Source organism: Leptopilina heterotoma, unplaced genomic scaffold (genome assembly GCF_015476425.1).
Source record: "Leptopilina heterotoma isolate Lh14 unplaced genomic scaffold, ASM1547642v1 Lhet_161, whole genome shotgun sequence".
Lineage (NCBI taxonomy): Eukaryota > Metazoa > Arthropoda > Insecta > Hymenoptera > Figitidae > Leptopilina > Leptopilina heterotoma.
Genome location: NW_025110876.1, coordinates 2,570,509 through 2,714,687, shown reverse-complemented (window position 1 = coordinate 2,714,687; position 144,179 = coordinate 2,570,509). Strand labels below are relative to the sequence as shown.

The following is a 144,179-nucleotide window of genomic DNA, read 5'->3' as shown; positions in this document are numbered from 1 at the left end:
AAGCAAAGTAATAGATGAAATTAATAAATTTCCAATGGAAAAAGGTAAATGTTTTAGTAAGAATTTTTTTAAAGCAGTGAATACAAACGTTACCTTTAAATCTAATACTCGACGATCGCTGAGGAGACAAGGAGACGTCTAATTAGTCGTCGCCCTAGGGAATACTTGGTCGACAAGTAGACAGAACGAATTTTCGGAGACTTAAATCTTAAGACTGTTAAGAATGGCAAAAAATCACGACATACGCTTTATAATTTTACTATTTGATTAAACATTTATTTAACATTAAAAAGTCCTTCTTTACAATGTCTTCAATCAGATTTATAAATTTTAATTTAAAATTAAAATTGTGTTAACCGATTTCGACTATTTAAGTAATTTTTACCCTTTCCTTCATTATACATATATATAACTAAATTAATACGCACCTTAATAAATTAGTACTTAGAAAATATTTTCTTAATTGTAATTAATACTAATTACTAATTAGTATGAAATATAAACATGAAATATAAATATAATTATATAAAATAAATTTTGTTGGCTATTTGTCGGTCTACTTAAATTCAAAATAAATTAATAAAATGTTAATATAAATATAAAATGTAAAAAAGCGAAATATAAATAATAGACTTTAATAAAGTAAAGATTTCCTTCTTTCTTGTGGCCTAATGGCTTTAAACTTTATTTAAATTACATCAAAATTTTGACGCGTTTCGATGCAGTATTCTGCATCCTCATCAGAAAAAAACGGAACAAAACGTCTGTAAAAAGACAATATAATAGGTACTAGAGTTGTGCAAAAAGCTCGATCGAGTATTTTAAGCTTTTCGTTTTTCTAGCAGAGCTGAGCAGAATCAATCCGAACTTGAACCAAATTCCATCCAACACGTGCAGTATTAAACCTAAAATAATTTTGAGCACTTGAACTTTTCGAGCACTCAAATATTTTTGAGTAACTAAAACTCGAGCCTGGCTCGAGTATCGAGCCCGGCTCGAGCTCGACCATGCTATTCGAGCTTTTTGCACACCTCTAATAGATACACAGATCTAATGACTCACACACAGATACATATGTTTTTGTAAAAATAAACATTATGTGTCTTAACATACGTACCAGACAAAATAAAAGTCAAAAAATAAATAAACATGGAACATTCAACATTCAGACATAACCTCAAAATAGGTCTGTCACTATTTCTTTAAACTCTTCATAAACGATAAAAGAAATCATAAAATGGTAAAAAACCACGTTTAGACAAACAATAGTAAAAACCTTTTTTGAAAAAAAAACTTTTTCATATGAGATTATATAATAATAAAATTATTAAAAAAGGTTTTTTTTCACATTTTTCCATGTGACATATATGCTCCATGGTTTATATTAGTTTTGTTACGTATGACTTCGTAACATTTATATTTACATAGAAACAACGAATTTTAATTGAATTATATAGAATCCATTTAATAATTTTGACTTGTAACCTAAAAACACAATTATCGTTCTTACACAAAAATACATATTTATTAGCAACACCAATAAATTCCAACATTAAGCAAAATTCTTAACAACCCACTTTTAATCGGGTAATTAGCACAAATAAATTAAGCAAAGTACATTTTTCTTTTTGTGTTAATATCGCAAGGCAGGGTTTCTTTCAATTATTTGTAAATTATTGCACAACAACGAAGTGGTCAGAATCTAAATTTCGCAAGTACCAAATTCTGCAAGCTGTCAGAATAAACTGCATTGAGGATCTCCCCACCTAATTGTCAATCAATAAAAAGAATTGACAAGGAGAAATCTGGGCAGTTGCTCGCGTAAACTTGGCGAAACTAAGTTGGGCAGTTTAATTCAGGCAAAGTACCTGAACGTTATATATATTGTGAGTCATAAAGACTAAAGAATTTTTATCCTTTTTGTGAATTAAAGGGCGTAGTCCCCATTTATTGTAAAATAGAAATATTGAATTGAGATTAAGTCCACTTTAAAGAATATCAAGTTTGAGACTAAATACAAGTAAGAGAAAAGGAAGATTGCTGCGATATAAATACAAATAAAAGAAGCAAACACAACGATTAAAAGTGAGTAAATAATTTCACATTACACTCATATACACAAATCAATTTTCAAAGAAATACGTAAATTTTCATAAGTTGATTTCATGAGATTTTACTAAAAAGAATATTCACATTCTTTTTTTTATTATAATTTATATTTTAATCCCAGAACATTTATATATTAGAAAATTAAAGGTTTATAAAATATATGTAAATTTGATAATTAAATAAATATTAATTGTAACTAATAAATTCTATTCTTATTAATTGTAACTACACAATTGATATCAACAATTGTGAGAGAGGAAAAGTCCCCTACCTATTCAAATTTATTTAATTTGCTGAAGAGCATTTTTCGTTATCACGACAGATTTTAATTGATAATAAAATAATTTATCTATTTTACTTTTATTAAATTAAATCCTATTCGTAACAACTGGTGGCAGCGGTGGGATTTTTCCCTCTAAATTATAAGGGTAGAATTTTGGAAATTTATATTTAAAAAAAAAAAATTTTTTTAAAAAATTTTTTTTTTAACACATTACACATATTTACACACTGATACTATCATTGACTATATATATATGTTTGTACATGAAATTTTAATTGTTTTTTTATTTACAGTGAATATAAAATAGATATTGTGCGGGTAGTAGATTTTTTTCTAGTTCGTTAAAATCGAACTGTAGGGAAAGAGTAACCATCCTTGCATCGGCAAGCTCTGGTTTCTATAATAAACGTGCCCAATTCCCTGAATTAACCTTGCCGGAAGTGTGTAGCCACTTGGGCAAGTGAAGGGACTAAAATTATCGAAAATATTCACGGTTTAAATAAAATTTTTAAACATTTTTCCTACGGTTAAATAATCATTTTAAATCAACGTATAATTGTTATAACATTCATGTTGTAGTTTATAGTTTTCTTTTCTCAATGAATAGTTCAGATAGTAAAAAAAACAATAGGCAAGAAGGAATAAAATTCGCAAGAGCAGTCCGAAGTAAATACATTTTAGAACAAGTAAATTTAGTTAAACGCGTACTATTCGTGGAAAACAAATCGAAATATAGTAACGACAATAAAAATAATTCTCTCGAAAAAATTTTAGAGAATCTAGATAGTTTGAAACTGCAAGAATAGACGTTTAGATTGAAGTACAGAAATAAATGAATATTTGCAATTAAGCAAAACTGAGATTTATGCGAAAAATAAATAAACTAGTTGCTGTTTGAGAAAAATAAAAAGTATATTGTTCGTTTAAATTTGTAATTGCATTTTTATATAAGAAAGAAGAAAAGAAATTTTAGTGAAGTGAATTTTATAATTATAAAATTTTGTTCGTTAAAATAATATTAATTGAGTTAAAAGATTTAGATTAGTAATGCAAAATTGAAGTAAGTTACAGAAATACGAAACGGGATCAGGTTACCGCACAAGGCCGTGCGTACGCGAGTAGTAGGTCTCAATGAAATTTCGCAAGTCTGAATATTGTAGGTAGTATTTCTTTTCTTTCATTTAAAGAGAAATATCAATCTGTTTATTTTTTTTCAAGAGTTACTGTTTTGTAATAATTATATGTCTGAAAACGAATTTAAGTATTTTCTGAGTCAACAAAATAAGAGAATAAGAAGAGCAAGTTTAAAAAAAACAATAGTAATTTCTTGTTAGAATAGACTATCACACTGAGAAACAATATTTAAAGTAAAATTTTCTTTCAAAATCCTTTTTGTTCCTCATGACATATTATTTAAAAAAAAAAATTTTTTTTAAAAATATTTTCCTTTTATTTTCTGTTTAAAATAAAAACAGAAAAAGGTTTAATCTTAAATATTTATTTTATTTCATTTGAATTTCCTCCCCAAAATTACGGAAGTGTAATTCAATATATTTTTAATTTATTAAAAGTTTATTGTAACATTCATACGCTCAAACTTTTAAGTACGCTTAGAATTTATTTCTTCAAGCGAAAATAAATGTATTTAGAGCATTGAATATTCTGTAATTTTGTATTTTAATGAATCTGTTCAATATTATTTAATTATAAAATTTTAATTAATATTGAATTAAGTCATACATCTCACAACGGACCACAGTCTCCCCGTTCCGTTGTTAGAAGAGTTTGATGTTCATTATACCTAATCCTTATACCAAATTTGGTTTATCTACCTCCACAAAATTTACTGAAGTGCGATTCAATATATTTTTAATTTATTAAAAATTTATTGTACCATTCATACGCTCAAACTTTTAAGTACGCTTAGAATTTATTTCTTCAAGCGAAAATAAAAGTTTTTAGAGCATTGAATATTCGGTAATTTTGTTCTTAAATGAATCAATTCAATATTATTCAAATATAAATTTTAATTAATATTGAATTAAGTCATACATCTCACAACGGACCACAGTCTCCCCGTTCCGTTGTTAGTAGAGTTTGACATTCGTTATACCTATGCCTAAACAAGAAACATTTATTTTAAATACAAAACAAATTTGTAAAAGCAAAAGAGGAAAAAAAGGAATGAAAAAGATTTGTCTTAATAATAGATATTGCATATTTTGAAACTAAAATAATTAAAAACGAAGTACAGATGCGTTAAAAAAATGAATTCTTTACTATTCATCTATTATGTTTAAATTATATAGAATGAACAATGTCATTGTACTCAAAATTGTTACTTAGTGGTGACATAGAAAGATGGAAATCGGAAGGATGCAATTTTAAAATAGGCGATCGTAAAAATGTTTACAAAAATGAAGAGTATGAAAAGCAACATCATGACAACCATAACCAGGGACAAGAGGAACATAGAAAGAAAGATAATTGTTATGATCAATATTTTGATGATATTAAAGAGGAGGCTGATTATGAAAATCAATATTATCGCCAAAATAAAAACAAACAATTTAATGAGTATGAACAAGTTACACTCAATAGTTACAAACAACAATGGAACCACCATCGGCAAAAAAGGAATCAACGACAGGATCAAAGATTTAATAGCAGAACCTATAGTAATAACGGTATCAACAACCAAAATAGAAACATGAATTTCAAAGAAAATTATCAAAGTATGAACATGACATCACAGGGGTACGAAAAAGGAAATTTCTATAACAGCGATAGGAATTTTGAAGAGTATAACATCGATTCAAGAAATTCAAGAAATTCAGAAGGATTATGGATATACTAATTACAAAGAATCGTATATGAACTATGAGGAACCATTTTTTAAAAATGATTATTTCGAAGTAAAGGAATTTGTAGACAATAGACCTGAATTTAAAAGAATACATGATTATGATTTCGTAACACCACCAATTCGTTTTAAAGATTCGTTCACAAACCAACACTCTTTAGAGGATGAAAAACAATCTGATTATAATGTCTCACCCTCTGTAAATGAACAACAATTTGAAACAGAAAGCGAAAAATCAAGAGAAAAAGAAGAACATATTACTATTAGTAACTTCAATAATACAAAAATTCTGAAAGAAGAAAGAACTCAAGAGCAATTAAGCAGCAAAAATGAAAAAGGAAGAAAATTAGAAGAATTTAGGGATGCAACAATAAGTAAAAATGCCAAGCATCCAATAGAAATGTCACATAAAGACGAAAATCCTGCAAGGAATATGACAATTTCTTCTGTCACGAGTGTAAATCAAGAGATATTAGAAGAGGTCCAAACTTTAAACAAAAAATCCAACAACTTTGTATCAATAATTCAAGATTATTCTGAGGAAAAACAGCTACTAATAATATATGAAGACAATGAGACAGAGAATGTACCAGATGAATTTACAATTGAACTGAAAACTGATAAACTGGACACGGAAAGTAATGGAAAGATGACGCTAATAAACAGTGCCACTCAGCAAAATTTGCGTATACCAGGGTCAATGTCATTCAATTTAGTACAACCGAAATTAAAAGTAGTTAATAAAAGAAAATGGGTTCATAAAATCCAAAAAGAAAGATTAAATGCGAAAGGGCATTTAAAGCAAAAATTAAATGCGTTTTAATTTTGAGGAAAATAAATTACGAGACAAAACATGGAGGGAACTAGAAGCAAGAGTTAAATCAGAGAGGTTAGGAATAGGTTAGACATAGGTAAACTCAAGCAGAGGGAGTCATAATGTAAGCCTAAGCAAGAAATATCTTTCACAGTCTGTTTGGGTAAAATATTAAATTTACTATTTAAAAAAAAAATCTCATAAACTAATTGTAATATAATCATGAATTCTTAAGGATTATAATTCTTTTCTTATTCTGTTAAAACATTATTCTATACTCTATTTTATTCTCGTCTAAAGTAGACAAAGTAAGGTTAAAATTGAGAACATTAAATGACAACTAATTCAATATATAACAAAGGATAAAATAGGATATAAAATTAATAGTATAACAAATGAAACAAAAGACTAAAAATTTGTTAATACTTTTCTTGAAAGAAAAAGGTAATCCAAAAAAAAGAATAAGTAATGAGTCAAATACTAACACAGTACAAATTGCTATACTAATTTGGAATAATATTGCATAATCACTTGCTAACAAATAAAGTTTGTCCAAAGTACTAGAATATTAAAGAAACAAATTTTTTTATATAACAAGTTTTAAAATAATGTTTTTCTCTGAATACAGGAAACTTAAAAAAACACCTTTACTAAAAATTGGTACTCAGAAAAATTTAATTTAAAAATAAATAATTACCTGATTAAAATGTTTATTTTTCTACAATTATGTATAAAAATCAACAAAAAGTTATAATATTGTTTTAAACATTTGTATATATGGTTTTTTTATTAATATTAACAAAATTAACCAAAAGTTTATTCGAGATGAATTTCAAAATACCAATACTATGCTATTCTATAAAAAATAAGTATATTATTGGTTAAAATATTTTTAAAATATTATGTTTCATTGATGCTCTGATTGAATTATGCTAAATCGTAGTTTTTAAATAATTCTATTTTTCTCATAACAGCTTAAAACTATTATGGACTAAATAATATTAAAAGGAATGCTTTAAATTTTGAGCATAAATGAAACTATTGTATATTATCAATAACATAAATTAACAAGCTTAACAGTATTAATTTATAAACTTTAATATTAAATAAAATTATTTTTCTTTAAAAAAAATCTATTTATTTTTCTCGTTGAAAACTAAAAAAAAAATAATGTCGTTTTGTACTTGCATCTAATGAAAACGAGAAAATTTTTGTAATAACAATTTTACTTTTCTTAAAGTTACTTAACTATTTTTTATAGTATTTCCACAAATCCAAGCACATTCAAAGTTCCATAAAAACTTAAAAATTTATATAAAAATATATCTTGTCATAATTTAAAATATATTCTTTTTGAAAAACTATTAATAAACGACAACACATGGAACGAAGAGAAATAAGTTAAAATTTTTTTTTAGTTTATTTCTATAAATTCTTATTGTTTAGCAATTTCTAAATGATACTGCGAAAAAATGTAGGGGAGAGTCTCCAGTTGTGAGACGGGTTTCATTTTTGACCCGTAAATTGTAAACGGGTAAACGAAATTGTTAATAAAATACACCGTTCGAAAGGTAACAGAAATACGCAACTTTTATTAAAAGAAAGTATAGTGTTTCGATGAACTCAAAAAGTTTTACGATACATTTTCCGAGCACATCGCTTTTTTCAAAAAAAAAAAATGTCTCCAGTTGTGAGACACTCATTAAAAATTGCTAAAATTTAATAAGTTTGACATAAAACGTTATGTTTAGTAGAAATAATTAAATATATTAATAATATATATTATTATATACTAAATAATAATATTTATTCGCCAAAATATGACTATCAAATAAACACAATTTAATAGCTTGAACAAGAGCATTAAAATTGATTTCTTCTGAATCAATTGACTTTTTTCCACTTGACATGCCCAAAAATACTAGAAAAAAAATCAAAACAACATTTAAATAGTATGCCTGCAAAGTCGTATTTTTTATGCTGCCCAGATGGGTGTTGACACCGTCTCACAACTGGTGATATGCTGTGTCTCACACCCAGAAATTGGCGCTATTTTGAAAAAGGAAAATTAAATTATTTTCAACCGTAGATTGGAACAATGCAATATTGCATCACAAAATATAAGGAAAACACTAAAAGAAAATGCATTACATTTACCTTTTCCAATTAATTAACTTGGAAAAAAAGTACTTTGTATTTATTGAAAAAACGCTTTTTAGTCGATTATCACACACAGTGTTGGTATTTAACAAAAACAGTTTATATATCCGCTTCGGCGTACACGAAAAAGTTGGCTCATATAAAAAGAAATGTTTTTATATAAACCAATCGGCTTTTTAATATTGCATGTTAAAAAAAATTGACTGTCTCACAACTGGAGGTGTCTCACAACTGGAGACTCTCCCCTAATAAAGAAACAGGGTTAGCCAATAATTCAACATTATTTCTTTAAATTATTGCATTTTGTGGAATTAAAGAACAATTTTATATCCTTCAATTTGGTTTGCATCTTTTTCGATACATCGTACTAAACTTTATGAACAAAATAATGTTAAACTAAGGCCATATATATTTTTTCTCAAAATTATAATAAATCCAAATTTTTCTAGCTACATAGCTAGAAAAATTATGATATAATAGTTCAATGTACACAAAAATTTGCGATTATTTTGATTACATTTTTAATATCAGAATTATTACTTACAAAATTTAGAAGGAAATGGTAACGGAATTTAGATTTCATTTTATTATGAAAATACAAAAAATATCCTAATGTTAGAAAAAAAAATAATTTTCTTTCTGTAAAACAACCTTATAAAATCACTACGAATTATAATTTTTCCTAACGAATAAGCAAATCTTGTGAAATAACAACAAACATTGTAAGCAAAATATTTTTTTTTTGAGTTGAAAAAGTTATATTAAAATTAAATTTAAATATTGTAAAGTTAGGTTATTAAGTTTGTTCAAAGAATAATTTTCAAATGTATTCTTCGTTTAAAATTAATAGAAATTGCGTACTTATATACAATTAAAAAAAAAATTTAAACAGTTGAAATAAAACGTTAACTAAAATTATAAAAACCATAAACATTGCCAATAAAATAAAAAAAGGTTATTTATCTAGAAATAAAACAAATGTTTCATTTGATGAAATACAATGAAATTAAATTTAAAAAAGGAAACACTTTTTTCTACGCTACATGTCTAAAAAGTTAAAAATTTTTAAATCTAAAAAAATGTATTAAATACAAACAAACAATGTACAAATCAACGCCAAAATTTTCTACCGCTGTAAACTAACTCAAATAATCGTCGATTAAATTCGTCTCAAAATCCGTTACCCGATTTTGAGACGAATTCGATCGACTTTTATGAAGTTCTCCGCCATTTTGAAATTTGAAAAACTGACATTAGACTCTAAATCAGCGACTTCAGTATTTTTTTATTACTGATTTTAGTAAGTTTAGTGGTTATATCTAAATTTATTGTTTCAATTTTTTCTCCAAATGTTAAAGGAATGATAAGAATGAAAAAAATAGTTTCGTTCACTAAATCTAGTCTATAATTGTCATTTTCAATCAAATCGAGGTCCACAAGGGCTAAAAAATTTTGTAATGTTACAGACTCTCAATAAAGAAATTAAAACCTAAATGTTTTTTACTGTTCAATGTAAAAAAGTACAAGTTACTTAAGTGTCTAAAAAATAAAAATCATCAAAATTTTCATGAAATTTGATCTTTAATCGACTGTAACACTCTTAATTTTCATTGAATCTTATACTATGACATATGGATCAAAAGGTAATTTAATTATCTTTACAATGACACCCTATTCATTATATTTTGACATTTATATTTATGTTAAAAATGAAAAAACACTACATTTTTAGCGTTTTTATGGTTCAAAGGCTCTGAACCACGGGTTAATATTAAAATTTTTTATTTCCAAATATTGTGTTCTTATTTTTACACAATTTGAAAGAATTTTAGGGGATGAGACCCAATAAAAAAAAACTTTTTATTTTTTTGGGACACCCTAATAAGGAGACCTCACGGAGACGCATGCATATCCCCTAATCGCCAAGTCGTCGAATGATCAAATAGTCGAATGCCAAGTAATCGAATGGACAAAACGTCGAATGCTAAAAACATCGAATTGTCAATACGTCGAATGTTCAAAACGTCGATTTATCAATTAGTCGAATGTTAAAAATATCGAATCGTCAATACGACGAATGTTCAAAACGTCGAATTATCAATTCGTCGAATGTTATAAAAACATCGAATTGTCAATACGTCGAATGTTCAAAACGTCTAATGATAAAAACGTCGAATGCTAAAAACATCGAATCGTCATGTAGTCGAATGCTAAAAATATCGAATCTTCAGTTAATCGAATGCTAAAAACATCGAATTCTCAATTCGTCGAATGTTCAAAACGTCGAATGTTTAAAACGTCGAATGCTAAAAACGTCGAATGTTCAAAAAGTCGAATGCTCAAAACGTCGAATCGTCATTTAGTCGAATGGTAGAACCATCGAATAGTCCATTCGTCGAATGCTTAAATAGTCGAAACGCCATCTGTTCGAATTATCAAGTAGTAGAATGGTAAAGTAGTCGAATGATCAAAACGTCGAATGATAAAAACGTCGAATGCTCAGAACATCGAACTGTTCCCTACTAAAAATAAAATCAGGAATGGTCAGACAAATGGTCAGGCCGCCTGACCACTTTAATCCAGTTTTCTTACGATTCTGGATGGATCTCGTCAGAAATCTATCACAACTGATCAGGAGGAAGTTTAAAGTGGTCACAAGTTTGCTACTATCCCCTCCTTTTTGTTGACCCCGCCCATAATTGGTGACTATTTGAGACCATTTGTATCTCATTTTTGACCATATTTTTAAGCCACTTCTGTTTTATTTATTTAAACAATATGCAAAAAGTTGCAACAAATTAATTTTAAAAAATATATTTTATTAATTCAATAATTATACCAATTTGAAAAATGAGAACTTTTGTTAAGTTAAAAGAACAATTTTTTTTATAGAATAATGTATTCTGAAATGTAAAAAATAAATTTGAAAGATTTTATATGTATATATATAAATTTTCATGAGACTTTACCAAAATTAGAAAGATGTACCAAAATTTTGATAGGTTATGTGTTCACACATTTCAGAAATAGTCAAGAATTTCAGAAATGGTCACAGCTTCGAAAATGGTGGGAGTAAAGTGGAAGGAGCTTGGAAAGTATTTGGTTAGGAATGGTGAGAAACGTTAGAAAACGTCAGAAGTGGTGAGACTGTTCAGGAATGTTCAGAAATTCTGACCATTCATGACGATTCCTGATTTTATTTTTAGTAGGGTTAATTCATCGAATGCTCAAAACGTCGAATGATAAAACAGAGATGCCATTGGGCGGAGGAATTTCATCCCCACTCTTGCACCATTTTACATTGACTTAAATGTAAAATGGTGCAAGAGTGGGGATGAAATTCCTCCGCCTAATGGCATCTCTGTGATAAAAAGGTCGAATGCTAAAAACATCGAATCGTCAAAAGTTCGAAAAAGTTCTTTGTTTTAAGTTAATGTCTACTGAAGACAAAGAACTTTTTCGAACTTTTGACGATTCGATGTTTTTAGCATTCGACGTTTTGAGCATTCGACGAATTAACAGTTCGATGTTCTGAGCATTCGACGTTTTTATCATTCGACGTTTTGAACATTCGACGTATTGACAATTCGATGTTTTTAACATTCGACGAATTGATAATTTGACGTTTTGAACATTCGTCATATTGACGATTCGATATTTTTAACATTCGACGAATTGATAATTCGACGTTTTGAACATTCGACGTATTGACAATTCGATGTTTTTAGCATTCGTCTAAATGCCGATTCGATGTTTTTAGCATTCGACGTTTTGTCCATTCGATTACTTGGCATTCGACTATTTGATCATTCGACGACTTGGCGATTAGGGGATATGCATGCGTCTCACCTCACGGCTCACGCCAATGCTTAGCAGCGGCAAAAATCAACACATTTTGGGGGGGTTAGAGTTATGAGTATTTGCACCACTAGCAGAGGTTGCGCCATTACGGCTGAAATGTAAACCATGACCGTCATAACACTTCGTCGTATTTCACTAATTTGTAGGTTATGTTCATATACAGTAGCAGACGAAAAATTTTAGTACAATAGATTAACCACAGAGACGCAACCTCTGCTACTGGTGCAATCTCCTATATCTCTGTCCCTCCAAATGTGTGCAGATTTTTATGTCCCGTTAGGTCTCCTGAAGGCCTAAGCACAATATACATATACCCAGATAACAAAATGTTTGCCATTCAGGCGCGTTTATGCCGGACCACGGTCCGATTAAGCGGACCGCCGTTCCGGCCCATGATGAGCTTAATGTACGCGCCATTGCTGGCAATATCGCCTGCTCGCGGTCCGATCCATCGAAAGGACCGAAATGCGGTTTGGCAACAAAAATATAATACGTAGTTAAAAGTAATGTAATAAATCAGGAGAGTGTTACATTTTGCTTAAATTTGATGTTAATAATGTTAATAAAATAAAAAAATTAGAATAAATAAAAAAAATGCATTTTCAGAATTTCCCAAACGATTTCATTTACTTGTTCGAAGATATAACTTATGTATAGATGTTTAGAGTAGAATGAATCATTCTGTAAAGATGTACAGTGTTCGAAGATATAAGTTATGTATAGATGTTTAGAGTAGAATGAATCATTCTGTAAAGATGTACAGTGTTTTGTTAATGATAACATTTAACTTTTATTTTGAGCATATACCAAAAACGCTTTTGCGATGAAAACTTATATACTGATGAACCATTCCACCAAATCATTATTATTTAATATTATTTTTATTTTTTTTTTAAATAGTTATAATACTGAAAATAAAACTATTCTTATGAGGAAGCAAAAGAAAATATATTTAGTATTTCGGCTAACTACCGATCTTTTTAATGTTATTAATATTTAGTATCTTTGATAAGGCCTTGGAAGTTAAAGCAAGTTCTTTGGAATTATAACGCCAAAGTTTTTATCAAAACTTATTTCTTTCATGACCATCTTTAAACAGTATTTTATGTATTTTCCTTAATATTCTTTTGCTAGATTTCGAATAATATAACAAGGTTTTGGCTTTACAAGGAGTCACTTTTTCAAGGAAAGAAAGACCTAAAGCTGAACTTCTGTAGGTCTGTACATTTTAATCAATCTGTTATTATCTAGTCTATTGCGTGGACTTTAATGTCGAACCTAGAGCTAACATTAGGTTCAACTGATCTCCACTCCTCTAGTATTTTGATAACAGGATTTACTTTCCCCAAATCCTGTAAAATAGCTTTTTTTGTATTAGTGGTTGTAATCTAAAAAAAAATTTCTTAAATAAAATTACTGGTTCTATTATAAGGCTGCTCGATATCTGCCAAATGCTAATAATATCAAAAGATATTATTAGATATTATATTATTATTACTCATACAAAAATAAAAATACTTCATACGTTGCTTATTTTTGTAAAAAAGAACTTATTGGAAAGTACTTAAACCTTATTGTATCATTAGCTATAATGAATGATCCTATTTAATTTTCCTGTAAAAAATTTTTTACTGAATTTTTAAAGATGAATTAAGCTTGTTAGTATATTTTTATACCATAGCAAAAACTCTAATGTTTTTATTTGGTCCACGTTCTCTTCTTAGATGTGACCCAACTGATAAAATTTCTTAAATCAGAAAGAGTTGTTTCAAGAATCTTTGATTGTCCTATGAGAAAACATCTGGCTAGTAGTATGTTTCCATTCAGAAAAATTCTGATATTAAAAATCTAAGACCATCTGAGACTCTGGAAACCAAAAAATGGATATTCAGAAGGAAACTACTTTTTTTTTTTTTTTTTTTAAGTAATACCTGAGGTTGAAGAAAATATTTTAAAAGCATATTAAAAATCACATTATTCGTCAAAAATATAAGCATTTATAGCATTTATAACTTCTTTAAGCAAGAACAATATTTACCATGGATTTACATGCTATGATGAACTCACATATATTTAAAATATTATTCCTAAAAGAGAAATCTATAATGTTCCACTCTGCATAGATACGCTATTCTAGAGTCCTCCTGGACACAACGTAGACGGCGAAAATCGAGATGAGCTGACAGCTATTCCTAATTTAGTTTTATTAATTTACTCCTTTCTCTCCAATTTTGGTGATATACGCGCTATTGTAGTGATATTATCTATTCCTAATAATACCTATTAGAGGTAAGAGAGATAAGAGCAAGAACAACATGCCCTTAACTTTTAAGTAGTTTGTGTTTTCTTTAACTTTTAGTTATTTATTTTTTAAGAAAAAAAAACGTTATTGATTTGCAACTAGCCTTTAATGGGTTGAACCATCTGAAAATATTTTAAAATAAAGATGACTTGGTCTTTTCAATTCAATTTTTTTTTTAAATTCCAATATTTTAAGTACTCTGACAATGATTTTGTAAGAGATAATTTTTATTTATGTATTTATTAACTTTATTTATTTATTATTATTATTTATTTTTTTTATTTATTTATTTTTTTGAGATTAGGAATCTCTTTAGTTTTACTAAATTTACATATTAAAAAGAACTTTCTTAATTCATGTACCCTCATTTATTTATTCTTTTTTGCGATCTTTAAACTATTTTCTTACTGGAATTCAATTGACATTTGTATTGGATTTTTTGATATTCCTGAGAAAGTACTTGAATCAGTCGATGTTCATTTACTCTTCTTCTTATCAACGACAAAGGAAATTAGCATGGCTTTTCTTTCCCAAATGCTTGATAATTAGATAGTTATCTAGATAAAGTACGAATCAGATAACTATTTTTTAACGAGATCCTACTGGTTAATTAAATAAAAACCATAAGTAATGATGATAGCCAGAACAAAAGATCTTTTAATGTTCTGTTTAAATTGAAAATTATTATTATACATAGGTATAATCTATAAAGACACCAATATGCTATGATACTTCTCATTGGCATCTGTAGATAGCAATTGATTGAAAGTCTTAATTTAGGTATAAGAGGGTACTGTCAAAATTGTTTGTTTTTTAATCTCAAGTATATACTCGTGTACTAACTGGTAAACCGCTTAGTCTTAGATAATTTGTTTCCATCTTACTTCCATTAATATCAGCTCCCTTACTGCTGCGATTAGAAATAAAATCTAGTTAACGGGGCTAGAAAATATGGATATATTTGACCCTGGATAACAGAAGACATAATTGTAAAACCAATCCTTTGCTGAGGTTCCAATGGTTGCTACTGTTGTTAGTTGAATTTTTTATTTTATTTTATTTATTTTTTTTTGGTGTATTGTTTCTGATACTTGTATAGTATTTATGTTTTAAACTTTCAAACTTCCTTCATGGTCCTACATGAATCGGACAAGGCTTTCAGATTGTATCCAAACAAAAGTATTATTTAAGGACTTTATTAATTTTATTATTTTTATACCATATTAACCAAAAATGAAAGCTTTCCTTGCTTTGGTTATAGAGTAAAACAGTTGAGATTTTTTATTTATTTTTTGATAGACTGAAATTTTTCAGAATACAGTTTCTGTTAACAATTTCTTAAGAATAATTTTAATGTCAATGATAAAGCTATTAATGCTGAGCCAGACATGTCCTAATAATTTGTTAGGATTTTTAATTTTGATTTAAATTAAGAAATATTTAATTTTATCACAAATATTTCTGATAAAAATATACAAAAAATTTCACATTAATATCAATCGCTGAAGGATTGATAGAAATTTCTTTTTTATAATTGAATTTATATTTTTCTTTTTATACTTTCTTGTCAGAAACTTTTTGTTTTTTGTTATTTTTGTTTTGTTTTTTGTTTGTTTTTTTGTATATTAAATGTATTCTCCTTCCTTCTTAAATGTCTTTGGCTAAGCTGATTATTAAATATATTTATTTTTATGTTAAAAATCATTATCCTCTGAGACAATTTAAGACTTTTTCTTCATAATGTGTCTGAAGAATCAATGGAAGTAGCTCTTAGATTTAACGAAACATTTGTCGTTATTTGCTTTTTATTATTTTCCGTCCTCAACTCACGATTGAGGATCAGAAATCCCTCTCGGCTATTGGCTATTGGATTGAAGCTCAGCCATGTTGTGAAAAGCAAGGCTTGAATGTGTAAATAACTTACCCGTGCATACATTCGTACATATTTGAGCTTACTTCCTCATTAATCGGAGACTTTCTCTCCTCATGCTGAAAAGCATGGACCTTCTTCAAAATCCTATAAACGTTCCACTTCCTTTTTCACTTCCAATTTTTCCATCTTCTTCCCACACTTCACACTTAAAATTTCGTTGAATACGTGATGTGGCTGTCACCAACGCCAAGAAACGAATGGAAGGTAGAGAGTAGGTAGTAAGAGATAGACAAACAGAGGGAGAGGGAGTGAGTTTTTCTCTTTCTATCTCTGAACAGTGGCGTCATCCGACAACAAGTTGCGGTACTACATAAGTTATATCTTCGAACAAGTAAATGAAATATAACTTGTTTTAAAAAAGGGAGAGAAGTGAATTAATTAAGTTTAAATAAAGAATACTCAAATTTTCGACATCACTTCTAAAATTTATGGAATTTTTTTCTTTTAAAATATAAAACATTTCTAAGATTTTTCGTTTGTTTAAGTCATTTTCTGTATCTAGAATTTTAACGCTGTTTTGTGAATAATCGAAACAATGCTTGTTTTCTATTAAGTGTTTACATAGGGCGGTGGATTTACTTTTATTGGTTTCTTGATATTTATGTTCGTAGATTCTAGTTTTTAAATGTCTAAAAATTTGACCGATGTAACAAGAGTTACAATTTTTACATTTGATTTTATATATTAGGTTTGTTTTTTCAAATTTTACTAAACGGGTTTTTGGGAGTTTAATCAAATTTTCTTCTATTTTATTTATGGATTTGAAAACGACAATGATGTTAAAGGTCTTCATAATTCTTGTAAAAATGTCTGAAAATTTGTTTATATAAGGAACAGAGATGACTTTTGAAAAATCTAAATCGACTTTTGGTCTATTTTCAATTCCATAACTCTCAATTCTCTTATTTATATACTTGTTCAAAAAGATGGTTGGATAGCCATTTTCTTGTAGAGTATTAAAAACCAATTTTATATTATCTGAATGATATTTTGGTTAAGATAATTTTATTGCTCTATCTATTAAGGAATAAACAATTCCGATCTTTATGTTTATATGGTGGTTCGACTCAAAATTCAAATAATTCCCAGACCAAGTCTTCTTTTGATACCAATTTGTTTCTATGTAGCCATTTTCATAATTTAAAGAAAAGTCCAAAAAATTTATCTTCTGATTTTCAGCTATTTCCATAGTGAATTTCAAAAAATTGTCCTTTGCATTGAATCTGTCTAAAAAATCTTGAACTTTATTATCGGGCAAGCAACAAATAGTATCGTCTACAAACCTATAATAAAAAAGAATCTCGTAATCAATTTCACTAAAGATTTGGTTTTCATAATGTTGCATAACTATGTCAGAAACTACAGAAGAAATGGGACTCCCCATAGGTACTCCAAACTTTTGTTTGTAAAAACTATCTTGAAACTTAAAAAAAGCATTATCAAGACATAATCTCAAGCCCTTCATAAATTCTGTATAAGGAAGTTTCGTATCTTCTTTAAATTTTGACCAATTATTTAGGTAGGTCAACCTACAAGTACCACTTTTACAAAAAAAATTTTCTTCTATACCAGAATTTAGAACTAATTTAGTGCTAATTTAGTACCATATTTAAAAATTTAGAGCTGCTAAACTTTTTAAAAAAACGTATGGTACTACATATGCTTGACGTAAAACTACAAGTACTATACCCTAAAAAATAACAATTTTCAAAAAACTTTTCCACAGGAATTTAGAACTAATTTAGTGCTCTAACATAGCATTAAAAAGAATTTTCCAAAACTACCCTTAATATCAAAAACTACCTAACGAAAAAAAAATATTTTTTCAAAATTTTTTTCATAGAAATTTAGAATTAGTTTAGTCCTCTCACATAGAATTAAAAGGAGTATTTTAAAAAAACTACACTTAACCTCAAAAACTACCTAATAAAAATTAAGAAACAAATTTAAAAAAAAAATTTTTTCGATAGAATTTTAAAGCTAATAAAATTCTCAAACTTAGTACTGAAAGATATTTTCCAAAAACTAATTTTAACCTGAGCTAATTTAGTGCTCAAACAATGCACAAGAAAAATTTTCAACAAAACTACCTTTTACCTCAAAAACTACAAGAAAATAAAGACATAATTATTTCTTAAAAATTTTTTCAGAGCAATTTAGAGATAATTTTGTGCTCAAGAATAGAAATTAAAAGTAATTCACAAAAACTACCTTTTACATTAAAAACTATCTACAGAAATTAAAAAGGCACATATTTCCAAAATTCTTTTCATAGTATTTTAGAACTAATTTAGTGCTCTAACATAGCATTAAAAAGTATTTTCCAAAAACTACCCTTAATCTCAAAAAGTACCTAACGAAAAAAAAAATATTTTTTCAAAATTTTTTTCATAGAAATTTAGAACTAATTTAGTGCTCTCACATAGAATTAAAAGGAGTATTTTACAAAAACTACCCTTAACCTCAAAAACTACCTAGCAAACATAAAAATGTATATTTTTTCAAAACTTTTTTCAAAGGAATTTAGAGCTAATTTAGTGCTTTAACAGAGCATTAAAAAGGATTTTCTAAAAAATACCCCTAACCTAAAAAAGTGGACAAAGGAAATAAAAAGGCATTTTTTAAAATTCTTTCTTCACAACAATTTAGAACTAATTAAGTGCTAATTTAGTACCATATATAAAAATTAAGAGCTGTTAAACTTCTTAAGAAAACGTATGGTACTACATATGCTTGACGTATAGCTCCAAGTACCATACCCTAAAAAATAAGAATTTTTAAAAAACGCTTTTACAGGAATTTAGAACTAATTTAGTGCTAATTTAGTACCATATATAAAAATTAAGAGCTGTTAAACTTCTTAAGGAAACGTATGGTACTACATATGCTTGACGTATAGCTCCAAGTACCATACCCTCAAAAAAAAGAATTTTTAAAAAACGCTTGCACAGGAATTTAGAACTAATTTAGTGCTAATTTAGTACCATATATAAAAAATTAAAGCTGTTAAATTTTTTAAGAAAACGTATGGTACTACAGGCTTGACGAATAGCTACAAGTACTATACCCTAAAAAATAAGAATTTTTAAAAAACGCTTTTACAGGAATTTAGAACTAATTTAGTGCTAATTTAGTACCATATATAAAAATTTAGAGCTGTTAAATTTCTTAAGAAAACGTATGGTACTACATATGCTTGACGTATAGCTACAAGTACCATACCCTCAAAAATATGGATTTTTAAAAAACTTTTTCACAGGAATTCAGAACTAATTTAATGCTAATTTAGTACCATATATAAAAATTTTAGAGCTGTTAAATTTCTTAAGAAAACGTATGGTACTACATATGCTTGACGTATAGCTACAAGTACCATACCCTCAAAAATATGGATTTTTAAAAAAATTTTTCACAGGAATTTAGAACTAATTTAATGCTAATTTAGTACCATATTGTTACGTCCGTAACTTCGTCACATACACTTCATTTAACTATAATATTTACATGTTTAATTCCTTTTAATTTTGCCTACATATTATATTGTAAATACTCTCTATATGTTTTAGTATAACTTATAAGTATGGTAATCATTATTATTTATCTTATATGTATTTATAAATTATAAGAAATTAAAGAAAGAAGAGTAATGTTTTGAACTATGTAAAAAGAATAACGATCGTGCATCAATTAGACGACCTATCAAAAGCTTAAAGCCACACGTCGAGTGGGGAGACTTGTTGCACCAAAGAGCCAAACATTCAAATAGCATTAGATTAATCAGGAAAGTTTGATATAAAAAGGGGTACCATTTCTGTTTAGAACAAAGAGTAACTATTTAGAAATCAACCTAAACACATCATTCAGCACAAGAAACCAGAGAGTAGTTTTTTTGAAATCAACTTGAACACATCGCTTAGTACAGAGAGTAACTATTTGGAAATCAACCTGAACACATTCTTCAGTACAGGAGACCAGAGAGTAATTTGTTGGAAATCAACTAGTACCCATTATATCGTCTACAAGTGAACTCAAAGTACATCTTTAAAAGTGAACAGTATATCCCCAAGTATTATTGTTGAAAGTACATCTTTAAAAGTGAACTATTTCCCCAAGTATTCAATTTCAAGTGAACTTTAATACATCAATTCGCAACGTATAAATTTTAACAATTTCCAAAACAAAAATAAATTTTGAAATAACTCAACTATCAACGAAGGTCTAATATTGAAACAACATATTCCAAATTTCGAACCATCGAAATTTGCTGAAGAGGCGACAACAGTCTGGAAGAAAGCAGATATTTTCACAATACAATACACTATCTCATTAGTGTAAACAAGAGGACTAATACCCAACCATTAAGGACAACAAGCAGAAGGGCCCCCTTTTCGTCTAGCGCTCAACACAATTGAGATTGGACAACAGATTATCATCACACCACCAGTAATCGTTATTCTTTAAGTAAGATTCATAATTTTTGTACTCATTGTATTTTTGTCAACTCTTTTCTTTCTTGTTGGTTTTTAAATAAATTATTCTCTCAATACATTTAGTAGGCTCATTGACTTATCCTCATCCCAAATTAGATTCATTTATGAAACTAATTTAAAACGAGGAACGTTAGGTATATTTAAAAAGGTTTCTCGTTTTGACGTAACAATATATAAAAATTTAGAGCTGTTAAATTTCTTAAGAAAACGTATGGTACTACAGGCTTGACGAATAGCTACAAGTACTATACCCTAAAAAATAAGAATTTTTAAAAAACGCTTTTACAGGAATTTAGAACTAATTTAGTGCTAATTTAGTACCATATATAAAAATTTAGAGCTGTTAAATTTCTTAAGAAAACGTATGGTACTACATATGCTTGACGTAAAACTACAAGTACTATACCCTCAAAAATATGAATTTTTAAAAAACTTTTTCACAGGAATTTAGAACTAATTTAATGCTAATTTAGTACCATATATAAAAATTTAAAGCAGTTAAACTATTTAAGAAAACGTATGGTACTACAGGCTTGACGTATATAGCTATAAGTTCCTTACACCAAAAAGTAAGAATTTTTAAAAATCTCTTTCACCGGAATTGAGAATTAATTTAGTGCTCTAACATAGCATTAAGAAGAATTTTCCAAAAACTATCCTCATCCTCAAAAACTACCTATACTATCCGCGAGAAAATGATAGGCCCCTGAAAAATGTTCGAATTTGACTTGAAATATCTCTGTTAAAAAATGTATTTATTAACAATAATAGGAGACAATGTTATCTCTGGTTCTAATAGTCTAATTGAAATAAATCAAAATGGAAGTTGTAAATAACACAGGTCAACAAAAAAAGACTTACTTTTTTTTTATGAGATAGCGGAATGGTTTCCTATGTATTTTTGGACGCTGAACACGATCCCGACTTCCAAATTTGCCCATCACGTCAGGATTTTGAGAAAAGTGGGGGTAAAGACCCCAAAAACGCTTTTTTGAGGATTTTCAACATTTCTTTTCTCTTTAACCTGACGTGCTAGAGACTTCCACAAGGTCTTAAATTAAAGCTTGTAATGTGCACTACAAGACCAATATCCATAAAATAAAAAAAAATTAAAATTTTTTTCAAAAAATGGGGTTGAAGACACCAAAAATTTGTGTTTTTGGATTGCTTTAATAGACTTCTTGCAATCGCTTGGATTCGCTTGAAAATGGGTACTTGAGGTTTTTGGGGTCGCTGATTACGAATCCAATATTTGTTTCCAAAAATTTAAAACGGCGAAACCAAGATGGCAGATGTAAAAATTAAGAATTGCTTGGATTCGCTTGAAAATTGTTATTTCAGGGTTTTTGGGGTCGCTGATTACGAATTCGACATTTTTAATTTTTGCAAACTAATATCGGATTCGTAATCAGTGACCCCAAAAACCCCAAGTAACCATTTTCATGCGAATCCAAGCAATTGCAAAAAGTCTATTAAAGCAATCCAAAAACACAAATTTTTGGTGTCTTCAATCCCATTTTTTGAAAAAAAATTTTATTTTTTTTTATTTTATGGATATTGGTCTTTTAGTGCACATTATAAGCTTTAATTTAAGACCTTGTGGAAGTCTCTAGCACGTCAGGTTAAAGAGAAAAGAAATGTTGAAAATCCTCAAAAAAGCGATTTTGGGGTCTTTACCCCCACTTTTCTCAAAATCCTGACGTGATGGGCAAATTTGGAAGTCGGGATCGTGTTCAGCGTCCAAAAATACATAGGAAACCATTAGGAAAAGTAAAGTCTTAGGAAAGTAAGTCTTTTTTTGTTGACTTGTGTAATTAATCTTTTTATTATCTTAGCTCATTAAGAAAAACGAAATTCTTCTATTAATTACATTTTTCAACATTTATTTGGACAGTTTTTTTTTCTTGAGAACAAGTGTAAAACGATTGCGAAAACACAATTTTTTTCGACAAAATTTTAACCCTGTCATAAATAAAAATCTGGCATGCACTGTATAGCCTATGTGAAAAAAATTCTAAGCTTTGTTCTGAGTTGATTTTGGAGAAGTTCGTAGTATTATTTATGACAGGGTTAAGATTTTGTAAAAAAAAAATTGGGTTTTTGCAACCGTTTTACACTTGTTCTCAAGAAAAAAAAACTGTCCAAATAAATGTTGAAAAATGTAATTAATAGAAGAATTTCGTTTTTTTTAATAAGCTAAGATAATAAAAAGATTAATTATTTACAACTTCCAATTTGCTGCGGATGCTTCAATTGCTGCGCGTTTGTGAAATGTGTAATTATTTATAATTTAACAAAATAATTATGTTTAAAAATGTTTGGAAAAATTATTTTGATCAATACGTGATACAATGATCTACTATAAAGATACACATTAAAAATATAATTAGTTTAATTATTTAACTTTCAATTCTGCTTACCGCAGAAATTGAAACATGCTTGTAAAATGCATGTACTTCAATTGCTGTGGACAAAATGACATCTAAATGTATGTTATTAAGGCCACAGAAACTGACGCGCAGCAATTGACACAGCCCGCAGAATTAGAAGCTTTTGATATTACTTTTTAATTATTTAATTATAATCAAACGCTGTAATTTTATAGGCTATTAATTTTTGTAAAAATTTCTTAAGAGTACAAACAATTAATTTAAAAAAATTGTAATTTAATTCCTTTGCTATAAATATTTTTTTTCTACGCAAAGGATATCTTAGCTGAAATGCCGCAGGAATTAGTGCACTTACCCTACAGAAAATAAAAAGGCAAAATTTAAAAAAAAATTTTCATAGGAATTTATAGCTAATTTAGGGGGCGGTATCAATTGCCCTCAATTCAACTGTATACAGGAAAACTGCCCACAATAAACTGCATACTGGAAAACTGCATACAAGCAAATTTTAATAATAAAATTATTAAATTTAATTTGAAAACTGTATAAATCTAAACTGCATACCGTTAAACTGCACATTGGTAAACTGCACACAAGTCTAATTTTCTATTAAATTTATAAATAATTAATATTAAAAAACTCTACACAGTTAAAGTGTACATTGGTAAACTGCATACAAACTAAATTTAAAAAATTAAATTAAAAATTTATTTATTGTTCAACTGCACACCGTTAAACTGAACATTGCTGAACTGCATACAAAATAAACAAAAAAATTTTAAAAATTTAATGTATCGTCAAATTGCACATCGGTAAACTGCATACATATCAACTGTATACAGCTAAGTTCTCTTCTATGAATATATTCGATATGTATGCAGTTTACCGATGTGCAATTTGACGATACATTAAATTTTTTAAATTTGTTTATTTATTTTGTATGCATAGTTCAGCAATGTTTAGTTTAACGGTGTGCAATTGAACAAGAAATAAATTTTTAATTTAATTTTTTAAATTTAGTTTGTATGCAGTTTACCAATGTACACTTTAACTGTGTAGAGTTTTTTTAATATTAATTATTTATAAATTTAATAGAAAATTAGACTTTTGTGCAGTTTACCTATGTGCAGTTTAACGGTATGCAGTTTAGATTTATACAGTTTTCATATTAAATTTAATAATTTTATTATTAAAATTTGCTTGTATGCAGTTTATTGTATGGTATACGTATAATTGGTTTTGATCTATAAAATTACTAAGTTTCTAGTGTTAATTGAGTAGGTTTATACTAGAAATTAGCAAATTGTTTTATTGAATTAGTAAACGTTTCCATATTTTCTACTTAGTATAGAAATTTCTAATTCTGTGTAATATTATGTTCTGTATTAAAAAATAATTTTTGCTTTTCTACATATTTAACTAACGTTTATAACTTTTACTACACTTCAGAATTTTTAAAAATATTTATATTGAAATAATATTTCGTTTATTTAATTATTGAGAATTTTCGAAACAAAAAATTACTGGGGGAACTGTGAATTAAGTTTTCTTGAAGCTAAAATAAAAAAATGTGATTGTAAATTGTTGTTTCAAAGCTTTATGTCATTGTTTCACATCAAACAGTCACTAGAATGCGTAAAGTAATCATTTTACGCACTGAAAATCACTTTACACACTGTTTTCAGTGTGTAAAATTCAATTTTACAGGTTAGTGTTAAAAAAAATATTTTTCCAATGGAAAAAGTTTTTGAAAAATATGCCTTTTTATTTGTGTTAGGTAGTTTTTGAGGTTAAGGATAGTTTTTTGCAAAATTCTTCTTAATGATCTGTTAGAGCACTAAATTAATTCTCAATTCCTGTGAAAGAGATTTTTAAAAATTCTTACTTTTTAGTGTACCATACGTTTTCTTAAATAGTTTAACTGCTTTCAATATTTATATGGTACTAAATAAGCATTAAATTAGTTCTAAATTCCTGTGAAAAAGTTTTTTAAAAATTCATATTTTTGAGGGTATGGTACTTGTAGCTATACGTCAAGCATATGTAGTACCATACGTTTTCTTAAAAAATTTAACAGCTCTAAATTTTTATATGTGGTACTAAATTAGCACTAAATTAGTTCTAAATACCTGTGAAAGCGTTTTTTAAAAATTCTTATTTTTTAGGGTATGGTACTTGGAGCATATGTCAAACGTCAAGCATATGTAGTACAATACGTTTCCTTAAGAAGTTTAACAGCTCTTAATTTTTATATATGGTACTAAATTAGCACTTAATTAGTTCTAAATTGTTGTGAAGAAAGAATTTAAAAAAATGCTTTTTTATTTCCTTTGTCTACTTTTTTAGGTTAGGGGTATTTTTTAGAAAATTCTTTTTAATGCTCTGTTAGAGCACTAAATTAGCTCTGAATTCCTTTGAAAAAAGTTTTGAAAAAATATACATTTTTATGTTTGCTAGGTAGTTTTTGAGGTTAAGGGTAGTTTTTGTAAAATACTCCTTTTAATTCTATGTGAGAGCACTAAATTAGTTCTAAATTTCTATGAAAAAAATTTTGAAAAAATATTTTTTTTTTCGTTAGGTAGTTTTTGAGATTAAGGGTAGTTTTTGGAAAATTCTTTTTAATGCTATGTTAGAGCACTAAATTAGTTCTAAAATGCTATGAAAAGAATTTTGGAAATATGTGCCTTTTTAATTTCTGTAGATAGTTTTTGAGGTAAAAGGTAGTTTTTGTGAATTACTTTTAATTTCTATTCTTAAGCACAAAATTATCTCTAAATTGCTCTGAAAAAATTTTTAAGAAATAATTATGTCTTTATTTTCTTGTAGTTTTTGAGGTAAAAGGTAGTTTTGTTGAAAATTTTTCTTGTGCATTGTTTGAGCACTAAATTAGCTCAGGTTAAAATTAGTTTTTAGAAAATATCTTTCAGTACTAAGTTTGAGAACTTTATTAGCTTTAAAATTCTATCGAAAAAAATTTTTTTTTAAATTTGTTTCTTAATTTTTATTAGGTAGTTTTTGAGGTTACGTGTAGTTTTTTTAAAATACTCCTTTTAATTCTATGTGAGAGCACTAAATTAATTCTAAATTTCTATGAAAAAAATTTTGAAAAAATATTTTTTTTTCGTTAGGTAGTTTTTGAGATTAAGGGTAGTTTTTGGAAAATTCTTTTTAATGCTATGTTAGAGCACTAAATTAGTTCTAAATTCCTGTGGAAAAGTTTTTTAAAAATTGTTATTTTTTAGGGTATGGTACTTGTAGTTATACGTCAAGCTGGCAGTACCATACGTTTTTTTTAAAAGTTTAGCAGCTCTAAATTTTTAAATATGGTACTAAATTAGCACTAAATTAGTTCTTAATTCTGGTATAGAAGAAAAATTTTTTTGTGAAAGTGGTACTTGTAGGTTTACCTACCTCAATTATTTTTAATTATATCACAAACTAAGTTACAATCAATGTTTGTAAACATTGATATGGCGTCAAGCGAAATAGGGTACAGTCACACGATCAATGCATCTGCATGATGCATGCATGCACAAACATTTGACTGTTCACACCTCAATTTTTCGCTCTCGAAAAATCATTTTTCTGGCGGGATATTTAAAATTGATTAAAATTTAAAAATAACGTATTACTAATTATTACAATAAAAAATAAAAAAATTGAACGTTTATTATAAGGAATTAATTGTAAATAAATTTCTCTTAATTAGTGGCATATTTTAAATTATAAAAATTCACAATATTAAAATATGCCACAAATTAAGAGAAATTTATTTACAATTAATTCCTTACAATAAACGTTCAATTTTTTTTTATTTTTTATTGTAATAATTAGTAATACGTTATTTTTAAATTTTAATCAATTTTAAATATCCCGCCAGAAAAATGATTTTCGACCCAGCGGGCACACTTCTCTTTTTGATAACTTCTAGTTATCGTTTTGAGTAGATGTTAACATTTTGATGCCTTTTAAGTCCAACGCACAATAGGTTCGCGAAAGTCGTTCGCGAACGAGATGCATGAGATAGACAAGGACACAAATATATCTCTGTCCTTTTCTAACTCATGCTTTGCGTTCGCGAACGACTTTCGCGAATCTATTGTGCTTAGGCCTTTAGTTATCGTGTGCCGCCTGGGGAGAGCGAAAAATTCCCAGGCGGCACACTTCACGTTTTAATAACTTTAAGTTACCGTTTTCAAGTCATCTTTTTGGTAATGGAAATTGTCAACAAAAAGTTAACGAAATGTAACCATCAAATTGTTGACTTTGAAAAGTTAACATATATTTACCGAAATCTTGTTAACAATTTGCAAAGTCGTAAAAGGTAACAAAAAGTTATTGAAAATGTGTATGTAAATTTGACAACAATTATAAGTTATCTGATTGATAATATTTTTAAGTTGACATTTTTGTGTAGTATAATAGTAATTAAAACGATAACTATTTAAAATCATCATTAGTTCAACGATCTTCAGATAACATTTTGTTAACTGTTTAAAATTATCATTAGATCAACGATCTTTAGATAACATTTTGTTAACTTTTTTAAAGTAAACTTAATGTTATATGTAAAAAGTTAACAAAATTCATATATAACAGCGAGTCAAAAAAAACGGTTTATATTGCCTTTCCGATCAGACACTACCCCAGAGCGTTATAACCTAAAAATCGTGCAGCGTGGGTACGTACATATCGTCAGCATATCAGCTCGCTGGTGAAATATATTTATAGAGGTTACGTTTTGTTTCACCATTGGAAGAAAGGTACTTATGTATTTTCAGATCACTAATTGTACTTAAATCGGTTTTTATTTTGTTTTAATTATTTCTGTATTACTTGTAGGCAAAAAAACATTTTTTGATCTGCCGAAGCGTCAGCAACTCAGTCACGTGGAAATGAGAGAAGTTTGCACGATATTAATATTTATACATGTATAAAATCTACCTATTAAGTATAATTATTAATAAATATATAAAAAATGAAATTTATTAAATATTTTCAGTTTTAGGGTTCAGCAATAAGTAGGCGACGATGCTAAGCAATTAGCTCTTTTTTCAATCATGTCAGTGATAATCTATAATAACATAAAGATGATTATTGAATACAAAATGCATAATGTGTATTGCAATAAAATATGTCTTTATTTATTATAGGTTATATCTGATTTGATTGAAAGAAAGAGTTAATTGCTTAGCGTCGTCGCCTATATTTTTGCCTTTCTATCTTTTCCAAAAAGTACCGAAAACACCAACTAATACGATAAATAAAAGTAATCAATTTGCGAACTTTTCGGACTTTATTTGTTAATAAAGCGATAACTATTTCTTATTTTCAAAATCAACTATTAGTTGTCTTCAAGTTAACATTAAATTTATTATTCAAAAGTTGTAAAACATATGTTAACTTTTTAGTATTATATTTTGAATCAAAATAGTTGACAATTTTATAACTTAAGCAAGCCATCTATTTGATATCTTTTTGGGAATTCGAAAAGTTATAAAAACGTTAACTTTTTTTCTCATAAACGTGACATTTTTGGTCGGACATTTGATAAGTTTTAGGTATACAACATCATTTACAAAAAGTTAACTTTTTGGAAACTCAAAATGTTAACAGTCAACATTTCAATGTCAACATTTTGATACCTTTTAGTTCACTGTGTGCCGCCTGGGTTGAGGTGTGAACAGTCAAATGTTTGTGCATGCATGCATCATGCAGATGCATTGATCGTGTGACTGCCCTGTTTAAAAAAATTATTAAAATGGATAGGATTTGATAGAATTTTCTTCCTTCACTCCTTAAAAATCGAATCCAATTTAATCAAATATTGAAAATCCAATCCACTTCTATCCAAAGTAGAAAATTAAATCCATTCCTATCATAAGTTTTGATGTATTATCTATCAAAGTTAATAATGTACTAAAATTCAATATTTTACTATCAAGAGTTTGGATACGAATTCTATCAAATTCTATGAGTCGAAAAATCTTATAATTTTCTATCCATGAGTTTTGATTGAATATCTATCAAATTCTTTCCAAATGAAAATCTAATATTCCTCTATCTAAGATTTGGATACAAATTCTATCAAATTCTATGAGTCGAAAATTCTTATAGTTCTCTATCCATAAGTTTTGATTGAATACCTATCAAATTCTTTCAACATGAAAATACTATATTTCTCTATCCAAGATTTGGATACAACTTCTATCAAATCCTATGACCCTAGATATCTTATAGTTTTCTATCAATGAGTTTTGATTGAATACCTATCAAATTCTTTCAACGTGAAAATCCAACATTTCTCTATCAATGATTTGGATACATTTTCTATCAAATCCTATTATCTGAAACGTCTTATAACTTTCTATCTATGAGTTTTGATGAAATACCTATTAAACTCCTTTCACATGGAATTTCACTTGTCATGTCAAATTAAAAATGAACAAGCTTGAGTTTGGAATTTCCAACTCCAAATTTACATAGCACAGTGAAGGATTAATGTCATCTTGGTTTAATTTTGAATCGGGGATGCATTCTATTTGGAGTTTCAAGTTTAAATTTAAAGAGTTTGATTAATCGCGAATTAGAATTCATAAAATTGTCATTTTCGCCAATTGTTATTTTTGCAAAGAATTATTATTGCAAATTTACATTTTTACAAATATATATTTTAGTTAACTGTTATTTTGCAAATTTGTTATTTTTGCAAACTTACATTCTTCGCAATTGACAGTTTTACAAATTGTTAGATACTTTTGCTAATTGTTATTTTTTGCAAAACTGCTCTGTTATGAATAATTAATTCTGCTGTTGTTTTGCAAATTTTATTTTTGCGAATTTGCATTTCTGGAATTGATATTTTTATGAATTTGTTACTGTTGCCATTTGTAATTTTGTCAATAGTAGGGTCAGACCCCTATTGAAAATCCCCATATGGGAATCCACATGGGAAACCACATGGGATCCTATGTCAAAAACCATGTAAAACCCTACTTCCATGAAGGAAACCACGTGGTTTACCATGTGGTTTCCCATGTCAAACCATATGGGAAATTGAGACAGGATTTTAGTTAGGAATAGACATGGGAAATTTGAACAGTTCATCTATGCATAAAACCATATCAAATCCCACATGTTTTTCCCAGTCAAATCCTAAACCGAATCCCATGTGAAAAACAGTATCATTTATTATTTATAATTATTTTCCCAAGTCAATCCCCAAGTGAAAAACAGTATCATTTATTTATAATTATTTTCCCATGTCAAATCCTAAACCAAATCCCATGTGAAAAACATTATCCGCCTTATTGAATATCCCTACATGGGAATCCACTTGGAATTTTACAAGGGATTTCACATAGGATTTTATATGGGAATTGACATAGGATTTCATGCAAGATTTCACCTAGGATTTAATGAGACATCACAAAGTATTTTATTAAAGATCCAATGAAGAAATTTTCAAAGGATTAAAAATTATTTAATAAAAAATTAAATAATAAATAGTATTAGTGTTACAAGTCATCAAAAAAGTAAAAAAACGATCATTTGAAACACGTCCTCTCTGCTACAGGTTCTCAGCTTTTATATACTTCCAGAATCGTCTCAACAGCGAGAGAAGTCACTTTCGCCACCTAGCGGTGAAAGTATAGGAGCGACAGTAATCTTTAACATTACTAAGGAAACCATGTGGAATACCACGTAGGATTCACATGGGATTCTGTTTAGGATTTGACTGGGAAAAACATGTGGGATTTGATATGGTTTTATGCATAGATAAACTGTTCAAATACCCCATGTCTATTCCTAACTAAAATCCTGTCTCAATTTCCCATATGGTTTGACATGGGAAACCACATGGTAAACCACGTGGTTTCCTTCATGGAAGTAGGGTTTTACATGGTTTTTGACATAGGATCCCATGTGGTTTCCCATGTGGGGATTTTCAATAGGGACCAGGTCAACTGTGTTAAAAAAATTTCGTTGATTTTCTAAAATGTTAAAACTTTTATGAAAATCTGTAGTTCACAACAAAACAATAAAATAATTTATCCGTTTTTTTGAAATTTTAAATTTTTGTTATTTTTTTTGCATTAACAAAATATTACAAAATTTAAAAAAAATTAATAACTCAAAAGCCGTTTACACTAAAATAATGAAACTTACACTATTTACACAAAATTGTTCACTCTTTTAAAATAAAATATTTGCATGATTGTAAATTTAAAAATTCCATATTTTTAATAACAATTTTATTAACAATTTGAATTATTTATGTTTTCTACCGCTCCTGTTGCAATGAAACTCATAGGAAGTATACTCAGTAGTCTCTTCTTGAAACCCAAAAAAAATTTTGGTATTTTCAATTTGGAAAATGTACATAACGAATTTTTTTATTAAAAACGCGCGCCAACTCCACAGTAGGAAAAAGTTGATTGTTGTAGAAAATTCAGTTTAGAGGTTACAAATATTATTTGTTTTTAATAATTTTTTTTAAATGAAAGTTTGTAAAATTTCGCACCGATCTGTGGCGGTAGAATTTCGAAAACTGTTAACTAATTTTTTTTATTTAACAATATATATGATCAAAAGAGAAAAAAAATTCCAAAATATTAGTTAACAAATGCGTAGCATTAATATTTTTTAAAGTTAAGATATCAGATTTAATCTGATGGGTGCACAATTTTATAAACTTTCATTTTAAAAAAAATTATTAAGAACAAATAATATTTGTAACTTCTAGACTGAATTTTCCACGACAATCAAATTTTTCCCATTGTGGAGTGGATGCGCGTTTTTAATAAAAAATTCGTTATGTACATTCCAAATTGAAAATACAAACATTTTTTTTTGAGTTTCAAGAAGAGACTACTGAGTATACTTCCTATGAGTTTCATTGCAACAGGAGCGGTAAAAAACATAAATAATTTAAATTGTTTATAAAATTGTTATTAAAAATATGCAATTTTTAAATTTACAATCATGCAAATATTTTCTTTTAATAGAGTGAACAATTTTGTGTAAATAGTGTAAGTTTCATTAATTTATTGTAAACGGCTTTTGAGTTATTAATTTTTTTTTAATTTTGCAATATTTTGTTAATGCAAAAAAAATAACAAAAATTTAAAATTTCAAAAAAACGGTTAAAAGTGTTTTATTGTTTTGTTGTAAACTACAGATTTTCATAAAAGTTTTAACATTTTAGAAAATCAACGAAATTCTTTTAACCCTTTCACGCCCATGGGACATATACGTCCCACCTACAAAAACCTCAATATCTTTGAAAAAACTTAATATTTTTGAATCTAATTTCGTGCGTTCTCTTCAGGAAGAATAAGGCTTTAAAAATAAGTAACCTAGATCATGTTAAAAAATTCCTATTGTTTAAAAAAATTGATAAATTATTGTTAAAAATCATGAATTTTTAAAATATTTTAAAATCGCCTAAAAATTGTTACTCGGGGGTTTTCGGGGTCGCTGATTACGAATCCGGTGCTAGTTTTTCAAAATTCAAAATGGCGGATCTAATATGGCGGACGACAAATGTAAAAATTAAACGGTTTGGTATGAAACTTGTTACTCGGGGGTTTTTAGGGTCGCTGATTACGAATATAATATCAGTTTTTTAAAATTCAAATGACGGTTCCAAGATGGCGGAAGATTATTTTTAAACATTTTAATTTCACCTGAAAATTGTTACTCGGGGGTTTTCGGGGTCGCTGATTACGAATTAAGTGTTAATTTTTAAAAATTCAAAATGGCGGATCCTATACGGCGGACGACAAATGTAAAAATTGTTTGGATTAGAGGGAAACTTGTCACTCAAGGGTTTTTATGGTCTCTTATCACGAATTTGTAGTTTATTTTAAAATTGCGATTGTGTATTTATTTATTTCTGTCAGTAGATGGACTTGTTTCTTTCTACTCTCACTGGATTCGTAATCAGCGACCCCGAAAACCCCTGAGTAACAAGTTTCTAGTGAAACTAAACGATTTTAAAAATAACGTCCGCTATATTGGATCCGCCATTTTGAATTTTAAAAATATAACACCGGATTCGTATTGAGCGACCCTGAAAACCCCCGAGTAACAAGTTTCTGGTAAAACTAAACGATTTAAAAGAAATCGTCCGCCATCTTGGATCCGCCATTTTGAATTTTTAAAAAATGATGTCATATTCGTAATCAGCGACCTCAAAAACCCCCGAGTAATAATTTCCAAGCCAATCCGATCAATCTGTAAAAAAGTTGCCCGCCATATTGGATACGCCATTTTGAATTAAAAAAATGTTATAATTCTGATATCAGATTCGTAATCAGCGACCCCGAAAACTATGAATAACGTTACACTTACGTTTTTTTAACCGTCCAGTTATGGCTGGGTGTGAAAGGGTTAACACAGTTGAGCTGGTCTGACCTAGTCATTTTGCGAATTTTAATTTTTACGAATTTTCTGTTTTTTATTTCGCTTAATGTTATTTTTTGCAAATATTTGCAAAAAATTACAAAGCGGTCAAATGACATTTGACCAAAAATTTATTAAATATTTAATTAATATTTTTAACATAATAGCATATATTGCAAATCTCTATAAATATTTTAATTTCTGCTTGTATTTTTATAGGTACTTACAAAAATTATAATATTTTACATAAACTTACGTTTTTCAAAGTTGCAGTTTATATAGACAGGTCGAAAAATATTTCTCACGTCGATTCGATAGCCGCGGTCGTTAAGCGTTTAGATAGATAGGTCATAGGTGCGGGGTTCGATTCCCATAGGGTACAAGTTTTAATTTAATTCTTCCAGTTTAATTAAAATGTTTGTATGTTTGGAGTGTGCTAAGAATATAATGTTATTAATGGTCATAAGAATCTTTTATTTTTTTTTCCACAAATATTTTTTTCAAATCGTATGTTTTCAATTGTAACCACCTTGGATACAATAGGAAAGAACTTTCTGTTATTTTTCGATATAGGATTTGATAGAATTTAAATCAAAAAATCTTATTGGATTGGAAACAATTTTTAATAATCAATTTTGATAGAATTTGATAGGACTTTCTTTGAAATCAGTGGGACAACATGGGACAATTTTCGGATAGACAAAGTATTGATTTGGATAGACTTTCTATTAAAAGTATGTAATAGAAACTGATTGCAATTGTTGAAAATTTTGGATTCAGAAACACGATTGAAATGGAAAGAATTTTTTTTTTCCATTTCTATCAAATTTTTTAAACAGGGTGTACCCATAATAGTATAGTTTTCGGGGATCTGAAGATGAGAGATGTTATTAAAAAATTGCCAACTGTCCTTTAGGTTTATTTTTGATTTTAAGGTTTCTTTTTTTAAAATGTTTTGGTAAAGTACTGATAAACTATATAAAGGAGAGTTTATAAAAGAGGTGACAGGTCTTAATGGATACCCAACCTTATGTATTTTCGGAAGACCGTAAAACAAAGGAGGCAAACCATTAGTACATTTAATATTGCGAAATGTGAAATCGGAGATTATGTCTTGAGACAGCCAATCGTTCACCAGGGATGATAAAGTTTTTTGAATTGAATTTATAGGGTTTTTTATTTTTTCATAAACATTTTGATCGTTAAGCATTAAATTTACTTTATTTATATAATCATCTTTTGATTGCAAAACTGTAATTTTACCTTTATCTGCCTTGGTTACTATAAGGTTTTGGTTTTCCTTTAGGAACATTCTTGTTTCTTCAAATTTTCGTTCTAACAATCGCAAGTTTGGGTTCCACTCTTCTTTGGAGTTTAAAAAATGTTTAAGGTGAAAGGTGACATTTCATCGCAATGAGTTCATAACTCTGTCGGAAAACTTGAAATTTTTTGACTCTACACCAGTAATAAATCTTTGAACCGGAACTGATGATTTCCTACAAGGCAAAACAAATTTACCACCCAGACTCAACACTTGTTTAACACTATCCGGGACATAAACACCAGTTAAATTTTTAAAAGATTTATCTACATTAACCTGTATGTCTACGGTTTGATTAAACGTTAAATTAGTTATTTTTCTTTTTGAAACATGAATTAATTTTTTACCGTAATTTTTTATCTTATTCAAATTGTAATTTTTTAATTCTTGGAAAAAATTAAATGAAGTTAAGTTAATTATATTTTTCATTTAAATCTTTACTTTATTATACTTGGCTTAAAATTAAAAAGGAGTTATACACTCCATATACTTAATAGACTTTAATGTTAATAATATTCTAAACATAAAAAACAAAAAAAAACTAATAATAACATCGACATATGTATATATATATATATATATACTGAATTATATGTATTTATACTTGTAAAAAACGGTATTTACATTATAAGCTATTGCAATAAATTATTTTTAAAAAAATATCTACAATAATGCCATTAAATAATATCCAAGTTTTTCTTCTTCTTTTTCATTTTCATTGGGATCGGTCCAGGCATTTTAAACACCGTACTGCAAAAAAAAGTAAATCTTTAAGTAATTTTTTCAATGCAACATCCTGTAAAAATAGTTACTGTTCAATAAATTTGCAATTTGTACCAAAAATCAAATTCCCCTTTTTCTGACTACCAATAATTTAATTTATTTCTCGAAAGAATTCTTCACGAAAATTCAATTACTTTCATAAAGAATAACATTATTTGCAGGGAATCAATTATTTTTAGTACAATTTCAATAAAAATTCTTCGAAAGAATTCAATTATTTTCAAAAATTTTAATAAAAATCTTCGAAAGAATTCAATTAATTTCAAAAAATTTAATAAATTCTTCGAAATAATTTAATTATTTTCCAAAAATTTAATAAATTCTTCGGAAAAATTTAATTATTTTTATTAAAAAAGTAAAATTCTTCGCAAGAATTAAATTACTTTTATGGATAACAAAATTCTTCTCAAGAATTCAATAATCAAATTTTTAGTTATAATTATTCAATTATTTTCAGTATTTTAATAAAATTCCTTTAATGAATTAAATTATTTTAAAAAATTATAATAAAATTCTGAAAAGAATTTAATTATTGTAGGGGAGAGTCTCCAGTTGTGAGACGGGTTTCATTTTTGACCCGTAAATTGTAAACGGGTAAACGAAATTGTTAATAAAATACACCGTTCGAAAGGTAACAGAAATACGCAACTTTTATTAAAAGAAAGTATAGTGTTTCGATGAACTCAAAAAGTTTTACGATACATTTTCCGAGCACATCGCTTTTTTCAAAAAAAAAAAAATGTCTCCAGTTGTGAGACACTCATTAAAAATTGCTAAAATTTAATAAGTTTGACATAAAACGTTATGTTTAGTAGAAATAATTAAATATATTAATAATATATATTATTATATACTAAATAATAATATTTATTCGCCAAAATATGACTATCAAATAAACACAATTTAATAGCTTGAACAAGAGCATTAAAATTGATTTCTTCTGAATCAATTGACTTTTTTCCACTTGACATGCCCAAAAATACTAGAAAAAAAATCAAAACAACATTTAAATAGTATGCCTGCAAAGTCGTATTTTTTATGCTGCCCAGATGGGTGTTGACACCGTCTCACAACTGGTGATATGCTGTGTCTCACACCCAGAAATTGGCGCTATTTTGAAAAAGGAAAATTAAATTATTTTCAACCGTAGATTGGAACAATGCAATATTGCATCACAAAATATAAGGAAAACACTAAAAGAAAATGCATTACATTTACCTTTTCCAATTAATTAACTTGGAAAAAAAGTACTTTGTATTTATTGAAAAAACGCTTTTTAGTCGATTATCACACACAGTGTTGGTATTTAACAAAAACAGTTTATATATCCGCTTCGGCGTACACGAAAAAGTTGGCTCATATAAAAAGAAATGTTTTTATATAAACCAATCGGCTTTTTAATATTGCATGTTAAAAAAAATTGACTGTCTCACAACTGGAGGTGTCTCACAACTGGAGACTCTCCCCTATAAAAATTTTAATAGGGGAGACTGGGGCGAAAGGTTAAATTCTGCATAAATGATTTTTTTAGACAATATAATCCGCTTAGATGCAAATATTTATATATCAATATTGCAGGGCAACTTGTCCCCTACAACTTTCAATAAAAAAGCTTCTGACATTTTCGCATAAAATACATATTTTGTCCGTTTTTGAAAATTTTGTTTTTTTTTTACTTTTCGCCCCATGCTGGGGCGAAAAGTTAAATGCCTGGGGCTAAATGTTAAATTCTATTTTTAACCTACTAATACTATTTTCTGATAGGTGTTGAAAAATGAAAATTTTCTTTTTTTTTGAAATTTCAATTTATTAACTTTATAACTTTTATTAACTAAATTACTTGTTTACGTAGGTATACTTTAAAATACATTGTATTTTAAAACTGTGTGGCATGATGTAAAATTACCATGTTAGGTTATGTATAATCACCACGTCGGACTAGTCGCCATACTTTCCAGCGTCGGACATTGTAAATTTACACGAGATTTTTTTACAGTGTACATTTAACTTTTCGCCCCACCCATTATTATTTAACATTTCGCCCCAGGGTGCATTTTTGGCTTTAACAACAAATAAAAAAAATCTGACTAAAGATATTCAGAAAATACCTTCAGGTATCTCTTCATGGGACCCAAATAAGGACCTAAAAAAATCGCTATGAGAATAAATTAAAAAAATATACTTAAAAGTTGATATATTCTTTTACGAAAAAATTTTCAAAAGTAGGGTGAAAACAAACTTTAAATATGGACACCACAAAAATGAACAGAATGTCACATAACTCCGGACATTTATTTAGAGTGATAACACCCTTCTATAATTAAAATTGCAATGCTCTAACTATTTCCGTTCGAAAGATAATGAATTTTAACTGTTTTAACAGTTTAACCTTTCGCCCCAGTCTCTCCTGTATAATTCAATAATCAAAGGCTTAATTTTAACTATTAACAAGCACGAATATTTCAAAAAATTGAATGAAATCCTCCATAAATTTCAATCACTTTCAAAATTTTCAATTAAAATTATTAAAAAAAACTCCGTCTTTTGAATATAAAAAATTCAAAAAAATTCTTCAAAAAAATTATGTAAAATATTAAATAAGGTAATTATTAAATTTTTCTTGCAAAAATTGTATCAAAAAACATATTCTCTAAATCTGAATAAGTAAACATTTGAAGTAATTCTAAAAAAGGTGATGTGGAATTTCTGAAAATCAATTTTTTATTTTTACATAGAATAAGACATTAAAATAAATAAAATCCAGTTTTTCTTACAAAATAAATAACAATAATCGTCTTTCGCATTGATAAAAATTAGTTTTTCTACAGTAATTTTAAATGAATTATTATGTTTTAGAAAGTTAAATTAAATTATGATTTCTAATGTAAAACAATTTTGTTTAATTAATTTTTGTTATTATTTAATCTTCAAAACATTAAGAAAGCAAACAGAAGCAACTATCTTTAAATTGCGAATAGAATCCGGAATTTAACAATTATTAATGTATATTAATATTATTATTATAATATTATTGCAAAAAGTAATAAATAACAATTTTCTAATTTAAAATCAAAAGAATACAATATTAAATTTCAACTTACTGACAAGTGGTGCAGATTGGACTGAATTTGCAGAAAACTGAGAACAAAAAGTTATTGACAGTTTTTATATAAGTTAAAAATGTGACATAAATCTTGAAATGATTAATGTTTCTTACTTGAAAGACATACGGAGCAAACGTAACCAATATCGACAAGTTCTTGGTGGCAAAAGCAAGCTGCTCGATAGTCAACTTTGACAGGAGGTGGTAGAACAAGTTTCGACCGAACATCAGGATCAGGAAGAAACACCCACTGAATCATTAAGAAAATTCTCCTTACGTCAAATTTTCAAACTTCTCCACACCCTCTCGCCTTATTTTCCAATAATTAAAAAATCTAATAAATTTAATCTTCACATATTATAATTTCGTCATTCAAATGTTATTTCAAAACAGAATAATTAATAAAATAGAAATAGAATATTAATAAATAAATTAATAGAAAATTTAAAAAAAATTAATAAACTCCACCATACTTAACTTCTTCAACAAAAAAACAAAATATAATGTTCTGTTCTCCTCCATTCTTCACCCCAATGGGAAGTAAACGATTGGTTCAATAATGGGCCATGCTTGGCGAACTCCGTTCCATTATTGGAACATTAATGGCAACCATCATTGGACCACCAATGGTTTAAACTTGGGATGATCACGCTACTGCCAATGATCGGTAGCCAAGCATCGGGCCAATATTAGTTGCCAAGGAATTGCCAAGGAGACAAAATCGATTTTCAAAAGCTTGATTTTTTATTGGCAGCCAACAAAAAACCAAGGTTTTGAAAATTGATTTTTTTTAATTATTAATTAAAATTTATTTTTAAAAAATATATTTTTCAAAAATTTATTTTAAAAAAATATATTTTTTAAAAATATATATTTTTTTAAATTAATAGAACATATTAATTTAATTTGTCACCTCTGGTAAAACAAAGATGAAAGACTGATAAATTCCCTCACTTTATATTTTACAGTGGAGGGATAACTGTGAATGTCTTTGCGAGAGAGGAGCAGGTACTTATATAGAGCCAGTGAAACAGGTCACAAGCGAGAAGAAATCACTAGCATGCACTCTGGCGGCGCTTGTCGGAACTGTTTTCTGGCGCGCATGCATATCCTGACATTATCGACGCAGCGCTTGGCAACCAACGTTGCGCCACTTCCGACATGCGCCGCCAGAGTGCATGCTAGTGATTTGTTCTCGCTTGTGACCTTTCTCACTGGCTCTATATAAGTACCTGCTCCTCTCTCGCAAAGACATTCACAGTCATCCCTCCACTGTAAGATATAAAGTGAGGGAATTTATCAGTCTTTCATCTTTGTTTTACCAGAGGTGACAAATTAAATTAATATGTTCTATTAATTTAAAAAAATATATATTTTTGAAAAATATATTTTTTTAAAATTAATTTTTGAAAAATATATTTTTTAAAAATAAATTTTAATTAATAATTAAAAAAAATCAATTTTCAAAACCTTGGTTTTTTGTTGGCTGCCAATAAAAAATCAAGCTTTTGAAAATCGATTTTGTCTCCTTGGCAATTCCTTGGCAACTAATATTGGCCCGATGCTTGGCTACCGATCATTGGCAGTAGCGTGATCATCCCAAGTTTAAACCATTGGTGGTCCAATGATGGTTGCCAATTGTTTTGCCAAGAAAAAACCATTGGGTACCAAGCATGGCCCATTATTGAACCAATCGTTAACATTGGCAACTTCCCGTTGGGACGTGTACAATTTTCAATTTTTCAAAATTTAATAATATACAATTTACTGTCGGGGCGAAAAAAATTATAATCATTCAAAAAAAAAAGAAAACGAATTGAAAGCTTTGTAACTTCAAAAAAAAGCAATTAACCAATTAATGAATTTCCGCTGTAATTTTTTGTACTTTCTCTTGCGTAAATTGCATAGGCATTTCACTTTGACTGCAACTACAAACGTTTTACGATCCTTAATTAAAATGAAAGCATTTCAAGTTCTAGAGGCCAGAATTAGAAGAATTCTCCAATTAAACAGGTGTATTATGTATCTTTATAATAAATCGATTATTAGAAAAATAATTTCAATCTTTTGTTTTCACTAATAGTTCAAATAAAAACAATTTTAAAAAAATAATTAAGGAATAAGACAGAAAATTCCTTTCTCAATATTCAACTATCTTGAAACTACGCTCAGTCGTTGTTATAAAGTTTAATATAGAAAGTTTCGCGTGGCCACATCAAAGATCTCTCTCTCTCTCTCCCTTACACACACACACACACACACACACTGTTATAGGTAGTGGAATATTTAAAGTTTTATTTCAGTCAAAAAAGATAGAGTCGACAGAGAATTGGAAAAAAGGACAAATCAGACAAAAATGAAAAATTTCGACATATTTCAGAAAAATGATTGAAAAAATTTCGAACAACTTTGATAAACAAATGACAAACAAATATGAAACATCAAACAACGAGAAAAAAATCGAGAAAAATTCGTTTTTCTCTTCTATTTCGGTAAAATTGAACCGCGACAGTATTAAATAGAGCAAAAGAGTGGTAAACGATCCAAAAATAAAAAGGGTAATAAATGTAAATATAGTATTTTGTTTCAGAAAGAAAAAGGTTTCATCGCTGAATATGTGAGTCATAAACCTTTTTTATGATATTTCAACTGATATAAAACAAATATAAAAAATGAATGAATCACTAAAACGTTAGCAAATAAAATAAATTCTAATTAAAATATAACAGGATTGGCACAAAAAATTAATTTTCTTTTTCCCTGACATTTCCCTGATTTCCAGACAAAATTTTAACTTTTTCCTTACCCCAAAAGAATATTCTAATTCACTCTAAAAATGATTAGATACTCAAAAAAAAATGTTCTAATACATTTACACGGAGAAAACTGGATATTCAAAAGTAGATATTGAAAAAATATATTATCTGGATATTAACGCTTAACATCCAGATATTTACTTTATATATCTAGATAGCTGTCCCTATGTTAAAGAATAAAAATATTAAACTTTAACATCTAGATATTTACCTTAAATATCCAATTTTCTCCGTGTATTTCCGAATTTTTTTATAATTGTAAAATTATTCAAAAACACCAAGTTTTATTTAAAATAAATATTTAATCATTAATATTTTTCTGTAGGAATTAAGATTTTCAAAAATTTCAAATTCAAACCTTTTTGAAATTCAACAACCTATAAAAATATTATTAAAAAAACTCGGAGTAATCGATTTCTTCACGTTAGATAATAAATAAAAATGACCGAGTGATAAAATCGTACTTTTATATTATAAGAATATTGATCGTTGGCGGAATCCCGTGGCCGAATGTCCAGGCAAATGCGAGTACTCCTAACTCAAGTCGGATGCAACCGCAAAATAGGGATTTTAATTTGTGTTGTGAGTTTAGTTAGAGAGAGGTAAAACAAGATCTGAGGAAATTGTAACGACCTTATGAAAGGTATACGATGAAATCTTACTTTACTTTATAAGAATATTGTTAATGTAACTTTTTCAATATTATTTTCATCATTTCAATTCAATTATTATTTTCTTGAATTTTTAACTAAAACTCTTCTTTAAATCGATTATTTTTAATACTTATTGAAAAAATTCTTTGAGAATTTCAAATTAATTTGTTTACAAATCAATTTTACAAAATTTCGGTAATTCGGAAAATCTTCAATTAAATATACATTAGAAAATAAAAACTTCAATTAATTTTTTAAAAATTCAATTAAACTTTTTTAAAAAAATTAATTCTACAGAATTATTAGTTAAAAGTATGGAAAATTCAGATTTTCAATGATTTTAATTTAAAACCTTTTTAAAATAATTATTTCTAAAAATTAACGCAATAATGCTTTTAAGAATTTTATCAACAAATTTTTAAATAATATTGAATTTTTTTGACGAATTTTAATAAAATTTTTAAGAATAATTACATTTTTCAAGAAATTCGATTAAAATTGTATCAAAAATAATTAAAATTCTGCGATGAGTTTTATTATTTATAAAAATAATTAAATTCCTAAGAACAGTTTTATTATTTATGAAAATAATTGAATTATTGCGAAGAAATTTATTTTAAAAATTAGTAAATAATTGAATTCCTGTGAAATTTTTATTATTTATGGAAAAAATTAAATTTTTGCGTAGAATTTTATTCAAAATTATTTTTAAATAATTGAATTCTTTTGGAAAATTTTCTTAAAATAGTAATTATTGAAAAACATTGAATTGACAAAAAGTTTTGAAAATAATTGAATTACGGAATAGAATTTTATTATTTATAAAGGTAATTGAAATTTTGACCAGAATTTTTGTAATTCTTTGAACATAATTGAATTTCTGCAAAGAATTTTCTTACTTTTGAATCCTTTTCAAAATTCAATTATTTCCTAAATTCATGGTATAAAGCTTTAATATTCAATTATTATCTAAAATTTTAATTATAATTCATGTTTAAATCAATTTTAATTTGAAAATTCTACGAGAATTCAATTATTTAAAAACAAAAATAAATAATTTATTGAATAATCGAATGTTTCTCAAAATTGAATTCTCATAACGAATTTTATCAACAAATTTTTAGGAATAATTACATACATTCTTCAAGGAAATCGATTAAAATTGTACAAATAATTGAAATTCTGTGATATGATGAGTTTTATTATTTATGAAAATAATTGAATCTCTGCAAAAATTTTTATTATTTATGAAAATAATTGAATCCCTGTAAAAAATTGTATGATTTATGAAAATAATTGAATAATTACAAACAAAAAAATTTGTAAATAATTGAATTCCTGTGAAATTTTTATTATTTATGAAAATTATTGAATTTCTTATAAGAATTTTATTACTTTTGAAAGTAAATGCATTTCTGCAATCATTTGCAACTTTTCAAAAATTCAATTTTTTAGTGTTTTTATCTAAAATTCTTCTATAAATCCATTAGGTATTTTTAATTCAAAAATTTAACAAATTTCAGAAGATTTTGAATTATTAAAATTTTTGAAAAATCTAAGTTCTTTAAAATTTCTAAACAAAATTCATTGAAAATTTAAATTTTCTAAAATTTCAAATTGAAACCTTTTGGAGTTTATCTATTTATAAAAATTGTAAACGCAACTCTTTTAAATAAAAGGAAATTATTGTCAGAAATAGAAATACTTTCCATAAAAATACCTTGTTTTTCCCTAACCTGTGGCAACCCTGAATAACACTTAAATTATAATTATTAATTAAAAATAAACTCACCAATAAATACTGCAGCAAACCCGGTAATTGAGGAATTTTCAAATAATTTCCACCTGTTAAATCGCAACCCTGTTGCAGCAAAGTTAATTCATGATCCAAACTGCAAACATCTAATATCACCCCCTAAAGAATGAAATTAACTTGAACTTTGAACAATCTTTGAACAATCTTTGTTGAATAGTACAAACCATTTTTTGTGCCGTAAAAAAGATGTTCATATAATTCATATATTGTCCCGCTGAATCATGACTGGCGGTAATTACAAGAACTCGTGAATTAAGTTTCTCGCCGGCAACTTTTTCTCTCTCCAATCTCGAGATATAACAAAGTGACATGGATAGAGCACCAGAGATTAAACTCTCGAAATTCGAAAGTCCATCCGAAGGCATATCGTTTATCATTTGCTGCAATCGTTGCCGTATTGTTCGTTCGACCAATGTAAATAGCTCATACTGCCCATCAATTTGTCTCACCTCCGATCGTTTTTCATCTGGATAGAGGAACTGTGCTCCATTTCCATGACATGCCATTACGGCAAGAAGATTGTTGGGTGTTTTCATGAGATGTGCATTCGCAAAGACAATCGCTGAATCTAGGCATTGTGTGATAACTTGTTTAACGATTCTCTGCACTGGACTCACATCGAGTATTAAAATTAGTAAATTCTTCTCGACAACTGTACAAAATTTTTAATCATTTTTTTATTTACTCATATTAATCATTATTATAGTAAATAGAACGGAAAAACATTAAATAATAAAATTTTTCATGCGGTAATAAAATCAAGTTGAAAAACTTGAGTCTTTTAACTTTCTCAATAAACAAAATTTTAAAATACCTTGTCAAAGTTATCAGAAAAATTTAATAACCATTTCATTTATAATCAATAAAATATTTAATTAAAGGAAAAATTATAAAAAGTTTTGTAGGTTATGTTTGAAAACTACAATTGAATTCAATTGAAATTTCAATCAATTTTGCATCGCATATCATATTTTATACATTACTCAGTTAAAAAAATACTAAACTTACTATTTTCCATAGTATTCCCAATTTAAATAACACAAAAATTCAATCAATTTATGAAAAATTCTGATGACTTTCCGGGCATTTAAACAAAAATCACAAAAATCGAATGAAACTAAACCGCCAGGTGTCACTAGTTGAGCGTCAACTGTTAAGTCCAACGCACAATAGGTTCTCGAACGAGACGCATGAGATAGATAAGGACACAAATATATCTCTTTCATTTTCTAACTCATGCTTTGCGTTCGAAAACGACTTTCGCGAACCTATTGTGCTTAGGCCTTATAGGCCTTTCTCCAATAGGTTTTAAAAAGTGTGCGAATGACTGCGTTGCGTTGATTTTAGCATGTGTTGCTATAGCAACCGACGCAGACACAGAGTTGAGACGCATGCATATCCCCTAATAGCCAAGTAGTCGAATGATCAAATAGTCAAATGCCAAGTAATCGAATGGACAAAACGTCGAATGCTAAAAACATCGAATCATCATCTAGTCGAATGCTCAAATAGTCGAATCTTCATTTAATCGAATGCTAAAAACATCGAATTCTCAATTTGTCGAATGTTCAAAACGTCGAATGCTCAAAACGTCGAATCGTCATTTAGTCGAATGGTAAAACCATCGAAAAGTCCATTCGTCGAATGCTTAAATAGTCGAAACGCCATCTGTTCGAATTGTCAAGTAGTAGAATAGTAAAGTTGTCGAATGTTCAAAACGTCGAATCGTCATCTGTTCGAATTGCCAAGTAGTAGAATGGTAAAGTAGTTGAATGGACAAAAAGTCGAAACGCCATCTGTTCGAATTATCAAGTAGTAGAATGGTAAAGTTGTCGAATGTTCAAAACATCGAATCGTCAAGGCGCTTGCACACTTCCAAATTTTTAGGCGAGCAGCGAATTTTCACGGCCTTGAAATGCACATTACTAAATATGATTGGCTCTGACAAAGTACATTTTCACGCAGCTTTTTGTAGAGCCAATCATATTTAGTAATATGAGTTTCAAGGCCATGAAAATTCGCTGCTCGCCCAAAATTTTGGAAGTGTGCAAGCGCCTTAAATATGATTGGCTCTGACAAAGTACATTTTCACGCAGCTTTTTGTAGAGCCAATCATATTTAGTAATATGAGTTTCAAGGCCATGAAAATTCGCTGCTCGCCCAAAATTTTGGAAGTGTGCAAGCGCCTTAAAAGTGATTGATTGGCCGGATTCGACTTGTTAAATCCTTTAAAAAGGAAGCGGGATAATTTAAATGAAACAATATTAAATTCCGTATAAGGGAAGGGAAACCAGTTCGAAAGAAGATAATTTATTTGTCTCCTTTCGAAGGTAAAACCCTTTAAGTTTATTGAAGTACTTTGTTCAATCAAGCTGGCTAAGGAACTTGGACGACAAGAACCTTTCTAGTCAAGCGCAAGATTAGAACTCTACAAGTTTGTTGTCAGACGAGACGGAGATGCTCTCCGTCTTGTGTCCATTTTAGTCCGAATGCGCATGCTCGCTATGACGCGCACTCTTATTGGTTATGTATTCAACATCGAGACACTAATACTTTTAGGCACGACACTGTGAATTCTACACACACATAAAATAAAAGAGTATCTCTTATACATACTATATTCACTCATCATACTTTTGCTCTATTTATAAGATTTATAATAAATTGTTCGATTTATGATTAATGAATCTAAATTACAATTACATTACCACATTTAAATGTGTGAAGTGTCTTACATTATAATTATATTGTACATAAAGAATATAACATGAAGATAATATAATATATACATAATTTCTAATATGTAAACATACTCATGTGCATATTATACATCTGCACATTACACACACATATATACACATTCAACATTTGTTAGTTAATAACAATAAAAATAAAGTAGTTGTTTTGATATTAATTAGTAAAGTATAATTTGGAAAAGAAGTTAGTACAATATCAAAATATGTAACATTAATTTAATTACAATAATTATTTTAATTATTATAGAAATTATAAATGAAATCAATTCATATTTATTTATCAGAAAAAAGTGCCGAATGTGGGATTTCCAAAACGTGCCTTTTTCATGAGAAAAAGGATATAACGAATTTTGCAGGCAGATGTGATTTTACTGCTCTGCCTAAAAAAGGGTCATCTTAAGAAATTGGTTCGCATATTTTTATGACACCTTCTTTACCTACGGTTTACATTACAACTCTATTGGATTTCTAGAAGACGTTGTTTTTTTAGTTGACAAGAAATTCTATTTCCTTATTACTGAAAATGTGTTTTTGAGTCTTAGACTAAGTTTTATGATTTTATTAGAAGAACATATTGCTTGGAAATCCCTAAGGCTATTTCTTAATTCTTCTTTTCATTCGTATTTTCAACATAAGAATGTTTTTTGAACACATTCTTACTTGAAGGTATATTTGTAAAAATACGATGCTAAGTTCAATTCAATCTCAGGGTTTTAATCAAAATATAATTAATATTATATTTTGCCGCGACATTTTAAACGCATCTCGATTAATCGAGAAATACTCGAGCGAGATAATAGTCGCTCGTCACATCAACATTCCGGAATTTAAAAACTCAATTTAAATAAGGAAAATAATTAAAAAAAGGATTAATCAATAACTGTAGGACTTATTATCTAATAATGAAGTTTATAACATTTGTTGCAATTGTTTTGATGACCTACATGATTTATAAAGAGTATCAAAGAAGCAATTGATCAAATTCAAATTCAAGCAGGTAATTTCCAAATTTCATAACCTCAAAAAAACCCAAGCTTTCAGAAAAAGGGGAAAAAGGCGCGATTCACTCATATACCGATACCGCTGTGCTGTGTGCTGTTGTATATGACACTTTAATCTTAACATTTTTATTTTTATTATATTTTTCTATTATTTGTTAATTTCAATCATATTTTATTGATTACGACCGATTTATAATTTAAGGGACTTCAAAGGACTTCTTCAACGTTTGGTAAGAAATAAAATTTTCCCTTAGAAAAAAGTGCGTCAAAAATTTTGACCATTTTGACAAACAAATTTAGGTTATAAAACGATTTTTCCAATAATAACTTAACACAAAAAAATAATTATCAATATCGCATATCTTAATCGAATATTATTAAAATTTCTTCCTGCAATTTTAGATTTGGAGAATTTCCTTCACGTCAATAACCAAAAAAATTTTGTATACAATTATTCAGTATGTCTGCTGAAATTAAAACCGAAATTCGAGAAGTTCCATCTCCAGAACCAATGGATGATGAAAATGATGCTTTACTCGATGAAATTTGCGCAAATATAATAAATGAAACTAAGAAAGAAAATATAGAAACAATTTTTGAGAAAAAGGAGATTGTCGATGAGTGTATAATTAAGACGAAAGAAATTGTGGTGAAAACTGGAGTTAATGAAGTGAGACATTGTTCAGAGGATAGTAAACGAAAATTTAATCAAGATAAAAAAGTGGATTACGAAAAAAATGCGAAAAATGTGAGAAAAGACGAAAGACCATGGTGTGACGATGAGGATGATGATGAGGATGAAGAATATGAATCTGTGCCTAAAAGGATACGCGAAAGCCACAATAATGGTTTAGAGGAAGAGCAAAAGAGACTTAGAAATAATAGTGCTTCAAGTAGTAGTACAACTTCCTCTGGTCCCAATATCAAAAAGCAAGTTGAATATGAAACTGATGCATCTCTGCTGGCTCGCAGACAAAAAGATATCGATTATGGAAAAAATACTATAGGCTACGACAGATACGTTCAACAGATTCCCAAGTAAGTAAAATTAATTCAAAAATAAATCAACATACAATAACAAGGAGAAGTAAGGGCTTTTTATTAAAAGTACTGGAAAAAAATAAATTTTTAGAATTCATAAGAAAATTCTAAATTTTTGTCTTTTTTGTTTTGTTCCATTTTTTCTATTTCTCACAATAATTTCTTTTTAAAATCTTCATTTTTTAAGAGCTATCATAAAATTATTACTTATAAATTATTTAATCAATAATTTTACTTAGGTATTATTTAAAATTAACTGCATTTTAAAGAGATTCCATTTACAATTTTCATAAATAGATCAAATTCAAAAGGTTTTAATTTTAAATTTTACAAAATTACAATTTTGATTGAATTTAATTAAAAATTTTAATGAACCTAGATTTTTCAAAAATTTTAATAATTCAAATTCTTCTGAAATTAGATCAATTTTTTAATATATATTTACATAATTAATTATTAAAAATAATAGATTTATAGAAGAATTTTAGTTAAAAATACTAAAACAAATTTAATTTTTGAAAACTTACAAATGATTGCAGAAATTCAATTATTTTCAAAAGTATTAAAATTCTGCGCAGACATTCAATTATGTTCAAAAATTTAAAAAAAATTTCAAGTATCTTTATAAATAATAAAATTCTTCTCCGAATTTCAATTGTTTTCAAGAATTTTAATAATATTCTTTGCAAAATTCAAAATTATTTACAAAAAATTTAATAAAATTCTACGCAAACATTTAATTATTTTTATAAATAATAACAATTTCCCAGGATTGCAATTATTTACAAATTTTTTATAAATTTCTTTCCAATAATTCAATTATTTTTATAAATAGTAAAACTGTTCTTAGGAATTTAATTATTTTTGATACAATTTTAATCGAATTCCTCGAAAAATGTAATTATTCTTAAACATTTTAATAAAATTCGTCAAAAGAATTCAATATTATTTAAAAATTTGTTGATAAAATTTTTTATGAGAATTCAATTTTAACAAACATTCAATTATTCAATAAATTATTTTTTTTTTAATTTAAATAATTGAATTTTCGTCGAATTTTGTTATAAAAATTGATTTAAAAATGAATTTCCGAATAATTGATTTATTATTTATGAAAATAATTGAATTATTTTGAGTAATTTTATTACTGACTTATAAAAATAATTGAATTCTTGCGAAGAACTTTATTAGCATTAATTCCTATGGAAAAATAATGATTAAATATTTATTTAAAAAAGAAGTTATTAATGTTTTCGAATAATTTTACAATTAAAGAAATTTGGGCCCTGACCGTTTTTTAGGGTCAGGGCAAGAAGGCTAGAGACAGGAGGTGAAACTTCGGTAGTGGGGATGAGTCAAGAGCCTTTCTTTAACCAGGCGTTTTCCGTTTCGAAAAGTCGCCGGCGCGGTGCTTCTGCACATCACTCACACATTCAAATTCTTGTATACCGTGTGTTTCACATGTGTATGATATGATTTTAATTTGAGGTTAACTTTAAAGTGCAATCGAGACCCAATGTGTGTCATAACGGATATATGTATATATATATATATAGAAATAATGTGAGTGACTATTAAATGAAGTGTTATTCAAATAGTTAAAAATTCCGAAAACGTGCTGTGTGAAAAGTTGTAACAAGAAGAAAGATAAACACAACAATATGACTATTACTTTTTGTTAACTTTTAATATACTTCATGCTACAGTTTACACATTTTTTTGGTTTTGAAACTTTTTTTTAATAACTAAAAGATGTTTAAAAATATAAATTTCTATATTTCATATTGTATTTGTATAGAATATATTTTCCCGTGTTTACGTGTTTAGATGCGCAGAAGTCCATGTGGTCTATTGCGGCGAAAACTTTTTTGAAAGTAAACGCCTGACCATACATCAGCTGAGTGACTCAGCATTGCCATACCCCCACTACCGAAGTTTTACCTCCTGTCTCTAGTCTTCTTGGGTCAGGGAAAAAGTCAAAAATTGTTCTGGAAATCAGGGAAAAACAAAATTAAATATTTGTGGCAACCCTGAATAAATTTCAAATTACAGGTAAAGTCTTTAGAAACTTTTTTTTAAATCTTTGATCATTTTTAATTAAACTTTTTAGAGATCAACGTCTTAAGGATCATCCAAGGACACCTCCAATGCATCTGAAATACACCAGAAGAGGCTGGGATGGAATGGTAAAATTGTGGCGAAAAAATCTTCACATTTGGGATCCACCGCAAGATGAATCTGAAGATAATGATAATGATGAAACAAGCGAGGAAAACGGTATTGCTTGTCAATGATATAGTTTCCTTTTTTTATTTTTATAAAGAATATAATTTTAAGTTCGTCTCGGCCAAATGTGTAAGATTTGTACTAAAATAGCTTTATGAAACTAAAAATAATTTTCTAAAGCGAGTATAATATACACTTTCATACATTTATGAAAACGAAAACTGTTTCTTTTTTCTAAAAAAATTAATTACCTTAATTTTTTTCATAATTTATTTGTTTCCAATATATAAATAAATCTTGTATAATTATACTTAAAACTCCTCTTAAATTCCAACTAAAAACTAATCGAAATATAATCTCACTTATGAATTGCAAATATTATGATGATTTTGTTTCTAAAATGTTGAGAATTTTATCTAATTTTTGATTAGTCTTTTGCTCCACTTGGTCTATTTTGTCCATCAATCGTTTTTCCATATCTACAAATTTTTTATCTATATAACTTTTAATATCATTTTCATTTGGTTTTGTGATAGAAATTGTTTCAATTTTCTGTTTATCTTTTTCTTTAGTAACGATTTTTTGCTTATGTGGTAAGAAGCCCATTCCTATAAATTTTGTTAAATATAAATCAATATCTTCATTTGATGAATTCGATTCACGTCCATTGAGTGACTGGAACACTTTATTTGCTATTTCAACACTTTTCGATTTAGATTTATTGAAATTTAGCAAAAAATCATTTATTATTTGAGGATTAAACATTTTTGTCTCCTCTTTCGATAATTGGTCTGTTAATGTCAGCCTTACACCATATAACCACATTAATGAAGTCTTATTCTTCACTTTTGTGAACTAAATTATAGAAAGAATTTTTAATACAAAATTATGATTGTATTATATTCATGATAATTATAGATATAGTTAAAAATTACCTGAATACTCGCTTCCGATGTGGGTGGATCAAAATTCATTTCTCCCAAATAAACGGAATTATTTTCAAATTCATCGACAAATTCGGCAAAAATTGTTGCTGCATATTCTCCAGATTGTTTGAAAAATTCTAAAACAGGCGCTTCCGATACTAAAGCGATGCTACTTATTTTCTGACCATTTGTTATTTTGATATCAAACAGACAAGGTTCGTCTAAATTTTTTCTATTGCAGAGTCCAAGACATGTGTCTAGTGAAACAATATCTTCCAAGTTTGGTCTATAACAAGAAGACAAGAAATACTTAGAGTTTTTATGTTAAAAGATTCACAAAAAAGTGAATCTTTGGCATTTTTACTACAAGAGAAATAACAAGAAATAAAATAATTTTAACTGCGTTAAGAATATTTACCGTTTCGCTATTTTTGAACGAGGAACAATGGAAATGGTGTCGGAAAATGTTTTTTCATTATTTATCTCCCAATTTGATGATATTTCACAAATTTCATTAAATTTTCTTCGTGTATTAATATCTAATGAATCACTGCTGTTATTACTGTCACGACGCTCACTTATTGCATCCATTATCACAGTTATTTCTCATAGAACGTGGTGAATTATTTATATTTCATAAAAGTTAATAAAAATGCCACTTTCTATGAATTTAGTCGCAAACATAATTTGAAAAAAAACATTAAAATAAATAATCTTGTCTGTCAAAATGTCAAAATGCCTGGAAGGTTAGGTACACCAACATGTGCTTTATTTAAGGCAGTTTACACGAGAACGTTCGGAATCCGTTTCCGATTGGTTGAGAGTAATATAACCAATTCTTAATTCCAATTTCCATTGGTTACCAAGTTTTTTAAAAATGGCATCCACGGCTGACATTTAAAAATAAACATTTAAATGATTTTAATATTTCGTTATTTCTCTCAATTATGTTTAAATAAACTCTTGTTTATTTAAAGTTTACGTACAAAAATGCTAAAACAAAAATTTATTTCAAATTTCAGTCGTTTATTACCGAATAATGAGAAAATATTGAGTCAGGTTTCGTTTAAGGGCGATGGGAAAATTATCGACCGAAGCGCTTCACTTGTCGTTGTCATCCGTGAGTTTGTGCGAGAACGTCGTGACATAACGTACTTTTATTCTACAAATAAAATGTCGAAATACCGAATTGTTATGGTTCGCCATGGCGAAAGTGAATGGAATCAATTGAACTTGTTCTGCGGATGGTACGATGCTGGTTTATCCGAAAAAGGTATTTATTTTATGTAATAATTGGGAACAATTGTCATTCCCTCTTTCAAGGTCAAAAGGTCGTTACAGTAAAATTTATTTTTCCAATTTTCATCTAGTTTTGAATAGAAACATCTATTTCACTATATTTGGAGAAATTTTTATAAAAATTTCTTTATAGTTATTCGATTCATAAAACAAGATATTTTTCAGGAAAGAGTGAAGCTGCTGCCGCAGGAAAAGCATTAAAAGATGCAGGATATAAATTCGATTGTGCTCATACTTCGGTGTTAACTCGAGCTCAAGTGACACTGCAATCAATTCTCAAGGAAATTGGTCAGGAGAGTATTCCAATTCATAAAACTTGGCGTTTAAATGAACGTCACTATGGTGGATTAACAGGAATGAATAAAGCAGAAACTGCTGCCAAGTACGGCGAAGAACAGGTGCAAATTTGGAGGAGATCCTTTGACACTCCACCACCACCAATGGAGCCGGATCACAAATACTATGACAATATTGTCAAAGATGCAAGATACGCCGATGGACCAAAACCCGAGGAATTTCCCAAATTCGAGTCACTTAAATTAACAATTGAGAGAACATTGCCCTACTGGAACGATACCATCATTCCACAACTCAAGGAAGGAAAGCAAATTATTATCGCTGCTCATGGAAACAGTCTACGGGGAATTGTCAAACATCTTGATCGTAAGTTTCCACTGTAACTTCAAATTACTAAATTGTATTTAATCTATCATTTCAATTTTCAGAGATGAGCAACGATCAAATTATGGGACTGAATCTTCCAACGGGTATTCCATTTGTTTACGAACTAGATGCGAATTTTAAACCTGTAGTTTCTATGAAATTCTTGGGTGACGAAGAGACTGTTAAAGCTGCGATCGCAGCGGTTGCTGCGCAGGGAAAAGCTAAATAATTTCTTTAAATTGTATTTGTGTAAAAAACTACCACTTATTGCGATTGATTCACCAGTTAGCAGAATGTACATTTTTTAATTTATATTTAATTTATAGGTTACAAAAGACAAAGAAATTGTATAAAAGAAAACTACTTTTCGTTTTCCACGTCAGCTTTCAAAATATTCGGAATTTATTTTCCTTAAAACTTTGAATTCTGTTGTACATAAAATCTAAACTTGTAAAATTGAAATATTACAAATTAAAACATGTTAAATGTGCATTGTAAAAAATGTCACTTATTAAAAAATGGAATGACAAATAAAAATTACTTTAAGGGAAATGAAATTTTAATTTATTTCTAATGCTAGCTGATATCAAAAAAACCATTTTTAAATTCTCGAAAAACTATTTAAAACAATTATAATATCTTTAAATAGATTCATGTCATTTTTGGAAGATTTAAATATATCTTATAGAGGCACGTGACCAAATCACGTGACTCAATGTTTTTGTATAAAGAAAAAAACGTAGTCTAAAAGGTGCATTGAGAATAAGTTGAAAGCACTGAAAGAAAAGGATGTGTGTTATTCGACACTTGTTAAAAATCACTGCAAACTAATTAGAAAATACTAAATTGTGTCTTAATAATAATTAACAAGTTTTTCAATTATCTCAACTTTCTACAAATGGCCATTGCATATAGATTGAAATTTGAGGTTATATAAAAAAAAGTAAACACAAAAATAATTATAAAGTGTCTGTTTTCTTTTGAACACTGACCTTATAATTAAAAATGGCTAGTGTGGATTTTAAAGTTGTTCTTCTTGGTGACAGAGCAGTTGGAAAAACATGTTTAATAAAACGTTTTGTAAATGATACCTTTAACGAAGACGTAGCATGTGCTGTAAGTATGTCTCATATACAATTTCAATTCTGAACTTTACTCTCCGCACTTATGAAAAAACGAAAATATTTCACAAAACACTCAAAAACAAAGAAATCACCTAAAAAAACTTGTTTGTAGACAATTGGCGTAGCTTTTGCAGCTAAACAAATTCAAGTTGGTGATCGAAAGATAACAATGGGTTTATGGGACACATCAGGCTGTGAGAGGTAAGTAAATAATTTACAATCTCTTATTATTTACAAGAATATAATTTATATTTAATATCGAATTTTCAGATTTGAATCAATGGTTAGAGGCTATTATCGAGGTGCAAAAGCAGCGATAATTTGTTACGATATTTGTAATTTAGAGTCATTTAAAAGGGCAAAATTTTGGATAAGAGAAGTGAGAGAGGTCGAAGAAAAATGTAAAGTTTATTTATGTGCAACAAAAGAAGACGTATTAACAAACAATGAAAATTCTGCTTCTCCCGATATAGAAATTGTCGAAAATTATGCACAAGGTATACAATCAAAATTTTTCATCACTTCAAGTAAAGCTGGAAGCAACATTGGTGAGTTAATTTATATAAAATTTAATAATTTCTTAATAAAATTAATTTAATTTATTTCTCTATTCACAAAATTATAGCCGAATTATTTGAGGAAATTGCAAAAGATTATGCCTCGAATCCAGATAATGTTCAAAAAGAAGAGGAAAAATTTATTACACTAACGGAAACGGCAATTTCTCAGAGGTTTTGTTATTGTTAATTACGGTGTGGCTACTCGTTTTATTTATTTAAAAACATTTTTTTCGTATTTTTCTATTCTAAAAATAGATTCTATTCATCGAGATTTGATATTTTGGATATTTATAAAATTAAGTTTATAAAAAAAACACTACATAAATTGTTGTCCTTGCAATCCTTGCAATGATTTTGAAATTCGAGTAGCCACTTTTAATTACTAGGTAAAGACGATCGCATTGAGAACTGATGACTCATATCTGACTGAAACGAGCTAAACTTATTCTTTATATTATGTATAAAAATAACGAAACTGTGAAAAATAGAAATATTCCGCCATATATTTGTCAAGTATATATCCACTTCACAGTATCTTTAGTTTATACACGAAGAAAGTATTTTTCAAACAGTATATTTTATTCAATAAATGGCTATGAATTTTATTCTTTTCGTTTATTACCCTCAATGTAGCAATTTTTTAATAAAAAATTTTAATCTTATACCTCCCGAAATAGGACGAATAATTTCGAAAGCACTATAACTAATCTAATAGAAAAAATTTATCAATTTTATTTCCTTCACTTATCCAGGCATTAATAAAAATCGAAGAAAAACTGATTGAATGTAGAAATAATTGTGAATGCAGTAGGTACATATTTACCATAAAAGTGCCGACGAATGATATTTGAAGATTCTTCGATTATTGTAAATAGGAAAAATCACAATCAGAATTTCCATAAAAAGTTGCGTTTTGGAACCTAGAGAAATTCAATATTAAGACAAATGTTATATTCACTGAAAAATTCATTTTATTAAAATTAGATAACAATTGTAGATAAAAAAATGTGATCAGCAATTCCACTTACATAAAAAATTTAATTTTTTGGATTCCAAATAAATTCTTTCTATCTTTTGTACAAAAATGCAAATTCCATTCACTAGGACAAGAAAATCAGTTAACTGTCACTGATTGTTCTCTTTTTTCTATTATGTATAATTTTCATTGAGAAGATGTTGTATATGGAAATATTGTCTGACAACTTTGTTTAGCTTGTTCGTATATTCCAAAAAATAAAATAGCTCCAACCGTATAACCACAAACTCTTGGATAGAAACCCGCAAACAATCTGAAAATAAAAATTTTAAATTAGAAAAAAATTTTCCTTTTTTAACATAATAAAATGTAATTGAAAATAACCACAATTTGTAAAATTGAGCCTCCCAATTCAAGAACTCGCCCGACGCTCGGATGAACACTCTAAAGGCGCTCTCACAGCTAGTAGGCAGCATACAAATTTGAATTTACTATCTCTTTCACTCTAATTGATTTTCTCTCTTACTCCAATTACTGCCTGCGCAGGCAGGCAGAGCTGTGAGAGCTCCATAACGCCAGTCAAACGTTAAGAAAAGTCACAAAAATTAAAATTTGAAATTTTGATTTTTTAGAAGCACTACCTTGTAGGAAATTGAATAGCGCATCTTTTTTCCTATGAATTTTTTTCGTAGGATGAATATTGTCGGAAATAATGACGAAAAATGGTAAAATTTTGTTTTTCAAATTTCATTGCTTTTTAAAACATAAATCATCGTATCTTCGACAATTATTGTCGAATTGACTTCAAATTTGGTATGCAAGTCTATTTGGGTTCTGGGAAGACGATAAAATGATCAGAATGTAAAAATTTCCTAATTGTTCACTAATTTGTTAATGTAAATAAAGGCTTGTCAATTTTAGGTTAACTTACCTTCGTCGACAAAAAGTCTGCGGTGAACTTTCGAATTGAAAAAACTTCCAGTGAGACATTTGTTTATTAGTATATAAGGAAGTTTTTTGGAAAATATTAGATTGATTTAGTAAAAAATGTGGAAAATATTAAGGTTTAAAGACAGCGTGGAGAGCGCGACATCGAGTCGCGGCGTGCAAATATCACTAAACACCAACTTTATAGGACGTCAGTTGTTGAATTTGTTCTTATTACCTCGGTTATTACTCAGTACTTTAAAAAAAGCATTAAATAAATTATTGGGATATAATTATAACGCTATGTTTAACATTATAACAAACATAAAAATTCTATAAATAATAAAGAACTAGCAACAATTCGCGCGGCTAACTTTTTACTACATTTTATAAATAAAATTAGCAATTTTAAAAATAATAGAATTTGAAAACTTTCTAATTTAAATTTTTGTTGAAAACACTGAAAAAATTCAATTTTGGAGAAATTACAAATAATTGCAGAAATTCAACTATTTTCAAAAAAAAAAAAAAATAATAAAATTCTTCTTATAAAATTCAACTATGTACAAAATTTGAAAAAAAATTTTGTAAAAATCCCGATTATCTTTATAAATAACATTTAGGAAAATAATTAAACTTTGGAAAAGAATTTTGTTATTTATAAAGATAATCGGGATTTTTACAAAATTTTTTTTCAAATTTTGTACATAGTTGAATTTTATAAGAAGAATTTTATTATTTTTTTTTTTTTTGAAAATAGTTGAATTTCTGCAATTATTTGTAATTTCTCCAAAATTGAATTTTTTTAGTGTTTTCAACAAAAATTTAAATTAGAAAGTTTTCAAATTCTATTATTTTTAAAATTGCTAATTTTATTTATAAAATGTAGTAAAAAGTTAGCCGCGCGAATTGTTGCTAGTTCTTTATTATTTATAGAATTTTTATGTTTGTTATAATGTTAAACATAGCGTTATAATTATATCCCAATAATTTATTTAATGCTTTTTTTAAAGTACTGAGTAATAACCGAGGTAATAAGAACAAATTCAACAACTGACGTCCTATAAAGTTGGTGTTTAGTGATATTTGCACGCCGCGACTCGATGTCGCGCTCTCCGCGCTGTCTTTAAACCTTAATATTTTCCACATTTTTTACTAAATCAATCTAATATTTTCCAAAAAACTTCCTTATATACTAATAAACAAATGTCTCACTGGAAGTTTTTTCAATTCGAAAGTTCACCGCAGACTTTTTGTCGACGAAGGTAAGTTAACCTAAAATTGACAAGCCTTTATTTACATTAACAAATTAGTGAACAATTAGGAAATTTTTACATTCTGATCATTTTATCGTCTTCCCAGAACCCAAATAGACTTGCATACCAAATTTGAAGTCAATTCGACAATAATTGTCGAAGATACGATGATTTATGTTTTAAAAAGCAATGAAATTTGAAAAACAAAATTTTACCATTTTTCGTCATTATTTCCGACAATATTCATCCTACGAAAAAAGTTCAAAGGAAAAAAAGATGCGATATTCAATTTCCTACAAGGTAGTGCTTCTAAAAAATCAAAATTTCAAATTTTAATTTTTGTGACTTTTCTTAACGTTTGACTGGCGTTAGAGTGTTCATCCGAGCGTCGGGCGAGTTCTTGAATTGGGAGGCTCAATTACCCTCTAACTCCATTTTCACGATAAATTTCTCGAAACATTGCTGTAATTTTCACTTCCGCTTTATCGGCATTTGTGCTTGCTAACATAATTCTTGTTTTTGCGACATCTAATGGTGTTGTGACAGTCGCGGAAATAGCCACTGAAAATTAAAAAGATGTTTAAAATATTTCACCTAAGGTACAATAAGATTATATTTTATTAACTAAACAAAATCTATATTAATTTTTTTCAAAATTCTCTTGTCGAAGAATTTTATTAAAATATTTGCAAATAATTAAATTCTTTCGAGGGATTCAATTAAAAATTGTACTGAAATTATTGAATTCTACTAAAAAAATTTATTATTTATGAAAATAATTAAATTATTTTAAAGAATTTCTTTGAATGTTTTGATAATAATCAAATTTTTTAAATAATTTCAATTAAAAAATTTGAAAGTAATAGAATTTCTTTTAAATTTTTAAAATAATTGTATTTGTTAATAATAATTGTAGGTAATTGAAAATTTTAAGTAAATAACTCAATTGAGGCCTTGGATCCAATAACTCGCCCGACGCTAGGAGGAACGCGCAACTGCCACACTGTAAAAAGTCTTAAGGAAATTTTCCTAAAGTTGGTAATTTTATTTTACAAAATCCTTGGCAAAAAAACTTCATTTAATGCGTCAAAAATACAGAATTTAAAATGAAAAATACGAAATCTTGTAATTTTGCCATATTAAATGTGTCGATTATCAAATCTCCGGCGAATTTAATACTTTTACTGTAGGTAATAATATTGCCCACTATAGATGTAGCGAAATGACAAGTGACGGTGAAAATACAGCAGATGGGAAAATTCCTAAATCCGAACGTTAACCTTACTAGTTTCTACATGTCATTTATCCAAAATATGGAACTTTTTTTTCCTGGAGAAAAAGGAATATTGCCGTTTTTAATATGTCACAATTACAAGTTTATGTAAAAGTGACATATTAAAACTAGGTAATAAACATTCCTATTATCAGTCTAGTAAAATTCCCTTAAGACTTTTTACAGTGCAGTCAGTTAGCAGTGAGCGCCTCTGGGCCACTCACTGCTACCCGACTGGTATTAGCGCGTGCCTTCGAGCGTCGGGCGAGTTATTAGATCCAAGGCCTCAATTCTTCTCAGAATTTCATTACAATTTTTTAAAACAATTGAATTCAAGGAATTTTATTAAAATATTGAAAATAATTGAATTCTTTTGAGGAATTCAGTTAAAATTGTATCGAAGATAATTCACTTCCTGTTAAGAATTTTATTATTTATGAAAAAAATTTACTTTTTTGTCTTTGCAAAAAATTTTATCATTTATAAAAAAAATTGAATTTCTGCGAAGAATGTTATTATTTATAAAAAGATAATTGAATTCTGGCGAAGAATTTCATTAAAATTGTTTTAATCAATTCTAAAACTTTAATATTTTTCTAGTACTTTTGATAAAATTCCTTGGTTTTTCTGTGATTCCCTTAACCAATTTTATTTTCCTCACCTGGGACAACCCTGTACAATTATCAATTGTAATTACTCCTTTTAATTTTAAATTAGAGTTTCTTAATATAATTATTATTTTCTTGTTTTTTCTTGAGGAAAAGGAAAGTTTTGTGCTATAATTACCAGATGCTGCTCCACAAATAGCACCTTCCAAAGGAGTGCATTCTCGCTTCATATATCGCTTATAGCGAAGCTTAAAATACTCCCATAAGGGCATTTGAGTAAAACCAAATGGCATATCACGAAGAACCGTTGTGCCATATCCTCGATAAAGTGTTTTCAAACCTAACGAACTTATCTTATCTTTCAATAAAGCTTGTCTTCTTTGCTTAATTACTTCGACAGGTACTCTAATTAAACAAGCAGCCTGCAATTTTGTTTTAAATTAATTAAATTTTATTAAAAAAATTAACCCATCACTCAAGTCATTTAACCCTAGAAGGAGTACGTTAATTTACTCACCCTCTAAGGAGTAACTGGGGTGTCCCGACACCCCACGCTTTAAACTTGTTTTATAAGGTTTCTATTTGACGTAAAAAAATAATTATAATGAATTGATTGGTTTTTTGGTAAGGAAGACAATAATATTATTCATATTTTGATAAATTAAAAAAATTTTGAAAAAAAACCATAAAAACCCAAAAAAAACACCAAAAAATTGCAAAATTGACTTTTTTCACAAAAAACGTAAAAAACGTAAAAAAATAATTATAATGAATTGATTGGTTTTTTAGTAAGGAAGACAATAATATTATTCATATTTTGATAAATTAAAAAAATTTTGAAAAAAAACCATAAAAACCCAAAAAAACACCAAAAAATTGCAAAATTGACTTTTTTCACAAAAAACGTAAAAAACGTAAAAAAATAATTATAATGAATTGATTAGTTTTTTAGTAAGGAAGACAATAATATTATTCATATTTTGATAAATTAAAATAATTTTGAAAAAAAACCATAAAAACCCAAAAAAAACAGCAAAAAATTGCAAAATTGACTTTTTTCACAAAAAACGTTGTAGTTTCTTAAAAATTTGACTAATTTAAAAACTATTTTAGGTTTTTAAAGTTAAATAGATACACTTTTTAGGGGAAAAAATCAGTTTTTGTATTACTTCCAAAAAACATAATTATTTGAACATCTGAAGTGAAAGAAATTAAAGACAATTGACGAATAGTGAAAATCATAAAAATGAACTGTAAAATGGACTTAAACAATTAATATTTACTAAAAATGGTGTTATAAATTTAAAATTTTACAAATTTAATATATCTGAATATATTAACATTAAAATTAATAACTTATGAAATGATTCTGTAAATTAATATTTAATCAAAGTTTTAATTAACAATTCATAATACCTCTAATATATGTTAAAATATTAGTAACAATATAGAATTTATAAATTAAATTTGACTGTCATATACTACATTTTTCTGTATTAGAATTTAATTTCTGACTGTAGAGAGAGCACAGAAATTTTTAATAAATCTTAACTCAAATTTCATAAGTTGTTACAAATACAGAATATCTATTTTTCATAAAAATAGAATTTTTGTATGAAAATGTTTCTTTTTTATAAAATAAAACTTTTTCATGCATAACCTATCAATTTATACTTTATAAAATGATGATTTTAACTGATTAAAAACGATTTTTTTTTAAAATTTGAATTTACTTATCTTGACAATTTTTCTAACCTTAGGGAGTAACTGGGGTGTCCAGACACCCCAGGCGTATTTGAACAGGAGATAGAGCTCTTCCTAGAGCAAAACTTTTGGCGGCACATACAAGTGTCAAAAGATAGAGGTTCAAACTAAATTATCAACGGGTTTTGAGCGTAAAAAAATTATTGGTTAAGCCATGGGAATACTTTGAATTTTGCTTGGGGTGTCTAGGCACCCCGGTTACTCCTTCTAGGGTTAAATATATTATTTTTCTATTACTTTTCAAGTTTCACTTAATTTAGAAATCTAAATTAGATCTTTTTAATTTTTAGAATTAAAAAGAAAGCTAAAATTAAATACAATTAAAAGAAATCTTTTTACCATTTCACCAGTGGCCGCAGCTCCCATATGCACCATCCAGTGATATTTATAGGGAACATTTGGTTGTAAAAATTCCTTTATACCTTCATAAGTTATAAAAAAAATTGAAGCTGAAAGCAAAATTTTTAATTACTTCTCCGTGTAAATTTTCTTCAATCGAAATTGATTTATTTTTAATAACCTTACCTGATGGTGCAGATCCTACCATAACAGGTATAATTCCCTGATAAAGGCGTGTAAATCCTCCTGATTTCATAAAGCCATGTTGACTTTGCAATCTTGTTTTCAAAGTATCTATTGGAAAAAATACTAAGTCGCATATTGTTCCCGCAAATGCCCCAGACTGATATTCGAGAAATAAAAAATTATTATTGCCTTATCTTGTTCTCCATATATACACGTGTGTGTAAATTAAAAAAAACCTTCAGCATTATCAGAGAGAAAATTAAACAAGACATATGGCGAACTTTCCTTTCAAATATAATTTTTTTAAATATGACAATTACCTTTTTAGTTAAAAATAATTTTTTACCTCAAAAACTGCACAATATTTTATTTCTTTATCGTTATTATTTAGATAAGCAAATAAATTATAATTATTATTCTCTGTGATAAAATGGAATAAATATTCAATAATGCTGAAGGCTATGATCTAACCTATAAAGTTGTAACAAAACTTTTTTGCAATACTCACAATCATAGAAGATAGAAAAATATTTCTCGCATGATATTCATTTAAAGATTTTGTATCGTCGTGAAGCATTGTTTATTTTATAATTTATAAACTTTTAGTACATAAAGTGCTAAACTCAGACAATTTCAAAATTGTAAACTCAAAACACCGAAATCATTGACACAAAAGAAAATTAATGTCACATTATAGTTAGAATGACTAATAACTTTTTAGACGGTATATAATTATTAATAGTCCGTTGTTCACTTTATAATGAGGAAAATAATTAATTGTTAAATGCAAGAAAACTTGAGGAAAAATATGTAACTCACGTGCTCATTGTGTAATTGATTTAAAAGGTATTTCTGCTACTACCCGGTTGACGTGTCGTCTGCTTTTGTGTTCTGCTAGAAACGCGGATACGCGATACGCCATTTTTGTCATCTGATCATTATCAACAAAAACATCGTCAAGGAAAAACACATTCTGTCATGCGTATTTCGGGAAATATGTTTATCCCCTCTTTATGAATTTTCCGAGCATGAAAAGCGTAGAGTCGTAAAATTAACTATAAACTTTTATTAAAAAAAGAAACTCAGTGACAACCAGTGACAACCACTCATGTCATAACCATCCCAGATTTCTGTCAATTTTGAATCGTTTTGAGCCACATCATGAAAGAGTACTGGTTCAAGCAATATTGTAAATACTTTTCATCACCAACCGCAAAAGTGACAACATCGAAAAATGATATCATTGCTCTAAAAGTCGGTGTAATTCTTATATAACCTCAAAATTGTGTTTAGCATTATTGTCGGATATTATTTATAAACAATGGCACCGAATATTTTAAAAAGTAGCTTGCAAAATGCATCGTTTAGTATTATTTTTCAGGTATGTATATCTATTTTATTTTATTTGTTTTTTTAAAAATTATTTTAAAATAATATAAGACACTTTTTTAGATTCTATGTCGAGGCGTTACATTCCTGTTAAACGCTTTTACAGTACGACATGTAGGTCAGGATGTATTGGGTGTTATGAACGTCCGATTATTATTATTGGAATCAATGATTCTTTCTTTATGTAAAGAACCATTTTTTAAAGCATGTTTGACAAATACTGCGGAGCATAATTGGGCTCAAGTTGTAAATATTCTCTGGCTAACGTAAGTTTTCCAACATTTATAATTTTACAATTATGTGCCAATATGTAAAACCAATCAATATCGATAAGGAAATAACAAAAAAAATAAATTCAAAACGAGGAGAAATTAATTAATATAACAATTATGTACATGAAAAATGACTATTTTGAAGGGTACCAATTTCTGGGATGGCTTCCGCAATTCTTGGCTATATTTGGCTTTCACTTTTATCAACTGTTGAAGAATTGCCACCGTATTACACGTTTGCTGTCTGGGCTGTTGCATTATCCTGTATTATTGAATTATCCTCTTTAGTAGTTCAATTAGTTTCCAGCGCATTTTTATTCGTTAGATTGAAGGTACTTTTTCCAAATTTATGAATTAATATACTTAATTAAAACTCTTTCTTTTGGATAAATGTCCTCTTGTTTTTTTAAGATTGTTCTGGACTCTATTATGATTGCTCTTCGGACATTGACGTTCGTTTGCTTTATAATCTACAATCCAGAAAATGCTTTGCTTGCATTTGGAGTGGCACAATTATTAGCAGCAATATTTTACACCGCGAGTCATTACATTTATTTCCATTATTATATTAAAACATTGAAAAAAGATAAAAGTAAATTGAAGAGACGAATGTCCTTGAATGAAAACGAGGAATATATACTGTCGGATTTTCCATTTAAAACGATAAAGGACTTTTTGCCAGGACAACTTAGAAACAACGTAAGTATTGTAAATTAAACTTCTACTTAAATTTTCTTCATTTCCAACATTTTTTTTTATTTATTTTATTTTTTAAAATATTTTTCTATTACTAGCTAAATTTACCTATTTTCCTATTATGTTTATTCAGGGTTGCCACAAAAATTTAATTTTCTTTTTCTCTGACATTTCCCTGATTTCCCGAAAAAATTTTGACTTTTTCATTGACCCTAAGGAATATTCTGATTCACTCTAAAAATTATTAGATACTCAAAAAAACATACTATTATATTTACTTACGAATTTCTTTAATTGTAAAATTATTATTCAAAAACATCAACAGTTTTATTTAAAATAAATAATTAATCTTCATTATTTTTCCATAGGAATTAAGATTTTCAAAAATTTCAAATTCCAACCTTTTTGAAATTCAACAAGTTATAATAATTAAAGCTGTAGCAATTGCCTCTACGCGCTGTCGAAAAGGACTATACCAGTCTGTGAGCAGTGAGCGCCTCTGGGCCTCTCACTGCTACCTGACTGGTATTATCCCTTGCGACAGCGCGTAGGGGCAGTTGCTACATCCGCCCCTCAACTTTTAAAAAAAAATATAATTTACTTCAAGGAATATAAATTTTATTAAGAGCCAAGTAATATTTAAAATGTCCCGAGCACTTAATACTCTAAACGAAGCAACTATTACTATTTCGTAAAGATTTTTACTCAAAAAAGTAGTAATCCATAAGCTTCACTCTTTTATCATATATTCATACTTACATTTTTTACCTTTTTAGTAAATTATTGTAATTATTTTCAGGAATCTTCTTTGTTTGGCAAGTTGGGCGCATTGACGAGAAGCTTTTTCGGACAGGGTAGTTTAAAATTAATATTAACCGAGGGTGAAAGACTGATTATGACAATCATGCCTGTATTAACATTCAAAGAACAAGGAGCGTACGAATTAGTTAATAATTTAGGTTCCTTAGCAGCTAGGTTCATTTTCCGTCCAATAGAAGACAGTGGATATTTCTATTTTACTCAAATGGTACAACGAGATAAAACTTTAAACGAACAGAATCCTGTAAGTAATTAAATACAATTTAATATTTCTTTCTTATCACATCTACTATACTATTGTTTTTTTAATATTATCGTTACTGTTAGTATTATTCGTATTTATTATTATCACTATAGTTATTTATTTATTTAAGTACTAGCAAAATCCTACGCGCGCGATGCGCGCGTGAATGATTTAAAGAACTATCACGGTAGCAATTTACCTGCCTGTCTTACCACAGAAAAAGTACATACGGGAAAATTAGACGGAGAGCTAGCTACATAAAAATGCATGTTATAAGGTACATGAAAAATTAATATTTAGATAGGTTCCATTTGAGTCCCTAAGTACCGAATGCGAAGTCTGCCTGCGCGTTCTGGAAGATTAAGCCCGCGAATTGACGGTCGAAAATGATAAATTTGATAAGGAAAACATGTGATAAAGGTCATGGATAAAAGTTATAAAATTTAAAAGTATTTATCACCAGTAAGCTTATAAAATTTTGGCAGACAATTTTTTGGACGACAAAGTATTGGCAGACAGTGTCAAAGTTGCGTAATCCGTAGTGAAAAAAAGATCATAAGAGTCATGGCTAAAAATTAATGGAAATAGTTAATGAACTCTTATGGAAGCTATATGTCAAGTGGCAGACAAAAATTCGGATGATAACATCGAGGCAGACAACGATAAAAAGCGCGGTTCCCATGCGATTTCGCTGATTTCGCGCTATTTGCACTAAATAGTTAATTTTTGAAAAATGTGAAATTTTTTTGGGCTACATTAATTTTTAAACATAATTTAATGATTTTATAAACTTTTGAATGAATATAATTTATTTTAAATTAAATTTTTTATAAAAATAAAAAAAATAAAAATTGAAAATGTGATTTTTGTATAGAATTATTAATTTTTTTAATAAATAGATAATAGATTGAAACTTCTGAGAAAAATGTATCCTAATTTAAAAAAAGAAAGAGCAAAATCGGTCAGTTGGTTTAAAAGTTAGAGCAACTTTTCAGAATTTGAAAAGTTGGTATCAATTCTGGCGTGAGCGATTGCTGCCGCGTGTCGCTGGATTCCCCCACTCTGCCCACCTAAGGAAGGTAAAATCTCGCACTCACTTTTACCTCTATTTTAAACAACTAAATAGTGCAGTATGGATTCCATAATTTTTTTGGTAATAGTGTTGTTAAGAATCTTTATATTTGTATAAAAAAAATTGTAAAATGTTAATAAATAAAATGTCACGATTAGAAATATTTAAAAAAAATTATTTCCCCCCCCTTGGAGTTAGGTGCAATTTTTTTCTTTTAAAATTTCAAAAAAATATGTTTAATTAAATTACTTTTTTTCCCGATATTATGAAACAAAAATTGGCTGAGATACGCTTAATTGTTTATAGTGGGAAATATTACCTCTTTTCTGCAACTATTTTTATGCAAATAAACAAGAAAAATCATTTAGTGTGTATATGTAAAGGATAGATCTCATCTTCGCAAGTGAAACGATATTTTGAAAAATGTGATTTTTTGAGTTTCCTTCATTTTTCATACATAAAAAGAAACATTGTTTTTAGTAAACAAATGGATTTATTTAAAAACTATTTATCCCATTGGGCTCAAATTTGATACACTCTTTAAAGGTATCAAGGGCAATACTTTCTGTCAGTTTAAAAGTCATCTCATTAAAATTAAACAAATTATTAAACAATTAAGAAATTGCAATTTTTATCTGTTTAAATTAATTTTCTCATGAACAAATAATTGAAAATTTTTTGCGACCTATCATTTTATATGTCTTTTTAAGCTCTATCTCATTAAAATTAAACAAATTATTAAACAATTAAGAAATACAGTTAATAGTGATTTTGAGAATATAAGGAGTGTCATATGTGATTTATTAATTTCACTCTACAATAGTGTTTTGTATTCGGTAAATTTATACATACAATGTTAACTTTTTGAAGTAAATTTACTAAATTAATTTACTTAATTATTAAATACTAATTTTTATTTCGCCAAATAATATTTACCTCAATGTTTATAATAAATTTTCTACGAAAGACTGTAATAATAATATAATTATGCACACTTAACCTTAAATTATAAGTTTTATATTATACTTTCCTGATAATATGAACTTATCAATTAATAGCATAAATTTTTTAATTGTATAAAATAGAATCTTATGCTTCATTATTTACATCTGATTCAATTTCCTCCACATCTTCTTCACTGTCGCACTCGATATCATCCTCAGATTCGATTTCATTTATGTCAGCTGAAAAATGAAAACAATTAATAACTCATACTTTTAATAAATAAAATTGTCAGTGTATGTATAAAGATTTGTACCTTCAGACTCTTCTTGATTGGATTGATTAATTTAAACAGATAAAAATTGCAATTTCTTAATTGTTTAATAATTTGTTTAATTTTAATGAGATGACTTTTAAACTGACAGAAAGTATTGCCCTTGATACCTTTAAAGAGTGTATCAAATTTGAGCCCAATGGGATAAATAGTTTTTAAATAAATCCATTTGTTTACTAAAAACAATGTTTCTTTTATGTATGAAAAATGAAGGAAACTCAAAAAATCACATTTTTCAAAATATCGTTTCACTTGCGAAGATGAGATCTATCCTTTACATATACACACTAAATGATTTTTCTTGTTTATTTGCATAAAAATAGTTGCAGAAAAGAGGTAATATTTCCCACTATAAACAATTAAGCGTATCTCAGCCAATTTTTGTTTCATAATATCGGGAAAAAAAGTAATTTAATTAAACATATTTTTTTGAAATTTTAAAAGAAAAAAATTGCACCTAACTCCAAGGGGGGGGAAATAATTTTTTTTAAATATTTCTAATCGTGACATTTTATTTATTAACATTTTACAATTTTTTTTATACAAATATAAAGATTCTTAACAACACTATTACCAAAAAAATTATGGAATCCATACTGCACTATTTAGTTGTTTAAAATAGAGGTAAAAGTGAGTGCGAGATTTTACCTTCCTTAGGTGGGCAGAGTGGGGGAATCCAGCGACACGCGGCAGCAATCGCTCACGCCAGAATTGATACCAACTTTTCAAATTCTGAAAAGTTGCTCTAACTTTTAAACCAACTGACCGATTTTGCTCTTTCTTTTTTTAAATTAGGATACATTTTTCTCAGAAGTTTCAATCTATTATCTATTTATTAAAAAAATTAATAATTCTATACAAAAATCACATTTTCAATTTTTATTTTTTTTATTTTTATAAAAAATTTAATTTAAAATAAATTATATTCATTCAAAAGTTTATAAAATCATTAAATTATGTTTAAAAATTAATGTAGCCCAAAAAAATTTCACATTTTTCAAAAATTAACTATTTAGTGCAAATAGCGCGAAATCAGCGAAATCGCATGGGAACCGCGCTTTTTATCGTTGTCTGCCTCGATGTTATCATCCGAATTTTTGTCTGCCACTTGACATATAGCTTCCATAAGAGTTCATTAACTATTTCCATTAATTTTTAGCCATGACTCTTATGATCTTTTTTTCACTACGGATTACGCAACTTTGACACTGTCTGCCAATACTTTGTCGTCCAAAAAATTGTCTGCCAAAATTTTATAAGCTTACTGGTGATAAATACTTTTAAATTTTATAACTTTTATCCATGACCTTTATCACATGTTTTCCTTATCAAATTTATCATTTTCGACCGTCAATTCGCGGGCTTAATCTTCCAGAACGCGCAGGCAGACTTCGCATTCGGTACTCAGGGACTCAAATGGAACCTATCTAAATATTAATTTTTCATGTACCTTATAACATGCATTTTTATGTAGCCAGCTCTTAGACTAAATGTTCATGATTAACCTTTAAAGTGCTAAGTGTTGAAAAATCACGCTCAGTGCTAACCCCGGTCTGTCAGACCGCTATTCTCTTCTGACAGTTTTTTAGTCATTTATCATTTTTAAAAGACAACTATTATAAATATTTTTTACTTTTTAACAAAAAAAGTCATTTCTGTATTATGCATTTATTTATTTTATAAATGCAGTCTATGAGAACTGTCAGTAGAACTATCTGCGCGTCAAGTTGCGCAGACGTCACTCATGGGAATATACTGTAATATACTTTCACTTAAAGCTAACCCCGGTCTCACAGACCGCTATACTTCAAATATTTATTTATATTACAAAATTTAACGAATAAAAATTTTTGAAAAAGTTGTCTCCTAACAGATTTTCATAAAATATGAAGCTACTAAAAAGTTCAAGTTCTTATTATACTTTGAAAAAAAGTTTCAAGCAAAGAAAATTTTAATAGCGGTCTGTCAGACCGGCATAGCACTTTAAAGGTTAATAAAATAAAGAATATATTTCAGAACTATGGATACGGAAAAATTTTTTAAAATCCTACAAAACAGTAGGTTGAAAATGTACGGAAAAAATTTTTCAGGGAAAGTTCTCGAACTGTACCTGAACACCTGAACAGTGAGAAAAGAACATGAGAAAAAGTTGAGGTCTAATCCTGCATTACACTAAAGAAATTCTTGAACTTTTCAGGAATCTACTGTGTAGAGCAGGAGAAATTCTCGAAGTTCACGGCAGATTTTTGAAAAATTCAGGGACATCTTTAGGTACAGTTCGGGAACTTTGACTGAAAAAATTTTTTCCGTGTTTTCGATAAAAATTATAATGAATTTAATGAAACTTTCTGAACTTTAGATAGAATAATTGTTGAACTACTCAACAATCGCAAAATTTTAAATTGTCTCTCAGTTTTCTCTTTTTTACTAATTAATATTGGTATATATTGTAATTTTTTGTAACTTCTCTAAAAAATTTTCCGTATTCACCATTTCAGAATAAATTCTCGATTTTTGTGAGACAACATTTTTTTGTGTTCCTTTTACAAATTGAAACATATCGATTATAATATCGATATGGGGTCATTCCCACCATTCCAGTGAAAACCGTCTAGAGCTGGTTGCTCGATGATTTTAAAAAATGATGTGATTAATATATAATATTCTTCAATAAAATTGGATTATATTTTAGTGGTTTATAGCCCCAAATATATTTTACATTCTTTTAAATATTTTTTTTAAATGTCTAACTGGTTATGCAGTCTAACATAACCCATTTTGCGAAAACTCAGTATAAATCATTAAAAATAGATTATAAATGCTGATTTTTATTTTAAATAAATATATTTTTGCTAAATTCATTTAAATAAATGAAAATTATTTGAAAATAACTCACCAGAACAGATAAATCAGAATTTTTTTGTACTTGCACAGTATTTTATTTAAATTTTTTGAAAATAATCAGGGGAACTTAGTCACCATAATTATAATTTTATTTTTTTAAATTTCTTCACAATATATTCAATTATTTTCATAAATAGTAAAACTCATTGCAGAATTTCAATTATTTTTAAGACAATTTTAATCAAATTCCTGGAAAAATGTAATTATTCTTAAAAATTTTATTAAAATTCGTCGAAAGAATTCAATTATTTCTAGAAACAGTAAAAAAATTTTCTCAAGAATTTAATTATTTCTGTAAGTTGCAAAATTCTTTAGATTTACAACTAAATTCTTTTGAATACTATTTTTAAAAAGAATCCTTTACTAGAATTCAGCTATTTTCATAAATTTTTATAAAATTCTAAAAAACAACTTAATTATTTTCAAATGTAATAAATTTCTTCACAGAAATTCAATTATATTTAAAAATTTGTTTAAATTCTTATCAAAATTGTAATTATTTTTATAAATAATTAAATTGTTCTGTACAATTCATTTTTTCAGAAATTTTAATAAAATTCTACACAAACATTCAATTACTTTCATAAATAATAACATTCTTTGGAAGTATTCAATTACTTTCATAAATAGTAAAATTCTTTGCAGAAATTCAATTATTATCAATAACATTTTAATAAAATTAAATAATCAAATTTTCAATTAAAGTTATTAAAAAAACATTATTTTCAAAAAATTTTAAGAAACTCGCCAAAAGAATTATTTAAACCGGGAACAAAAAAATTATTATTACAAATTTTTAATTCCTTAAATTGTCAATATTTAGGGACGTATGACTCTCCCCAAATTTAACTCTATATAATTGTTATTTCATGGAATTTTAAACTTTATAATTATTATTTACTCAAAAGAATTTAATGCAAACATTATTGCTTAGTTTTTATTTTATGTCACTGAATACGTAATTCGTAGAATATTCTATGAATTAATGAAAATCTATTGTTGATTATATGCAATAGAGATTATAAAAAATTATATCTTCCATTAAATTAAAATTATGTAAAATATTATTTCGCGTATTTAAATTTATGTTATTTGAAAAATATCCTATAAAACCATCATTATTTCAAATAAATAAAAATAATTCATAAAAATTATGAGAAATAAATATAATATTTTTAACGATTGTATTTAAAAATTAAAATATTAAGAATTGTAATAATGTTGTCATTAAATTATAGCCACTCACCTTAAGAGTAATTGGTGTTTATAAATTTTAAAATTCTAAATAACAATTATAATTGTATAAAGTAGAATTTGGGGGAAGTCATGCGTCCCTAATTTTTAACCACAAAAATAGAAACAACACTTTAAAACATATCTGTCATCAAAACATTAATTATATAGAAAAACAAAAGACGACACTTTTTGTTCACGGAATAGCAAATTATTATTATTATATGTATTATTGAACATTTACCATAAAAACTGATCTAAAAGTAGAATTTTCTTTTTTTCAGACAAAAGTACAAGAAAGCGTGAATGTGTTAATGAATCTCTGCTCGGCAGTTACTTCAATTGGTTTAATTGTTTTAGTTTTTGGACAATCATACTCATCATTATTATTATGGTTATACGGTGGTTCAAAATTAATTGACGATCCATTACCGGTATTCTTATTGAAAACACATTGTTTAGCTGTTTTATTATTGGGCGTAAATGGAGTCACTGAATGTTATACAAACGCAACTGCTGACAGTAAAACAATCAATAAGAATAATATTGTAATGATTTGTGAGTCTGTTGTTTTTCTCGTTGCATCGTATATATTTGTTTTATTATTTGGACCAGTAGGATTTATATTTGGTAATTGTGTTAATATGGGACTAAGAATTATTCATTCAGTTTTATTTATCAACAAAAGACATCGAGATACTAATCATCATCCACTTCGTGGTCTCATTTTAAAACCAGTTTTTAGTGGCTCTGTATTATTTGCAGCTTTAATAACCAACATTTCACAAGTGAGTAAAATCGGTATAAATTAATATTCAATTATAATTAATAATTATTAATATTAAATTAAACTGAATTTTTCTTTCTAGGCATATTTCTTTCCGGACGCTAAACTATTCCACTTTTTTATTGGAGGTGTAATGTTTTTAATTGTACTATTGTCATGGGCCTATGAGCATCAAGATTTAATTCGATTGGGCATTAGTAAGTGGTACGATAGACGAAACGGTCGTAGGAAGAGTGAATGACCTTAAATGTCATTTTCATAAATTAATTATTGTATATTACTAAATTCCAAAACAAAATTTTACAATATCGTTACATCTGTATATTTGTCAAATGATAATGTATAATTATATATATATATATATATATATTTATTTATTTATTTTATATAAATACCAATTATCACCAATCATTCACCTTAAACTCGTAATTTCAGCTAATCTACTCTATTCGATTATGTAAAAAATTTTAGCACATAAATAACAATTTTTTTCATATTATTATTGTTATAATTTAATTGACTTCAGCTTGAGATTGTTTTGTATATCGCCCCAACAACTGGCCCTTCCCGCTGTATTATACATTGTCTACAAAAATGAATTTTTTATGAAATCTCCAACGATTAATTACTATTAATTTTCCATAATTATTATTAAGCCTTAATCAGGGTTGCCACAAAAATTTAATTCTGTTTTCCCTGATTTACAGACAAAATTTTGACTTTTTCCCTGACTCAAAAGAATATTCTGATTCACTCTAAAAATGAATAGATACTCAAAAAAATGTCCTGTTGTATTTCGATTATTCGGAAATTCTCCAATTAAATATACATTAGAAAATAAAAACTTGAAAAATTTTAAACATTTCAATTAAGCTTTTTGAAGAAAATTAGTTCCATAGAAATTTTAATTAAAAGTATAAAAAATTCAGATTTTCAAAGATGTTAATTTGAAACCTTTAAAAAATTCAATTATTTCTCAAAATTGTAATTATTAGTAAATTCTAGCTAAAATTCAATTGTTATCTAAAACTTTAACTGAAATTGATTTTTAAGTCAATTTTTATTAGAAAATTCTACGTAAATTAAATTATTTCAATACAAAAATAAATAATTTATTGAATAATTGAATGTTTCTTAAAATTTAATTCTTATAACATAATTTTATCAACCAATTTTTAAATAATTGAATTCTTTGGACGAATTTTAATAAAATTTTTAAGAATAATTACATTTTTCGAGGATTTCGATCAAAATTGTATTAAATATAATTGAAATTCTGCAATGACTTTTATTATTTATGAAAATAATTGAATTATTTCGAAGAATTTCGTAAGCAAGTTCCAAACAACTGATTTTTTAAAAAACATTTATGCAAATTCTATTTTTAATAATTGAATTCCTGTGAAATTTTCATTATTTTAGAAAATAATTGAATATTCGTGTAGAACTTTGTCAAAATTTGTTTTTAAATTATTGAATTCTTTTGTAAAATTTTATTAAAATAATAGATACACAAATTATTAAATTAAGAAAATTTTTTGAAAATAATTGAATTTTATTACCTTTAAAAATAATTGAATTCTTGTGATGATTATTCTTGTTTATGAAAATAATTGACTTTCTCCGAATGATTTTATTATTTATAAAAATAATTAAATTTCTAAAAGGAATTTTAAAATTTATGACAATAATTGAATTGCTGCGAAGAATTTAATGACAAATTTTTAAATATTTGATTTTTTTGAAAAAATTTATGCAAATTCTATTTTAAATAATTGAATTACTGTTAAATTTTTATTTTTTTTGAAAAATAATTGAATGTTCGTGTAGAATTTTATAAAAAACTTTGTTCAATAATTGAATTCTTGTGATGAATATTGTTTTTATGAAAATAATTGAATTGTGCAATAAATTTTATAAAAACTCCTGAATATAATTGAATTTCGGCTGAGAATTTTGCTATTTATAAAGATAATTGAAATGTTGACAAGAATTTTAAAAAAATTTTTGAGAATTGTTGAATCTCTGGAAAGAATTTTGATATTTATTAAAATATAGTTGAATTCTTTCAAAGAATTGCGTTAAACTTTTTAAAATTGAAACTAATTTCAAGAGAATTGAAATGAAGCAAACAAAAAGACACAAAAATTAAGAATTTTCTTATAAATTCTAAACATTTAATTTTTTCTAGTACTTTTAATAAAAATGCCTGACTTTTCTTTGATTTCCCTGTCCTGTGGCATCCCTGCTTAATGGGAATTAATCGAATATAGTAAATATTTGAGTTACCTGTTTTCACTTTGTAACGAAACAATAGGTGCCGTTGAATTTGGTTCCAATTTTGAGACTTTATCGGCAATTGCTGCTACAATTCCGGCACTATCAGTTATTGCATTGCCTTTTACTGCAAATTTTTCAAAAATATTTTTAAATTTATTTTGTACTAATTCATTGTAAGAGAAAAAATTTATTTTTCGTCTAAAGAGTTATGATTTTGGGATGAATTTAAAATTTGTTATGTAAATATATCAAAATGAGTGTTTATTTATATGTTTAATAAATGGCATAATCACCTCCTAAACATAATCCAGCGTAATCTGTTAAGATAACACCTGTCACACCTTCGCTGCTGCATCTGATAAGAAAAATTTGACGTTTATTAAATTATATATAAACATAACTATAATAACATAACCTCAAAATTTGACACTTTCTTACACATCGTCCATTGCTTTTTCAATGTTCCTTTCCATGACTTAAATTATTTTTTCGAACTCACAATAGTTTACTAAATTGTAAAACATACAAGAAAAAATCAAAAAATTAAATAATCTATTGAGAAAGATATTATCGTTGTCACAAAGTCACAAACAAAACTTATCATCCGCACGTGACCTTATACTAACACACGTAATAAATCCATGGACGTAGTAAGGGAGGATTATTTTATAACTATTTTGGACAACTAAAATCATAAAGTTTACTTATTTTTTATCAATAATGATTCTGGGGGTTTTACTATTTTTCCGAAACGTCTAATTTGTTTCGGTACATAAATTAATAAGACCGAGTGATTAAAATTTTTTAAAGTAATTTTCTCTTGATACGCTCCTGGAGAGTACATTTAAATTTAATGGGAACCAATACCTACAAAGCATCGTTGCATAAATGTACACATAAATACTGGGTGTTTAAATTCAATGAACTTTAATATGATCCCAAAGTTCTTTGTCAGCACATAAGCAGTGGAACATTCCATCGAATGATCGTAATTACATCACAAGAACATAATTATCAGGAGCAGAATATTGTTAAAATCTTTCAAAATATATGTTAATCTAAATAGCCTAAAGCAGTAAAGCTTCTAGTACGTTCTTAAAAGACACCTAGTGGAACTGGTGGACGTGACTTCTTCAGTGACAATAATGGCAGGTAAGTGTTGTACACGGATTTTGTTTACTCTCACTTTAAATTAACTTTCTTGCTGAATGAACACTTTGTTAATATTTCCTTTTAACAATAATTCAATTACAATACTATATTTCAAGAGACTGTATAACTTATAATTTTTAACAATTGTTTATGAAAAAAAATCCCGAGAAAGTGTAACACTTTGCATTCGCTTCATTCGCCCGAATAACTTTTTTTTATTTCACATTAAAACATGTATTTTTTTATGAGTCACGAGATATTTTCATTTCACTCAAATTATCAGTAATCAATTCTATATTATACATTATTTAGAAATAACTTTTGTCTTTATTTTCAAAACAAATTTAATTCATTTCTTCATTCAAAACATAAATTAACCGTAAGGGGGAAAAATAAAAGAAAAATTGAAAATTATTTAGTTTTTAGTGAATTTTAATTTTATTCTAAATATAATAAAGTCAAGTGAAATACGTTAGGTTTTCTTCTATAATGAATTTCAACATTTGACCTTCAAGTCTCGATTGAAAGGAAATATTTTTATTATTACGCTTTACAGTTATTTATAAAAAACAAAACAACTGAATGAATTTGTATTTTTTTGCATATTCAGTGGATAATTAATTAATTTCACTATGTTTATAAATGTATTTATTATTATTTATTATTCTTAATTATTTAGCTCTATTTTTATAATTTTCTGTAGGGAAATATTTTTTATATTTTTCCATTATTTAACTGTAATTGCTTTTAATTATTGTTTTTTTTTTCTATTATAGAACCAAGCCTTTATAAGGAGCTATTGAAGAGCGTTAGTTTTGGGAAAGAAACACGTCAATTTTATGACTTGACACGTTTTGGAGAAAAATATGGTAAAGTGCCTTTTTTTAGAATTCACGTATTTTGAAATTCAAATCGCATTGACCGTTGTTGACTTTCACAAAAATAACCTAATTAAATACTTATTACAGAACGGCTGCCGTTTTCAATTAGAGTTCTTTTGGAGAGCGCCGTTCGAAATTGCGATGATTTTCAGGTGAAAAAACAGGATGTAGAGAAAATTCTAAATTGGGAGGAGAATCAGACAATTGATGAAGGCGTTGAAGTTGCATTTAAACCAGCTAGAGTCATTCTACAAGTATGCATCAATTTTAAAAAAGAAACTAGTTTTTAAATTATTTTAATTATAATATAAAACCGAAATGCATAGACTGAAATAATTAATTATGTCATTTAAGTCTACTTGTCTAGACTATTAATGAATTTAATTTTTTTTATCAGGATTTGACGGGGGTACCAGCAGTTGTTGATTTTGCTGCTATGAGAGATGCTGTAAAAAATCTAGGAGGCGATCCAGATAAAATAAATCCCATTTGTCCTTCAGATTTGGTTATCGATCATTCTGTACAAGTTGACTTTAGCAGAAGGTATAATTTATTTTCAATATTTAATTATTAATCTATATTAAACACCAGTTTAATATATTTAAAAAATTTTATATAATTGCAGATTTAAGATTTTTTAAATTCACTTATTAAGTGCATAATTAAATACTCTTATTTATTATTTTCAATCATTTTGAAAATATTTGTAGCAAGAATCCAATTATTCTTATAAATAATATTCTTTGAAAGAATTCAATTATTTTCAGAATAATTTCAGTAAAATTTCTCGAAAGAATTCAATTATTTTAAAAAAATTTTAATGAAATTTTTCAAAAGAGTTCAAATAATTTATTTCCTAAAATGTTGATAAAATTCTTAAAAATTTTGTGAATTTCAATTATTTTCAAAATTTTTAATTATGTATAATTATAAAAAAAATATACTATTTTTAAGAAATTTAAAGAAATTCTTCAAAAAAAACTTAATTACTTACGGAAATTAATTAAATTGTTTAATTCTTTAAAACATTTCAATTATTTTCAAAAATTGTAATAAAATTCTTTACAAGAATTCTTATTTTTTGCAAAAATTTCGAGAACATTCTTTGGAAAAATTCAATTGTTTTCATAAATATTAATATAAATTTTAATTAACTTTATTTACCAATTTTCCAAATATGCAATTATTATTATGTAAAAATATAATTTCTTTTCAATATTTAGAGATTAATTTATTTTAAACACCAATTCATTTATTTTAATTATCCTTTAATTTATATTTTTTATTTATTTAATATTTTTTTGTTTATTTAAAATATTTAATTTGAATTTCTTAAAAAGAATAAATTCTATGACTTTTCTGTATTTAAAAAAAAATTTTTTTTTCAGTGGAGACGCATTGAAGAAAAATGAGGAATTAGAATTCGACAGGAATCGCGAGAGATTTATATTTTTGAAATGGGGTGCGAGAGCTCTTCACAATATGTTAATTGTACCGCCAGGAAGTGGAATTGTTCATCAAGTGAATTTGGAATATTTGGCACGAGTTGTTTTCGACAAAGATGGTTTTCTCTATCCGGACAGTGTTGTTGGCACGGATTCTCATACAACGATGATTAACGGCCTTGGAGTTTTAGGTTGGGGTGTTGGTGGAATCGAAGCCGAAGCCGTGATGCTTGGTCAAGCAACTTCCATGTTACTCCCAAAAGTTGTTGGATACAAATTAGTGGGATATTTGAATCCCTACGTCACATCGACCGACCTTGTTCTGACCATAACAAAGGTACTTCACAGGTTTCAAAATACTAATCAAAAACTATAAAATAATAATAATGTAATAATTCACTATTTGCTTATTTTAAAAAATGAAAATTTTATTTAGTTTATTTATTAAAATATTAAGATAATATTTTTCTAAATAAACAACTTGTTTTTTTACTTTTTTGGTGAAAATTAAAATAATCTTTGAACAATTTGAGCAACAAAGTAAATAATATGATTAGATGAAATTTTATTGTAAAGAAATTTTAAATTTGCTTGAGAATAATTTTGTTCAAAGTGCGAATAGTTTAATTAGTTTTGAAAAGTTTCGAATTGTACTAAAAGGATAATAATTTTGTAGAATTTACGTCAACTGGGAGTTGTTGGAAAGTTTGTCGAGTTCTTTGGCCCTGGCGTTGCTCAATTAAGCATCGCTGATAGAGCAACGATTTCCAATATGTGTCCCGAGTATGGAGCAACAGTTGGTTTCTTCCCTGTTGATAAACAAACTCTCGACTACCTGGAACAAACTGGTGAGAATAAATATTTCCTACTCCTATACAAAAGGAAAAGAAAAACCGCGGGAAAATGTTATTAATAGATTCAATTTTTTTCTCTCTTCTTTTTTATTTTCAATTCAATTAATATTTATTAGTATTTAATAATATTATTTAAAATAAAATAATTAGAATTTAATTATAAATTTGGAATAATAATTTTATTTTCGATTTTTTTATGTTTCGCGAAATTTTTGAAATTGAAATATTTATATTGAAAATAATTATTTGCAGGCCGATCTGACGAACACATTGAAAGAATAACGAAATACTTGGAATCGGTTTATATGCTGCGAAATTATGACAATTCAACTCAGGATCCTGTTTTTTCGGAAGTGGTGACTCTCGACCTCGGAACTGTCGTCTCCAGTGTCAGCGGTCCCAAGAGACCTCACGATCGCGTCTCGGTGACGAATATGAAAAATGATTTTACCGCCTGTCTCACAAGCAAGGTGAGTCCTTAAAAATTATTAAAAAAAGGATTAAAATTTTAAACCTGAAAATAATTTACAATCACTGAAATGAACAATTAAAATGGTTCTTGAAGTATTTTCAGTACACATATGGGACGAACAATACCCAGTGACGAAAAAAATTATAATAACGTCATCAAGGTATCGTTCATCGCATTTTGCACTTTGCCTCCAAAAAATTAACCAAAAAAAAATTAAAAATCGTTGATAATGTTGATTTTTGGATAACAGGGTTATTGGTAACTACTGCTGTGATATGAAAATAATAAAACACATCACTGCAATAGTTCCTTTCAACCCCGTAACCTTATTAGTTTCTCCTTTCTTCTTGTACGCCAAAAAAAAAAGAAAATCCTTGATTGAAGATGAAAAATTAACGATGATTAGTCCAATATTCATTCTACTTTGTTAACCTAGCTTTATGGCCTGATTTCTCCATACAGTTAGATCACCAAAGAAAAACAAATAGGACAAGTAGTTTTTTTTCTTGTAATTTCTTTCTCTCTGCAAATCCTGGTTGCGCTGGTTTTTCTTTCAAGTCAGGGACGAGTATTTCGATCTAGTCACAATTTTAAAGTGCATCGTGCCACTAGATCGATACTACGCCTATGACTGGAAGAATTATCGATGATTCTTGGATGTTGATGATGATGATGATGATGATGATAGTCTTTCTTTTTTGTTGAAAAGGAGTGGATGTTTGGATGAATCCTACCCGGTGAGAACATTGATTTATCGCACCGGACGAGATTACACCCGACATTGACCCCTCCTTTGAGGAAAAGAAAAATCTTATAAAATTTAAATTTTCTTTCAATTTCTATAAATTATTTCACACAATTTAGAAAAAATTGTTCTTTTTCAAACTACACGAAAACAAAAATTCGAAAATTTACCACTTTTCTTAAATTAATTTTTCCGAAAATAAATTTAGAAATAATTTGCAATCACAATAATCACTTGAGAAGAAATTTGAAAAAAAACTTGATATTCACAGGAAAATTTTGAGAGATATGCAAAAACTTGTTTGAGACGATGATGTTAGAGACTTGAAGTTTACAGGTAACTCGGAAGTAAAGTAATGACAAATGGGACCAAGAGTAGGGCCCTTTTATAGTTGAGGGTCACGTTTCCCCTTCCTGAATTCGAGGAACTCACCCTCGATTGTTCCTTCATTCATTGATTGGTTGAGAAAATTTTGTACCTGCGGCGAATTTTCATTTTGGTCCTGCCTCTAAATTTTTGCAGATTTAGAATTTTTTTTGTTTGCTATTAATTGTTTACAGATTATTTAAAATCTTACAGAAATTGACATTTGCAATAACAATTTTCATATTATAAATATTAGATTCTTATATTAATATTATTAAATATTAAATACTTAATTTAAAATTACCGTTATTTGAAATTCAAGAATATAATTCTTAAAAATAGACATTTTTCATTTCTAATTTTATTTTTAATTTTAATTTTAATTTTACAATTCAAATTTTCCAATTTCAATATTTAAAAAATTAAAAACTCAATAATTGATTTTAATTTCATCAAGTTATGAATTTTCTATCGATTTTTAATTCCCAGTGAACGTTTCAAATACTTGGAAGAATCTTATTACTTACAAGTTGCATTTGTTGCGAAAAAATCTTTTTTTTTAATTCACTGAGCAAACTACTTTTGTGAAATTCAATTCTCCTTCCTCTGTTTTTTGCCAAGCAGTAGTTTCGTCAAGTTTCGTAAGAATTTTTTTCAAATTATAATTGGAATATTAATAGAATAAATGTCATTGCAGAGGAATTTACATTTTCAAAAAAGAATCGTTGTAAAATTTGAGAAAGTTGAGAGATAAAAGTAATAATTAAAATCTACTTAAGAAAATAGGGATGTAATCTCTTTTTTTCTTTTCTTATTCAAAAATCTTTGCTCATTAAATAATCATTTAAAGTAAATTAATATTGATTCTCTAATATTTAAGAATGGCCAAAAATATGACATCGTTAGAGATAAATTTGTAAATTCAGAAAAACAATTTGTTTGAAATTTTTTATTTTTTTTGTAATTGAAAATTTTTACATTTTTATTTCAATTTTAGCAGATTTCTTAATAGTGAAACTTTTTGAATAAATTTACGTTTAAAAATTATTCACTATTATTAAAAGTTATTGACTCTAAGGTCAAATTGTCTTAAATTGTTTTTCTTATTTTCTTGTATATAAACACATTCTACCGCTGTTGAAAATAGTCGTTACATCAATTTTATCAGTTTAAATAAATTTTTGCAATACTTTCTCAAAATCGGAAAAAAATATAAAATGTAAATTTGCAAAAAAATTTAAATAATCTTATGGAAATGAAAATTAGATTGCCAATTATTATTGTTGTCATTATTATATAATTTAATTATTAATATTGCTATTATTATATAATAATTATAAATTTATTAAATTTTTTTTTATAAATTTTTTTAATAATGAAATGAAATAATTTATTAGTTTACAAAAATTAATCAAAATAATTGAATTATTAAAATTTTTAAAAATATTAAAGTTGAATGAAATAAGAAATTTTTGTTTTCATACCAATTAATTTTTTAACTCTTGCACTAAAATGTTGGACCTTTCTCAAAGAAGAATACACGAGAACTGTCTTTGCATTTGAAAAGTGGTGGAGGTGTGCTTAACAAAAATTGCTGATGTCGCATCCTTTTTATTTTGCACATCTCACACATTATTTCGTTGTTACTGACTTGCACTCAATTTCCGTGTAAGTTTTCGTCTAATTATTTTGCAATCGAGTTTTTTCTTTGATTTGCATTGCTTTAATTATTCGAAACCTTTAAAATTGTTTCTCAATTTTTTTTCGACAATAATTATATAAATGGAATTTTAATCTAATTTAATAATAAAAATATTTTAAGTATATTAAAATTTAGTTAATAATTTACGATTTTGTAATTGAATAATTACTATTTTGGTTTTGTTGCTTTTTTTATTTTTGCTTTTGCTTTTATTTTTACATTTTTTTTTTGCCTTTATTTTGTTTTTCTATTATTGCCTTTCAAATATTGTCAAAAGTTTTGGAAATTATTCAGGACCAGGACGAATGGAATTTGGAAAATGACAGTTGAAAATAATTTTGTGTTGAGAAAATTGATATTTATAGATAAATTAGTAGCTATAGAAGAGTGCAATAAGATTTTACAGTAGTTTTAAGGGTCTTAAGGCTTTAGTCAGGTAAAATTTTTCAAATTTTGACCTTGCAGATTTTAGGCACATCTGCAACGTTTTATGAGCCACCTTTTTGGCGAATTATCTTTGAGGATCTAAAATGGTTTAACAAAAATCCCTCTTTACAATATTTTCAGTTAGGATTTACAGTGGCTAATTTCAATTTTCTTTGGTCGCAATAACTCAACTTTTCGTAACAACACAATTTTCAGTGTGTTATAAGAGTACACTTTGTAAACAAATTTTTAAATTACCCTTGAGTATTCACTCTCGAGATTTTTCATTATTTCAAATTCGATTAAAATTTTTGTTTCAATTATGGTGGTTTTAATTTTAATTCATTTTCTTTACAAATTGCTAACAAATAAATTTTATTATTTAACAAATTTAACTATATTCAATATTATTCACAAAATTATAATTTTAAATTTATTTATTATTATCGTTGTTATTATTATTATTATTATTATTATTATTATTTATTTCTAGGGGATAGTGGGGTAAACCGGCCATACTAACGGTTTTTTTTTTACTCTTGTGACTAAATGAATCAACCGATTTCATTTTTTGATGGCTTGTTTGAAAGATCATTTATTTGCGCAACTTTTTCCCAGAGACACCTATACTTAATCTTTTATTATTTAGTTGCTGTGTTAACCCACCTCCTGGGGTAAACCAGCCACCCCCATGGGGCAAACCGGTTTGCCCCACAGTCTTATTTTGAAAATTAATATTAGTTTTAAAAAAACACTTTGCAAATTCATCAAAGTTTTTGGTGGTAATTATTCCTGAGGTGTGTACCTTCAAAACCTAAGACCTAATATTTGGAAATATTACACGATTTCCTCAGAATTTCCTTAAGAACAAGTTCGTAAAAGTACTAAAAAATCTAAAAAAAAACTTTTGCCCCCAGCGTTGCACAAACAAAAGTAAAAAATGTCAAACTAAAAATTAGGTATACTACACATGGTTGTTTCAAATTTCTAAACGACACTTTTGACAATTTCGCCATTTCGGAGATATTGACACCTGGACAGTTTGCCTCACTCTCCCCTATTTATTATTTATTTATTATACAATAAATTAGATTGCGATTGTTATAATAATATTACTTATTTTTTATTTTAGTTAATTAATTAATATTAATTAATTATTTAAAACAATTAATTATTAATAAAATTTCTTTTAATTTTCATTGAAAAGTGACTGAGCTTTAAACATTGGAATTTTGCAAATTAATATTTTTTTTCTTATCTATAGAGTTTAATAAACTCAAATAATTATAACGCCTCTTCGGCAAAAAAATCTTGTAATTGTATAGAATTTGCAAAAGTCAATGTCGCAATGAATTCTTTGGTATTTAGAATTTCTTTCAACGATTGCTCAGTAAGTAATATTGTAATTGACAAGCAAAAGGAACTGTTTAATCGTCCTCAAATTTTATATACTTCATCATATTTATCTTTTTCTGTATACAAACTGCACCTGCACTAATTTATTAAACATTCCGTCTATTTAAAAAATAATGCGATCAAATTCATAAATTCTATTATTGAGTTTACAATTTTTTTACTCCAGAAAATAATTTTTTCTATTTATGGATTTTTTTTAAATAATAAGTAAAATAAAACAATTTTATTTATGTTTCATTTACGGAAGGAAAATATTTAATTCATTTAATTTTTATATTCAATTTTAGTATTTCAGTTATTTGTGGAAAATTTATTTTCTTAAAATTTCGTATCTATATTGAAGAACGTTAATTATTTTTTTGTATTATATTTTCAGGTAGGATTCAAGGGTTTTGGTATACCTCGGGAAAAATTGCAAGCTGAAGGGACTTTTGAATTTGAAGGAAAAGAATACAAATTGAAACATGGGTCTGTGGTCATTGCAGCTATTACTAGCTGTACAAATACAAGTAACCCGAGCGTTATGCTTGGTGCAGGTAATTCTAAATCCTAACACCGCCTATCTAATGTTTCATCTTTTTGCATTTTCATTCTCTTACATAGAATTTATTACCTGGCTAAATACATTATTTTCACTGAAACTTATAATTCTATGCGTAAAATTTGTTATTTTACAAAATTCTTAAATCCACAATTTTTCATATTTTTCTCATTTTTAATAAAAATAAAATAAAATCCAAATTTCAATTATTAAAAAAGGAAAACCGTTAGATTTAGAGACCAAAAATAAAATATTTAATATATTTTTATTTAAAAATAAGAAAACTTTAAAGTTAGTTGTTTTCGTTTGCTTTTTTGTTTCCTAAGTTTTTCGATAATTTTTTTCTATTAATGTTTTTCGAATTTTAAAATTAATGAAATTCTAATTTAATGTTTTAAATATTCGATAATTAAAGAAAATAATTAAACAAAATTGGTTTGAATTGAAAATCATAATTTATTTTTACTTTCAAAAACATAAAAATAGTTCATTATAAATTATTGTAGAAAAATTAATTATTATTAATGCAATATACGACGACGATTAATGTCATTTATTTTATAAAGAAAAGTGGATTTTATTTATTTAAATGTTTTGTTCTATGTGGAATTCAACAATGTATTTATAGAAATTTCATATAATTTTTGTTCTAATTATAGTTTACATTTTTACTAATTCAGATTTAGAGAATAAGTTTTGTGATACTTTTTTAAAAGATTGCATTTTTGTTAAATATGTGTTGTTGTTTTTGTAACTTTTATAATTTTAAATCTAAAATAATCAAATTCTTACATAGAATTTTATTAAAATTTTTGAAATTAATTTAATTGTTTCGAAGAATTTTATTGAAATTTTGGAAAATAATTGAATTTTGGCTAATAATTTTATTAAAATTTTGATAAATGTAAGAATCCTTTCCATAATTTTTATTAAAATGTTTGAAAATATTTAAATTCTGTCGAAGAATTCAATTAAAATTGTATTGAAATAATTGAATTTTAATAAAGAATTTTATTAAACCTCTGAGAACACACCTCTTTTTTAGATCATTTTTCAAAGCTCAACCGATTTTGAACTGTTATTCTGATGAAACTGAAGAATTTTTTTAAGTATAGTTTAAACTCTGTGAAATAAGACTGTATACTTGAAAATCCTTATTAAAAATGGAACATGGAGTCTAAAAGACCCCATGTGTTCTCCGAGGATTAAAATTTCAAAAAATAATTGAATTCTCTCCAAAAATGTTATTAAACTCAGTTAATTTTTTTTAATTTTGAGTCTGAAATTATTCCAAAACTGAAGTAGATATTTCAAAATAAAATGTTTGTAATTTGCATAATAATAATAATAATAATAATAATAATAATAATAATAATAATAATAATAATAATAATAATAATAATAATAATAATAATAATAATAATAATAATAATACCTAATAATAATAATAATAAATTGAATACCGCGTGGAGATAAATTACCTAATTATTCTTTGACCTATAATATTTGTGATTTTTATTGCAAACATGATCAAAGGAAATAACAAGCCAGTCTTCTTTATTGAAATTTCGATTTTTTTTTATTTTGTTTGTTAAATGTTATTTTGTCTATTTTAGGTCTCCTTGCGAAAAAGGCAGTGGAAGCAGGGCTCAGCGTCGCACCTTACATAAAAACATCTCTCTCACCTGGTTCAGGGGTGGTGACTTATTATCTAAAAGAGAGTGGAGTATGTCCTGCACTTACAAAATTAGGTTTTGAAATTGTGGGTTACGGATGTATGACCTGTATTGGAAACAGTGGACCACTCACTGAGCCAATAGTCGAAGCAATAGAGAAGGTATTTTTTTAAACTGCTAAAGAATTAAGATATTTTTAGGATCTTTTTTTTCTCTAAATTAATGAAAATATTTAAACAATTATTTTCTATTCTTTATATTGAAAAACAAAATATTTCTTTTTCGGAGTGTACTACTCGTCAAATAAATATTCTTTGAGAGATTTGTGACTTTCTTGCTGGGGGTCTCGAGTAATCCAGTGTCATTTATGCTTTAACAATATTATTTTGAATAGAATGAACTCGTTTGTTGTGGAGTCCTCTCTGGCAATCGTAATTTTGAAGGAAGAATTCATCCTAATACAAGGGCAAACTACCTGGCATCGCCTTTACTAGTAATTGCTTATGCTATTGCCGGAACTGTTGACATTGACTTTGAAAAAGATCCCTTGGGTAAAAAACAAACTTTCCCTTCTAATTTGTGCAAACTCATTTATTTTAAATTTTGCGGAAATTGAAGAGGAATTCAAAAAATACCAATTTATTTCAATGAATTATATAATTGAAAGTATACTTTTGAAATTAGAAAATCATTGTTATTATTATTAAATGTTATTATTAATTGTTATTATTATTTAATAAAATAAAATCCAAATTTCAATTATTAAAAAAGGAAAACCGTTAGATTTAGAGACAAAAAATAAAATATTTAATATATTTTTATTTAAAAATAAGAAAACTTTAAAGTTAGTTGTTTTCGTTTGCTTTTTTGTTTCCTAAGTTTTTCGATAATTTTTTTCTTTTAATGTTTTTCGAATTTTAAAATTAATGAAATTCTAATTTAATGTTTTAAATATTCGATAATTAAAGAAAATAATTAAACAAAATTGGTTTGAATTGAAAATCATAATTTATTTTTACTTTCAAAAACATAAAAATAGTTCATTATAAATTATTGTAGAAAAATTAATTATTATTAATGTAATATACGACGACGATTAATGTCATTTATTTTATAAAGAAAAGTGGATTTTATTTATTTAAATGTCTTGTTCTATGTGGAATTCAACAATGTATTTTTAGAAATTTCATATAATTTTTGTTATAATTATAGTTTACATTTTTACTAATTCAGATTTAGAAAATAAGTTTTGTGATACTTTTTTAAAAGATTGCATTTTTGTTAAATATGTGTTGTTGTTTTTGTAACTTTTATAATTTTAAATCTAAAATAATCAAATTCTTACATAGAATTTTATTAAAATTTTTGAAATTAATTTAATTGTTTCGAAGAATTTTATTGAAATTTTGGAAAATAATTGAATTTTGGCTAATAATTTTATTTAAATTTTGATAAATGTAAGAATCCTTTCCACAATTTTTATTAAAATGTTTGAAAATATTTAAATTCTGTCGAAGAATTCAATTAAAATTGTTATTATTATTATTGTATTACGAGTTGTTTTATTATTTAAGTAATAATTTAATTTACTATTTTATTACACATTTTTTTGTGTAAAATAAATATTTCGTAAATGCTAATAAAATAAATTCAATAATTAGTAATTTATTTTTGAAATTCAGGTCGTAGATCCGATGGAACTAACATTTATTTGCGAGATATATGGCCAACGAGGGCAGAAATTCATGCTGTTGAACAGAGATATGTTATTCCGGCAATGTTTAAGGAAGTCTATAGTCGACTCGAGAAAGGTAGCAACACCTGGCGAAGCTTAAAAGCACCTGAAAGCCAACTGTATCCCTGGGATTCTGATTCTACTTACATAAAAAATCCACCTTACTTTGAGAATCTCACCAAGGTAAAATAATTGTAATCAACGTGAGATAAAAGAAATTGAACTCAAAGAAAATTATTTATATATTTACGCCTTTATGCTAATATTTTTCATTACGTAAATTGTTTTTCTTTCATTATTTTCAGGAACTGCCAAAGCATAAACCATTGATAAAAGCTAGAGTTCTTTTGAATTTGGGAGATTCGGTAACAACTGATCACATTAGTCCTGCTGGAAGTATTGCTCGCAATTCACCGGCTGCGAGATATTTATTGGGTCGCGGGTTTGTATTGATTTTGTTTTTCTACAATTAATTTTTATTAAATTATTGTTTTAAAATTACATGTAACTTTAATTTTTCTCATCATTTTGAAATTAATTTATAATTTCTTTCACATTTCAGAATTAAATTAAATTTAAATATTACAATCAATATTATATAATTTATTACTTTTTTAAGTTTTACTAACTTAATTTTAACAATTTACATTAACAATTTTAAAAATTATTGGTTTAAATTGGAACAAAACGAGTTAGTCATAAATATTCTAAATATTTTTTTCTTTATATACCTACTTAATTATAATTTTTTTTAAAATAGATTAACTCCAAGAGGTTTTAATTCCTATGGAGCTCGCAGAGGCAACGATGCAGTTATGGCAAGAGGAACATTTGCAAACATTCGACTTGTAAATAAATTCATCGGCAGTCCTGGACCAAGAACTATTTACATTCCAAATAACGAAGAGGTAAATCAAGATCAGTATATTTACAAATCTTTTCGAAAATTTTTTTTTTAAATTTAATTTAGTTTTAACATTTAACTCTTAAAATTAAAATAAAAAGGAAAAAAATAACATTGAAAAATATTTTTATTATTATTTTAATATTATTTAATTATTTTGTAATTATTTCTTTCGAAGAATATAATATAAATAAATATAAATCTATAAAAATAATTTAATTATTTTAAAGAATTTCTTTTATTGTTCTGAAAACAATGAAATTTTTAAAGTGATAAACTGTTATAAAGAATTTCTTTCAAATCCATAAAAATTAAAAATTTTATTATTGAATTTTATTAAAATTTTTAGGAAATAATTGAATAGTGGTGAATAATTTTATTCTGTTTTTTGAAAAAAATTAAATTCATTCGATGAATTTTATTAAAGTTGTATTGAAGGTAATTGAATTCTTATAAAAAATTTTATCAAAACTTTTGAAAATAAAAGTTGAATTGTTTTGAAAAATTTTATAAAAATTGTTTTGAAGATAATTAAATTCTTCTCAGCATTATATTTCAATTTTCTAAAATAATTTAATTAATTCAAGGAATTTTATTAAAATATAGGTAGAAAATAATTAAATTCTTTCAAAAAAATTCTTTAATTTATTGAATATAATCGATTTTGTTTATTTATTTATTTATTCATTTACGGGCAATGAGTCCCATTCGATAAAGTACTAAAAATAATTAACAGTTATAAAGATGTTGTAAACATTAGGCTGCGTTATTATTATAATTATAAAGAACAATTTACGTAGATCCCTAACGAAACCAGACAAAGAATTATTAAAGAAATCCAGCTGATCCGCATGGTAGTTAGCTAATTTACATATTCTTATCGTAGTTGAGTTATCTCGATAACAAGTTCTCGAATAAGGTATCGCGAACGGCCGAACATGCCGTGATGGTCTTATAGGAGCAGAAAAGTTGACTGATGCTAAGATCTGGGAGCAATTGATTATATTATTTATAATTTTAAATAAGAAAAGCAAGTCATTATATAGAAATCTGGATGATATTAAAGGAATAATTTTGAAGCAAGATCGAAGGTTGTCATAGTCATGTGAATAAGGATCATATCTAACACCTATCTGCTTTGCTGCGAATCTTAAAAATCTATTTTGAACTCTCTCGAGCTTGATCAAATACACCTGGTTATACGGTGACCAAACAATTGATAAGAATTCAATATTAGATCTTACCAAGCAAAAATATAATGTTTTTAGGGCTGTTATATTATGAAAGCAAGACGCGTTTCTTGTTATAAAACCAAGCATACGCAATGCTTTGTTTACCGTCTCAGTCACATGTCGTGAAAAAGAGAAAGACTCGCATAATAGGATTCCAAGGTCTCGAATCTCAGACACTCTGGCAACTTCATTACCATCAATCGCGTAACAATGTCTCAAGATGATAGTACGTTTACTGAAAGAAATAACATAACATTTATTTAAGTTTAATGAAAAATTGTTTTTGGTGGACCAAACATGTAGACTATTCAAGTCAGATTGGAGACAAAGAAAATCATCATGTGAGGTAATTGATTTATACATCTTGAGATCATCGGCAAACAAAAGAAAGCAAGAAAATTTAAACACTGTATTAATGTCATTCATAAATAAAAGAAACAAGAGAGGTCCAAGATTCGAGCCCTGAGGAACACCAGATATTGCTAAAAACGTGTTAGAATAGTCATAATTGACCCTGACAGATTGTTATCTATCAGCGAGGTAACTCCCCATCCACGAAAGAAACTGATTCGAAAACCCCATTGCACTCAACTTGTCAAGCAGAATACCGTGATCAACTCTATCGAATGCTTTGTAAAAGTCAGCCAGGGTGTCTAGCGAACCGGGAAATCGGGAAAAACCGGGAAAAACCCGGGAATTTGGTTCGACCTCAAAAAACCGGGAAAAACCCGGGAATTTTCTATTTATAGGGTATTTTTTGAATTATGTATATAAAAAATTATAATTTTTTTCAAAATCGTCAAGGGTAAATTGATAGTATGAAGCAGTAGTAAAAATAATAACTTAAATTTTATTTAAAACTAACTTTAGTATACGTTATATTATAAAAGTTAAAGGATTTGTACTATTATTATTTTTATATAACAATTTATAGGTATACAATACGTAACAAATTTTATAAGAAGAAATTAAGAATCTTCTGTGATATAGGAAAGGCAAAGATTTTACTTTTTAAAACTAAATATGGGGCATTCCATTTCAAAACGATCCTCCTTATAAACAATTGACATTGTAAGGCAATTTTTAAATCATTATTTCTTATATTTATTGAAGCCAAACTTTATTTACTATTAGTGGTTTTAAAACAAAAATTTCTCAACTTTATAATGGTAGAAATTTTTTTTTTTAAATAATAGAATTTATGAAAAAAATTAAGTTTGAAAGATAACCTTTTTGAATATCTCAAAACACGTCGCATCCGATTTTCTTGAAACTTATGTAAAAATAAAGCTTAAATATTCTAGTTTAATTCTATGTAAACATTACAATGTGCAATTCATGGTTTGAGAAATTAATTAAATTTTACAAGTATTTCAAAGGGTATAATGTATGTACCGAGCGGAATTTTTTTCAAATTTTTCTACACTTCAACCTCTGACATCTTTGTAAAATTTAATAAATTTCTTAAATTCCCCTGAATTGACAATTATATTATAAAGTTGAGAAATTTTTATAAGTGAAATTTTGATATTCTATGTCAAGTTTTTAGAAATTATTGTATAACTTTAATCATTGTAATTTAATAAAAACAATATTTAATTACGTAAATAATGTTATTGATAAACATTTAAATATGTTTTTAAATCCTTTGTGAATATCCGGGAAAATTATTCAAGAACCCGGGAAAAAACTGGGAATTTTAAATTGACGAATCGCTAGACACCCTGTCAGCGTAAACGACGTCAACCTGAGTTTTACCCTCAAGATAGTTAAGAATGCTATCAGCAATTAATATACAAAGATTCGTATTAGCAGACCTTCCCCTCATGAAGCCATGCTAATTTTTATTTTGTTAATAATAATAATAATTAATAATTTTATTATTAAAATTTTTGATAGAAAATTAAACTCTTTTAAACAATTTTATTAAAGTGTTTGTAAATAATTAAATTCTCTTAAAGAATTTCTAAAAGTTTTTTGAAAATAATGTAGTTTTTTTGAATAACTTTAATTGAAAATTCAAAATAATTGAATTAAGCAAAGAAGTTATTACACTTTTTAAAATAATCGTATTTGTTAATAATTATAATTAAATATTTGATTATTGAAGTTTATTAAAATTGTATTGAAAATAATTTAATTCTTTTGAAGTATTTTATAACGAATTAAGAAAAAAATTGAATTCTTTCGTGAAAGTTTATTGAAAATAATTGAATTTTTGCAAAGATTTTACTATTTAAAAAAATAATTGAATTGCTTTAAAGGATTTAATAAAATTTTTGAAAATAATTGAATTGTATCGTGAAATTTTATTAAAATTTGGTTGAAAATAATTAAATTTTTGCAAAAAATTTTACTGTTTATAAAAATAATTAAATTCTTTGAAGAATGTTGTTATTTATAGAAATAATTGAATTTCTGACATTATAAACAATAATAATTAATTATGTACTTAACATTGCTACTAAATGTACTAAAATGCGATGAAAGTAAAATAATAATGTTAATTGTAAAAAAATTGGACAAGTGCGAGTTGTACTCGCACTGCAATGGCGGGTTCCGTACACAAATATTAAAACAATACTTGCAACATTTATCGGTAATTGGTAGGGGGCGCATGACTATTCCCCAAATGTCATTTTTCCGAAATGTCATTTTACCGAACTGCACTTTTGCGAATACTCATTTTTGCGAAAAGCCAATTTTGCGAAATGTCACTTTTGCGAATTGTCATTTTTTCGAAAAGCTATTTTTGCAAATTGTCATTTTTGCGAATCGCCATTTTAACGAATTGTCAATTTTCCGAAAAGTCATTTTTGCGAATCGACATTTTTACGAATTATCAATTTTCCGAAAAGTCATTTTTGCGAATTGTCATTTTTACGAAAAGACATTTTTGTGAAATGTCATTTTTGCGAAAAGACATTTTTGCGAAAAGTCATTTTTACGAATTACCATTTTTGCGAATTGTCATTTTTAAGAAATGTCATTTTTGCGAATCGCTATTTTTACGAATCGCCATTTTTACGAATTGTCATTTTTGCGAAAAGTTATTTTTACGAATTGTCATTTTTGCGAAAAGCTATTTTTGCGAACTGTCATTTTTGCGAATCGACATTTTTACGAATTGTCAATTTTCCGAAAAGTTATTTTTGCGATTCGCCATTTTTACGAATTGTCAATTTTTCGAAAAGTCATTTTAGCGAATCGTCATTTTTGCGAAAAATACAATAGTGAATTTATAGACCTACAAGTTTTCTATTGTATTTTTCGCAAAAATGACAATTCGCAAAAATGACTTTTCGGAAATTTGACAATTCGTAAAAATGGCGATTCGCAAAAATGACTTTTCGGAAAATTGATAATTCGTAAAAATGTCGATTCGCAAAAATGACAATTCGCAAAAACGACAATTCGTAAAAATAACTTTTCGCAAAAATGACTATTCGCAAAAATGACAATTCGTAAAAATGTCGATTCGTAAAAATAGCGATTCGCAAAAGTGACAATTCGCATAAATGACATTTCGCAAAAATAACAATTCGCAAAAATGTCAATTCGTAAAAATAACTTTTCGCAAAATTGGCTTTTCGCAAAAATGACATTTCACAAAAATGTCTTTTCGTAAAAATGACAATTCGCAAAAATGAGTTTTCGAAAAATTGACAAATCGTAAAAATGGCGATTCGCAAAAATGACTTTTCGGAAAATTGACAATTCGTAAAAATGGCCATTCGCAAAAATGACAATTCGCAAAAATAGCTTTTCGCAAAAATGACAATTCGCAAAAGTGACATTTCGCAAAATTGGCTTTTCGCAAAAATGACTATTCGCAAAAGTACAGTTCGGTAAAATGACATTTCGGAAAAATGACATTTGGGGAATAATCATGCGTCCCAATTGGTAGAATTGAAATAAACAATTAAAAAAATATATTAAAATCATTTGATAAAAAAGAATAACTAAAAAAATTAAAGTATTGTATATATCAAATATTGTAAACAATAATAAGCAGAGGAACTATAATTTTGAAAATTTTGTTCCTCTGCTTATTATTGTTTACAATATTAGATATACAATACTTTAATTTTTTTTAGTTATTTCTTATTATCAAATGATTTTAATATATTTTTTTAATTGTTTCTTTTAATTCTACTAATTACCGATAAATGTTGCAAGTATTGTTTTAATATTTGTGTACGGAACCCGCCATTGCAGTGCGAGTACAACTCGCACTTGTCCAATTTTTTTTTATTTTTAGTTAAGAAATTAAAGTCAGAAAACAATCTCTCATTTATTCTCTTAAAATTTCAATCTTTCTTAAAATATTTAATGCCACGTGTTTAAACTAAAAAAAATTTAAAAAAATTTTTTTTTTTGAAAAAAAAAATTTAAAACAAAATTTTTTGTCGTCAGACTGTAATAATACACCAGGATGCCAATTTCCAGCTCATTAGGTCAAATAATGTAAAAGTTAGGGAAAACAAATTTTTTTTTAAAATTTTTTAGTTTTTCCTTGACAACGCTATGGCCATCATTACATATCAAGTTCTCTATATTTTTCCTGTAATATTCGAGTAAAAATACACCAGCATGCAAAATTTCAGCTCTCCATGTCGAATAGTTTAGAAGTTAAGGGGGGGGGGAATGGTCACTTTTTATGCATTTTTGGCCAAAAATCTTGTTATTTCCTTGACAACGCTATGCCCATCACGTCCAATCACATTCGCTATATTTTTCCTGTAATCTACGTGTGAAAATACATATCTGGACCAAATTTGAGCTCTTTAGGTCAAATAGTTTAGCCGCTAGGGGGGGGACACGATTTGGCTACGGACAACAGAGTCTCACCAATAGGGTTCCGCCGATACACCGTAGGTGTACGGAACCCTAAAAAGTAAATTATTAGAATAATATCTAATAAAATCATGCTTTTTAGATGGACATTTTTGACGCGGCGGAAAAATACATTAAAGATGATACTCCCCTCGTTGTATTGGCTGGAAAAGAATATGGATCAGGTTCATCTCGAGATTGGGCAGCGAAAGGACCATTCCTTCTTGGAATCCGAGCAGTAATCGCTGAATCGTACGAAAGAATTCATAGGTAAAAGAAAAATATTTATTAATTTGAAATTATTAAGAAAATAATGAATAATAATAGTAAATAAATAATCGTAATGAATAATTTTTATCCACAGATCCAATCTTGTTGGTATGGGTGTCATTCCATTGCAATATTTGCCAGGTGATACGGCGGAAACATTAGGATTAACAGGATTTGAACAATTTGACATTAACATTCCAGACGATATTCAGCCAGGACAAAATATCACTGTCAACACTGATACTGGTAAAGAATTTAAAGTAATTGTACGTTTCGACACTGAAGTTGATCTTACTTATTACAACCATGGAGGAATTCTTAATTATATGATCAGAAAAATGCTTTGATAAGATTGTGACAATTTTTATATTTTTGAAACTGATTTTTTAAAACAGATTATTTTTATTGTTTTCAATGTGGTTTAATCAAGTTTTTTGTTTCATATTTTTCAATGTAATTAATGTGTTAGAAATTTTTATAAACAATGTAGAACAAAATATTGTATTTAGTTAAATTTATGTTTTAGAATTTGTCACAAGATTTTATTTCGTTCTATTTTTTACATATCTTATTCGGACTGACTTTATTTTATTGACTATTTTTATATATATATACATATATAAATTATGTGAATATTTTTTAAATAGTGTACGAAATTATATAAAACTAAATTAAATTAAATTCTTAGTCATTCATTCATTTACAGACTTTTTCATTTCTTTCTAATTCCTAAATACTCTTAAAAACGTTTTTTAAAGAAATTCTTAAATTAAAAATTATGAATTAAAAAAAAACCTATGAAACAATAATAAAATCGAATTCAACAAATAATTTTTGAAACGTCCTAAACATTTATTCTTGATTGTACTATTTTATTTACAAATTATTTTGAATTGATTTGTTTTTTTTGTTGACAGCTTTTTCAAACAAAGAACATAAGCGACTGACAACGTTAATTTGTGTTTTTGCAAAAAATTAAATTTTGTACATTCACACAATTTGCGTGTAGATATATATATATATAATTTTTTCGCTAAAAATTAAGTTCATAAATATATATATTTAAATTATGCATAAACCTATATTGCTGTACTTTCATCTTCGTATAAATTCATTGGTATTCCATTCGTATTTAAGAATTTCTCGATAATTTTTTTCTTTATTTGAACGACCAGAGAAATTTATTTCAACTAAATGTTGATCAGTTGCTCCATAAAGATGACTACTGTCAAAACATAAACTGTAAAGTGGACTCGAAATTCGACGAAGATTCATAAAGTATAGCTGCAAAAAAAATTCAAATAGTTTAGAATTTTACCATAGTAAATTCACAGTTATTTTATAATTGAAAGAAGATAAAATTACCTGTACATAGTTAATTTGTCGTTGATCCCATAAAACTGCTTTGCAATTAAACTGCGCTCCCGTAACTACTGAATACTGATAATCTGAAGACATGCAGTACATTGTTGCGTCAGTAGGATCGGGCCAGTAACTAACGCACTTTCCACATCTGTAAAGAATAAATATCCCTTTATTTCCAATTCTTAAATAATAGTAAAATATTTTTTAAAAATTTTCCACACACTGACCTCAAATCCCATTTTCTTAGGTATGTATCATATCCGCATGTTAGAAGCGTTTGTGGATTATCCCAAACCATATCCAATATGCCAGCACCTCTTCTCCAAACATGTTTCATAACATTTGATTCCTTGCAACTGAAACGAAAAAAAGGTTTTTGTATAATAATTTATGAATTTAATTACTAACCGGGATAATAGTGTCTGATAGAAAAATAAATCTAAAAAAATTCAAAACTAAAGGTGAAACAATGAACATGAATTGGAGTTTGTGAATTATGTAAGAATTAAATTAAATATTTTGATATAAAACTAGGTAAAGGAAATTTGGGGAAATAAAAGAAAACAAACTCCACTCTTGTGTTCATTGACGAACCTTTCAATGTCGAAAATATGCAGTGGTGCACCTTCTCCAATTCCAGACGATCCAACGGCAAATTTTTGTCCCATTGGATCTGCCGAAAGTGACCAAATACGATCATCGACATTTAAACATTTTGAAGGCACATTTGTCATTGTTTCGCCTGGTCTCGCCCATAATTTAATTATACCATCTCCAGAGCCAGAGATAACAACTTGAGATGTTTCTTCCACAGCGTTCACGTCAGTGGAGTGGGCTTCCTCAATATTATAGCACAAATGATCGACAAGATAATTTGTCCCATCATAATGAAGTGGTCCAGAATTGGTTAGAGACCAGAATTTTAAACTTCCATCCCTTAAAAAAAATATTAATTAGTTAATTAATTAATTAAATAGCAATAGATACGCGCGCCAAAGCGTACGTGCAGATTCTGAGTTGAAAGAATACAATTGATCATTAATTAAAAGTATGCAATTTATGTTCTCATTTATTTTTATTATTAAATTTTAAAAAATAATTAAAGAAAAAATTAATTAATTGTACCAAAACATTAATTATTATCATAGTATTTTTAATCAGGGTTGCCACAAAAATTTAATTTTGTTTTTCGCTTACTTTTTCCTGATTTCCAGACAAAATTTTGACTTTTTCCCTGACCCCAAGGGATATTCTGATTCACTCTCTAAAAGTTATTAGATACTCAAAAAAATGTTCTAATACATTTATTTACAAATTTCTTTAATTTATTGTAAAATTATTCGAAAACATCAAATGTTTTATCTATAAAATAAATATTTAATCATTATTACTTTTCCATAGGAATTAAGATTTTCAAAAATTTCAAATTCAAACCTTTTTGAAATTCAACAACTTATAATAATTAAAAATGACCGAGTGATAAAATCATTATTTTATAGTATAAGAATATTGTTACTGCAAGTTCTTCAAAATTATTTTCATTATTTCAATTCAATTATTATTCTCTAGAATTTTTAACTAAAATTCTTCTTTCAATCAATTATTTTTCATAATTTTTGAAAAAGTTTTTTGAGAATTTTCAAATCCATTTGTTTAAAATTCAATTTTAAGAAATTCTGATTATTCGGAAATTCTTCAATTAAATATATATTAGAAAATAAAAAAATTGAATCAAACTTTTTCAAAAAAATTAATTCTACAGAATTGTTATTTAAAAGTATAAAAAAATAAAATTTTCAAAGATTTTAATTTGAAACCTTTTTAAGATTCAATTATTTCTAAAAATTCATGCTATAATGCTTTTAATATTTAATTATATCTAATTAAATGTTTCTTAAAATTAAATTCTCATAAAGAATAATAATTATGGAAATCATTTAATCATTGTAAAAAATTTATGAAAATATATAAAATATGTTTGCATAGAATTTTATTAAATTGTTTTTAAGTAATTGAATTCTTCTGGAAATTTTTATTAAAATGCCCAGTAAATATTAAAAATCATTGAAAATTTTTGAAAATAATTGAATTCTGGAGAAGAATTTTATTATTTATAAAGATAATTGAAATTTTGACGAGAATGTTTTTTAATTTTTTAAAATAATTTAATTTCTGTATACTAATTTAAGAAGAATTTGAATTATTAAAATTTTTCAAAAAACTTTGGTAATTTCTAATTAAATTTATTCAAAATTGAAATTTTCTTAAATTTCAAATTAAAACCTTTTTAAAGTTGATCTATTTATGAAAATTGTAAACGCAACTCTTTTAAAATCCAATTAACAGTTAAGTAAAATTATTCATTAAATAATTTATAAGTAATAATTTTATGATAATTCTTCAAGAATTCAGTGGTAATTTCATAAGTTTTTCCAGTACAGGGCCGGCGGAACTAAATTTTTTAAACTATGGAGTTCTCAAAAAAGAGTGATTTTCATAATTATTTTTAGACTTTTCATTAAAACTTTATTAACATTATGTACATTGTATTAGATAGTTCATGGTTTTATGAATTTTTAGCAACTTTGCAACTTAAAAAAATATTAACATTTGTGCAAACTGTAGCTGTTGCCCCCAAATTTTTTTTAAAACGACTTGCGATGTTGCCGAACTCAACTAAAATGAAAAATAATGGAAAGTTTGTTAGTTTACTATGTCATCTCATTTGTGACATTGACAACAATTTTTTTTCTAGAAATAGCAATGATTTTCCTCAAAAATAAAATTTCTAAATTTCTACCGAAAAAAATATAGTAAATTAGTAATTAGTAAACAAACAAACTTTTCTTTGATTTTGATTTTGATTTTAGTTGAGTGGTTCCCTTTTTTTCGTGCACACCGCAAGTCACTTTAAAAAATAATTTCTTTTTGGGCGATAGCTGCAGTTTCCACAAATATTAATATTTTTAAGTTTCAAAGATACTTGAAGTTCATATAACCATGTACTATCTGATGCAGTGTACATTATTTTAATAAAAGCTTTTAATGAAAAGTCTAAAAACAATTATGAAAAATCACTCTTTTTGCGGTCAAAAAGGTATATGTAACCCCTTAAAAGTGAATTAATTAGTAGAATGATATAATTAGAGACGCTATTTTGTGTCAATGAAAATTTTGAAATTATGCAATGAAAAACCTAAATATTATGCAAAAATTGTGCGATGAAAATAAAATTATGCAATGACGCATGGTTAGGTTTTATTTGTATATAATAATTTTTAAATGGTTTTTAACCTAAAAACAATTAAATAAACAATAATAGAAGTTTAACTTTGGCATCAATCGTGTATTTTGGAAAATTGTTACATTCTTATACTATAGTTAGTACTATAGATATACTATAGTACTTTATACTATAGTTAAGAAAATTTCATTTGGAACAGCGATAAGTTTCTCTAGAATAGCGAAAGTTTTAACTGAAATGAATAAAAAATTCACTAATATAATGAAAATATTGTAGTTGCTCCAAGTACAATTTTTTTCCCGTGCATAAAGTTATTTTTATAATTAAGTAAAATGTAACATTCCGCTGGCCTTCACAGTAAAAAGTAAATCTTAATGTAAGGCTGCTTTCCTGCCTTAAAATAAGACTTTCATTTTACTGTGTTGTTCCAGTACTTTTAATAAAAGTCCGTTATTTCCTGACCTGTGGCAACCCTGATTATAAATGAAATTTCTAATTTTTATTTTATAAAAATCGTTTAAATTTATCAATTTAATTTAAATAAAAAATTAAGATTGATAAATGGAAAAAGTGTATAATATCGATCAAGCAAAGTGTTTTAGAAAAAAAAGAACAAAAGCATACACAAAAACTAACTTCAAACTGCGGATAGAATATGAATGAAAGAATACGATACGAAGATTATTATATATATGGGCAATTCCACGTGAAATTTAAGTCGACCTCTTAAAATCGGCCAAAAATATTTTTTTTCTATTCTGTATCGAAAAAAACAGATACGTAATTTTTTATTTTTGTTTAATTGTCCAAATTTTCGAGTTATGAATTTTCGAAATTTTGGACTTGTAATTGTAGACCTATTTTCAGTAAATCTTCTCTATATCATAAAGTATAAATAATTTTAAAAAAAAATAAAAAAAAATCCAGCCCAAAGTTAAAAATAATTTTTTTGTTTACATTTCTTAAAAGTCGAAAGAAAACCGAAACTTTCATTCTTTGACAACTTTTTCCTAAACTCAATATTTTCGGACTTATAAGCTACTGAATATAGATCTACAATTAAAAGTCCAAAATTTCGAAAATTCGTAACTCGAAAATTTGGACAATTAAACAAAAATAAAAAAATACGTATCTATTTTTTTCGATACAGAATAGAAAAAAAATTTTTTTGGACGATTTTAAGAGGTCCACTAAAATCTCACGTGGAATTGACCATATGTAATAATAATAATAATTTCTAAAATTGAAACTTATAATAAAAAATATTTTACCTGTGACCACTAATAATATAATCACTCCGAACAACAAATTTACAAATATCACTTTTTCTGTTTAACTGGGCGAATTTAATATTATTGTGACTAAACGGTTGTTTACGAGCAAAACCAAAAAGTTGATGTCCGCCACTCCACCACAAGGTATCTTCAGTCAATTGAATCCATGGCATTAACTTTTTCCCCTGAGAGAAAATAAGTTTTGTATCGTATTTACCATATTGCCAATTGTGAGAAATTTGCCACTTTGTCCTCAAACAAAGTACAGGGTTACATCTGTAAATAATAATAAACTTAACAATTGTACTGTAAGACTTATTTGTACTATGATTTTTGACAGCTGTTTAATATACAACATATATAAATAAGAAAAGGTAAACAATGAAATATCAAAACAAACTTATTTTTAAGTGAATTACAGGAGAATATTTAAATAAATTGAAAGCATAAGGAAAATGGTAATTATTAATATAGTAATTGATTTTTTTTAACTGCGTAGGTTTATATACAAATACAATACGAAAATATATATATGTAAAAACCTAACCTTGCACGAAATCTTTTGGATGCTTGATTTGTGGCAAGTGTCAGCTTACTTTTCTTGACCCACAATATTTTATCCCGGATAATTTCATAAAATCGAGAACACACTTCACTGAGTCTAACCAAATCGAATGCATGGCAATAATCAAAAATTAAGATAAGTGCGTCGGATGGTAATGTATCCAAACGCAAAACATCTGTCATGTTTCTTTACTGACAATTTAGAAATATACACACATAGACACGCAATGGGCTTCGATCCAACTCGAGGGCCTTCGATTATTTTCGAGAGTTTTCTATTCGATTTAGTCAGATTTAGTGTGGGTGTGGGTGGTGACCGTTGATGACGGCACGTCGTCATTTTTTCTTTAAAAAAAAATCAACTAGTGTTTAATCGTATATAAATACTTTAATTAACTCAGTTAAATACAGATGCTTCATTGTTACAAAAAAACGAAGCAGTTTGCGAAACATTGTTTTGGAAGCGCAAGAATCTTTTAACATATTCAAATTTATTTATGAATTATATAATAATGATGATAATGAAATATCATCATCATGATATGCATATAAATTATTAATACTAATATAGTAATAAAACTGTTAATAAACGAAATTAACACAGATAATGAAAAAAGGTCAAAGTCCTTTTAAAAATCAAAAGTTAGGTTAGGTTTCACCGGCCGGTTGCTAAATGCGCTATCCAATCATATTTCGTATAAAATGAAGTTTTCATATTTTTTTCAGTTACAAAGCTTACGGAATAAATATAAGCTTTTACGATTGGAGTTCCACTTTCAAAAGGGAAATTTGATTGGAACAGAATTGCAAGTTTTAACAGGTTTTAACTGTGAATTAAAATTAGACATGCGCAATGATCAACTTACTCGCTATGTGTAAGTGACCTGAAGTTTTAATCAGTGATTGTCTGTGTATTTATGTATTGCCTATTGGTTGGATGTGTTGGACCGTTGGACAGTGTTGGATGTAAAACTTTGTGGTGAGGTTATAATAGAATAAAATTTTGTAAAATAATGGCTAGCTGTAGAATATTTGGGGCACTTTCGCGATTTTCGCGAACTAATGTTCACTTCATTACACGATCAGGTAAGTTTTTGTTTCATATTTATGCACGCCTTTGGAAAATTTAATTAAAAAAATTGCACTCCCCATTTCCAGTTGGTGGAAAGTAACCTTTGCACCTTGATTTGTACTATAGATTCCCGAATGCAATCAAGAAGTCCTGGTGCATTGAGAAATTAATTGTTATGTCATGAAAACTATTTTAAATCATTGAGTTTTAATTTTTAATTTAAATACCTGAATAGAAATAATTGAAACAATCTCCTTACAGTCAACAATGATTAAAGTTAAGAACGTTAAAAACAAATGAGAATTCATTGCAGAAAATTAGAAATTAATTTTGTGATTTTTCTTTTGTTTCATTTAGCTCAACAACAGCCAATTAGGTCACTTGCTACAGCTGGAGAAAAACATTTTAGAACAAAAATTGTCGACAATGTAGCTGTTGTTACATTGGATTCACCCCAGGTCAAGGTATGAAAGTATTTAATATAATTTAGGATAGTAATTAAAAAATGAAGTCACTCTTTAGTTTGGAATTAAAAAATGTATTTTTTATAGGTTAACTCCTTGAACCGGGCGGTGATGGAGGAATTTTCGGAGATTTTAAGAACTATTGAGAATAATTCCGCAGTGAGTTCTGTGGTACTTATTAGCGGAAAGCCTGGTAATTTTATAGCAGGCGCCGACATTTCTATGATTAAAGACTTTAAAACTGAAGACGATGGTTATAAAATTTCGAAAGACTGTCACAGAGTTCTTAATGATATCTCTAGTAGTAAGAAGCCAGTAGTTGCAGCAATACAAGGCACTTGTCTAGGTGGTGGTCTAGAGGTATTTTTTTACAATTTTTATAGGTCCCTGAATTTGGCATGAAAAAATACTGAAAAGTATTTTTTTCACGAAACCGAAAAGAATAAAACAAATTAATAAAAAATAATAATGTTATATAGTTGTAGAATTTATCACTCGGTAAAAGATAATATAAAATATCAAGAAAATTATCAATCCTGCAAGTCAAATATTAAAATAAAAAACACAATTTTAATATTTGACTTGGAGGATAGACACTAACTTCAGGGACATATTTTTTAAAGTTAAATAATTGGGAAATTCATTGCAGAATTTCAATTATTTTGAATAATACAATTCTAATCAAATTCTTCCAAAAATGTAATTTTTATTAAAATTCGTCAAAAAATTCAATCATTTAAGAATTTGTTAATAAAATTGTGTATAAGAATTCAATTTAAAGAAACATTTAATTATTCAATAAATTATCTATGTTTGTATTTAAATAATTGAATTCTTGTAGAATTGTCTAATAAAAATTGATCTAAAAATTAATTTCAAATAAAGTTTTAGATAATATTTGAATTTTGGAGAAGTTACTAATAATTACAATTTTCAGAAATAATTAAATTTTGTAAAGTTTTTAAATTAAAATTTTTGAAAATCTGAATTTTTTATTCTTTTATTTAAAAATTCTATGGAACTAATTTTTTTCAAAAGCTTAATCGAAATTTTTAAAAATTATTTCAAGTACAAATGAATTTGAAAATTCTCAAAAGAACTTTATTAAAAGTAATTGATTTAAAGAAGAATTTTAGTTAAAAATTCTAGAAAATAATAATTGAATTGAAATGATGAAAATAATTTTAAAGAAGTTACAGTAACAATATTCTTACATTATAATATAAAATAATGATTTTATCGCTCGGTCACACAATTATTATAAAACATGAAGAAAGCGATCCATTTCTTCATGTTATTGAATTTCAAAAGGTTTGAATTAGAAATTTTGAAAATCTTAGTTCCCATGGAAAAGTAATAATGATTAAATATCAGAATATTCTTTAGGGCAGGGAAAAAGTCAAAATTTTGTTTGGAAATCAGGGAAAAACAAAGTGAAATTTTTGTGGCTACCCTGTAAATGTAAATAGATTTTAACTCTAAATTGACGTCCTTCTAGCTTGCTTTGGCATGCCACTACCGAGTTGCAGTTAGAGACAAAAAAACAAGTTTAGGATTACCAGAAGTTATGTTAGGACTTCTACCGGGAGGAGGTGGAACGCAAAGACTTCCCAAATTAGTCTCTCTACCAAATGCCTTGGATATGACACTGACTGGAAAAACTCTAAAAGCAGACAGAGCTAAAAAGTTCGGCGTTGTCGACCTTTTGGTAGACGAATTAGGCCCTGGACTCTTACCACCTGAAGAAAAGTAAAGGAAAATTCCTCAATTCTGCATTTTATGTATTTATTCCAAGTTCACAGTTTTATATTCTTTTCAGTACAAGAAGATATTTAGAGGAAACAGCCATTAAGGTGGCAAAGGATATTGCGAATGGAAATTTAAAAGTAAATCGTGATCCAAAATCTTTAGTCGCAAAAATAACGAATTACGCTTTGTCATTGGAATTTGTCAAAGATCAAGTTTTCAAAAAGGCGAAAGCTCAGGTTATGAAACTTACTGGTGGTTTATATCCGGCGCCTTTGAAAATTCTCGAAGTTATCCGCACAGGTTTGGATAAGGGACCAGTTGTTGGTTATGAAGCTGAGGCTAAAGCTTTTGGTCATTTGGCAGTTACTAAGGAGAGCAAGGGACTCGTTAGTCTCTTCTTCGGACAGACTGCTTGTAAGAAGAATAGATTTGGAACACCCAAAAGTGCTGTGAAGTAAGTTATAAAAACAAAAATTAAATTAAAAACAAAATCTTGAAATTTATGTTTTTACAACAATAAATTATAATTATTATTTTTTCGAAGTTATCACTTGGGCACTATTTAATATATGTGATTAATAATTATCAATCAATCCAAGTCAGGCAAAAAAATATATAAAAATTCAATTTAACGTTTCGACAGCACCGTTGTCCTCTTCAGAAACGAAAAAGAGAATGTCACAATAATTTGTAGAACAATTATCGTTCGCTGTTAGACATTGGCTGTCGAAACGTTAAATTGAATTTTTATATATTTTTTCTCTGACTTGGATTGTTTGATAATTTTTATTAATCACATATATTAATAAATTATTATAATATTATATTATAAGTACATATAATATAATAATAATAATAATCGAGATATTCTGTCTTCTCGTAAAGTTAGGGCTTTTTGATTCTAAATTGTTTTACAACTCAAATTGTCATGTCAAAAGTTTGACAATCAATTTGTAAATAGAGTGATTAAGTAGTGTTTTAGTTAAATTAATTCCCCTAGAATTTTGACAATAACAGGATTTTCACAGGACAGGGAAATAAGCAAAGTAAGGGAATGTTATCCAAAGTATTGGAAAAATATCAAATTACTGAAAACCTTAAATAGTGAAAAACCTATAATCAGTAAAATTTCACTGATTCAAATCGCGAGAATAGAGCCACTGATTCTCAGTGAAATTTCACTGATTCAGTTTTAGAGAGTACAACTTTTTAATAGCAATTGATTTGAAAAAGAACTTAAGTTATAATTTTAGAAAATATTTGAAGAATTGGAAGAATTGTAGTTATAATTTTTAGATATAATTAAATTCCAAAAGTTATTCAGTGGCGTAGGAACCGGGGGCACGGGGGGTAGTTGCCCTCCGGATTCAGTGCCCTGAAGTTGTTCACAAATGGCCTCGTACTCTCTAAAGTTAGGTCAAATTTGACCAATTCCTTAGCTCACAGGTTAAAAGAGACCCCATTAAGGCCTTCCAAGGAGTCGATACCCCAGGTCAAAATTTAGGTCAAATTTGACATATTTTTCGACCTGTAGGTCAAAAAGAGAATCCATATTTGCTCTACAAGAGCAAAGAAAGAGTTGAAGGTTAAAGAATAGGTCACAATGAACTTAAATTTTGACCTACGATAATGACCCTGCGGAGGGTTTCTATGAGGCCTCTTTTTGACCTATAGGTTGAAAAATACGTGAAATTCGACCTAAATTTTGACGTAACGTTACGCTACTCATGAAAGGGGATTTACGATGTCTCTTTTTGACCTGCAGGCTCTCTAAGGAGTCGCTACTCAAAATTTAAGTCAAATGTGACCTATTTTTATAGATGGGCGATTCTCCGCGTAGCGCAGAACTTAGTTTTTTTCATGTTGTAATGGAAAAATAATAAATAATTTTCATATAATTTTTACAATTCCAACGTGAAAAGGTTATTTATATGTTTAGAAACAAAAACCAATAATTACTTTATTTTGTATCTAATATTATAATTTTTCATAAATAAGCGGTTTTAAGGCTGAAAACGTCAAAATTTTACCTGTCCCCACAGGAAGGGTAGAAAAAAATGTTAATAATTTTAGTAATATGCAATAATAAATACAATTACTATTGACATTTTAGTATCGTCTACTTTAGTACAGTTGAATAAAAATTTTTTTTTTAAAAATTCATTTTATATATGTTTTTTTTCAGTTTATGCTTGATATCAAATTTGGATGCTATTCATTATTTTATTAACAAACAGTAAATTATTTAAATGAAAATCAAATGTTAACTTAAAATTACTTTTGTAAACACAAAAAATAACTTCCTTAAGTTAATTCAGGGAAAAGAATCAATGTTCTAATTGATTTATTCATTTTTCACTCATTTTAAGTTGGAAATTGGATAAGGGAATCACAAAATAATCTCCACCGACCAGGACCTCCACCGACCCTTAAATATTTTACCACAAATTAAACAATTATTTATAAAAAAGGTTAAATAAAGCGTAGTTATATTGTTTTGGTCAATACGAATGAGATCCACTTTAAACCGATTGAAAATTAATGATACTTTTTTCAAAAAATTAAAATATCCAAAGTTGGTTGAAAAAGTTCCCACCAGCCTGAGTTTCCACCGACCTCAGAATTTCCACCGACCTTCGTATTACGAAGAACCTAGTGCAAATGTAGTGTTATGGTGCCACATATATATAAGGAATAAAAAAAACCTATAGCGCTCAGGAAAGTTTACCATAAATTACTTAAATAAATTTCCATAAATTACCACGAAAATTTTTATAAATTACCGCAAAAATTTCCATAAATTAACGAAATAAAAATTTTCAATTGTGATTTCTACTTTGCATATTTTTAAAAATTACCGACAAAATTTCTTTAAATTACCTTACAAATGGCCATAAATTACCTTATAAATTTCCATAAATTACCAAAATCCAAATTTTTAATAATAATTTAAATTTTAAATATTTTTATGAATTATCGCAGAAATTTCCATAAATTTCCATAAATTACAAAAATAATAATTTTTAAATGAGATTTACGCTATAATATTGTTTAAATTACCGCAAAATTTTTTTTGACAAAATGTGTCCAAACAGTGAATTAGTTAATTACTACACTTGTTTACAACAAAAATTATAAATAATTTTTCCGGCCCGCTATGGATTTTTCTTTTTAAAGCCTTTATCTTCAAAAAAATATATTGATAATAATCATAACGATAAAAAAAATTTTTTTTAATTTCATAAACCAAATCGTGCGCTACGCGGAGAATCACCCAGCTATAGATTTGTGGATTAAGGGTTGGTAAATTAAAGAAAAATTTCTTAAATGCAGATGTAATCATTATTATCTTAGGGTAATATATAAGTAGTATAGTTACTTCGAAAATTACATTAAATTTAAATCTACCTTCCAAGTTAGTCAAAGTCTATACTTCATAATAAAAAGAATTAACGTAATCTTAATATTAGGTTTTAGTCAAAAAAAGTTGTTATAAACTGACATCTATTTTTAAAATATGTATTCCATTTTGTTCCTGGTGGACAAATAAATAACAATAAGTATTCAAATATTTATTAAACAAAAATTAATGAAATTTGAGATATTATATTTAAGAATTCTGAAAAATAAGATTTTTAAAAAGTCGTAGGTAATTAAAAATTTTTTTTAAAGATAATTGAATTCCCGAAAATAATTTGAAAAATTGAAACAATTAAAAGTTTTGTCAAATTTAATTGAAATATCTTTTCATTTAGTAGCCATCGATATGGAATACATATTTAGAAAATTTTCAATTTTATCCATTTTTTATAGGACTGTGTCAGTGGTTGGTGCTGGATTAATGGGAGCAGGAATCATTCAAGTCAGTATTGATAAAGGTTATGATGTCATTTTGAAAGACACGAATCAAGCTGGTTTAAATAGAGGAATAGGACAAATACAAAAGGGTTTGGAAACAGCTGTAAAAAGGAAACGTATGTCCAGGTAAATGAATTTTAACTTTTAAATTAAGGGCACGTAGGAAATATTCCCACATCAGGATAATTAGGGGAAAGCGTGCTGATAAAAAATATCCTCGAAATTTGCAAGTACAATATGGCGGCGAGCACACAAATAAGTGGATCTATGTGTCAGTGGTCAAGAAGGTGGCGCCAATTCGAGCTAGTGGCCGCGGCTGAATTAAGGAAACTACTCCATTACTCCACTTTCAACCGTTAATAAAATAATTTCCTTGCAAAATTATTGCAAAAACGGAGAAGGGCGCGGGTCCCATGCGATTCTCTATATTTTCCAAAAAATCCCGACTCAAAATATTCTTTTCTTTTTAAATGAGACGTCGATCACGAAACCATTTTTTCTCCCTCCTGCCCTTAAATAAAAACTAAGGACGTTTTCAAGATCTATTATATATAAAAGCAAATAATATTTTTCTATTTCCTTGAAAAATTGAGTTTTGATAAAATAAAAATCCAGATACCTATGTAAAAATTTAGTAACAGAATTTAATATTGAATTAACCCGTCAGCGGTCGCGCCGTGAGAAAAAGTCTCACGCAACACTACTCGACCTATAGGGCGCTCTTAGAGTGCAAGTGAGACACTAAAAAAGGCGCGACTGCTGACGGGTTAAATTGAAATTGAAAATTAGATATGAAATATTGGTATCAAAATTTTGTCAAAAGAAAAGCAGAAAGAAGGTTTGCAAAAAGTAGGGAAATTTTTTTCTCAATTGTTGTCTGACACCCTAATAGAAATTCAAGCTTTTAAGTGTGGGAAAATATTTATGCGTACCTTACATTTAATTTAATACAATTAATAATTCCATTTTCTAAAAAAATTTTATTTCAGTCTCGAGAAGGATAGGTTCCTGGCAAAATTGGACACTACCTTAAGTTACAATCATTTTCAAAGGTCCGATATAGTCATTGAAGCTGTCTTCGAGGATATTAACATTAAACATAAAGTAATTAAGGAAATTGAAGCTAACACACCGGAATATTGCATTGTTGCTACAAATACGTCTGCGATTCCAATCACGAAAGTAGCAGCCGGAAGCAGCCGACCTGATAAGGTTTATAATTTTTATTTGAAAACATTTATCCGCACAAAAGCTACTTACGATTGTGACTAGATTTTAATATCTTTTAATTTAATAATTTAATTCGAAGAATATTTTACAAAAAAGTGAAGAATGATTAAAAGTTAAGAAAAGTAACTAATTAATTATTGTTTTTGCAGCTAATCGGAATGCACTATTTTTCACCTGTAGACAAAATGCAATTGTTGGAGATTATTACACATAAAGGCACATCAACTGAGACGATTAAAACAGCCGTTGATGTAGGTTTAAAGCAAGGAAAGGTTGTAATTACAGTTGGAGATGGTCCTGGTTTCTATACAACCAGAATTCTCTCTGCCATGTCCACCGAGGGAATCCGATTGCTTCAAGTAAGTTGATTAAGGGTGGGGGGGGGGGGGGTCTGAACGGTGAAAAAAAGCATGTTTTTAAGAATTTTTTTTGGTGATACGCAAAAAGTTAATTTATTTTATCGCTTTGCATATAATATTGCAACATTTGAACAATATTTCTCTAAATTTTAATTTAAAAATATTAAGAATTGAGCGAGATGATGAGATTTTCCTTAGACGCCTCCAAAAGAAATTGATTTGCGGTGTACACTCTAACTCGCAATAGAATCATCTAAAACAAAAAAAATCAAAGTGCATTTATTTGTTAAAGGAGATGTTTTTTGAGGTAACGCTGGGAAGAATTTTTTTTTTTATTTTTCGATTTTTTGTAGCATTTGAAAGTCGAAAAGTCGACTTTCGCTATAAAAAAATCGATTAATTTGTTATTGTAAAATTGGTAATTTAAAAAAAAGCTCCCAGCGTTACCTCAAAAAACATCTCCTTTGACAAATGCACTTTGATTTTTTTGATTTGGATGATACTGTTGCGAGTTGGAGCGAACACCGCAAATCAATTTTTTTTGGAGGCGTCTAAGGAAAATCTCATTATCTCGCTCAATTCTTAATATTTTTTAATTAAAATTTAGAGAAATATTGTTCAAATGTTGCAATATTATATGCAATTATATTCAAAAATAAAAATTTGGCTTTATCGAACGATCAGATTTTGGCCCTTTGTATATAAAATCATCAAAAAAAAAGTTTGAAAAATAATCATTTGGAGCTGAGAAAATGGTACCTAAAAATAGGCATATTTCAATTGGATTTTACAACTGCTCTTTCCCCCTTAAATATTTTCTCAATAATTTATTTAACAAGATTTTTTTTTATTTAATTACCAAGATAGAAGTTAACATTAAAAAGGAAAAACGAATTGAAAAAAATTTATATACACTACCGTCCGTGAGTATCAGGACGCCCCTTTTTTCATGAGTGGAAAAATGCTTAAAACGTAGAAAATAAGAATGACAAAAATTTTTAGTATTTTTTTCCTGAAAGCTAATGAAATTATGAAGAGATTGACACCTGATCGAAGAATTTTCGTTGACTATTCTGTCAGATACAGAAAAAATACTGGATTTTGCATGCTTTTCGTAATTTTTTAATTTCTCGAAAACTAATTAACTTTTATTAGCGCTCTTCGTCTTGTTTTAATCTCTATTTAATGTAGAATCTAAATTATTAACTGGTATTGTGAAATAAATTTTTCCAAAAAAATTTGAAACCGTAAAAGTAGGATTAAAAAAATTATCATGAATATTAAAGTGTCAAAAAGGTCGATGTAAAATATGTTCATTTAATAGACATACTAAAATTCAAAAAAGCTTTTTAATTACTTAATTATTTAATTTAAAAAAATTTTTTTTTTTGAAAAAGTGTCAATCTGTTTTTCAAAATTTTTTTATCCGACTTTCACAGTCTTTTCATAATTTCATTAGCTTTCAGGAAAAAAATACGAAAAATTTTTGTCATTCTTATTTTTTACGTTTTAACCATTTTTCCACTCATGAAAAAAGGGGCGTCCTGATACTCATGGACGGTAGTGTCAGGGAAATGGAGGATTCAGAGAAAAGTCAGGGAATTTTAGAGTAGTTGCCTTTACAATTTTTATAAATAATTAAATTTCAAATGATCCACAAAGTCTGACCGTTGAAATGTACAAAATTTTTGACAATATGCATATTTTCAAAAATTATTGGATTTTTATAAAAGACAAAAACAAAATTTAACGTTTAAAATCTTTATAATTTTTTTGTAACACGCAGTATTGCAATAAAATTTTAATTTAAGAAATAAATAAATAAATTTCGTTCATTTTAACATTTAGAACTTTTGCGGGTAATTATGCAGTTACCCTTTTGCGAAATAATTTCAAAAGGATTCAAATTTGAATTTTAGATAATTCTAATTATATATTCTAAAGAAGTTAGTTTTTGAAAACATTGGTTAAAAATTTTTGTAATTACATAGTTGAATTTTTGAATAAATAGGTATATTTGACTGAAAATTTTTCTAATAGTCAAAACTTTTTTAAATTGAATTGTAAACAATAGAATTATTTTAGGTGAACTTTCTTTTCTTTTTTGAATGGTTGAATTCTCAACGAACTCTTTCAAAAATTCTAAAAACTAATTGATTTAAAGAAGAATTAAAAATTCTAGAAAATAATTGAATTGAAATCTTGAAAATAATTTTGGAGAACTTTTTTTAGCAATTATTATACATTACTGAATTTAAAAAGTTTTGAAATTTGAAATTTTTAATTCTTATGGTAAAAGAATACCTATTCACAAATAAATATAGATGTATTACAAACATTTTTTTTATTTCTAAGCATTTTTAGAGTTTATAAAAATATTCTTTAGAGTCAGAGAAAAAGGCCAAATTTTGTCTGGTAGGGAAAAACAAAATCTAATTTTTGTGGCATCCCTGAAAATAAAATATTTGTTCTGAAAAAATTTCAGTAATTTTGTATGTCAATATAATTTCTCAAATATTTTAAAATAAATAATTTCAATTTCTCCCGAGTTCTCCCGCATCAAATATTATTAATATTAAAAATTAATATTTCAAAGATAGTATTATTAACCCTTTGAGGACCAAATTTTTTCTTAAAAAATCGCGATTTTTCATTTTTAAGCAAACTTTTCAGGGAAAGTTATTGAAGTTTTTTACTTAAAGACCAGTGTTTCTGATACGAAATTTTCCAGACTATGTGAAAATTAAGAAATTTATGCCCGAGTTAATAAAAAAATGTTCATGTTGCCTGAAAGCAACACTGGTCCTCAAAGGGTTAATTAAAGAAAATGATTTATTTTGCAGGAAGGTGTCGATCCCATTCTACTGGATAAACTCACAAAACAATTTGGCTTTCCGGTGGGTTTAGCGACACTGACTGACGAAGTGGGTATTGACGTTGGTGCTCACATTGGAGTTGATCTTGGAAAAGCTTTAGGTCCACGATCAGCAGGTGGTGATGTTAGAATTCTTGAAGATATGGTAAAGAAAGGTTTCCTTGGACGTAAATCTGGCAAGGGATTCTACGTATATGAGGCTAATTCGAAAAATAGAGATGTCAATCTTGGAGCACTGGATATTTTGAAAAGTTATAAACTCGATCCAAAAGGAAGCACTGCAGATGAAGATCGTCAAATGAGGCTGGTCAGCAGATTCGTAAATGAAGCTGTACTTTGTCTAGAAGAAAACATTTTGGCCAATCCGGTAAAATCAGTTTACAATTTTTACAGTTTGGGTTCAAATTTTCACTTTTATTTACTCTAGATATATTTAGAAAATTTTTTATTTCTATTTACTTAAACTTTCTATTTATTACTCTTTATTTAAAATTGAAATTTGTTTTAATTTTAAAGTTTTAATTCATTTTATGATTTTTATTCATAATAATTTATTTCCGAAATTTTTATTTAATTAATTCAAAATGTTTACTGTTTAAATTAAACTTTTGATTTTTCTTTTTTCATTCTCCAAAATTTTTATTTCTATTTAAGTATTTATTTAAACTTTTCGCCCATTTCGAATTTTGAATTCAATACATGATTTTTATTCATAGTAATTTATTTCGGAAAGTTTTATTTAATTAAATTTAATAAATTTAATTCTTGACTTTATTTATTTAATCAATTTACTACTTTAACAGTTTCAGTTCAATTATGTAATAATTTTGTTTTGAATTGTCATTTATTTATTTTTTAAATCAATTTTCTATTTTAATTGTTTGAATTTAATTAATAATGAAATTAAACTGTTATTTTTTGTGTGTCAGATGATAACAGATGGCTAGGGGTTTAGAAATTTTTTTTTCATTTTACAGCTCGAGGGAGATATTGGTGCTGTTTTCGGTCTTGGTTTCCCACCATTTACAGGTGGACCTTTCCGATGGGTTGACTACTACGGAGCCGGAAGACTAGTTAAGAGAATGGAGGAATTCCAAAATTCTTATGGCGAAAGTTTCAAGCCATGTCAATTACTCTATGACATGGCATCTGACTCAACGAAAAAGTTCCATCCTCATTAAACTGGATTTTCGTACAGAAAAGAAAGAAATTGTCAATAGAAAACTAAAAAGTGAATTTAAACTTATATATTAACCGTGGCCTTCAGATTATCACGATGCTATTTTTCAAAGATTTCCTTACAATTACAAGTTTTTTATCGAGAGAACTTTAAAGTGAATTCTACGATACTCTAATTCAAGAATAGAAAAAAAACACAATTTCTCTTTTTCTTTATATGAATAGAGAAAAGTGTGACTTATCAACTATATTTTGTGGATGCATTTTTTGAAAGATTTTATAGATCGGATTGTGGAACAGAACTATTTTTGGACTATTGTTAATGTAATATAGTATAGATCGCTATTGTAAGTATATTTTTATTACCGAAATGTTTATTAAATAAATTATAATAAATTGAAATACTATTAGAAAATAATTTGATAAAAATATATATTCGATTAGTAAGTCATATTTTTTTTTAATTTTATTTTTGAGTGTTTTGAATGAAATTAAACAGATTTAAATGAATCTTTTAATATTACTTAATTTATTATTTAATCTTGCATACTTTGAAGTACAAGTTTTTGTTTGTTATGTTTTAATTTTAAAATGTTTAATCGATTGAGTTATGTGTTTGCAGAAAAATTATGAATAATTTGAAACATATTATTTAATAATACGTTTTGAAATTTGATGCAGTTCTAAAAGTGCGGGTAAAAATGTAAACAAGGTTGTAGAGGTCAACGGAAAAACGTGATGAGACAGACGGCGGTAATTTATGCAATGATCAAAAAAAGATATTAGAACTGAAATTCATAATGAAATGTCTGATAAACATTTTTTTAATTAACAAGTTCTACGTACTTCTTCATGACTTGAGAAAATTATTCTTCAGGTAACTTTGAAAGAGAATTTTATTTTTCATTTTTATTATTATTATTATTTTTATTTTTATCATAATTTATTATTTTTTTTCATTATTCTTAAGTATTATTATTATTTTCCATTAATATTTCTATGACTGTAACTATTAATTTTTAATTATTGTTAGTATTATTATTATTTATTTTTGATTCAACAACAATAGTAGTAATTTAATTAACGAATATGTTAATAAATTTTGATATTTTGTATAACAAACTCTGCTAACTTTGTATTTTTTCTTAATTAATTTTCTCTGAGTCATCAATTCTTAAAATAATAAAAAATAATTAATTTTTTAAGATTGTAGTAAAAGGTCATAGGATTAAAATTCTTTTACATTTTCGAGTGATATATTTTTATCTCTGTCTGTATAGCTGCCGGTTTCATTAACCGAGGTTAAAATTTTAGTGATTCGTGAATCAGAAGGTCTATCCTTATAAATGTGGGTTTTATTGACAGTGATTAAAAATTCAATTATTGGTAAAATCTTTGATTTTTTTGTTCGCAAAATCTAATCAAAAACAGTGTATAGAATTTTGTCTAATAATTAAAAAATTAATTTTTGCTTTAATGATACTGACGAGAATTTTTTAAACTTGGATAATATTTAAATATATTTTATTTATTAATAATATATTGTTTATTAATTATAGTATTAATTGTAAAATATTTTTAAATAGTGAATTTAAAGTAATAGTTATAATAAAAAATATAATAATTATTACAATAATAATTAGTATATTATATGCGTAATTCATGAAAAGAAACTTATGAGAAGAGATGGTTTTTGTGGTATGAGAGCTCCCTATACCTACCTGATGCACTATTATATTTAATAAATTAATAAATTACGTTGACATATATTGCAATAGTGAATCGAATTTCGCAATAATCTTGCCTAAAATGACCTTGATTATTGTTGGAAAGTTGATGCAATTCTTATTAACAATTACGTGGATAACAAGTTCACTAATAAAAATTTAAAAAAAAGGATTAAAAAATGGTAAACCTGTTTTATTCTCATTATGTCGTGCGTATTACAAAGATGTCTAAGGTGAAAAAAACTTGTAGTGCAATTTATCATAATCGGTCAATGGATGCATTCACATTTTCAGATTATATTAAGAAAATTTAATCTTGCTAAATTTTAATTTATTTCCTTTGGTTTATAACAAACGAATATCTACATATTATTTGTAGAATCAAATGACATTTGATTTAAGTTTAAAAATGATTTTTAGGACACATCAAAATATTGTTTTAAATTTCCATTTCCCATTCTTTTTTATAGTTCGATCCTGAAAAGATAGTTTATTTAAATGTTTACCTAAAAGACCATAATCATTAATCGTAAATCAATTGGAGGGATGATTTGTGTATTAAATTTTATACACGGGAGAAAACTCGGCAACTAACGAGGTGTAAATCAAGTTGGAATTTTCTGATGTAAATAGACGAGAGGATTGCAAATGGAAATAATGGGAAATAAGGAAATTGACGTTTCAATTGAAATACTGGATTTTCTTTATTCATATATTACAAGAAACAAACGAATTTTGAATATTGATGATAAAAGGTAATCATTGTGATATTTTGCATCATTTACCGGTCCCCACATACCTTGTTTGTGGCATTTATGATGCGAAAAAGAGGTTGGGTCCTTGGCTGATGCAAGAAAGTAGTAGGATTTCACTAGATGCTAATGAGAATGAACGGGCCTCCAGGTTCTGCATCGATTGGACATCAAGCATTGGATGATGGAGAATAATAGAAAAAAGTTACAATTATTATATATTCAAAGGAGAAACATTACCAATCGTTTCCTGATTTATTGCACTGCTTTTAATTATCCGATGATTGGGAGTTTTTATTCAACTAGACACTTTTACCCTTGAATTAACATTGAAGAAGAAATAATTCGAATTCTCAAGAAACTTCCATTTTTTTAAAATAAGTACAAAAATGATATTGACTAACTTTTTGCATTAAAACGATTTTCGAAGATCATATTTTCCGCATTATTCAGAATGCGGAAAATTTTCTAAAATCAGGTATTTTTTTTTATTTTAACTTTTATTTATATTTCGATTGAATTAAATTATTTCTTGCATTTCTATTTTTAGTTTTATTATTATTATTATTCAGTTTATTTAATTTCAAAAATTGTAAATGCAGTTTTAATTTCTTTACAGAGTTTATAATAAAGCATTGAGATGGAAAGGAGACAAATCGTAATCAAACATTATTTTTCCACGTTGCGTGAATTCTTCAAATAAAAAAAGGTAATTATATTCTTTTTAGAATTTCGTATTAGTAACATTTTCAATAATAATTAGAGAATAATTGGAAAAAGTAAATTTGATATAAATCTTGCAAACAATGTTGAAAATAATTTTTGAAAAATATATTATCGTATAAATAATTTTGACATTCAGAAGCGAAAGAACATTACAAATATCTAAAGCAGGCAATTTAATACAATGTTGCGATAGCAAGTAATTATTAAAGCTAAATATACATATATATGTATACAAAGCCTTTGGCTGACATGACTCTTTTAGTAAATGTTTTCAACTGATCCTGAACGAATGGCTATATCTCAGGATATGACAGCAAAGAGATATGCTCGTTTAACATTCAGACAAAACGTGATGGAAATATTTTCCGAACTGATATAAATCAATCGAAGGAGCATCTTTATTTCTGAAACAATGAAATCTATCGAAAAATAAGGCGAATTTATTTTTACGCATATGTCGAAATTAATACCTTGCAGTAGAATATAACTTCAAATTCTTTTTCTCTTTTCAATATATCTTTGAATGTCTTTTAATTTCATTTTTCTTCAACTATGAGTTTTCCATTGTTTTTTTCTGAATTTCTTTTGAAACTGCAATTTTTGGTAATTTGCAATTAAGTTGGAGATTTGTCTAAAAATAAAAAAATTACTCTTATTTTCATATTTCTGCATTCTTCTTTTAAAATTGAGCCAAATTTTTCATTTGTTTGGTTTAGAAGATTCTTTTGAAATTGCAGTTGTAATTCTCAATTAGTTGATGATTTTCTAGGGATAATACAAATAGATAATTCAATTTATTTCTTCTATTTTCAAACTCTTTGCATTCTTTCAAAATGGAGATTAAAATCATTTATTAAAATGGGATTAAAATAACAATTTATTTCTTTAATTTTCAAACTTTTTTCTATCTTTCAAAATACAGCTAAATTTTTCAATTTTTTAGAAAATTATTTAAAAATTGTAAATGTAACATGCAATTGATTGGAGATTTTTCAGGGAATAAATATTTATTATTATCTTACTATTTATTTCTTTCATTTTCAAATTTTCTTTGCGTTCTTCTTTCAAAAAAGATTCAAAACCGAACAATGACGTTCAAGGTTTATTTTATTTTCAAATTTTCTTACATTCTTTTAACGCAGTATATTTTTGTCATTTTTAAATTTTTTTTCATTGTTTTAAAATAGAGCCAAATTTTTTACTTTTTTAGAAAATTATTTAGAAATTTTCATTGTAATTTGCAATTGGTTGTAGATTTCCCAGGGAATAAATAGCAAAATGTATTTCACTCATTTTCACATTTTTTGCTTTCTTTTTTCAAAAGAGATTAAAGAAAAACTACAAAATGCAATTGAAGGGCTACAGAAAATAAGGGGACGAACGCATGGTTGAAAGGGATAATATCAGTCAGGTAGCAGCGAGCGGCTCAAGGCTTGTCACTGCTACCCGACTGGTACTATCCCTTCCAAGCCTCGCGTTCGTCCCCTTATTTTATGTAGCCCTTCAATTTAACTTCTTTCAGAGTAGGGACAAATTTTTTATTTTTTTTAAAAGAATTTTTTTCCAAATTGCAGTTGTAATTTGCATTTAGTTGGACATTTTATAGGAAATAAATAACGCAATTTATTACTGTCATTTTTAAATTTTTTGCATTCTTCTTTCGAAATAGAGCCAAATTTTTCATGCTTTTAGAAAATTCTTTAGAAATTGAAGTTGCAATTTACAATTGGTTGAATATTTTCCAGGAAATAAATTATGCAATTTATTTATTTCGTTTACAAATTTTTTGGATTCTTCTTTCAAAATAGATTCAAATCCAAATAATGCCATAGGGGAGAGTGGGGCAAAATGGGGTACCTTTTTGAAATTGGCTGTTTACAGAGAACCAAACGAATAAATCGATTCAGCTAAACTTCAGAATTCTTCTTTGTACACTTAGCTTTGAGGAAATTATGATAATAGCGGAGAAAAAAATTTTTGAAAGAACTTATATCGTATTTTCTGAGAAAGTGCTAACATCCCATTTTGCCCCACCCGTGGGGCAAAATGGGGTGGCATCAAATAACTATACGAAACATTGAGTATTTTTTCAAAATTCATTAAATTCTTGTTGTATGAGATTATAAATACAAACAAAAAGTAGGATTCTTTATTATTATGAAAAAACAAGTAATATTTATTAGAATTTAACAAAAAAACATGGATATTGCAAAATATCGATATACCGATAATGAAACATCGATAGTATAAATGCCTCGAAGCAATAATATCGATTCTTCTGCTGGAAACCTTTAAATATGCATAATATAATGTTTTTAAATAGTTTTAATGAAACGGCGTAGCTTCCGGCATGCCCCACACTTAGGTACCCCATTCTGCCCCACACTGCATATTAAAACAAAATGCAATGTTTACAAATTATTGTAAACAATTAAACAATCTATTCTATTGGAAATTACTCTCGAATAAGTACTGAAAAAGATACCACACTTGCCAAATTAAATGCATTATCCCAAAAAGTTTGGAGAGCACTTTAATTTTGAAAAAAATTCATATTTTTTTTGCTTAAAACTTAAAAGTTGTATAACTTTCAAAAAAAAATTTTCTTTGGAGTGTCTTCATAATTAATAACAGTTTCTTATCAACATGAATGATATATGTCGAGGAAAAAAAAATTAAAAGTACCTATCATGGAAAAACAGAGGTACCCCATTTGACCCGCCTACCCTATTTTGCCCCACTCTCCCCTATTCTATGTTTTTTGAATAAAATTATTATTTTGCTATTTAAAAAATATTTTTAAATATGTAATTAATTAATTGAATTAAATTTCCTCAATGTGACGATTTAATAATCGCATAAAGATTTTCCGTTCAAGAAATGTATACATATTGTACGTAAATATATATATATATATATATATATATATATATATATATATATATATATATATATATATATATATAAATCTCCGCCTTTATTTGTGAAAGGCTTGGCGTAATTTCTCTCTTATTTGTATTTTATTTATAGGATAAAAAATATTTATCAATTTTCCAATACACGCCTTTAAAACTGTTTACAAATTGTCCCGATTGCAAAAGTAAAAAAATTTTCCTGTGTTCAATCCAAAGTAGGAAAGAGGAAGAAAGAAAAATACTTTCTTTAGATAAAAAATAACTTTAAAAAAAATAAGAAGAAAAATTAATTAAAAATTTTAGATGAGTTTTAAAAAAAATTTTTTATTTGACTAAAAATATTTGTTTTTTATGTAATTTAGAAATTTAATGAATGATGACTGCAGATGAAAACATTTGTTTTAGCAAAAATTATTACTTGATTTTTATCATTCTTGACACGTGTAATCTACTTTGGCACATTTGCAATGTTTTGAAGCTAATCTATAAGTCTACGTATTCGAACATCCCACGTTCACGTGTTTAAACCATCCACGCGAATTATACTTGACTTATCACTTACCATTCAGTGTTAACGCGAGGTCTCCCACGTTGTCTTCAACCTAGTTCAGTGAGAGCACTTTTCTTCTGGTTCAAATTTTTAATCAATCAAGAAAAGTGCAAACACTATTTTCTATTTTCTTCAACTATTTTCAATTCGATTAGCTGAATTTTCTTCTAGTCAAGAACATAAATAAATTTTTAAGTAAAATGATTAGGTATTAATAAATAATAAGTTAATTACTACTCTTTTGATTTGAGACATTTTTTTGGAAAAATTTAGTTGAAAAATTTAATCTTAATTCGTATTAAATATTAATTTTTATTAAAAAAATTAAAACAAATTTTATTTTCGAAAAATTTATTTCGCAGTATTTATTAAAAGAAGTCAAATATTTTTTTTGAAAAATTAATTTAAAAACGTTAAGTGTTGAAATTGTTACTGCAAATAGATTTAAATGTCTTAACGAATTAGTCATTGACTTTGAGGAGTTAATGATTTACATTATTCGTCACTTGCATAATTATTGCCGCTACTAAAATGCAAATTCTTCTAGACTTAATAGTTTAAGCAAAGAACAGTAACACTTATTTGCAAAGTGATACGCAATCTTGTTCAAATTTAGAATTTTTTAATGCAAAATTAAAAGTTGCAAAATTTAAACAAAAATATTAAAATCTAGTAAAAATAATTAAATAATTGACTCATTTGGTGAATGCAATAAAAATTATACTAGAGAAATTAAAATTAGAATTTTTATTAAAATTAAGAAGTAAATCTAAATTGTTAAAAAATAATTTTCTCTCTATCAATTCTAATTTATTCGTGTGTCTAATAAAAAAATGTAAATTGTTTCATCATCATTATTTTGTTCGGAGAATGGAAAACGAATGAAAACACAGAATTTATATAAAAAAGTATATAAGTTTTAATTGCTTCTTTTTTTCTGGAAATAGGTACAAAAATGAAAAATGGGATCAAAGTCTTATAAATCTCCTTATAATGGGAGTTAACAAGGCGATAGTCGAAAACAAAATGATATTAAATTATTTGATGATCCTAATTTTTTGAACAAATACAAGAAAATATGTACAGACTCTATTACAGAGTTTAGCAATAAATATTATTTTCTCTTAATTTTGTTTTCTTTTATAAAACATATGTACAAATCACAGACACACTTAGGTACTCGTTTTAATTGCACGATCACTGTATAAGATCTTCATTTTTCAATTCGCACAAAAGTCTATTTCAGATGAGATAATCTTTTCTTCTTCTTCTTTCTCGTGACATATTTTTTCTTACTTTTTTTCCAAAGCAGAAAACTGCTGTTCAAAACGCTTAAATCTTAAGACTAGATTTAATTTTGAAGCGCAAAAAAAAGAAATGATCTGGAACGTGTGGATGATTTTCTCTTTTGGTCCCGGAATTTCTATCATCTCATGATGATTTTGATACTTGATTGTAATTTTCTTTTCCACCTTTGTTTCAGGTCATGAGCTGTTGAATTCTCGGTGCAAGAACTGGAAGTAGGCTCACCCTCAATGGACCTGGAACAACTTTGGGTGTGTTTGTTGATGATAATGCGGAATTTCTGTCTCTTGAATGACGCTTAACGTGTTTGGCGAGATGATCACTTCGCATGAAACGTCTTTGACAAACGAGGCAGACGAATTTCTTTTCTCCAGTGTGAGTGCGCTTGTGTCTCGAGAGTTCATCGCTGCGTGAAAATTTACGTCCGCAATCCTCATAGGGACAGGGAAATGGTCTTTCGCCGGTGTGCGTTCGGGTGTGAGCCTTGAGATGTGAGGATTTGAAGTAATTTTTTGCACATCCAGGATGCTCGCACTCGTAGACTCGGCGACGGGTTGTCGCCTCGGGAACGGAAATTGATGTTGTTGCTGCTGTTGGATTTGGTATTGTCACTAGGAGAAGAGGTGTTCGAGGTAGGACGAGAGGGGAACTTAATAATCCCGTCACTGATGGTTTAGGAGCCAAGGGTTGTAATTTTGGTTGAGTTGTCTCACGATCTGTATTCTTATTGTTGACGATAATCTCTTCTTTTCGCAGGCTCATCTTGAATTTGAGACTCTTGAGAATGTTCTCCGGCTGGACTGCAGGTGATTTTGGAACTGGAGGACTTGCTAATTTCTCCGGCTGGGGAATTGGGTTTGGAGATGATAAGTTTGCTGGAGTACATGTTCCATCGCGATTTGCTCGCATTATCACCGAAGCTCGTGCTGGTTCTGGACTTGACGGTGGTGTACCGTCCAGTAAAAGCTGGAAAAGAAAGGAGAAAACTCTTTAGAAATCACACATATGGTAATATAAAATATAAACTCTTATGATATAAATAGAAATATCTCATTTCTAGATGTGTCTTTTGCCTCTTTTTGGTAAAGACTCATGAAAGTAGTAAAGAAAGATTTAGGAAAGACCGTTCTAGTAGTAGCGGCTGTCTTTAGTCAGACATCTTTAAATAAATCAGACGTTTATAATTTAATTATATTTTATCCAGCTTATATAATTTATTTTCAAAGAAAAAATTTATCACGAAGGGAATAATTTTTTGTGAAATATTTCTTTCAGTTTCTTACCTTTGCTAATTCGCATTGCTCTAGACAGCGCCTTTTCCTTGGCAATTCGTCTTCTTCGGAGTCAGACGGTTGTGGTGTTGGAGGGAATACGAGATGATTATTACCATCTTCGGTTCGCTTCAGGTTTTCTTCATTAAACCCTCTCTTGCTTATTACTTTCTCTCCTAATATTGCGGCAACACTGAACGTCGACAGTAATGGTTCAACCTACATATAAAAATGAGTTTTATTATTTAATTGCAATTTGTAATTCTAAAATTGATAATTAAATAGAGAAATAGCAGGTTCGATATCGAATTTCAAATTTTTTCGAATTTCAATAGTGCTGAGAAGGAGTACCGTCTATCAATAAATTATTTTTATTGAAAAAAGAAGTTATTTTTAAAGGATTTTGATTTCTTCAATCATTACACTAAATATAGTTAGAATTTCTTCACAGAATATCTTTCAAAGATATCTTTTTGAAAGATAAAACACCGTAATTAGGGTTTTTTTGCTAAAAAATTTATTGTTTTTGAAAAAAGCACTATTTTAAACAGAATATCTTGAGAATAAATTCGGAACAGATGAAGACATCTTTATTGAAGATAAAACGCCTTACTAGAAGTTTTTTTCACTGAAAAATTTTGTTTTATTAATAAAAGGGGCTATTTTGAAAAAGATTTTGACTTTTCGAATTATTACACTGATTATATTGAAAATATAATATTGCGAATATCTTCAATATATCTTCCAAAGAGATGAACACATCTTTGTAAAAGAAGAAATGCTTTGATAAGGATATATTCACTAAAAAATTTAGTTTTATTGAAAAAAGAGCTACTTTGAAAAGGATTTTGATTTCTTGAATTATTATACGCGAAATATGTTGAGAATATTTTTAGAATATTTTTAGAATATATATATATATATATATATATATATATATATATATATATATATATATATATATATATAAAATATCTTCCAAGGAGATGAAAATATTATTTTTAATGAAAAAACGCACGACTTTTTTGTCATCAAAAAAATTAATTTTATTTCACAAAGAAGATATTTCGAAAACAATTTTTAAACCTCGAATTTTTACAAGTTCTAAATTAACAATTTTTTTCATTTCGTTAATATTTTTATTAGATCATTGGTATTCCAAAGCTGTTATAAATAAATCGATTCAATGAAATTTGGAGATTATTTTTGGAATTTTGTTTCGCAATTTAATTTACATAATTTTGCGAACAACTTGAATACTAAAATGCCAAAGACGCTGACCATCTTAATAAAATGTTTTTACTCCTGTATGAAATCTATAGAGAGAGATTAGGATTTTGAGGAAGATCATGGTTTTGCGAGAAGTAAAAGGAACCGGTTCGCAGGATTTTCAAAACCAGTTAATCTATTCAGATTAAAAAGGGAAAAAGTGAGATGAGTTCTTTGAACTTCTTTTTTCTATATATTTACTGAGTAAACAGTTTCATCAAGGCACACTTCTCTTAATGGGCGGAGCACACGTTAAAATTTGTATTTCGCGGGCATGTGTGGCGGCAATTTTAATTCGAAGGCAAATATTTTATTGCACTTACGTGAATTTGTTTTAATTGAGGTGATGCTGGAGGCGATAGTGTTATTGCTGATGACTCCATTTTCACAATAACGAAAAGGAAAAAAAATGCTTTTTTATAATGAAAAATAAAATATACAACACTTGATTGAAGTTACATTCGAGAGTACATAACACTTGAGAAATTGGAATTGAAGAACAAGAAACGTACTCAACGAAGAACTGAAAGAGCAATGAAGCTTTCACGGAGTGTACGATGTGGTGTTCTCTCGGGTGTGTGAGTAATCATGCAGCGTGTGGATCGATTGACGAATCAGAATGAGGGGCTCGGCTCCGAGAACCAATTGAATGTTAGCTGTCAGTTGGTCACTGCGTGATCAGTAGCGTGCTGTTCACGTGTACCTAGAATGACTGAGGTCGTGATCATGACGTCACTCCGCGTGGTGACCGGTCGATACGTCATGCCGTCATTGTGTGTTGTGTAGCGTCATATCAACATCTTTGACTTAGATTTGCCAAAGAGTTTGGCTCCGACCTTCTCTTCACCAAGCCTCCGCTTCCTCCTACTCCACTTCCATGCTTTCGCTTCACTTTATTTTCTCTTCCAACTCTCGGCGAAAAATATCTTTGTATATATACATATATATATTTGACGAGCCTCCGAATTCTTTGTTCTTCTAACCAGGAGAAAAATGCATAATCTTCTTATGCGCTCGCTGACCTCTTCCGCTATAAAATTCTTCTTTCTTTTATACTTCGCAATTTTTGCAAAGAAAAATTAGCATTTTTTCTTGAAAAATAAATAAATAAAATACTTGAGACTTAAATAAAACTTAAGTAATTTATTTAAGTTTTTTTCAATTAGAAAAAATAGAATACGTGACTTTATGATGATTAGAAGAATAATCATTGAAATCGGTGAAGATAAGAGAAGAATATATTATAAATATATTTATAGTAGAGAGATTTTTATCGAAACCAAAGGGAATATTTTATTATTCTTCATAATTGTAATTTGGAAAATGTTTTTTCAATGGAGGTTTTCTAATTTCTTATTTTTTTTAATAAAACAGAGTTTATCATCAGTTCCGAAACATTATTTATTTATATTAGTATTTTTTTAATAAATTTTATTTTTTAAAATCCATTGTTTTTGATCCATTTGTTTTAGAATTAATAGATAAATATTAGAAGAAGAAATTGTTTAGAAATATATTAGAAAAACAGGACTTTTTTCTGTATAGGAAAAAAATAATTGAGTGGCAGTGGGTTAAAAAAATTCGGCTTGTCTTAGTAAAAGGCAGTTTTTTTATCGTGACTTTTTAGAGATAGTAACGCAAATATTGTTTGGATTTTGTCAGTGATTAAATTCAAAATATTTACAGGGTTGACAATTTCATTTGCAAACTTTAAACGTCACAAGTTTTTACACTGTATCATTGATAATGAAAGCAAACAGTTGTTATATACATGTTTAAAATAAAAAGAAAAAGGTGTCTTATCTTCATATAAATCTTCAGTATAAGATAAAACTATATTAAAAGTCCCTCGCATAAACATACAATGCAATAAAGCTACTTTTAAATTGCACATCAGTGATTATAAAATGCATGCGAAAAAATTTCTGATTATATTTGTTTTTTTTTGTTTTGTTCCATTTTTTCTCTGTTTTCTATTTTTATTTAATAGTTATTTTATTTTTATGTATTAATTTAAAAAAGTTTTGTTTCAGTAAAAAGCATCCACTAGTCTAATGGAATTTGGGAAATATTGTAGGTATAAAGTTGAAATGCGCGAATTTTAAGAGGATGTTACAAGAGGAGCAGTGAAAACCTATTTTGAGAAAAGAATGTCAATGGAATTTATTAAAACAGGGTGGCGAGTTTTTTTTTTTAAATTTGAATTCCCGGTCAAATTTTTATCAACAATTAAACACTATTATTGTATAAATTTTTAAATGATCAATAATAATCTTCGTATTTTCATTCATTCATTCTGTCCGCAGTTTGAAGTTAGTTTTTGTGTATGCTTTTGTTTTTTCTTTTTAAAAACACTTTGCCTGACAGATCGAAATTATACAGTTTTTCGATTTGTCAATCTCAATTTTTATTGTTTACGAAGAAAAAAGGTTAAACGATAGTTATTTTATAAAATAAGGTAAGACATTTTCGTAATGTTGATTTATCAATAATATTTTTGTTTATTTTTTAAAATTTTTAGTTTCTTTTGAAAAAAAATTTGTGTAATTTATGTTCTTTAATCACAATTTTTATTCTTTTTTAAATTAATGAAAAAAATTTGTAGGTAGAATTTGTGAATTTTATAATTACAATTTTTATTTTTTTATGTGTATAAAGATTATTTTATATTTTACATAGCTAAAAAGCGCGCGTGTAGTTTCTCTTTCTAATGTTAATAAATATTTAACAATCATGGCTATTAACAATTCACATTTTTTAGTAAAAAAGCAAAATTTAATTTCATTTGAAGAATTTCTTTAATAAGATTTAATTTTTGAAACTTCTAAAAATGAATTAATTTCAGTTTCTTTCAGAAATTAATAGAAAAATTTGCATAATTTCTTTCTCTTTATTTAAAATCGAAGAAAAAAATAATTAAAGGGTATAGCCGGATAAGTATGCAAAAAGTGCCCCCGCATGTATTTAATTCATAATTTATCCATACATTCCTACCCACTTAAAGATAACATTCTGAAATTTTGAACTCAAAATTCGCTTTTTTGGGGGAGTTATGGAGGGGGAAAGAAAAATCAAAAAATGCGTTTTTCTCGAAAACTACTGAACCGATTTTAATGAAATTTAAATATGTTATAAATGTCAACAAAACAGTTTTAAAAAAAAATTTTTGAATTTTTTTTTTCAAAAAAATCCAAAATTTTTTTTTTTGAATTTTTCAAAAAAAAATTTTTTTCATTTTTTTAAGAGCGACACCCGCCATTTTTTTACTATTTACTCGTCAAAGTGTCTATTTAAAGAAAAAAATTTTGCCCAATTTTTTTTTGAGGTGCGTGATAGTGAAAAAAATAAAAACCGCAAGTGGGTACAATGTACAGCTTAAATTTTGAAAAATCCATCATATTCTTTAAAAATTTGTTATTTCGAGTCATTTTTAGGTTTCTAATTATAAATCTACTATAAAATTTAAAAAATTCAAAATGGCGCATCCAAGATGGCGGAAAATTGTCCGAAACGTGAATCATATTTTGAAGTTTCATAACAAAAATTTCAGATACAATTAACTGGGGCTTAGGGGGTTAAGTGTGCAAAAATTGCCCCCGCATCTATTTTTCTCAAATTTGGCCCATACATTACTATCCATATGACTATAACTTTCTGCAATTTTCAACTCAAAATTCGCTTTTTTGGGGGAGTTATGGAGGGGGAACGAGAAATCAAAAAACTTATTTTTTTCGAATACTACTGAACCAATTTTAATGAAATTTTAAGAGGTTGTAAAAATAGATAAGACGACTTTAGTAAAAAAATCAAAATTTTTTTGTCAAAAAAAAGAAAAAAAATTTGTTTTTGAAATTTTCAAAAAAAATTTTCAGAGTAATTTTTTGAAGTGACCACTTTATCTTTTGTTGTAAAAAGTACCTTATAATGTCCCCTTTAACCTTTTTTTTCCCAAATTTTTAAAAAATATACTTTTTGAGTAAAATGTCAAAAACCGGACAAGTATGGAAAAAGTGATCCAAATATATTTTTCCTATTCATTCCTACCCACAAAATAACTTTTTGAAATTTTAAACTCAAAGTTTTGATTTTTTTTGAGCTTATGGAGGGAAAAAAAATCGAAAAACGCATTTTTCTCTAAAACTATTGTATGCATTTTAATGAGCTTTGGATATGTTGAAAAGACAATTAAAGAGATAAAAAAAAAGTTTCAAATTTTTTTTTCAAAAAATTCCAAAAATCTGTTTTTTAAAAAATTTCATTTTGAAATTTTCAGAAAAAAAATTTTTTGGTTCTATTAAAGTGACATTTTTATGTATTTTATCATTTCAGTCTCTTATGTGATCTACTTAATTAAAAAGTTTTGCCTGACATGATTTCAGTGTGTGTCACAGTAAATAACTCAAAAACCCTACCCGGTACATTGTACCCACTTGCGGTTTTTATTTTTTTCACTATCACGCACCTCAAAAAAAAATTGGGCAAAATTTTTTTCTTTAAATAGACACTTTGACGAGTAAATAGTAAAAAAAATGGCGGGTGTCGCTCTTAAAAAAATGAAAAAAATTTTTTTTTGAAAAATTCAAAAAAAAAAATTTTGGATTTTTTTGAAAAAAAAAATTCAAAAATTTTTTTTTAAAACTGTTTTGTTGACATTTATAACATATTTAAATTTCATTAAAATCGGTTCAGTAGTTTTCGAGAAAAACGCATTTTTTGATTTTTCTTTCCCCCTCCATAACTCCCCCAAAAAAGCGAATTTTGAGTTCAAAATTTCAGAATGTTATCTTTAAGTGGGTAGGAATGTATGGATAAATTATGAATTAAATACATGCGGGGGCACTTTTTGCATACTTATCCGGCTATACCCTTTGGACTATTTATATATCATCATCAACTTTTTTTTTAAAACTTCCATTTTGTAATTAATTTTGCCAATCATATTGTTTTAACAAAATTTGTATAGTATTTTTTTTTGCATAATTTCTATGTATTTATCACAATTTTTTTAACAAAATCAAAATATTATTTTTTTAACAAAGCAAATTTTTTCATTCTTTTCTATTTTAAAAAATAAGTGTTGTTAAAAAATTCTGTCTGACAAAACGAATTTTTATATTTTCTTTTATTTATTTCTAAAAAAAGTCGAAAATAATTTAACAAAATTTTAAAGGTTATTAAAAAAAAATTTTTAAATTTGAGTAATTTCTTAATTTTTTAAACATAATTTTTAATAAAATTTTGATTTTTTTAGAAATAGATGAAAAAAATTATCATAATTTCTATAAAATGACCAAGAATTTTTCACAACGCCCCTAACAAAAACTACACTTTCAATTGTTATAAACAATATTAATTAACAAATAGTTAGCTTTGATTCCTCTCCACTAAAGAATTTTTTTCACATTTTTTTTTAAATTTAAATTTATTTGAAGATTATATTTGTCCTTTTAGTTTAAAAAATATTTTATTTAAATTGTTATAAACAATATTAATTAATATCAAATAGTGAATTTTGCATCCTCTTCACAAAAATTTTTTTTATGTTTACTTTTAAATTTATGTTCATTCAAAGAATATAAGAATATAAAAAATATAATTACTTTCCTTAAATAGGCTGTGAAATTTTTTAATATTTGACAAAAATTCAAAAAAGTTATTTTTTAAACAAAAAGCATATAATTAAATTCTTTATAATTTAGGTTCCCTGACTACTAAAAACATCCCCATTAATTTTTAGCAAACCTGTTTTGAGTTAATAATTTTTTCTTAAATGATGCATAAATTTGTTATTATAAAAAATGTATAAAAAGTATAAAAGTGTTTTTGGTTCGTTGTAAACTACAGATTTTTATAAATGTTTTGACGGTTCCAAAAATCTAAAGAAATTTAATTCACGGTTGACGCGTTTTTTTGACTCTATGATAATAAATGTTTTGTCTCAATTAACTAATTTTTTCTGTAATTTCTTTTTTAAATTATAATGCATATCTCCCATTGTATTATATTAATTTTTATTTTCTAATCATTCTAAAAAATGTTTATTACTTTAAAAATAGAAAATAAAATAAAATAGAAAATCAGCAAACTTTTTTTTTTCTCTATTTTTAAAGAAAAATTTGAATATTTTCAAAAAATTGTTATTGAGAAAGAGAAATTAAACAATTTTCTTTTCTTTTAAAAAAAAATAATATATAATAATATAATCTTGTAATAATAATAATTGACAAATCAAGATCACGCAACTTTTTTCCAATTTTAATACAAAAAAATTAAAGCTTTTAACCAAATTTTGTTTAACAATTAATCAAAATTATAAATTTTTTTCATTTATTTCTGAAAGAATTTCAAAAATTATTTAACGGAATGTTAAATATTATTCAGAAAAAGGTACACAAATTTGAATAGGATCAGTTGGGGTAAATAGAAACAGATTTGTTAAGTTTCACCAATAACCCTTTTTTTTCTTGTGTATTGAGTTATTATTTCACTTCCGTGGAACAATTTTATGGCGAAGAAAAAAATATGGGTATCATTAAATCGCAATAATCAACTGTTTCTATTTACCTCTAAATTTTTCAACTTTGCAAAAATTTAGGGGTAAATAGAAACAGTTGATTATTTCTTACAAAATTTAAGACAAAATTAATTTCAAGTATGGAAATGTTAAAAGATACAAAGAATTACATAAAAAATTGTGTTATTTATATAATAATTAAAACTAATAAATAATAATGCATTACATAAGCTTAAAAATAAATCATGCCAAAAGTTGAAACACATTACCCAAATAAAGGTTTGTTCTCTCCTATTCTCTCTCATTCTCTCCCGTTATCTCTTATTCTCTCTTATTATAGTGTTGTATTTGATAGAAATAATTTTCTCATTTATATTTTAAGAAATATTATTGAAATTTCTGCTGTTTCTATTTACCCCGAATTTCCAGTTTTTAGGGGTAAATAGAAACAGTCTCCTACTTTTTATTAAAGTTTGCAAAATGAAAAAATCAAAGTTGATTTTTGTTGTAGTATTAATAAGAGATAATTGTAAATTTTAATATGAATTTTTAGTTTATTTTTTTCCAAATGCGAGTCAAAAAAGTGAAATGGTGTCTTCTTTGACTTTCAATTTTTTATGCAATAGGAAATATTTTTTTATATACTGCTGCTAATTGCGACTTTTATAGAATCCCCAGGGGAGTTAAAATTTAACTCCCTTTTTTTACAGTGTGCGTACTAAAATAAGTCTGATTTTATTTGTAAAGATTAGAAATACTACGATAATAATTGTTTTGATACAATTAACTATTTTTTTTAATTTAATGATGAAAAAGAATGAAAATATGAATTGTAATTTTAATTTGTGACCAATTGTATTCCTTTAATAATGAAAATGGAATGTGCACGCGCGCTTTAGCGCGCGTATCTAATGCTAGTGATCAATAATGAGAACGAAAAAGCATGAAGACAAACTATGTCATTAGTAATTTTAAACTACAGTTGCATTCGCGAAATTAAAAAAAATTATCATTTTTGGATATTTAACAAATTTAAAGAACAAATAGTAGAAAAAACACAAGAAATTCCCGGTCAGCTCGCCACCCTGTTAAAATGAAATTGTAAAATATATATCTCATTATACTAGCAGAAATATTGTGGCAAAGGCACGCGGTTTGGAGTTAAATATAATATCATTAATCCGTCTAAGAAAGAGAAAGAGAAGAGAAAGACATTTTTAAAATCAGCAATAATTCTGGTATTCTATTACAATAACACATACAGGTAATTGAGAGTTATTAATAAATTTTACAGTAAATTTTGTAAATAAACCATTTTTTATTTAAATCAATTTAGTCTATTAATTAATTAAAATTAGGTAGATTAAAATTAATAAATTAAAGTTAACTAAATAAACTATATACTATATAGAGAACTTGATATGTAATGATGGCCATAGCGTTGTCAAGGAAAAACTAAAAAATTTAAAAAAAAAATTTTTTTTTTCCTAACTTTTACATTATTTGACCTAATGAGCTGAAAATTGGTATCCTAGTGTATTATTACAGTCTGACGACAAAAAATTTATTTAAAAAACTTTTTAAAAAAATCAAAAAAAATTAAAAAAAATTTTTTTTAGTTTAAACACGTGGCATTAAATATTTTAAGGAAGAGTGAAATTTTAAGAAAATAAATGAGAGATTGTTTTCTGACTTTAATTTCTTAACTAAAAATAAAATAAAAATTGGACAAGTGCGAGTTGTACTCGCACTGCAATGGCGGGTTCCGTTCACAAATATTAAAACAATACTTGCAACATTTATCGGTAATTGGTAGAATTAAAATAAACAATTAAAAAAATATATCAAAATCATTTGATAAAAAAAATAACTAAAAAAAATTAAAGTATTGTATATCTAATATTGTAAACAATAATAAGCAGAGAACTATAATTTTGAAAATTTTGTTCCTGTGCTTATTATTGTTTACAATATTAGATATAAAATACTTTAATTTTTTAGTTATTTTTTTTTATCAAATGATTTTAATATATTTTTTTAATTGTTTATTTTAATTCTACTAATTACCGATAAATGTTGCAAGTATTGTTTTAATATTTGTGTACGGAACCTGCCATTGCAGTGCGAGTACAACTCGCACTTGTCCAATTTTTTTTTTATTAAAATTAATAATTATGATTTAAACTATCCTCAGTATGACTGTTTCATATTAAGTTTGAAAATAATGTTCCTAAAGTTTTAAACGTTCAAATAAACGAAAGGTTATTTATTTCTTCTTTAAATTCAAATTTATTTTGCATAATATTGGGTTACGTATTAAAAATATAAATTATAAAGATTCTAAACATATAAGTTAATTTAATTTTTATTTAGTTTAATAAATAAATAAATTTAATTGATTTTAACTTTTCTTTCTGGTTTTAATAACAGTCAGAAATTTTTGAAAATATTTATATAAAAATTTCATTCATTTTAACATTCAGAACCTGTGGACCATTAAAAATATTCAATTAAATTGTTTTTAAAATTAGTTTATAAATTGTTGATATGTACAAAAATTTATAAAATAAAATTTATCTGGTTATTAAATTTTAAAAATAAAAGAAAAAATTCATTTCAATTTAAAAAAAATTTAATTTGTTAAAATATATTTATCTAACTATTTTAATCAACAAAAAAACTGTAATTGAGGCCTTGGATCCAATAACTCGCCCGACGCTCGAAGGCACGCGCTAATACCAGTCGGGTAGCAGTGAGTGGCCCAGAGGCGCTCACTGCTCACTGACTGGCAGTTGCGCGTTCCTCCGAGCGTCGGGCGAGTTATTGGATCCAAGGCCTCAATTTTATAATTTTTTATTTATTAAAATTATTAATTTGGATAAAAAATGACCCAATATGCCAATGGAAGACTAAAATTAATAAAATTTAAATTTAAAATTTTTGGACTCAAAAATAAAAAAATAAAAAAAATGCAGTAAAAATGTCTGGAACATTAATTATTATCGATTATAATAATAACTTTCGCTGATTGAGAAAAATATTTGGCTGTTGTGGAATAAATTTTTTAGTTCTAGATAAATATATTTCTTTATGGCCAAGAATATTTTTTCCCCCGTATATATAGGCGGATTTTCTTTCTTTTATTAAAAAAATTGTTTTTCAGATTCAAGGAAACTGGTCTCTTGATCTGTGCGGATGGAGGTAGTTCACCGTCTTTTTATGACACAACATTTAATGGTATGTTTTATTAACTGTTACATTATGCACACATATATATAATTACGTATTGACGAAGACTCTGTTTATGCACCCGTACGATTATCGAGAGTCATTCGCGAGTTAGTCCGAGAATAGCTTTGACTCCTTTGATAATAACTCTGAGTAACGATAGAAAGTCTATTTTAAGAATATAATATACCTCTTGTTTAGAAGAAACAGGAAAAATATTTTAATATCAGAAATATATTCATAAAAATTTTATTTAAAAATGATAGTTTTAAAATTTCAAAAAAACTCTTCACAATCAGCTTAACGAAGGTCTTAATTACGTAATTCGAAAAAACTTGTCTTTTGAATGTTTCGATGTTTTCTTTATTTAAATTCATATATGTATATAAATATAAAAATTACATTTTGTGCCACGTGGAATAGAATTTGATAAAATGAATACTTTTTCAAAAGTTTTTTTTACCTTTTCTTTAAAGGAGTGAATAAAAATTTTGAATTATTTTCTTAATTTTGCAAAGAGATTTTGATTGTATTAAAATAATAAAAAATTGTATTACAAAATATAATCAATTTATGGCCCACGTGATAAAAATGTGTGGTTAATTATGGATAAATGAAATTGAGAATGAAAATCAGGCAAGAGGCTCGTGATCAACGATTATGTATAGTCGCGAGCTCTTGTTGAAATCATTATTCATTATCAACTTCCTTTTCGTGTATATTATATACATATGTACTTTGGTTTGAAAACATCCTAAATGAAATGTTTAGAATAAAAAATAACGTGAAAAAGACGAGAAAAAATAGCAGAAGAAAAAATAATTCAATAATAGTATGATTTTAATTTGTAAAATTCAATATTCAGACAAAAATATTTGATGATTTAATTAATTTGTTTATTATTGATTTTTAAAATAATTTAATTAACTTAATTCGTATTATTTTTTATACAATTTTTATTTTACAAAACTGGGTAATTTATACAGAAAAATAGAAATATTTTTTTAAAATAATTTTCTAATTAGGTGCAGAAAAACTGAATGATGAAAAAGATTTCTAATTTCTCTATCCTATTGCATATGATGTGTTATTAAATGTTTAATTACCACAAAAGTTAATTTGTAATAATTGTAATTAGTAATATCTTTTTTTTTTCGTGTGATATCTAATAACTGGATCGATGCTTTGTATATGGGGTCTAAAATTTTCCACTAATCTCAAACAAGCACAGGCTAATCACGTCGACTACACGTGGTCTTGCTTTAAAACACTTTCAAGATTTAATTATCTTCTTAGATAAAGGATGTTACGTTATATGAAATTTATTAATATTTACACTTTTTTGGTAATATGTACTAATTTAATATTTTTTAAATTTTTCAAAAATTTTTCAACTATGATTACGGTGTAATTTTTTTAAAATTTACATAATCCACCAAGTAATAAATTTAAAACGAATTTATTTTATTTTTTGAAATATTAATTTTTTCCTGACAAGCGTGGTCAATTTCTTGTATTTTGACCTGACACTTAAGGAGTTAATTATTAACTTTGAAATAATTATTAATTTTGAACATTCTAATCAGTAATAATATTATATAAATAAATTTTAAAATAAAGAAAATAAGAGTCATAATTTTTTAAGTAGGAAAAGAATTATTTTGTTAACTTTTTCGTACTTTTATAAATTTAAAAACTTTTTAACAATTTATTTTCATAAATTTTTTTTTAAAGCAGGCGAAAACAATATCAAAACATGGATCATAAATTTTTTAAATATGTATATAAAAATTCAAGTGAATAATAAAAAGAAAACTGATTAGAATAATTAAAGAAATAATTAATAAAATTAACAAGTTAATAATTAATTTTTGTGCATCAAAAAAATTTATACAATTAAAATAATTATATCTTTTGAAAATAATTAATATTAATATCATTAATCTAAATTAATTATTAACTTTGCAATAATTATTAATTTTAAAAATTTTGATTATTAATAATGTTATAAAAAATGTTTAAATAAAGAAAAGAAGAATCATAACTTTTTTAACTAGGAAAATAATTTTTTATTATGTAAAATTTTTAATACTTTCATATTGAAATACTTTCTAACAATTGAGGCATTTCATGTCAGAAATATCACGATTTGCAAAGGTTATGCCGATTTTCGCAAAACTTCGTGGGATTATAGTTCTATATAAGAGACTTCTTTCCCCCAAATTAAAAAAAAAGATTCAAAATTGTTGAAGATACGCCATTTTGAATTTTAATATTAATTTTATAAAATTTTAAATATCTCGAAATATTGTTAATGGATTTTTACGAAATTTACACATCTTTCAGGTAAAAGTATGTACTTTAAAATGCAAATAAAGTTAATAAAAAAATTAATTTTTAAATAAAAAAATTGAAAAAAGTTTTTTTAAACAATTTTTTGTTTATTTACTCCTTTCTGAGAAAAATGTTATTAACATATTTGGATTCCTTATGAATTCACCTTTAATTTCATAAAAAAAATTGATGGAGACTCAACTAGTTCCGGAGATATTAAAGTTTTTGTAAAAAATAGTCATAGTTGCAGCAGCAATGCACGACTACGGTAACGTACTACGCGACTTGTGCAGTATGGTGCTATGGCGCGGCGACGTTTTTTTTACAAAAACTTTAATATCTCCGGAATTAGTTGAGTCTCCATCAATTTTTTTTATGAAATTAAAGGTGAATTCATAAGGAATCCAAATATGTTAATAACATTTTTCTCAGAAAGGAGTAAATAAACAAAAAATTGTTTAAAAAAACTTTTTTCAATTTTTTTATTTAAAAATTAATTTTTTTATTAACTTTATTTGCATTTTAAAGTACATACTTTTACCTGAAAGATGTGTAAATTTCGTAAAAATCCATAAACTATATTCCGAGGTATTCAAAATTTTATAAAATTAATAATAAAATTCAAAATGGCGTATCTTCAACAATTTTGAATTTTTTTTTTTAAATTTGGGGGAAAGAAGTCTCTTATATAGAACTATAATCCCACGAAGTTTTGCGAAAATTGGCATACCCTTTGCAAATCGTGATATTTCTGACGTGAAATGCCTCAATTTATTTTAATAATTTCTTTCACTAGAAGGCAAAAACAATGTAGTATATGTGGACGTCCGCATGAAGAGGGACCACTTTGGTACTATTGAACACCTTTAACCCTTTAACGACCAAATGTGCTGATTTTTAACTTATATTTCAAGCTCTTAAAATTAGAAGAAAAAAATTATTAAAAATTCAGCAATCACATACCCATATGTTGTTGGGGTCGCTCTTTCAAATGCCATTGTTAAAATTTCCAAAAAGTGACATTTACCCCTTATTTTTTCAAAAATACTAAAAAAATACAAAATTTTGGAAAGTAATTTTTTTTAAATCCAATTTTAGTTGTGATATTGATTTTTCCAGGTCACTTAAGGTATACAAAACGTGTTCCCAATAGTTTTAGTTTAATAATCCCTATTGAAAATCCCCATATGGGAAACCACATGAGATCCTATGTCAAAAACCATGTAAAACCCTACTTCCATGAAGGAAACCACGTGGTTTACCATGTGGTTTCCCATGTCAAACCATATGGGAAATTAAGACAGGATTTTAGATAGGAATAATCATATAGGAGATTTGAACAGTTTGTCTATGCATAAAACCATATCAAATCCCACATGAAATCCTGCCTGTTTTTCCCAGTCAAATCCTAAACCAAATCCCATGTGAAAAACAGTATCATTTATTTATAATTATTTTCCCAAGTCAATCCACAAGTGAAATCCTTTTTCCTTTTTTTTTAAATTTTCCCATGTCAAATCCTAAACCAAATCCCATGTGAAAAATATTATCTGCCTTATTGAATATCCCTACATGGGAATTCACTTGGAATTTTACAAGGGATTTCACATAGGATTTTGTATGGGAATTGATATAGGCTTTCATGCAAGATTTCACCTAGGATTTAATATGAGATAATATCACATACTATTTTATTAAAGATCTAATGAAGAAATTTTCAAAGGATTAAAAATTATTTAATAAAAAATTAAATAATAAATAGTATTAGTGTTAAGTCATCAAAAAAGTAAAAAAATCGATAATTTGAAACACCTCCTCTGTGCTTCAGGTTCTCAGCTCTTATATACTTCCAGAATCGTCTCAACAGCGAGAGAAGTCACTTTCGCCACCTAGCGGTGAAAGTATAGGAGCGACAGTAATCTTTAATATTACTAATGCACAATGCCGCTGCATTGTCCAACAAACTGATTTTACAGGATTCAGTTTTGCTTAATATCAATTGAAATACGATTCCTTCAAAAGTCTAATGATACAAAAGAATAAATTATTTAAAATGTTATTCTATTGTCTTATGAAATTAAATTTTAACAAATTTTTAGTATAGGTAGCTAATCATAAATATAAAAATCTTTTTAAATCATTTTTTGCCACTTTTTTAAAAATTTCTTCTGAAACTTATGAGAAAACTAGTTTTCCATTGCATGACAAAAATAACTTAATAAAAATAACTCATTTAATTAAAAATTATTGAATTAATATAATAACTCTAAAAAATGCAGCCGCTCGAGAGTCTTCATTTGCTATTGAATCAACAAATTTCAACCGCCAAAGAGTTATACAAATGGGCTAATGTAGGTAGAAACAAATTTACCAAACGTTGTAGCTAAATTTTCAATTATTCAAAATTATGAAAAAGTAATTGACACTCTCAATATTCGATACTCATAGGCCCAAACAGTTTGCAAAATATTTAGAAGACAAAAAAATAATTCAAGAAGATTCTTATATTTATGATTAAGTACCTATATTTAAAATTTGATAAAATTTAATTTCATAAGACTGTAAAAAAAAGTATTGAGTGGAGCCGTTAGGAATTGGCAGTAGCTCTAAGCCAATACGGCTTTGTGAAAAACCGTATATTGGGACGTTTGACTCAATCCTTTTTTCGTCCACCGAATACGGTCCTCTTTTCTAGCATTTAAATTAAGATCATTATGAACAGAGTACACATCATAAATTGAAAGCACAATTGTCCTATGGTATATATATATATATATATATATATATATACTAGGGGGGCTTCGCCCCCTGCGCGCTTCGCGCGCCAACCCCCTATCTCTATTTTTATATTTATTTTAATTTTTATAAATTTAAAGTAATTTATTCTTAATATCAATGCATCTTAATAAATTGCATACAATACATGACAAAATACACATAGATTTTGACGTAATGTAACAATCGTTATGGACCTTTTTTATCTATATGTCAAAAATTAGATTAAACTTTGACATATATTTTGACCCATTTTAACCTATAGGTTAAAAAGACGTTAAATTTTAAATAGATTTTGACGTATCATAGATACGTTTATTGTCCTTTATTGTCCCTTTTTAAGTTGTAGTTAAATAAAAGTCAAATTACACATAGATTATGACGTAACTAAATGAGGAAGTAAAAATAAAACGTCAAAATTAGGTCAAAATTATAGGTGTAAGAGCAAACACAATTTTAAAATTACCTTACATTGTTAGGTCAGATGCCAAACTTCACCTCATCATTAAGTCTGCGCGCAGAAATTGTTTGACAAATTTTGACGTCTATGTCAAAGCTGCCCTCAAACTTGACCTAAATTTTGAGGGTAGCGGGAATTCTTTGTCAAATTTTGATGTGTAGGTCAAAACTGCCCTCAAAATTGACCTAAATTTTGAGGGTAGCGGAAATTGTTTGTCAAATTTTGACGTCTAGGTCAAAACTGCCCTCAAAATTGAAATCTTTGTCAAATTTTGACGCCTAGGTCAAAACTGCCCTCAAAATTGACCTATATTAACGTAATGTGAGGCCGTTATTTATCCTCTTTTTGACCTACAGGTCAAAAAATAGGTCAAATTAGACATAGATTTTGACGTAATGTGAGGCCGTTATCCTCTTTTTGACCTATAGGTAAAAAAATTGGTCAATTTTGACATAAGTTTTGACGGCCCCTTTGGGATAGGGCGCCCTTACAGAATCTTGAAACAGCGGCGGCGGCGATATCTTTTTGTAATATAGGTAGATATATATATATATATATATATATATATATATATATATATAATATCTTTATTTCAGCCCATTGGCCCAGAAACGGACTTGGTTTACTTGTCCTATGGACAAGTCCTTAGGACTTCGAACATTCGAAGTGGTTGAATCCTAACATTCGACCACTTGGCGTTTAGGGGAAAATCATGCGTCTCATAAAAATGACGATTTCGAAACGAAACAGTGAAAAATTATTAAAAAGTGGACAAAGTGGTAAAAGCAAAATTTGACAGGCGCTACTGCACTTACCATATGAATCAATGAAACATAATGTTTAAATGAATTAATGGGAATCTACTGTACCGACTTCACTGATTCTTATGGTAAATGTAGTCGCTCTGTGATCTTAATTTCAATGCTAAAAGAGGACCGTATTCACTGGACAAAAAAAAGATTTGAGTCAAACGTCCTAATACGGTTTTTACACAAATCCGTATTGGCTCAGAGCTCCTGCCAATTCTTATCGGGTCCACTCAATACTTTTTTCTACTGCACTGAAAAACTGTTGGCAGAACTTGTTCGCTCAATGCGCTGAAGTGTTGCGTTAAAAGCCTTAAGCACAACTGAGTCGGGTGCGGGAGACGACTTCGGGATATGGGCTTCCTAACCTCAAAATGTATGTAAATCTTACATATCCCGAAACCGTCTCCCGAAACCGAACAGTTGTGCTTAGGCCTAAAAAGAAACGCACAGCTCACTTTAGTTTTGGGAGAGTAACTCTCCTTTTTGGTAGAGCTGTCGATTTATTTGTCAAGCAGCCGCTCACTTAACGCCATTGGTAGTCCAGTTTAAGAAGTAGCGCTGCACAACAGTCAATAGCGGAACTGTTCTATCAACAGTTTTTCAGTGTGGGATGGAACCAATAGATGGACAGTAACAAAAAGAATTAAAACTGCTTCCAATGTAAATGAAAAAATAATATTGGGATCTGAAATCACGTGAAACGACCCATTGCTGTACCTGCTTTCGGAAACCATCTTGGTATTTTATCTCTTTTTAACATTGCACCAGAAAGAGATAAAAAATCAAGAAACCTTCGAAAGCAGGTAAACACCAGACGGCGTATCGTAGTAGTTCAGATCCCAATATGCCCTTTGGGGCCATCCATAAACCACGTAGCCTCTTGAGGGGGAGGGAGGGACGACCCCTTTCTGAATGTTAGCTTTTGTATATGTATAATTGAAGTTTTCAATTTTTTAGCCAAAAATTTAAGGTAAAAGCACCAGTACCTGGACATTGCAAAAAATGGAACCAATAGATGGACAGTAACAAAAAGAATTAAAACTGCTTTCAATGTAAATGAAAAAATAATATATGCCGTTTTTTAATATTAGCTTTTGGATCTCTGTTGGTTATATTTCAATTTTTCAATTTCTAAGCTCAAAATTTATCAAAAAAAAAATGGGTGTCCAAGTTTACCTTCTGCTTCATAACCTCAAAAACCAGCAGTACCAGTAGTTGGACAAAAACTTAACAGGCTTTAATCTAATTAAATAATGAATTAATTAACATAAAATGACTAACTAATAAATTTAATAGCTGAAAATATTAATTAATATACAAATGCAAACATAGTATGTAAATAAATATCATGCGTATTTTCTTATAATGTCCAACTATTGGTCCTTATCGTGTCCAACTACTGGACCAACTGGACCCTCTAAAAAGGCATGTCCAACTATTACGGTAAAGAAGCAATTAGTTATTTTCTAGATTTATATCTAACTAAAGTAAAAATTTAGACTAATTTTTTTAATTTGAATTCTTTAATCATAATACAAACGAAATATAAAAAGTTTGGCAAGTAAAACTATACTATTTTTTTAAAAATCGTTGCTAAATTTGCTTCTATCTTAAAAGTGTCCACGGAAAAAAAAGTACGTGAAATTTTCATTGACTC

The 144,179-nt window shown here is 27.1% G+C and overlaps 12 protein-coding genes across 18 annotated transcripts; 6 read left to right on the top strand and 6 right to left on the bottom strand.

Moving 5' to 3' along the window:
• Window positions 1-35,496: 35,496 nt before the first annotated feature.
• On the bottom strand, window positions 35,497-45,267 carry LOC122498910 (general transcription factor IIH subunit 3). 2 transcript variants are annotated; one of them, XM_043606905.1, is made up of 6 exons: window positions 45,113-45,267; window positions 44,269-44,756; window positions 44,081-44,203; window positions 38,934-39,069; window positions 38,818-38,854; window positions 35,497-35,683 (listed from the first exon to the last, which is right to left on the bottom strand). In XM_043606905.1, exons 1-6 carry the CDS (start codon window positions 45,120-45,122, stop codon window positions 35,611-35,613), a joined length of 867 nt encoding a protein of 288 aa, XP_043462840.1. In that variant the 5' UTR covers window positions 45,123-45,267; the 3' UTR covers window positions 35,497-35,610. The 2 variants fall into 2 exon arrangements, with proteins under 2 accessions (XP_043462840.1, XP_043462841.1); XM_043606906.1 differs by having other exon boundaries at window positions 44,269-44,672; window positions 45,113-45,250.
• A 2,632-nt stretch (window positions 45,268-47,899) lies between these two features.
• On the top strand, window positions 47,900-51,349 carry LOC122498912 (histone RNA hairpin-binding protein). Its single transcript, XM_043606909.1, has 3 exons — window positions 47,900-48,091; window positions 48,264-48,899; window positions 51,013-51,349. Exons 2-3 carry the CDS (start codon window positions 48,322-48,324, stop codon window positions 51,194-51,196), a joined length of 762 nt encoding a protein of 253 aa, XP_043462844.1. The 5' UTR covers window positions 47,900-48,091; window positions 48,264-48,321; the 3' UTR covers window positions 51,197-51,349.
• LOC122498908 lies at window positions 50,658-52,839 on the bottom strand. Of its 2 annotated transcripts, XR_006301270.1 has the most exons (4): window positions 52,473-52,839; window positions 52,064-52,340; window positions 51,380-51,983; window positions 50,658-50,890 (listed from the first exon to the last, which is right to left on the bottom strand). XR_006301270.1 is itself a non-coding variant. In XM_043606904.1 (3 exons), the coding sequence occupies exons 1-3, from the start codon at window positions 52,643-52,645 to the stop codon at window positions 51,507-51,509; spliced, it is 927 nt and encodes a 308-aa protein (XP_043462839.1). In that variant the 5' UTR covers window positions 52,646-52,839; the 3' UTR covers window positions 51,376-51,506. The 2 variants fall into 2 exon arrangements, 1 of the variants encoding a protein (XP_043462839.1); XM_043606904.1 differs by lacking the exon at window positions 50,658-50,890 and having other exon boundaries at window positions 51,376-51,983.
• A 179-nt stretch (window positions 52,840-53,018) lies between these two features.
• Window positions 53,019-54,560, top strand: LOC122498907 (phosphoglycerate mutase 2). Its single transcript, XM_043606903.1, has 3 exons — window positions 53,019-53,327; window positions 53,519-54,016; window positions 54,079-54,560. Exons 1-3 carry the CDS (start codon window positions 53,045-53,047, stop codon window positions 54,243-54,245), a joined length of 948 nt encoding a protein of 315 aa, XP_043462838.1. The 5' UTR covers window positions 53,019-53,044; the 3' UTR covers window positions 54,246-54,560.
• Window positions 54,561-54,730: 170 nt separating this feature from the next.
• On the top strand, window positions 54,731-56,305 carry LOC122498913 (ras-related protein Rab-24-like). Its single transcript, XM_043606910.1, has 4 exons — window positions 54,731-55,132; window positions 55,253-55,341; window positions 55,411-55,688; window positions 55,766-56,305. Exons 1-4 carry the CDS (start codon window positions 55,022-55,024, stop codon window positions 55,885-55,887), a joined length of 600 nt encoding a protein of 199 aa, XP_043462845.1. The 5' UTR covers window positions 54,731-55,021; the 3' UTR covers window positions 55,888-56,305.
• Window positions 56,306-56,456: 151 nt separating this feature from the next.
• On the bottom strand, window positions 56,457-63,983 carry LOC122498911 (S-adenosylmethionine mitochondrial carrier protein-like). Of its 3 annotated transcripts, none has more exons than XR_006301272.1 (7): window positions 63,849-63,983; window positions 63,030-63,186; window positions 62,844-62,953; window positions 60,919-61,162; window positions 59,282-59,420; window positions 56,729-56,989; window positions 56,457-56,620 (listed from the first exon to the last, which is right to left on the bottom strand). XR_006301272.1 is itself a non-coding variant. In XM_043606908.1 (6 exons), the coding sequence occupies exons 1-6, from the start codon at window positions 63,604-63,606 to the stop codon at window positions 56,863-56,865; spliced, it is 846 nt and encodes a 281-aa protein (XP_043462843.1). In that variant the 5' UTR covers window positions 63,607-63,936; the 3' UTR covers window positions 56,654-56,862. The 3 variants fall into 3 exon arrangements, 1 of the variants encoding a protein (XP_043462843.1); XR_006301271.1 differs by having other exon boundaries at window positions 63,538-63,936; XM_043606908.1 differs by lacking the exon at window positions 56,457-56,620 and having other exon boundaries at window positions 56,654-56,989; window positions 63,538-63,936.
• A 285-nt stretch (window positions 63,984-64,268) lies between these two features.
• Window positions 64,269-74,088, top strand: LOC122498905 (protein RFT1 homolog). The gene is made up of 7 exons (XM_043606901.1): window positions 64,269-64,410; window positions 64,482-64,684; window positions 64,836-65,022; window positions 65,102-65,389; window positions 66,186-66,449; window positions 73,219-73,722; window positions 73,804-74,088. Exons 1-7 carry the CDS (start codon window positions 64,351-64,353, stop codon window positions 73,960-73,962), a joined length of 1,665 nt encoding a protein of 554 aa, XP_043462836.1. The 5' UTR covers window positions 64,269-64,350; the 3' UTR covers window positions 73,963-74,088.
• On the bottom strand, window positions 67,750-76,719 carry LOC122498914. Of its 3 annotated transcripts, none has more exons than XM_043606913.1 (4): window positions 76,440-76,719; window positions 76,295-76,356; window positions 76,011-76,125; window positions 67,750-68,705 (listed from the first exon to the last, which is right to left on the bottom strand). In XM_043606913.1, the coding sequence occupies exons 1-4, from the start codon at window positions 76,472-76,474 to the stop codon at window positions 68,702-68,704; spliced, it is 216 nt and encodes a 71-aa protein (XP_043462848.1). In that variant the 5' UTR covers window positions 76,475-76,719; the 3' UTR covers window positions 67,750-68,701. The 3 variants fall into 3 exon arrangements, with proteins under 3 accessions (XP_043462848.1, XP_043462847.1, XP_043462846.1); XM_043606912.1 differs by lacking the exon at window positions 67,750-68,705 and adding an exon at window positions 73,972-74,307 and having other exon boundaries at window positions 76,436-76,719; XM_043606911.1 differs by lacking the exon at window positions 67,750-68,705 and adding an exon at window positions 73,972-74,307.
• Window positions 76,720-77,007: 288 nt separating this feature from the next.
• Window positions 77,008-97,448, top strand: LOC122498903 (cytoplasmic aconitate hydratase-like). The gene is made up of 15 exons (XM_043606899.1): window positions 77,008-77,153; window positions 77,930-78,022; window positions 78,122-78,288; window positions 78,432-78,577; window positions 79,423-79,816; window positions 80,156-80,327; window positions 80,586-80,803; window positions 85,837-85,996; window positions 87,618-87,838; window positions 88,072-88,228; window positions 89,360-89,595; window positions 89,718-89,854; window positions 90,173-90,320; window positions 96,488-96,654; window positions 96,749-97,448. The coding sequence occupies exons 1-15, from the start codon at window positions 77,147-77,149 to the stop codon at window positions 96,999-97,001; spliced, it is 2,676 nt and encodes an 891-aa protein (XP_043462834.1). The 5' UTR covers window positions 77,008-77,146; the 3' UTR covers window positions 97,002-97,448.
• A 61-nt stretch (window positions 97,449-97,509) lies between these two features.
• LOC122498906 (F-box/WD repeat-containing protein 4-like) lies at window positions 97,510-103,363 on the bottom strand. Its single transcript, XM_043606902.1, has 6 exons — window positions 103,085-103,363; window positions 102,535-102,813; window positions 98,614-98,955; window positions 98,247-98,375; window positions 98,020-98,167; window positions 97,510-97,938 (listed from the first exon to the last, which is right to left on the bottom strand). Exons 1-6 carry the CDS (start codon window positions 103,282-103,284, stop codon window positions 97,750-97,752), a joined length of 1,287 nt encoding a protein of 428 aa, XP_043462837.1. The 5' UTR covers window positions 103,285-103,363; the 3' UTR covers window positions 97,510-97,749.
• Window positions 103,364-103,823: 460 nt separating this feature from the next.
• LOC122498904 (trifunctional enzyme subunit alpha, mitochondrial) lies at window positions 103,824-116,305 on the top strand. Its single transcript, XM_043606900.1, has 10 exons — window positions 103,824-104,187; window positions 104,531-104,637; window positions 104,725-104,997; window positions 106,136-106,386; window positions 106,457-106,840; window positions 110,200-110,370; window positions 111,234-111,456; window positions 111,624-111,833; window positions 114,677-115,075; window positions 115,686-116,305. The coding sequence occupies exons 1-10, from the start codon at window positions 104,115-104,117 to the stop codon at window positions 115,887-115,889; spliced, it is 2,295 nt and encodes a 764-aa protein (XP_043462835.1). The 5' UTR covers window positions 103,824-104,114; the 3' UTR covers window positions 115,890-116,305.
• Window positions 116,306-123,452: 7,147 nt separating this feature from the next.
• LOC122498894 (Krueppel-like factor 10) lies at window positions 123,453-126,957 on the bottom strand. Its single transcript, XM_043606891.1, has 3 exons — window positions 126,726-126,957; window positions 125,146-125,352; window positions 123,453-124,828 (listed from the first exon to the last, which is right to left on the bottom strand). Exons 1-3 carry the CDS (start codon window positions 126,783-126,785, stop codon window positions 124,037-124,039), a joined length of 1,059 nt encoding a protein of 352 aa, XP_043462826.1. The 5' UTR covers window positions 126,786-126,957; the 3' UTR covers window positions 123,453-124,036.
• Between the last annotated feature and the right edge of the window lie 17,222 nt (window positions 126,958-144,179).

What these genes read in the sequence shown, in the direction of transcription:
- LOC122498912 (XM_043606909.1), top strand. Translation starts at nt 48,322, where the DNA reads ATGTCTGCTGAAATTAAAACCGAAATTCGAGAAGTTCCATCTCCAGAA. An exon ending in TACGTTCAACAGATTCCCAA is followed by an intron (nt 48,900 to 51,012) that starts GTAAGTAAAATT and finishes TAAACTTTTTAG; the next exon opens with AGATCAACGTCTTAAGGATC.
- LOC122498904 (XM_043606900.1), top strand. Translation starts at nt 104,115, where the DNA reads ATGGCTAGCTGTAGAATATTTGGGGCACTTTCGCGATTTTCGCGAACT. An exon ending in TCACTTCATTACACGATCAG is followed by an intron (nt 104,188 to 104,530) that starts GTAAGTTTTTGT and finishes TGTTTCATTTAG; the next exon opens with CTCAACAACAGCCAATTAGG. An exon ending in CTCTTACCACCTGAAGAAAA is followed by an intron (nt 106,387 to 106,456) that starts GTAAAGGAAAAT and finishes TATTCTTTTCAG; the next exon opens with TACAAGAAGATATTTAGAGG.
- LOC122498903 (XM_043606899.1), top strand. An exon ending in ACGTTTTGGAGAAAAATATG is followed by an intron (nt 78,023 to 78,121) that starts GTAAAGTGCCTT and finishes TACTTATTACAG; the next exon opens with AACGGCTGCCGTTTTCAATT. An exon ending in CAAGTTGACTTTAGCAGAAG is followed by an intron (nt 78,578 to 79,422) that starts GTATAATTTATT and finishes TTTTTTTTTCAG; the next exon opens with TGGAGACGCATTGAAGAAAA.
- LOC122498908 (XM_043606904.1), bottom strand. Translation starts at nt 52,645, where the DNA reads ATGGATGCAATAAGTGAGCGTCGTGACAGTAATAACAGCAGTGATTCA. An exon ending in CGTTCAAAAATAGCGAAACG is followed by an intron (nt 52,341 to 52,472) that starts GTAAATATTCTT and finishes TTCTTGTTATAG; the next exon opens with ACCAAACTTGGAAGATATTG. An exon ending in CATCGGAAGCGAGTATTCAG is followed by an intron (nt 51,984 to 52,063) that starts GTAATTTTTAAC and finishes TCTATAATTTAG; the next exon opens with TTCACAAAAGTGAAGAATAA.
- LOC122498894 (XM_043606891.1), bottom strand. Translation starts at nt 126,785, where the DNA reads ATGGAGTCATCAGCAATAACACTATCGCCTCCAGCATCACCTCAATTA. An exon ending in CTCAATTAAAACAAATTCAC is followed by an intron (nt 125,353 to 126,725) that starts GTAAGTGCAATA and finishes TTTTATATGTAG; the next exon opens with GTTGAACCATTACTGTCGAC. An exon ending in AGCAATGCGAATTAGCAAAG is followed by an intron (nt 124,829 to 125,145) that starts GTAAGAAACTGA and finishes TTTCTTTTCCAG; the next exon opens with CTTTTACTGGACGGTACACC.
- LOC122498913 (XM_043606910.1), top strand. Translation starts at nt 55,022, where the DNA reads ATGGCTAGTGTGGATTTTAAAGTTGTTCTTCTTGGTGACAGAGCAGTT. An exon ending in GACACATCAGGCTGTGAGAG is followed by an intron (nt 55,342 to 55,410) that starts GTAAGTAAATAA and finishes TCGAATTTTCAG; the next exon opens with ATTTGAATCAATGGTTAGAG. An exon ending in TAAAGCTGGAAGCAACATTG is followed by an intron (nt 55,689 to 55,765) that starts GTGAGTTAATTT and finishes ACAAAATTATAG; the next exon opens with CCGAATTATTTGAGGAAATT.
- LOC122498907 (XM_043606903.1), top strand. Translation starts at nt 53,045, where the DNA reads ATGCTAAAACAAAAATTTATTTCAAATTTCAGTCGTTTATTACCGAAT. An exon ending in TGCTGGTTTATCCGAAAAAG is followed by an intron (nt 53,328 to 53,518) that starts GTATTTATTTTA and finishes GATATTTTTCAG; the next exon opens with GAAAGAGTGAAGCTGCTGCC. An exon ending in AATTGTCAAACATCTTGATC is followed by an intron (nt 54,017 to 54,078) that starts GTAAGTTTCCAC and finishes TTCAATTTTCAG; the next exon opens with AGATGAGCAACGATCAAATT.
- LOC122498905 (XM_043606901.1), top strand. Translation starts at nt 64,351, where the DNA reads ATGGCACCGAATATTTTAAAAAGTAGCTTGCAAAATGCATCGTTTAGT. An exon ending in CAGGACAACTTAGAAACAAC is followed by an intron (nt 65,390 to 66,185) that starts GTAAGTATTGTA and finishes AATTATTTTCAG; the next exon opens with GAATCTTCTTTGTTTGGCAA. An exon ending in TAATAACCAACATTTCACAA is followed by an intron (nt 73,723 to 73,803) that starts GTGAGTAAAATC and finishes TTTTCTTTCTAG; the next exon opens with GCATATTTCTTTCCGGACGC.
- LOC122498910 (XM_043606905.1), bottom strand. An exon ending in TTTTTACGGCACAAAAAATG is followed by an intron (nt 44,204 to 44,268) that starts GTTTGTACTATT and finishes TTCATTCTTTAG; the next exon opens with GGGGTGATATTAGATGTTTG. An exon ending in TTGCTCCGTATGTCTTTCAA is followed by an intron (nt 38,855 to 38,933) that starts GTAAGAAACATT and finishes TTTTGTTCTCAG; the next exon opens with TTTTCTGCAAATTCAGTCCA.
- LOC122498911 (XM_043606908.1), bottom strand. Translation starts at nt 63,606, where the DNA reads ATGCTTCACGACGATACAAAATCTTTAAATGAATATCATGCGAGAAAT. An exon ending in TTTTTCTATCTTCTATGATT is followed by an intron (nt 63,187 to 63,537) that starts GTGAGTATTGCA and finishes CTCGAATATCAG; the next exon opens with TCTGGGGCATTTGCGGGAAC. An exon ending in CTGCGGCCACTGGTGAAATG is followed by an intron (nt 61,163 to 62,843) that starts GTAAAAAGATTT and finishes ACAAAATTGCAG; the next exon opens with GCTGCTTGTTTAATTAGAGT.
- LOC122498914 (XM_043606911.1), bottom strand. Translation starts at nt 76,474, where the DNA reads ATGGAAAGGAACATTGAAAAAGCAATGGACGATGT. An exon ending in CGCTGGATTATGTTTAGGAG is followed by an intron (nt 76,126 to 76,294) that starts GTGATTATGCCA and finishes AAAAATTTGCAG; the next exon opens with TAAAAGGCAATGCAATAACT. An exon ending in TCGTTACAAAGTGAAAACAG is followed by an intron (nt 74,308 to 76,010) that starts GTAACTCAAATA and finishes TCATTTTTGTAG; the next exon opens with ACAATGTATAATACAGCGGG.
- LOC122498906 (XM_043606902.1), bottom strand. Translation starts at nt 103,284, where the DNA reads ATGACAGATGTTTTGCGTTTGGATACATTACCATCCGACGCACTTATC. An exon ending in TCCAAAAGATTTCGTGCAAG is followed by an intron (nt 102,814 to 103,084) that starts GTTAGGTTTTTA and finishes TATTATTTACAG; the next exon opens with ATGTAACCCTGTACTTTGTT. An exon ending in GACAAATTAACTATGTACAG is followed by an intron (nt 97,939 to 98,019) that starts GTAATTTTATCT and finishes TTTTTTTTGCAG; the next exon opens with CTATACTTTATGAATCTTCG.